At 40.7% G+C, this 124,386-nt stretch overlaps 1 protein-coding gene and 1 long non-coding RNA gene across 9 annotated transcripts; one reads left to right on the top strand and one right to left on the bottom strand.

The window, feature by feature from the left end:
* The first annotated feature begins 7,850 nt into the window (after positions 1–7,850).
* Positions 7,851–8,199, top strand: LOC110674626. The gene is made up of 3 exons (XR_002499048.1): positions 7,851–7,897; positions 7,953–8,029; positions 8,100–8,199. It is a non-coding gene; the product is annotated as an uncharacterized LOC110674626 (long non-coding RNA).
* Positions 8,200–18,536: 10,337 nt separating this feature from the next.
* On the bottom strand, positions 18,537–113,689 carry LOC5580168 (twitchin). 8 transcript variants are annotated; one of them, XM_021857732.1, is made up of 26 exons: positions 113,536–113,689; positions 90,930–91,591; positions 80,289–80,310; positions 79,676–79,838; positions 72,463–72,604; positions 70,408–70,543; positions 69,814–70,017; positions 60,930–61,231; positions 59,749–60,375; positions 58,647–59,686; positions 58,468–58,584; positions 58,115–58,153; positions 41,475–41,625; positions 40,923–41,293; positions 40,658–40,783; positions 39,536–40,589; positions 38,046–39,455; positions 37,569–37,871; positions 36,474–37,367; positions 35,525–36,418; positions 32,670–35,333; positions 32,323–32,604; positions 31,955–32,260; positions 19,928–31,891; positions 19,564–19,866; positions 18,537–19,504 (listed from the first exon to the last, which is right to left on the bottom strand). In XM_021857732.1, exons 2-26 carry the CDS (start codon positions 91,237–91,239, stop codon positions 18,879–18,881), a joined length of 24,450 nt encoding a protein of 8,149 aa, XP_021713424.1. In that variant the 5' UTR covers positions 91,240–91,591; positions 113,536–113,689; the 3' UTR covers positions 18,537–18,878. The 8 variants fall into 8 exon arrangements, with proteins under 8 accessions (XP_021713424.1, XP_021713426.1, XP_021713425.1 ...); XM_021857734.1 differs by lacking the exon at positions 113,536–113,689 and adding an exon at positions 113,142–113,319 and having other exon boundaries at positions 18,587–19,504; XM_021857733.1 differs by lacking the exon at positions 113,536–113,689 and adding an exon at positions 112,666–112,806 and having other exon boundaries at positions 18,587–19,504.
* Between the last annotated feature and the right edge of the window lie 10,697 nt (positions 113,690–124,386).

Below are 124,386 nucleotides of genomic sequence, written 5' to 3'. Positions count from 1 at the left end.
TTCAGGACCAGATGGAGTTATAGGTCCATCATATTTTCACTCCCGGTTGAACTCCACGGAATGGTTGATCCGTAACGCTGCCAAAAAGAGGATTCCCAATAATCCAGCATTGAAGCATCCGGAAGTGCAGTCAGAACATAGAAGAATTTCAAACAAACTTGAAGATCGTTTCAAAGCGCATGTTGACCGACCAAAGCCAGGTGGATGTGGAAACTCGAATAACGGAAATCTTGCTCGCCTTCTACTCTCCGATCCTACAGCGTTTTCTGATATTTTGGGAATAAATAGAAAATTGGTGGAAAATTTAAGAATAATACGCAGTTTGGCACTCTCATCGCAAAGGCTCAAACCCGAAAAAGTTAAAATTTTATACGAGGAGTTAGAAAAAAACATACTGACAGAATTCCCTTTTATAAAAAAGTTGCCACCTTGCTTGCATAAGTATAAACACTTATCGGAGTACATCACCAAATTGGTAGGTGTACTGTTAGCTTAAAGTGTATAAAATATTATCTGGTTTTTTATTGTAGTCTAACACTATGAATTTTGTTGATGAGCATGCAGGTGAACGCATGCACAAACGGCATAAATTTTCGAAGCCTAACCTAGCCCGAAAAACAACTCCGGAAGATAACATGTACGATATAATGGTTGCAGCTTTGACGTGGTCTGACATCAAAATATCGTACACTACGTTTAAAAAACGACGAAATTGCAACGCTAATGAAGACCATGATATTGATATGGCGCAATATTATGAAGTTCATCAAATGGAGATCGAAAACAAAGAATCAGCACAAACGGATGCTCTAACATAGAAAGCTCTGAAGAATTGTCTAGCGAAGAGAGTTCAATGTCTGATAACGAATGACGAGCGTCATTTTTGTTTTAGATTTTTGTCAATGTTTGTTTAAAATTGTTGATTTTTCTTCGTTAGTATTTGATTTTCATAGTTTTTTTTTGTATTTTTGTTTATTAACGTTTATTGTTTAATTGTTCATACTTAATTAATGTTATAGGCATAAGAAATGTGACTAGAATTCTTAAAAATAACAATAAGAAATAAAAGATAAATATTTTGTTTCCATTCTTACATTTCATATATTTTTTTTCTATGTAGCATTTACATAATATGTTATTCTTTGAGTACCAATCGGAATTTTTGGAACAACCAGTTTACGAATTGGTGATTCAGATTTTTTTTATCATAAATATGTCTCAAGAGGGGCATCATATAAGAGATTGAAGGAATACCATTGAAAGTTTTAAATAACTACCTTTTACAGGACGGAGAAGAAGAACAACATATGATTTACTATAGAATTGAAGATGCTTGTTTTGCGAAATAAAATCTTTAACTTTGTTTAACTTTGACGTTTAAGAGAAAACTAATTATATCTTATACCAAAGACCTCAACTATCCACAACATCGTCGAATACTAGTTGGACGATGAACAGAAAATAATTTACGATTTCATTACTAAATACGAATTGTAAGAGAACTTCTTTCTAACAAACAAGAGACAAATGAACTATCAGAACATATTTTTTTAATATTTACAATTTTACGGATGTTCCGGGTTAGTTCCGGAACCATAAAGTGGCCGTAATGGTAAAACATTCAGATTACTAAATACGAATTGTAAGAATACTTCTTTCTAATCAACAAGAAACAATGGAACTATCAGAACTTTTTATTTTTTCAATATTGCCAATTTTACGGATGTTCCGGGTTAGTTCCGGAACCATAAAATGGCCGTAATGGTCAAACATTCAGATTGCTAAATACGAATTGTAAGAATACTTCTTTATAATCAACAAGAGACAAAGGAACTATCAGAATATATTTTTTAATATTTACAATTTTACGGATGTTTCGGGTTAGTTCTGGAACCGTAAAATGGCCATAACGGTCAAACATTCAGATTACAAAATCCAACTTGTAAGAATACTTCTCTCTTATCAACAAGACATAAAGGAACTATCAGAACATTTGTTTTCTTTTCAATATTTCCAATTTTACGGATGGTCCGGGTTAGTTCCGGAACCATAAAATGGCCGTAATGGTCAAACATTCAGATTACTAAATACGAATTGTTAGAGTACTTCTTTCTAATTAACAAGAGACGAAGCAATTATCAGAACTTTTTATTTTTTCAATATTGCCAATTTTACGGATGTTCCGGGTTAGTTCCGGAACCATGAAATGGCCATAATGGTCAATAATTCATATCACTAAATCCACCATGCAAGAATATTGTCGTGTGCTGTTCCGCAGCAAAACGAAATCATGACAGTTTATATCAGTTCCAATAATTCTACTTGCCGTAAGGAACTCAGGATGGTTCCAGGGCTCTAGGTGGCCAGGGCGAAGTCTCCGGTCAATAGGACCGCCACCAATCGATTCAGCAGCCTTTTTCCGATCTAGAATGGTCAACATCATTTCCTGAAACCATTACCCAGCTGAGATATTGCATTTAGTCGCGTTTTGGAGCCCGATTTTCTCACTGTGCGATGTGATCAAGGAAAATGCGGTTCTTACTAAAAATGGCATCGCTGAAAACGATTCCGTTGTCAAATCTTTCATAAGTTCATTCAATTAGGCAACATTAACTAATTACTATTACGAATGTAGAATTTCCTGAGGAAATTGCCTACTTTTAGGCGTATTCCGCGGTTCAATGTGTTTTTAATTTTGAAATAACTCAAAAAGTAAATGACTTGTAAGAGTTTGGTCTTCATATTCGGCTTCAGGTGCCCTGATTTTAGTAAGTAACGACATTTCCAATATTAGCGAACGTTGTTTACTTGGGTGATCAATGTTACCCCATATCAGCTGAATCAAAAAATCACTTAAAACATTTATTTCAACATGTTTAAATCTTTCGAAAAACAAAATAAAGTACATAGTTATGTGCGGTGGGTGCCAGTACTTGTTTTAAAAATATGAAACTTGTAACATTTGTATTGTGAAATGAAAAATTTAAGAAAAACTAAAAATAATGATCAATGTTACCCCGGATTACGGTACTTAGATAAATTGATCCTGACCTTCATGTCATAAAATATTTTGAAAAGATTCATAGCGAAACGGCCGTAAAAAGCCACTAGTGCGACTATAGGGGACTGTCCACTAAGGGAACACTGACCCTACTCCCTTGTCTTTCTTTTCACTTTTTTGCAGTACCGTAAAACGGGGTAACTTTGATAATGCGGGTAACTTTGATAGTGCGTAACCCACCACAAACTAAACGAAATATCATAATTTCTGTTAATCAGTTAAGCAAAATGAATGCAAAACTAAAGAATATTAGTATGACACTTCATGAAAGAGCGGTTTTCATTTGAATCAAGAACATATTAGCCTTTTTATGCGAATTTAAAAAAAATACACAATTTTAGCATTTTCGAAACGCTTACAAACAATCTGTTCTACGATCACTATTTGATGTAGTTTTGAATAGTTGGCCACTTATTTTTGACAGCCTAATTATCATAGAACTTGCAATCGGTCTCAAATCTCTTAGCGAAAAGCATTTTCACAAACTGGGACCATTTTTGTAATCTAAGTCACAAATTTCCATATAACGTTAAACGCCTAGAGGTATGCAATGCCCTACAAATGTTCGTTATTCATTCAATTTTGTTCGAATCTTACTCCATTATCAAAGTTACCCCAAAAAAGAAAACCGACTTTCGATTTTATGAAAAATTATATATCCTTTCATAATAAATCTTTTGCCACTCTATCGACTGTAATCGATAGCTAGGATGCCAGTACTTGTTTTAAAAATATAAATTATACATCTTTGAAACAGCATGCAAAAATATTCAAGTTTTCTTCGAAAAAACTATCAAAGTTACCCCGTTTTACGGTACGTCGCAGATGGGTTAAAGCTTGCTTCTAAGCTTAGAATTCTAAAAGCACTTTTACAGAATTCAATGAAACTTCCGTTGAGAAAATATGTTCATGATCGATACGACGACCTTACAGTTGAGGTCGAAATACGCATATCTACCAAAGGATTCAAACTCTAGTGGTATTAAATGGTGTAGTACTAAATTCAAGTTTCATTATCTTATTGCTACTCCACTAAACTGCCCATAAAGGCATAACTGTCCCATATTGAAAAAGTAGGCATTGAGAAAACACCGCTCATAGTTTGAAGTTTGCATTCTCATACAAATGTTCATTATTTTTTAGTGCATTTTTACTTGCCATATTCATTCAGCACAACCTCACAGGTAACTCATTTTGCTTCTATTGAATAACAAAAAATATAACCTTGAACACAATTCATGTGTCGCAGTTGCTAATTCGGTTGACAGTTCATATAGAGACTGTTATGCCTTTATTTTTCAATATGGAACTGCGCCAACTTCATATTTTTCCACAACATTTTCAAACAAATTATTATGGAAATTTTATTGGCTTTTTTCGGTGAATGCAATACCTATACTCAGAGTGAAAGGGAGTAACGAAAGTAATGAAATGACAAGATGGATAGAATCGCAAGCGAGCGACGAGAGAAATGAATAGAAGTTGAAAATTTGTTTTAACAGAGGGCCATATGTGTGAACAACACAATCGAAACGACAAATCGTTGCCTAACGTCCTGGTCTCGAACGGCTAGATGTTGTAGTGTTGGTCACTACTAACACTAGACAGGCAAAAATTTGCCGCCTCGACCTGTTAACTATATTGTTCGGCGTATGTAACAGTTCTATCGATCGTTGGCATATTTTCGGAGATTGATACGAAATTGACGTTACTTATTGGATTTTTTCGCGTCTAATATCGCATACCCCTAATTTGCCCAAGTGATCATTCGAACTGATGTTAGATTTACTGGGCAAATTAGGGGTATGCGATATTAGACGCGAAAAAATCCAATAAGTAACGTCAATTTCGTATCAATCTCCGAAAATATGCCAACGATCGATAGAACTGTTACATACGCCGAACAATATAGTTAACAGGTCGAGGCGGCAAATTTTTGCCTGTCTAGTGTTAGTAGTGACCAACACTACAACATCTAGCCGTTCGAGACCAGGACGTTAGGCAACGATTTGTCGTTTCGATTGTGTTGTTCACACATATGGCCCTCTGTTAAAACAAATTTTCAACTTCTATTCATTTCTCTCGTCGCTCGCTTGCGATTCTATCCATCTTGTCATTTCATTACTTTCGTTACTCCCTTTCACTCTGAGTATAGGTATTGCATTCACCGAAAAAAGCCAATAAAATTTCCATAATAATAAAGTCATGCGGTGATTAAACCTTATAAATGTATTTTCAAACAAAGCGTGTAATATCTTATGTGCATAGTAAAATACAAATTAAAACATGGATGTTGCGACGAAAAAATGTGTTGGGTCGAATATCCGTATGGGACAGTTATGCTTTTATGGGCAGTAAACAGCTCAAACATTTATTACGATCTTGATTGTTTTTTAACGAAAGTTTTTTCCATGTTCAAGTAAAAAATCCAAGCAAATGAATCAGAAATTGCTTTCAAACTTCCCACTATGCAGTAAATAGTAGCAGTCGCGCCTAATCAGAAGACCAATTGAATAAAACTGCCACCATCCACGCAAGGTAACCTGTCTGTCCAACATATGTTAGACTACAGGCTACAGTGCAGTGGTCGGTTGACTCTATGAAAAGGTCATGAATAACACTGGAACGGTTGTCGGGTGCCATTTGGCTGCGTTGTTATGCTAATAATGTCCATTGATAGCGATATTTATGACACAATAGTGTTAAAGCCCTCTGCCACAGTCTCAACCTGATCACTCTCAGGTGGGCTCATTACTCAGGCAGCACACTGCAGTGGCATTCAGCAGCTGGTACCTGTCATGCTCCACGCGTTTAAAGCAGTAGGTAATGAAGTCAATTTATTACCAGATCAGTTTTAGGTCTCATGCTCACGTTTATGGTGTTAGCCCGATTTGTGGTAAGTTTTGAATTAGAGTTTTAGATTGAGTTGTTCGGGGTCGTCGAAAGTTCACAGTAAGCCACCAAAAGTTGCGGATTGAACTAAACTAATTTATTTAGCAATGAGTAAACCTAATTGAAAAATAAAATAGTTTTATATCTCATTAGACATCTATTAACTAGAAAACATGGAATGTCTGTGACAACGAGGCATACAACATCCTTGAAAAGAAATTCTAAATAACTTGACTTCATTCTATAATTCTTGGGTTGACACAACGGTCTTATTTTGGTCAAAATCATGTTCACTTCTTGTTGTTCACTATGAAGAGCATATGCATAAAAAAACCAACGCTCGCCCTTTGAATGTGCAGGTTTTCCAGTGGCAGTTAATGACAGGTTCCCTTGACTTTTGGGAACTCACAATCTAAGCCAGCTGTCTCTCTCTCTTAGTATTGCACTAGCGATTTCTTTAGCAAACTCACTAGCAGTTCTACCTGTGATTCCATCAAAAGTTCAATAAGGATTTCCGCTTGGAAATCCGTCAGGTAAAGCTGCAGGAATTACTTAAGGAATTCTATCAAAAATCATTCACGAATTTAAATGATAATTCCTTCATGATTCCACCAGGTTTTGATTCTCCCAGAATTTTTAATGAAGCTTTTGTCCAGTGATTTAACAAAGAATTCCTGTGAGAATTCCTTTCCTTTAGAAATCCCACCCGAAAGTTCACCTGGAATTCCTCACGGGATACCACCAGGAGTTTGCTTAGGGATTCCTTAAAAAGTTCTTCAAGGAATTCCATCAGAAGAACTTCAAAAGTTTCAATCAAAAGTCATTGTGAGTGTTTGTGCAAATGTGATGCCCCACTACATTCATCTGCTGATGTAGGACTAAATGTGCTTCCCGTGTGTGATCAGTGAGGATTCCATCAGGAATTTCTTCAGAGATCCCACCAGAACCTACATCAAAATTTCCTCCAAGGAATCCATCACGAGTTCCATAGGGATTTCATCAGTGGTTTCTCTAGGGATCAGGAGTCATTCTAGAGGATTGATTACGAGTTGTTCCGGGAATTCTATCAGGAGTACTTCTGAAGATTCAAAAATGAATTCCACGAAGGATTCCATCAGGAGTCCCTTCGAGGTTTCCATCAAGAGTCCTTTTAGGAATACCATCGGAAGTTCCTCTAGGGATTCCATTAAGATGTTCTTCTAGGGATTCCATCAGGAATTTCATCAAGGATTCTATCTGGAATTCCTCCAGAGATTCCATCAGGAGTTCCTTCAGGGATTGCACCTGGATTCCATCAGGAGTTCCTCTAGAAATTCTATCAGAAGGTTATCCAGGGATTCCATAATTTTTCTTTTACAATTATTTGAGAGATTCCACCTGGAATTCCTCCAAAGATTCAATCTCCTCCGGAGATCATATCAGGAATTGCTCGAGGAATTCCATCAATATTTCTTCTTGGAATATCATAAGGTATTCTATGAAGAGTTCCATCAGGAATCTTATCAGGAATTCTTCCAGGGTTTTCATCAGGAGTTACTCAGGAGTTTATCTAGGGATTTCATAACGAGTTTCTCCAGTGATTCCATCAGGAGCTCCTACAAGAATATATTTGGAAATTCCTCCAAAGATTCCTCCTTCCATGAATTCCATTCCATTTCCATACAGAAATTTCAGCAAGTGTTACGCAATCAGTAAACGCGCCTCCGTTACCAATGGTCCTCCATGAGCCCCCTCAACATCCCGCCGTCACTGCTACACTATGGTAAGGAATAAAGCAAAACAGTACAGAAGAATGCATCTAAAAGGCAGTATAAATCAAAACAAAAACAGAACGTTGTAAGTCTGCAGATTAAGCGGTTCGACTCATTTAATTGCCAAGAAAGTTTCAGCTAGAGTGAAGCTCAGTGTTAAGGTTGAAGTAGTTGAGTAGCTGTAATACTTGAGGTAACTGTTCTGAAACATTATCCCGTAGCAATATTAATAAGGAGTAAACCTACAGGAGCAACATAGACGTCGTGAAGAGTACCGTACGAGACCGTTTTCCAGAAATAGATAGATCAGACGTGGGTAGTAAACGTGAGTTAAAGAAACTAAAAATGAATGAGCTAATAACTAAAATAGGCAAATCCAATTATACACTTTACAGGGAAAATTTAACAATTTGCAAATACAAGCCATCGAACGGATTAAAGCGAGTTGTTTAAGTTTGCGGAAAGTCACCACTTCTTGTTGTCGGTTACGGGAACAGCAAGGATTCTATCAAAAGTTGCTTCTGAGATTTCACCTGAAATTCCTCTAGAGATTATATCAAGAGTTCCTCGAGCAATTTCATTAATATTTCTTCTAGGTTTATCATAAGGAGTTCCTCTAGGGATTCTATAGGGAGTTCTATTAGGAATCTTATCAGGAAATCCTCCAGGGATTTCATCAGGAGTTCCTAAAGGGATTACATCAAGAGTTTCTATAGGGGTTCTATCAAGAGTATCTTTAGTGTTTTCATTGGATTTGTTCTGGAGATTTCGTCAAGAGTTCCTTCAGAGATTCGCGACATTCCTCCAGGGATTATATTATGAGTTCCTTCTGAGATTATATCAGGAGCTCCTCGAGAATTTTTTTCTAGGGATTCATATAGAGTTTCTATAGGGATTCCATTAAAATTACGTTCAGAGATTTCACCTGGAATTCCTTCAAGAATCTTATCAGTAGTTTCATAAAAAAATGTACACGAGATCCAATAGAGATTCCATCAGGAGTTTTTCTAGGGATTACATCAGAAGTTTCTTCAAAGATTTCACCTGGAACTCCTCCAGAGATTACATCAGGAGTTTTTTTCAGGGATTTCATTAACATTTTCTTCAGATATTCCCCCTGGAATTCCTCCAGCGGTTCTATCAAAAGTTTCTGTAGGGATTCCGTCAGGAGTCTTTCAACAGGCGTTCTTGTTGGGATTTCATCAGGAGTTCCTATAGAGATTCAAATAGGAATTCCTACAGGGATAACAACAGATCAATAGGGATTACATAAATAGTTCCTTCAGGGATTCCACCTGGAGTTTCTAAAGGGGTTCGTTCAGGAGTTTCTCTAGGGATTCCATTAATAGTTGCTTCAGAAATTCCACCTGGAATTCCTACAGGGGTTCTTTCAGCGATTTCTCTAGGGATTTCATCAGCAGTTGCTTCGGAGATTGCACCTGAAATCCCTCTAGAGATAATATCAGGGTTTCCACAAGGAGTTCCATTAGGATTTCTTTTTGGGATTTTATGAGGAGTTCTATCAGGCATATTATCAGCAATCTCTACAGATATTCCATCAGGAGCTCCTATAGGGAATCCGTCAGGAGCTTCATCAGAGATTCCATTAAGAGTTCCTCCATGGATTACATCAAAACTTCTTTTAGGAATTACAGCAGGTGTTCCTCCAGGGATTTCATCAGAAATTTCTCTAGGAATTTCATGAGGACTTCTTCAATAGATTTCATAGAGAGTTACTGCTGGGATTCCATCATGAACACCTTCTGGGACTCCACTAAAAATTCTGTCCGGTATTCTATTTGGAATTCCTACCTCTGGAGTTATTCTGGGTTCCATCAGGTTATTTATAACGGATTCCTTCCAGAATTTACTACAAGATTCTACCAGAAGTTTCTTCCAGAGGTATCTCTAGGGGAATTAAGTAACATTTGTTGCTGAACAGTAGTTTATTGAATGGAAATAAGCCTAAGACTAATTTGTTCAGCTCCTAAGTCCTAACTGTTTGTTGGGTATTCAAGAGATTCCTCCAGGAACTCTTCGAGGGAGTCCTCCTAAAGGGGTTTCTCGTGGAATTAAGCAAGAGATACCTTCCGAAATTCCTCAAGGAATTAATCCTTAAGAAATTCCTTCCGGAATATCTCCAAGGATTTTCGAGGATTATGAGGAATTCCTTCAGGGAATTTCTCACGGAATATCTCCAGTGATTCTTGATGGTTTTCAGGAAGGGTTTGAGGGTGTTCCTCCAGCAATTTTACCAGAAATTTCTTATAAAGATTTCACCAGATTTCAGTGATTTGGGAATTCACCAGTACCGTAAAATCGGGTGTAATTGATCAGAAGGGTGAAATTGATCATCGTATCACACGATTTTATTTATGCGTAATGGAGCACAAATATCAATGTGAGCTGCAGTAAATGAACGTTGTTTGTTGTAACTATTGTCGAATTGTGTGTTGCAAAGTTTTTTGCGTTGAAGAATGTTTATTACTATGAAAATAATGTAAAATTTCAAAATCATGCACGGTACAGTATTGACAAACACTTATAAACTTTTATTTCTAAGCAAGGATTTGAACATAGTATAAACCTGAAAGTTTGCGAGGATGCTTGAGATATATCCGAAAACTAGATTTCATCACCAAAACTCGTACCGATTAGCTCAAATGATTGGAATTATTGAATTTATGTTAGATATCATTGAATTCCTTTTAAAAATGCATACATTTAGGCGTTTTCCGCGTAATTCTTGAAATTTAACTGTTCGTTATTTATATAAATATGGCATTGTTAAGATTTTGACAAGCATATTCGGATTCAGGGAGCTCAAATTTATCATGAAGAGTTCTTTTGAAAACTAACTCTGATAACATTGACAAGTGATCAATTTCACCCCGAAATGAGATCCCCTGATTTTTTATTTTAGAGACATTTTTAAACACTAAAATGAAATTTGTTAGAAAATGTCGGTACATGAGTCGATGAGGTTCACCTTCGTACTTGTTTTCCTGCATTTAGTTGTTAAGCATTGTTGACATTATAGAAAACAGACCAGAAAAACCGTGAAAAATGATCAATTTCACCCGAAATTACGGTATATCATCCAGTGACTTTATTAGGAGTTCCTGCTGGGATTAAAAACAGAAATCCCTGAAGAAGTTCCTGAAAGATTCTCTTAGGTAATTTCTGGTAGATTCCTTGGAAAAAAGAAGAAATTCTTGAAGGAATTAATGGATAAATGGATTACTAAAGATCCTCGGAGAAACTTTTGGTAGATTCTTGAAGTAATTTCTTGAAGTAATGAATGGGTCCCTGCAGGGATACAAGGAAGACTTTTTGAGGGGAACACTTGTAGATTTTTTTTTAAATAATTTATTGAAGATTCCCTAGAAGAATACCGGACTGTACTCAGGACGAACCTCTAGAAAAATTGCAAGCGGAATCTCTAGATGAGTTCCTGGTGATATCCCGTGTAGGAAGTTTTGATGAATTATTTTACAGTTTTTCTCGTCGAATCCCTGAAGGCTTTCTGGTTGAATCCCGGGAAGAACTCTTTGATAAATCCTTGGAGGAACTATGGGTAGAACCATTGTAAGAGTTCCTGGAGTAAATCTCTGCATGTATTTTTGTACAATTGTTTAAGGAATTTCTAGAGAGTATCAGTGGAAGATTTTCCGGAAAATTCTTGGTAGAAGTTCTATATTAATTTCTTGGAAGGGATTTCTTTAGCAATCTCTTTAAGAATTTCTATTGGAATTCCTGGTGGAATTGCAGGAAAAAAATCTGATAGAATTGATTTAAAAGTTTCGCTGGAGGAATTCTTAAACAAATTTTTGGAGGATTTTTTTTGTGGAATTCATGAAGGAGGCATTGGATGAATCACAGAAAAAATCCCTCAGGAAGTTTTTGTTTAAATTCCTGGAGAAATCTGTAGGAAAATTTCTACAAAGAATCGCTGAATAAATTCCTGGTGGAAGTTCTGGAACAACTCTTTGTGGAATTTAAGGAGGAAGCCCTGAAAAGTCCAAGTGAAATTCTTGGGGGAATTTCTGGTGCTGAATTTCTTGAGGAATCCCTTGAGAAGCATTTGAAAAAAAAATCGTAATGTGATTTCTGGATAATGCGCAATTGAATCCTTTGAACTAATTTCTAGTGGTCTTCCTGCAGGAATCTTTGAAGAAATTTTTATAGCAATCTCTGGAGGCAGCCTTGGAGTAAGCCCTGAAAATTTACTGAAGAAATTACTTGGGTTTTTTTTTTATGGATTGATCTTCGAAGGAATCAGTGGAGGAAATTCTGAATAATTTGTAGAAGAACTTTTAGAGGAATGTCTGGAAGGACGATACCTGGAAGTATGCCCGAAGGATTTTCTCCGGAAGAATTAATAATTGAATCTGTGGATAAATTTCTAGAGGAATTATTGGTAAAATTGCTGCTAGAATCACTGGAAGAATTTTTGGTGGAATCCCTAGTAAAACCCATAGATTCCAGGAAAAACTTCAAAGTAGAATAACTATAGGAAACCAAAAAAAGATTCTGGGTAGAATGTTTGAAAATATTCACATAGCCATTTCCATATCAATGATTGCTAATCTTCGACAGAAACCTCTCATAATTTTAGAGTTTTCCCGGAATACTTCTTGCGAATTATAACTGGCATTCCTCATCCATATAAATTTTTTCCGGTCCTTAAATTTTGAAACTTCTACTCTTCCTTACTACGGTTATTATCCAAAAAATCGTAGAGATATTCTTCCCACAGCCACAGAATGCGAAAAAATAACAATCATATATCCACTCGACTTGCCGAGATCATTCAAAACATGCGAAGAAATATAGTGTTGCTGCAACGAACTTTGGCAGTCGATTAAACGGTTGCATCGGTATAAATTGGTTTGACAACTTGGGGGCAGAGGAGCATGGATCAAATCGATATTATGGATCAGAACACTACAATAGCAATTCATCTGCAAGGTAAACGAATGGTGTGTTAGTGAAAGCATACGTTTTGACGTTTCTTTCGGAATCGTCTTTTCTTTGATTCATAACTGTGGTATGGTATGCAAAGCCCCTCCCAGAGAGAACAGGTCGCCGGTGTACTGGTGGTGAGAATAAATTGCAAATCTTCGAGCAATCTGCCTTCGGGCTAGACGAAGAATGCAACGCGCACGCACAGAAGTACAAAAAGAAGAACGCGGTGCAGCATTCAAAAAGACAAAGTTAGCTTTGATAGTCTATGCCAGAGTACCAACTCGAGTCTGTGGAGTGACGCCTACAGACCAAAGGTGCCATAGCGTTCCAAGGTCCTTGGCGAGGGTGTCGAGGTGAGGGCTCTAACGCAGGCAGTGACTCTGAAGGTGATTAACCTTGACGAGATCACCGATGCAGCTCGTCATGGCACTGCGGCAACAGAGCGAGATACAGGTGCCCACCGCTGCCGTTCGGCTACGGAAAGGTTTGGCAGGAACTCAGGTGGCCTTAGTACAGCTACCTGTGGCGGACGCAAATAAATCCGCTAAGGTAGGTAAGATCAAGGTTGGTTGGTCAGTATGCTAACTGACAATACACGAGCAACCGGTAATGTGCTTTAGGTGCAGGGAACCAGGACACAAGTCCTGGGGCTGTAAAGGCCCTGATACGACCAAGTTTTGTAGGCGATGTGGTGAGGAAGGTCATAAGGCACTAGGCTGCAAGAACCCTCCCAAGTGATTGATTTGTTCCGGGAAGTCCATGAACAAATGAACAAAAGCATCCAACGGGAGGCTCAAGGTGCCCGACCTTCAAAAGAACCATAAACGAAAAGTCACAGTGCAGGTAACGCAGCTGAACCTGAACCATTGTGACGCAGCTCAGCAACTGCTGTATCAGGCAGTTGCTGAGTGGGGGACGGATATCGCCATCATATCGGACCCATACCGAGTACCCGCCGGCAACGGCAAATGGGTCGTGGATGAATCCGAAAAAATGGCGGCGATATGGACGACAGGTAAATACCCCGTCCAGGAGTTGGTGTCTATTACCTACGAGGGCTTCGTGATCGCCAAGGTAAACGGGGTCCTCTTCTGTAGCTGCTATGCGCCTCCGAGTTGGTCGACCGAACGGTTCACGCAGATGCTGGACTGTATGACGACCGTGCTGACAGGGCGAAGGCCAGTAGTAATAGCGGGTGACTTCAATGCCTGGGCCGTGGAATGGGGAAGCCGTATCACGAACCAGCGAGGTCAAATCCTGCTAGAGGCACTGGCCGTGCTAGATGTCGATCTTGCTAATGTTGGTACCAAAAGTACCTTTAGCCGAAACGGAGCGGAGTCGATTATCGACGTTACTTTTTGTAGTCCTAGCCTAACGAGTAGTTCGAAATGGAGGGTAGACAATGCCTACACTCACAGCGACCACCTGGCGGTTCGCTACCAAGGCCAAGGCCAAGCCCTCGTAGGTGGAAGACATCGTACTTCAATGACGAAGTACTTAGAGAGGCGCTCCGCCGTGAGCGTAACCTACTCGGCCTAAGCGGAGATGAACTGATAGCGGTGCTCTCGGGTGCATGCAATGCGACCATGCCTAGGAAAGTCCACCATAGGAATGGGAGACCACCGACGTACTGGTGGACTCAAGCGACTGCGAACCTGCACCGTGCCTGCCTACGGGCCAGGAGACGGATGCAGCGAACACGTACCGAGCAGGAGCGTGAAGAACGACGGGCGGTGTTCATCGCTGCCAAATTCGCGCTGAAGTCCGAGATAAGGGCAAGCAAAAAGGCCTTCTTTGAAGGACTCTGTCAGAGTGCCAACGCGAATCCGTGGGGCGATGCCTACAGGATCGTTATGGCGAAGACAAAAGGTGCAATGGCTCCTACAGAGCAATCTCCAGAGATGCTGGAGGGGATCATCGAGGGGCTCTTTCCGCGCCAAAACCCTAGCCCATGGCCTCCTTTCGTAGGACAGCCTGGGGGCTGGCGATGAGGATAGGATAACCGATGAGGAACTTGTAGGGATTGCAAAATCCCTCAGTATGGGGAAGGCACCAGGTCCGGACGGAGTTCCAAACCTGGCCCTCAAAGTCGCAATCTTGGAGGCTCCCGGAATGTTCAGATCTGCTATGCAGATATGTCTGGACGAGGGAGTATTTCCAGATGTGTGGAAGAGGCAGAGCCTGGTACTATTGCCAAAGGCGGGAAAACCACCCGGTGACCCGTCGGCGTATAGACCAATATGCTTGATCGACATGGCGGGGAAGGTGATCGAGAAGATCATCCTCAACAGACTGTTGAGGTACACTAAGGGTGTAAATGGTCTCTCAAGCAACCAGTTCGGCTTCCGAAAAGGGAGGTCCACCATAGACACTATTCTGACGGTTAAGAAAACCGCTGAGATAGCACTCCAGCGTAAAAAGAGGGGGATTCGCTACTGCGTAGTAGTGACTCTGAATGTAAGGAACACATTTAATAGTGCCAGTTGGGCGGCTATTGCTGATGCGCTCCTGCGTCTGGGGATACCCGAGTACCTGTACAAGATTCTCGGAAGTTACTTCCAGAATCGCGTATTAGTCTATGACACAGAGGTGGGTCGGAAGTGCTTTCACATAACCTCAGAAGTCCCGCTAGGTTCCATCCTGGGTCCAGTGTTATGGAATGTCATGTACGACTAGGTGTTTAGATTAAAATTCCCGGCGGATGTGGTCATCGTTGGCTTTGCCGACGATATTACGGTGGAGGTCTACGGTGAATCGATCGAAGAAGTGGAATTGACTGCAGCCCACTCGATCGCAATTGTGGAGGACTGGATGAGCTCCAGGAAACTGGAATTGGCTCACCACAAAACTGAGGCGTTGTTGTCAGCAACCGAAAATCGGTGCAGCAAGCGGTGATCAGTGTAGGCGACTGCCTTCGTCAGCAATCCCAGCTGGTGCTAGCTGATAGGGCCTGAGCTTTCAGTAGGTCAAATTGCAAATCCCGCAGTATCAGTTCTTGATACCTGCGATGCAGCTGGGCGCGAGCGCTGTGGTCGACCCTGCCCGCTACGCAGCTAACCTGGAGGTTGCGATGTGCAATAGCCCCTCTCCGAAGCAATGCTTTCTTGGTGGTCCCGGAGAGACCAAGGGTTTGGCGGCAATGGGAATGGTTTAGTGGGTCGGGGGTGTAGTCCTGTATACTGCTTGCATGTAGTAAATGGTCCCTAGCCCCACACTCCCGGACCTTGGTCCGGAGTCTGTTGAGCAGATTATCCCCCCATTGCTAAGAAGGAAAAAAAAAACAAAATAGCGCCCCAAGAGGAGTCGCCCGAAATGTTGCGATCAATAATCGATGTACTCTTCCGGTATCATCCCACAAGCCCCCAGCGCCGTATGCGGCAGATGAAGGAGAAGAAGTGGCGAGAGTGACGAACGAAGAGCTGGCAGAAGCCGTGAAATCATTTGCGTCAAATAGGGTACCGTAAATTCGGGTGTAATTGATCAGTAGGGTGAATTTGATCACCGTGTCACACGATTTTATTTCTTTCTAATGAAGCGCCAATATCAAGTAAATTTGCGGAAAATGAACGTTGTTTGTCGTAACTATTGTCGAGTGATATGTTGTGAAGTTTTTTGCGTTAAAGAATGTTCATATCAATGAAAATAAAGCAAAATTACAAAATCATGTTTGGTAGACATTCATAAACTTTAAGTTCGAACCAAGGATTCGAACATGGTGTCAGGCTGAAAGTTTGTAAGTATGCCTCAAATATATCCTTTAAACATAATGTATCATCAAAATTCGTACCAATTTGGTCATTTTGGTGAAATAATTGAATTTCTGTGAATTGATAGAAAACTCCATTGGAAATTGCATACATTCAGGCGTTTTCCGCGGTATTCTTCAAGTTTAATTGTTGGATATGTCCATAATTATAATATTGTTAAGAATTTAGCAAGCAAAAACGGATTCAGGGACCCTAAACTAGTTATGTAGAGTTGTGTTCAAAACTAACAATAGCTGCATTGACAAGTGATCAATTTCACCCCGAAACAGGATTCCCCGATTTTTTATTTTCTATATGATTTTTAGCACTAAAATCACATTTGTTAAAAAATTTCAGTACATGAGCCAATGAGGTTCACCGTCGTACTTGTTTTCGTGTATTCAGTTGTTTGGAATCGACCACATTCTAGGAAACACATCTGAAAAACCAAGAAAAATTATCAATTTCACCCGAAATTACGGTACCGGTACCCGATGGTATCCCGAATGTTGCCTTAAAAGCGGCAGTAAACGCGGATCCGGACATGTTCAGAACCATACAGATGCAACACTGCCATAGATCAAGGAATCTTCCCGGATGTATGGAAGCGACAGGAATTGATGCTATTACCAAAGGCGGAGAAAACACCAGGTGACCCGTCGATGTATAGACCTATCTGTCTACTAGATACGACGGGCAAGTTATTGGAGAGGTTGCTTCTCAACAGGCTAGTACCGTATACAGAAGGTGCGGACGGCCTGTCCAACAACCAGTTTGGATTCAGGAAAGGTAAATCTACTCTGGACGCTATTTAGCCGGTCGTTCAGACAACTCAGGTGGCAATCGAGCATAAAAGGATCGGCATTTGTTACTGCGCGGTTGTCACGCTGGATGTGAAGAATGCGTTCAACAGCGCAAGCTGGGAAGCAATAGCACACGCACTTCACTGCCTCAAGGTACCGTAAAACGGGGTAACTTTGATAATGCGGGTAACTTTGATAGTGCGAGACCCCCAACATAGTAAACGAAATATCGAAGTTTCTGTCAATCAGTTAAGGAAAACGAATGCAAAAGTAAAGAGTATTAGTATGACACTTCATGTCAAAGCTATTTTCGTTGAAATCAAGTGCATTTGAGGATTTTTATGCAAACATCAAAAATTTACAAGATTTTAGCATTTTTGCAACGCTTACAAACAATCTGTTCTACGACCACTATTTGATAAAGTCATAATGAGTTCGTTACTTATCCATGACAGCCTAGTTATAGTAGAACATGAATTCGGTCTCAAATCTCTTAGCGAAAACCACTTTTACAAACTGGGACCATTTTTGTAATCTAAGTCAGAAATTTCCATACAGCGTTAAACGCCTAGATGTATGCAACGAACTATAAATGTTCTGTGATTCATTCAATCTTGTTCGATGTATACTCCATTATCAAAGTTACCCCAAAACAGAAAACCGACTTTCGATTATATGAAAAATTATGTATCCATTCAGAATAAATCTTTTGGAAATCTATCAAGTGCAATCGATAGCTAGGATGTCAGTACTTGTTTTAAAAATATAAATTGTAATTCTTTGAAACAGCATGCATAAATATTGAAGTTTTCTTCGAAAAAACTATCAAAGTTACCCCGCTTTACGGTACCGGTGCAGTTGTGTAAGCTTCTAGAAAGCTATTTTGATGGTAGGTTTCTACTGTATGATACAGAGGAGGGGCAGAAAAGCGTTCGAATTACCTCGGGTGGTACCTCAAGGATCAATACTGAGCCCGATGTTATGGAATGCGATATTCTATGGGATTTCCTATATAAATGGGATTGTTATGCTAGTCTGGGCAGTAGAGTTGACAGCAGCGCACTCCATAGTTGAGAATACACAACTTCCGGTATGTAGAGCACCGACAATGTCCTGGAGATGAAACATTCTCAAGAGATATCCGCTGATAGACCAGTGCCATCGCGTGTTTCACACCAAAACTGGTGGACACCTTCCGTCGTCAGAGGGAATGAATAGGATTGCAATGAGCTGTATGCTAAGATAAGGTAACGCAAGTTCAACTTGCGGGATTTCTGGAATGGTGATACTAATCGGAGGTTCGAACTAGTCGCTATATTTACAATTAACTTTGTCGTTTTTATTATTTTTGTAGATTTTTCGTCATTTTTATATCAACAATAAAAAGTCACTGCCTATATCTCAAGGATTCTTACGCGGTTCATACGGATTTTTAGTCAAGAAATAAATAATACTTTACAAAAATATTACTTACAAATGGAGACGCAAAAGACATTCGATTTGAGCTTATCAAAAATCATTAGACTCTAACAAAAAAAAAGTCAAGTACAAAAATCCTAAACCAAGTTACAAAAAATTTGATTCTCGGTTGCAGCTATCTAACATCCTAACAACCTTACGAGCTAAAATAGAGAGTTGAGAGTTCGGGGGAGGTTCCCTACGCACTAACATTGACCGAGAAGGAGGCCAGGGCGTCTCCTTGGCGTGTCACCGCCCGCACCTGGTACTGGCCAATGTCCTCGAACGAACACTTGGCAATGGTAAAGGTGTACTTGTTGTCCTTCTTGACGAATCGGTATCGGTTGGAAGACTCGTTGATCGGCTCACCGTCCTTGTACCATTCGAGTTTGGTTGGGGCGTCGAAGGTCTCGCAAGTGAACACGGCCTTCACACCGTCCAGCACACTCAAAGAGGCCGGGAACTTGGCGAAGGTCGGCGATTCCTTCTGCTCACCTAACACCGTAATGGTACAGGAACTGAAACTTTCGCCACCCTTGTTGAACGCTTCACACGTGTACGTGCCAGCGTCCTCAGGGAAGATTTCTGGGATGTGCAACGAGTACACATCTCCGTCGTTCAGATATTCAAAGTCGGGGGTGTTCTTGATTTCGCGGTTGTCGTGCAGCCAGATCACGTTGAACGGATCCGGACAGGTAATGTTACACTTGATGACCACCTCCGATCCGTCCTTGTAGTAGCCGGAGTCGGTGTGTTTGTTGATGATCGGGGCCTTCACCATCGATCCCTTCTTGTCACCTGATCGACCTGTCGAGCCGGCTACTTCTGCAAAAGGTGGATACAAATTAGTTCCGTTCTGTTACAGTTACTAATGAGAAACTTACTTTTAACATCGAGCTTGCACTGAGTCGACGTTTCGCCCATGGAGTTCTTGGCCGTGCACACATAGGTGCCGGAGTCCTCCGGGAACAGTTCGTTGATTCGTAGGCTGGCAATTCCTGATTTGTACTTGATGTCGATAACGTCCGAAGATGTGAGCTTCTTGCCATTCTTTGTCCAAACAATCTGCGGTAGAGGGTCTCCGCTGACGTGGCAGTTCAGCTGCAGTGGTTCACCATCCGATGCGATCACATCCTTCAACTCCTTGGTGAACTTTGGTGGGTGCATCAAGGCGTCCGATTGCAAAGCTGAAATGGTACAAAATCATTATCAATCCCATTCTAAACCCTAATGTAAATCAATACTCACGCATCAATTCGCGGGTAGATTGTCGCGATCGTGCATCTGGCGGTCCCAATGACTTAGAAGCACTTGGCAATGGCTTAGGTTCCGGTATCTTCATTGTGGGCTTTGTTACTTCAACCTGAGGCAGTTCCGACTGGTGACGCCGATCCTCTACGATCACTACGCTGCTGGTCTCGGCCTTGCCCAGTGGATTGATAGCAACGCACTTGTACTCGCCCGAGTCGCCAACCTTGGTGTCGATAATTTCCATGGTCACCACGCCATCTGTATGGGTCATCGAATATTCATATCGGCTAAGTTCGCGTCCATTCTTGTACCACTTGACAGTGGGCACTGGTTTGCCGCTGAGACAACACAACAACTTGCAAGTATCTCTCATCTGCATAACGCGAGGACGCAGTGCAAAGGTGAACACCGGAGCAGCATCCGATTCCTCTTGCCACAATGGACGTGGGCTTGGTTCGCGTTTACGAACGGTGTGGGTTTCCGGTTTGTAGACTGGCACTTGTTTCGACATCGGGTGGACGTTCAGGAAGATAACTTCCTCACGAGCTCCGTAGTGGTTCTCAGCACGGATGATGTACTCACCTCGGTCGTCCAACTTGACACGGTTGATGATGAAGTAGTAGTCATCACCAGCATAACGCTTCATGAACTTAACAGATTGCTTCAGTTCTTGGTTGTTATGATACCAGGTCACAACAGGAGTAGCAACGCCAATGACACGGCAATAGAACTTGCAGCTCTGGCCTTCGTAGCAGAATGCCGATTGTGGTCGGATGACGAATCGTGGAGCAGCCTGGCGACGATCGAACGATGTCTCGTGAATCTTGTACTTCGTAACCAGCAGCTTACGTAGAGCCGAGTACTCGGACAGTCTACCCAGCGGCAGGACAAACGATGCCCAGTCGTCGTACTTTCTGCGGATGTGATCGCGAATGGTCTTGTATCTCTCGATCGAGATCAATGAAGTCGAGCTGTTATAGCTGTCGCTCAACCATGGATGCATCAAACACTCATGAGCTGTCATACGCTTTTCAGTGTTCTTGATCAACAAGCGACGGATAAAGTCCTTGCATTCCTCGGACACATCCTTGAAAGCCACTTCGTCGAACTCCCACGTTCCTTGCTTGATGTTCTTCAAGGTGTCAATATCAGTCTCACCAGCAAATGGCGACAATCCACTGATCAACACATAAGCCAACACACCAACGGCCCACATATCGGTATAGAAGCCAACCGGTTCACGTTCAACAATCTCCGGAGCGGCAAATTCGGCAGTTCCCGTCGAGATCTTAACCATCTCGTTAGGATTCAATCGCGTAGCCAATCCGAAATCAATCAGTTTCACCTGGTTGCTATTTCTCGTCTGGCACATGACATTCTCTGGCTTGATATCCAGATGGATGATGTTCTTCTCATGCATGTATTTGACGGCTTCGCAGATCTGCTTCATGTACTCGATAATCTCCTGTTCGCACATGCGGTAACCCTCTGTAGTGATTCTCTCGAACAATTCACCGCCCGACAAGAATTCGTAAATCAGCACAAATTCATCATCGTCTTCAAAGGCATCGTGCAGGTGGATCAGCTTGCGGTGGTGAAGCTGGTTCATGATATCGATTTCCTTGCGGATCAAGGTACGTTCCGAATTCTGTGACACCGGAATGAACTTGGCAGCAAACACGTTTCCGGTCTTACGTTCACGGCAACGATGTACCACACCGAACGCACCCGTGCCGATTTCTTCCAGAATTTCATACAGATCGTATACACTCTTGTTGGAAATTTCCACTGGTTTCGGGTGGTATTTGGAGTAGATGTCAAATACGTACGTGTCGTAGTCAGAGATTGGTTCACGCTTGCCTTGACGTTTCGGTTTGCCATTTTCGTCCAGTTCGTACTTGACACGCTTAGCAGGCTTGATGCCCAAGTCCTTCAAGCTAACAAGCTCAGTCTGATCAGATGGCTCCGATCGTCCATATACGTTCTCAGCAAACACACGGAACTCGTACTGATGTCCAGGCGACAGGTGTGGAATGATGAGCTGGTTGAAGCGTGTAGTTCCGGCACGAATCCATGTAGATAATGGCACTTCTCGTTTCTCCACAATGTAGTTGGTGATGCTTGCGCCGCCATCCCAAGACGGTGGCAACCAGCTGAGTGTGACGTGATCCAGTCCAATTTGATCAACGGTAAGATTCCTGGGCTTATCGGGACAATCGCTGATCTGAATCTTGATGTCTGCCGTATCCTGTCCCAGTTCGTTTTCGATCGTGATCGTGTAGGTGCCCGAGTCCATCTGTGATCCATCGCGAATAGTCAGAACAGTATGACGTTCACGAGTCTCAATGTGATAGTGGCTACCGGACTCGATCTGTTCGCCCTTGAGGGTCCAGTGGCAACGTGGTTTCGGGAAGCCGGTGAACGGAATCTTGATCTCGATGTTTTCTCCATTGTCGAAGAAGGCCGTATCGCGGAAGCGTGGTGGAACGTTGAGCTTCGGTGGCGATTTAATAATGAGTGAGGCCTTGGTAGACTTGACTCCTCCCTTGTTGACGGCACGGCAAGTGTATTCATCCGCATCTTCGCCGAACACATCGTTGATAGCCAGGTGGTGCATGTCTCCGTCGCTGTACATGTAGTACCGAGATCCGGAGCAAATTTCGCGGGCTCCCTTGTGCCAGGTGATTTTTGGACGTGGAACACCGGTGATCTTGCACACAAACTCGACATTTCTGTTCTGGACACAAGTCAATGTGTTCAACGGTTTCACGACCTCTGGTGGTTTGCAAATGTCTGGATCTTCGGCCTTCACCAGCTGCGAAGCCTTCGAGAATTCGGAACATCCCACTTCGTTCTGAGCGGCAACACGGAACTCGTAGAAGCGACCTTCGACCAGATTCGGACAGTTGATCGTGCAAATCGAGCAAGAAACGGTATTGACACGCTGCCAGGTATCCGTTCCCTGTTCGCGTTTTTCTATCCAGTATCCCAAAATACGGGTACCACCATCCGAGAATGGTTTCTCCCATTCCAGGTTGACGAAATCGCCTCCAACTTCGTGGATGATTGGAATTCCAGGTGGCGATGGCAAATCGTATGGTCCACGGGCCTTGATCGGATCCGCTCCTTCTAATGGAGCACCCATTCCGTTTTCGTTTACAGCCGAGACGCGGAAGAGATATTCCGAGAACTCAATCAGTCCCTTAATGATCAACTGCGTTTCCTTGATGTAGTTAGAAACGATTAGCCAGTGCTGCGATTTGATATCACGACGCTCGACAACGTAATGCGTGATCTTGCGACCTCCATCGTACTTCGGTGGTTTCCATGACACGGTGCACATGTTCTTCGTAACGTGGCTGATCAGCAGCGGTCCAGTTGGTGGTCCAGGCAATCCAGTAACATGTACATTCACATTGCACGATACGCTGCCACTGTCGTTCTTGAAATTAACCAAGTACACTCCCTTATCGGAGTCTTCAACATCGCGAATATAGATAACCGCGTAGTCGTCGAACACAGTGTACTTGATGTGTTCGGTTTCCACGAGCTTCTCGCGATCCTTGGAAATATTAACCTCCATCGGGTGGTCTCCGCTGAAACCAAGCTTGATCTTGGCATTGTCGCCCTTGATCAAGTACACATCCGATGGAATATTGACCAGTTTTGGTGGAACTCCGATCTTCACCGCAGCAGTTGTGTGAATTGCACCGACAAAGTTGAGTGCCTCGCAAGTGTAGTCACCCTCGTCACGATACGTAACATTCGAGATGTGCAAAGAGAATACACCGTTCTTGCTTTCCAGCGCAAACTGTCCTCCGTGGGTGATTTCCTTTCCATTGCGCAACCATCTGCAGGTCGGTTCTGGTTTTCCGTGAGCTTCGCAAGTCAGTTGTACCGATTTTCCGAGTGGTACCAAGCTGAACTTCAACCTCTTGACCCATTCCGGTTTCTCAGTATCCAGTTGTTCGCCAATACGCACCGAGCGCGTTTCAGTCGATGGTGGTGAAACTCCATAGTTATTGACAGCATAGACACGGAATTCGTAAACTCCACCCTCAATGAGATTGGTAATAGTGAGTTCAGTAACCGGAATATTCGATTCGTTACATTTAACCCAGCGTGCTCCTCCGATGTCTCGACGTTCCACATAGTAGCCAGTAATTCTGGAACCACCATCGCTTGCCGGTGGAGTCCAGCTGAGATCAACGAAGCTCTTTCCAACCTTAATGACGGCCGGGGCTCCTGGTGCCGACGGTGGTGTAATCTTGCCATGGATCTTGAATCTCTTCGACGAAGCCGATGGCTTGCTCACACCAGCAGCATTCTGCGCACGCACACGGAATTCGTATTCTCGGCCAGGTACAAGGTTGTACACTTGGTAGCTGTTGTCCTTGATGAGGAAGTTGCACACGATCCAAGTGCTGTCGGTAACGTCGCGGTATTCGAAGCGATAGCCCTGGATACGAGATCCACCATCCATGAGTGGGCGTTCCCAAGTGACAGTGACGTAGCTGGCATCCCAATCGGAAACGCGTGGTGGATTTGGTGGATCTGGCACGGTAAATGGATATCGAGCAATGATCGGTTCTTCCAAGATCAGAGGATCACTAATGCCGTACTGATTCTCCGCACGAACGCGGAAGCTGTACTGCTTGTTATTTTCCATTCCCATATTGTCGTAGTGGGTAGATCGTACAAAACTGCTTGCCTTGGTCCAATAACCCAGCGGTTCGTAACGTTCGACAATGTAGTTCGTGATCGGACTGCCACCATCGTCCAGCGGGACCTTCCAGGATAGGGTACATGACTCCGGAGTGATTTCCGAAACTTCCAGCGGTCCAATTGGAGGAGTTGGCTTATCAACCACCAGCACACGGCAAGAGGCAGAATCTTTGCCAACACAGTTGACCAAATGAATGGTGTAGCTGCCGCTGTCCAGGCGCTTGGCATTGTCGTTTTTGAAGATAGCTTCGGTATCGGTGACCTGCAGTTCGATTCTTTCGTTTCTGGATACCTCGTTTCCGTTGACCAACCAGAACGCGTCTGGTCGCGGCGAGGCCGAGAATGGAACAATGATCTTGAAAGGATCGCGAGCAATGACCAGAATGTCTCGCATTCCAATATCCGAAGTGATCTTCGGAGCGGTGAAGGCAGCAGTGACCATGATCGGATCCGATGCAGCGCTGAATGGTGACTGTCCGGCAGCATTGACAGCAGCCACGCGGAAAATGTATTCGCGATTTTCGGTGAGTCCAGACACCTTGCACATGAGATCCTTGAGGGTACCTTGCTGAACCTTGGTCCAGGTTCCTTCGGCAGCCGGTCGTTTCTCGACGATGTAGTGCGTGATCGGTGAGCCTCCATTGCTTGCTGGTTTGATCCAGGTGATGGTGACAGAATCTTCGGTGGTCTCGACGCGAGTTGGGGTTCCAGGTTGCGTTGGGACGTCGAATGGATGCTTGGCAATAATGGTGTCGGATTGCGCAGGCTCTGACATTCCGTATTTGTTTTCAGCATAGACACGGAATTCATACTGTTGGTTAATACGCAGGTTGCGAATCTTGAGGTAGGTGGTCGTACAGTAGCTGCTGACCTTGGTCCAGTTGGATGAGTTCTTCTCCTTCCTTTCAACAACGTAGTTGGTAACTGGAGAGCCGCCATCGTCCAGTGGTGCATTCCAGCATAGCGTCAGGTGCTCACCACCGTAAGATTCAACGCCAATATTCTCCGGCTTAGATGGTCTGTCCAGAACTTTAACGTTGCAAGTAGCGATATCATAGCCAGATGGGTTTTTAAGCATGAGACGATACTGCTTGGAGTCAGTGCGTTTGCTATTGGTAACAACGAAGATGGCCGCTTCATCGGTGAGCTGTTGATGGACACGAGTATCTTTGTCATCCAGTTGTTCATCGTTGGCGAACCAAGTTGCGACTGGTTTCGGGAAAGCAGTGTACGGGATGTGGATGTTGAAGTCCTCACCCGCACGAACGGTAATATCGCGAACGTTGCGCAAATCCATCATTGGCTTGTTGGGCTGTTCCTGCAGGATGACCGAAATACTTGGCCGCGATGGATCCGAAGAACCGATGTCGTTGACGGCAATCAAACGGAACTGGTATTCTTTGTTCTCTTCCAAGTTTTCAACGCGGTACGACTGATCGCTGCACAAATCGGCAGCACTGTTGGAATCAATCCATTTGTCTTCATCCTTGATGCGGTATTGTATCAAATAGCCCTTGATCTTCTCCTTGGCGTCCCTACGCAGCGTACGCCACGAGAGGGTTACGTTGTTGCGCGAGATCTTATCGATCGATGGTGGATCTGGCTGATTTGGTCGCTTGCGTTGGTATTGTGCAGTGATTGGATCTGTTGGTTCGCTTGGCTTGCTAACACCAACGTCATTGACGGACTTGACACGGAATTCGTAGCGGAAGCCTTCCATCAGATCAGGAATAGTGTAAGTGGTGTTGACAGTTGGATAGTTGTTGACTTGCACCCATTCGCCTGTACCACGTTCACGCTTCTCGACGATATAGCCGGTGACCGGGCGAGTCTGCACACGTGGAGGTTTCCACGAGATGGTACACGAGCTTGGAGTATAATCTTCCACAGCTGGTTTGTCGACTGTTTGTGGTGGATCGGGACTCTTTGGTGAGATGGTCTTGCTCTCGGTTGGGTCCGATGCTCCGTAAATGTTCTCTGCACGGACTCGGAAAATGTATTCATGATTTTCGGTCAGATGCTTGATAGTATGCGCACAGCGAGGAACAGTGCCGTAGACCATCTTCCAGTTGTCGGATGGGAACTCTTTGTATTCGATACTGTATCCGGTGATTTCTGAGCCACCGTCGTCCTTTGGTGGGTCCCAGTTGAGGGTAACGGTATCTTGGGTAGTTTCCAAGGCGAACACATTTCGTGGTGGTTGTGGACGATCGACGACGATGACTTCGAACTCTCTGGTGTCTTCTCCGTACTGGTTGGATGCCTTGATTTTGTAGGTGTCTGAGTCCTTGCGTTCACTACGCTCGACACGGAAGACGGTATGTTCGCTGTTGGTATCGATGGTAGTGCGAGATGTCTCCGGGATCTTAACTCCGTTGCGGAACCATTCGACAGTCGGAATTGGAGCTCCAACCAATGGAATTGTAATGATGATTGGTTCTCCAGCACGAACCTTGATTGTACGCTTGCCAAAGCTGTCAAGATTGAGTTTAGGAGCCTGTTGCATTGGTTTAGCCCAGCATTTGCTTGATGGATCGCTAGGTTGACCCTGTCCAGCAGCATTGACGGCCGATACACGGTAGTCGTACTGATGTCCTCGCATAACTCCAGTATCTGTAAACTCAATGTTCGGAATTGGATACTTGTTGGCTTGAATCCAGCGTCCAGTGGCAGTATCTCTTCGTTCAATGTTGTATCCACTGATTCTAGAGCCGCCATCACTGATCGGAGGCTTCCAGCTAAGTGTGATAAAGTCGTAGTTGCTATCCGTAATGTCTGGCTTGGTTGGTGGTCCAGGAACAACGAATTGATCCTTGGCCACGACTGGGTGCTTGCTCATCAAACCATCGGAGCGTCCTTGGAGATTTTCAGCCATGACACGGAATTCGTACTTGTTGCCCTTGTTCAGACGAGGCACCACAGTGTGAGTATACTTGGGACTGACGTAGGCCACAGCCGGTACCCATCCACCTCCGTGAGTGAGATCCTTCTTCTCGACAACATACCCGGTGATCTCCGAGCCTCCATTGTCCTTTGGAGGTTTCCATGAGATTGTAACGCTCTTCTCCGTGATTTCTTCGTAGTTCATTGGGCCCTCTGGTGGATCTGGACGATCCAGCACTGTCAAGTGTAAGCTGCCTTCGTCAGTGCCACTCGAGTTACTGATCTTCAGTTTGTAGTCGCCGGAATCGCCACGGTTGCAGTTGACGGTGTGCACAATGGTGTGATGACCAACAGCGGTCATTGTTGTGCGTTTATCGCTCTCCACTGGCTTACCGTTCAAGGTCCATACAACTTCTGGTGCGGGTTCTCCAGTGAAGTTCACGTCTAAGTGGAAGATAAGACCAGCCTTGACAACCATGTCCCGTAGAGGAGTAACGATCTTGGGAGCAATGAAGCGTGATCGAGTAAGTACGGCATCCGAAGCGTCTGATGGCTCAGACTCTCCAGCAGCATTAACAGCAATAACACGGAACTCCCATTCGGTCTCGGTGGCCAAATCTGGAACCTTGAGGTTGCGCTGAATTCCAGGCACACGTCCAGCAGTACTCCAGTATGGGCTGTCCTTCTCCTTCTTTTGCACAATGTACTCGGTGATCGGAGCACCGCCATCGGATTTGGGTGCATTCCATTCCAAGCTGACCGAGTTGGCATCCCAGTCGACAACCTGTGGCTTCGGTGGCTGTGATGGTTCTTCGAAATCGTTCTTTGCCACAATTGGATGCGAGGATTCAAGTGGCTCCGACTCTCCAATTTCGTTTACGGCCTTGACTCTGAACGAGTAGCGCTTGTTGTGAATCAGACGTGAAATCTCGTTGGCCAATGAGGTGCTCATTCCAGCTGCGGACCACGTGCCACGAGACATGTCCATCTTTTCAATTACATAGTGCGTAATTGGACTGCCACCATCGTCCTTGGGCAGTTTCCATTCAAGATGACATCCCTCTGTGGTAATGTTGGTGATTCTGAGCGGTCCTTCCGGTGGCGATGGTTTATCCAGAACCGTAACATGTCCGGAAGCCGAGTATTCACCACAACTGTTCTTCACGATCAACGTGTACATACCACAGTCTTCACGAATCGAGAACGGAATCTCCAGCGAAACCTCATTATTATAAGCTTCACGAATGACCCTTTGAGATTCTGGAATAACAACGCCATCGCGTTTCCAAGTGGCGGTTACATTTGGCGATGCTTCTACCGTTACGTTATAAGCAATCTTCTTGCCAACCGGTACGATCAGATCCTTCAGAGCGTTCTTGTCGAAGTGTGGCGGCACGAAGCGAGACTTGCACACAATTGGATCGGACGATTCGCTGGGATCGCTTACGCCAGCCTTATTGACTGCACAAATACGGAATTCATACTCTTCGTCCTTGACCAAGTCGGTGATCTTGGCGTGTGGCTTGAACAGCTCAGTAAACTCTCCAGCGAATTTCCAGTCTCCGTAGCGAGGCTTCTTTTCGACAACGTAGCTGGTGATAGGAGATCCGCCATCCTTCTTCGGAATGCTCCATTCAAGGGTGACGTAATTATCGCTCCAGTCAACAACAACGGGTTTGCCAGGTTTGTCCGGTTTCGTGTACGGATCCTTGGCCGTAATTGGTTGCGAAGTAGACAATGGAATAGATTCGCCTTGTTTGTTAACAGCACGGACGCGGAACTGGTACGAATGTCCCTCGATCAGATTATCCGGACGAATTTTGGTCGAAATGGTCTCGCCAACCGGAATCCAGCGCAGTTGATCGGTATCAAGTTTCTCAACGACGTAATGCAGAATCTCTGAACCGCCGTCGTCCTTCGGTGGACGCCACATCAGTGTGACTCCTGTCTTGGACAGGTTCTCGTGACGGATAGGACCCTCTGGTGGAGCAGGAACGTCCAACACAACCACATTCACATCAGCGATATCAATACCGTTCTTGTTCTTGGCGGTGAGGGTGTAGACTCCACTATCGGAACGTTTAACATCCATCACACGCAGCTTGGTTCTGTAGTTTTCGTAGACAACCTTGACACGATCAGTATTGATGATCATATTGTCCTTGTGAGTCCATTCCTTAGCTGGGACTGGCTCACCTTGTACTGGAACGTCAAACTCGAACGTGAGTCCAGCTCGGATCTTAACATTGGACAGCGAGTAACGATCGATCTTTGGTGGTTGATTCTTGCTACGTGCAATATGAGAATCCGTTGGTTTACTGGCTTCACCTTCTCCAGCACGGTTGATCGCCTTGACACGGAATTGATAGGCAGTTCCTTCGATCAGATCTGGAACCTTGGCAGTGCAAGCATCACCTTCAACTTCAGCGCACTTCTCCCAATCTCCGGAGTATTTGCTGAGTTTTTCGACAACGTAGCCGGTGATTGGAGCCCCTCCGTCGTTCTCCGGAGCCTTCCATTCCAGCTCGACGTAATCCTTGTCGTAATCTGTGATGGTGAGATTCTCCGGTCGTTGTGGAGCACGGAATGGATTCTTTGCAACCACTGCGTTAGCCATCGACAGAGGTTCGGATTTGCCCATTTTGTTTTGAGCACGGACACGGAACTTGTACGAGTGTCCTTCAATGAGTCCATCGATCTCCGCTTGGCATTTGCTACTACCGGAGTCTCCAGCATACACCCATGTTCCCTTGGCTTCATCCAACTTTTCAATAATGTAGTTATCGATGGGTAATCCACCATCGTCTTCTGGTGCGCGCCATTCCAGAATTGCTCCATTGGCAGTGATCTCTGGAACCTTCAGTGGACCTCCAGGTGGGCTTGGAACATCCAACACAGTGACGAATACAGTTGCCGTATCTTTTCCGTTTTCATTTTCAGCCTCGATTGTGTAGGTGCCAGATTCACCACGTGTAGCCGAACGAATGGTGATCTTGGTGTTGTAGTCGTAATCCTGAATCTTGAAGCGTTCGTTCTGTTTCAATTCGCGCTTGTTCAGCAACCATTTGGTCGTAGGTATTGGTTCTCCCGTAACCTTGACGTCGAATACAACATTGTTTCCAGCCTTGATACGCACATCGATCAAGTTGGTGCGATCGATCTTCGGTGGCTGGTTCTTCGGCTTGCAGATAATTGGTGGAGTAGCATTGCTTGGAGCACCTGGACCAGCATCGTTGACAGCACGAACACGGAATTCATATTTCTGGCCTTCCATCAGATCTGGCACTTCAGCCGCGGTAGCATCGGCGGGTACTTGCATCTTCTTTTCCCATTCGCCGTACTTGTCCTTGACTTCAACAATGTATCCAGTAACCGGAGATCCTCCATCGCTGATCGGAGGTAACCAGGCCAACTTGACGAAGTCTGGACCCCAGTCGGTAGCTTTGCAGTTCTGAGGCGCAGATGGTTCGTCGAATGGATTCTTCGCAATGAAGTCTCCGACCTGTTCGAGTGGCTTAGACTCTCCTTCAGCATTGACGGCACTGACACGGAACTTGTACTTCTTGCCATTCTGAAGTCCGCTGATGTCAGCGTTAGTTTCTACGCTACGAGCATGTGGAACCCAGGCGTTGGCATCTTCGTCAAAGCGTTCGATCTGGTAGTATTCAATATCGCAACCACCATCGTCGCGTGGACGTTTCCACTTCAGCTTGCAAGTCTCCTTGGTGACATCCGACACCTGCAATGGTCCTTCTGGCGCTCCAGGTTTGTCAGTGACAGTGACCTGCACGCAGACGTAATCACGTCCTGAAGAGTTGGTGGCTGTGATTTCATAATCTCCAGAATCATTTCGGTTGGCCGGACGAAGAATGAACTTGGAATTGTAGTCCGTATTAAGGATCTCCAGGCGTCTATCGCTCGAAACTGTGGCCTTGTTGACGCGCCATTCGCACTTAGGCGCCGGTTCACCGGACACATTGACGTCGAACTTGAGCATTGATCCAGCGGAAATAGAAACATCCCGAATGGTTCTGCGATCGATCTTCGGTGGAGCAAAGCGTGGTTTGGCAGTAAAGGTACGACTGGCATCCGATGGATCCGATTGTCCAGCCTTGTTGACAGCAATGACGCGGAATTGGTACTCGTTGCCTTCTACCAGACCTCCGACAGTAGCAGTTGGGCTTGGCGAAGTGGTTTCGCAGGCCTTTTCCCAGATAGGACTGTACTTGTCCTTCTTCTCAATGATGTATCCGGTAATTGGACTGCCACCATCATCTGGTTCTGGCCACTTGAGCACGGCATGGTTCTCAGACCAATCAACAACCGTCGGAGCGCTGGGCGTATCGGGAACGGCTGTTGGAAAGGAAAATCGTATATTATTTTATGCTCTACAATGTAACCAAAAGAAATACTCACAGAAGCTATCCTTCGCCAAATAGGTTCCAGCAGACTCCAACGGATCGGATTCACCTTCCGCGTTGACGGCCTTGACACGGAACTTGTACCGATGGCCTGGGATCAGACCCTCGACCGGGAACTCCGTGAACGGCCACTCGACCTTTCCAGCCGTCATCCAAATGCCATTGTCCGGATCGAACTTCTCGACAACGTAGTGATCGATAGGAACACCACCATCGTCCTTCGGTTTTTGCCACTCCAGTCTGCAGCTGTCCTTGGTCATATCCTTAACCTCCAATGGGCCTTCCGGCGCACTTGGTTTCGCTGTGAATCAAGTAACAGAGTTAGAAGAAGTTGAAAAGGCGACTTAAGTCGAAAATACTCACATCTAACGGTCACGGTGATTTCGACCTGATCGGTACCGAACTTGTTGGTTGCCTTGATCACGTACTTGCCCGAATCGCGACGATCCGGATTGGTGTTTGCAAACTTGCTGTTGTACGGTACATTGTCGATGGTGCGCGTAGTCGTAACCGTAACCATGCGATCGTTGATCGTCCAGTCAACATCCGGAGCCGGTTCACCGGAAATTTTGACGTCAAATCCAAACGGCTCACCGATGGCAACACTCAGATTCTTCAGGTTGCGACGGTCAATCTTCGGAGGCACTGTTAGCAGGAAGATAAACGCAAAATCAGAAATTGTTTCATAGTACAAATGACGATACACTTACGCTTCCTAGGCTTGGCGGTGATCGGTTTGCTGTGGTCACTCCAGACACCAGGGCCAGCTTCGTTGACGGCACGAACCTTGAATTCGTACACCTCGCCTTCGTTCAACTCGGTGACCTTAGCTTCGCACTTGTTGCCAATGACTTCAGCGGCTCTGATCCACTTGATGGTACCGTGTTCGCGCTTTTCGACGATGTACTTGGTGATCGGAGAGCCACCATCGCAAACTGGTGGAGTCCACCGCAGTTCGATGAAGTTGCGGTCCCAATCGTAGGCTTCCGGAGTACCCGGTTTGCCTGGTTCGTCGAATGGATTCTTTGCCATGATGAACTGTTCAGTAGACAATGGCTCCGAGATACCTTCATCGTTGACCGCAGAAACACGGAACAGATATTCCTGTCCAGGTTCCAGATTGGTTACGTCCATGTGCGTATCGGGAGTGCGTCCAACTGGAACCCATCGTCCTGTTTCCTTATCGAATTTCTCAACGTTGTAATGATCGATTGGCACACCTCCATCGTCTAGTGGTGGGTTCCACTTGAGCGAACAGCCTTCTTTGTGAACGTTCGATACTTTGAGAGGACCTTCGGGAGCTGTTGGTTTGTCCAGAACAGTGATGGTGAACTGATGCTCATCATAGCCAGAAGAGTTTTCGGCCTTGATCTCATAGGTGCCGTTGTGTGCACGAGTAACACCTCCGATCGTAAGCTTGGCTCGATAGTCTTCGAATTCAACACGGATTTCAGGATTATCCTTCTCCACCCGAGCCTTGTTCAACAACCAGTACTTAGTCGGAGCAGGCTCTCCGCTGATCTTGCAGTCAAGACGCAGCGATTGACCACCCTTCAGTGTCATATTCTTGAGCGTTGAACGATCAATTCTTGGTGGAGCGAAGCGATCCTTGACCAACACTGGATCGGACAGTGGCGAGTACGGACTTGGTCCACCCTTGTTAACAGCCTTTACGCGGAATTGATACGTAGTACCCTCGAAGAGATCCTGAACCTTAGCTTTGTTGACGGGTCCATCGGTTTCCATGGCCTTCATCCACTTAGTGCTGTTGATATCCTTCTTTTCGATAATATACTTGGTAATTGGAGCACCTCCATCGCTTTCCGGTTCAGCCCATTCCAGCATGACGTGTTTTCTGGACCAGTCGGTTGCCTTCGGTTTTCCAGGTGCGCTTGGCGCGTCGTAGGGGTTCTTAGCCCGAGTACTGGTTTCGGTTTCCAGTGGTTCAGATTCGCCCTCACTGTTAACAGCCTTCACGCGGAACATGTAGTCCTTGCCTTCTTGCAGTCCGGTCACGTCAGCTTCAGGGAAACGTGTTTCACAGACCTGAATCCATCGGCCGCTATCGACATCCATACGTTCAACGACGTATGCTTGAACTGGCTCACCTCCATCATCCTCCGGTGGCAGCCAGGCAAGTTTACAACCCTCTGCCGTCACATCCGATACCTTCAGTGGACCCATACACTTCGAAGGCTTTGCCAATACCACCAACTCCATCTCGACGGTGTCCGTACCATTTTTGTTCTTAGCAGTAACTTTATAAATGCCTGAATCGGAACGTTTCAAGTTTCTAATAATCAAGTTAGTCTTGTAATCTTCGTTATCCAGCCGGATGCGTTCATCTTCCTTTCCAGTGATAGGTTTGCCCTTGAGCTCCCATGTGATCTGTGGCGCCGGTTCACCCGTAACGTCGGCTTCTACGTTCAGGAGCTGACCGAAACGGAGAACCTTCTTGTCCAAATTCTTGCGATCGATTCTTGGAGCCAAGTTACGTGGCTTAGCAACTACGCTATCGGAGATATCGCTCGGTTCCGATGGTCCAGCCTTATTGACCGCAATCACTCGGAACTCATACTCGTGGCCTTCTTCGACATCTTCGACGGTGCCACGAGTTCGATCACCGCTAACGGTAGCTGCGTCCTGCCATTTACGGCTAGACTTGTCTCGCTTCTGGATGATGTACTCCGTAATAGGAGCACCACCATCTGATTTCGGTTTGGTCCACTCCAAATCGACAAAGTCCTTTCCCCAGTCTGTAGGCGTAGGACGGCCCGGCTTACTTGGCTCGCTGAATGGATCCTTGGCAATCACAACGGTCTCCATCTCCAGAGGCTCACTGTCACCTTCCTTATTGAACGCCTTGACACGGAACTTGTACTGTTTGCCTTCCTGCAGACCGGAAATGTTGGCCTCCGGAGTACTGCTCTGGCCACACGGAATCCATTGTCCCGTTAGTGGATCCAGTTTTTCGATCTCGTAGCCATCGATCGGCATACCACCATCGTCCAGTGGAGGCTTCCACTTGAGCTTGCATCCGTGCTTGTGCACTTCACTTGCTTCCAGTGGTCCTTCGGGAGTTCCTGGCTTGCTAAGAATGGTAATCTCAACTTCGGCACGGTCTTCACCCTGCGAGTTGGTGGCAACGATCGTGTATTTGCCGCTCAGGTTGCGACGGCCACGCATGATGAAGAACTTGGTGTTGTAATCGACGTTGTCGATCTTGTAGTCGGCATCGGTGACAACTTCCTTGTCTCCGTGGAACCACTTGACGGTCGGGGCTGGTTCACCTTCGATATCGATGTCGTACTGCACCGACAGACCGGCCTTGATGGTGATCGGTGTTAGATTGGTACGATCGATGCGTGGACGCACTAAACGATAGAAGAGTGATTAGAATGAGGTCACACGGATTCAGTGCAATCGATATAAGTTCATCACAACCGATTGCATTGAATCTCATAACACTTAGGAAACTTATTCTAAGCAGTTCAGTAAATAGTAGACAGTTCTGAAGGCTTCTTTATTGATAGTAAAGATTGACATAAGTATGTTTTGTACTTACAGTAACGATGTTTGACAGTGTGGAAGCCAGTTGGATCCGAAGCTTCACCAGTGCCTGCCTTATTGATGGCACTGACGCGGAACTGATAGGTACGTTTCTCCGGCAAGTCAGGAATCTTGGCTTGACATTCTGGGCTGTACGTCGTGAGAGCTGGTTCCCACTTGGTCTCGCCACGTTCCTTCTTCTCGATGAAGTATCCACTGATGGGTGCTCCACCATCCGAGCTTGGACGCTTCCACTGGAGCGTTACACTTGAGTTATCCCAATCGTTAATAACCAGATCGGTTGGAGCCTTTGGTTTATCGAAGGGATTCTTTGCAACTGTGTACTCTTCAGTTTCCAGTGGTTCAGATTCGCCTTCGTCGTTGATGGCCTTGACACGGAACTTGTAATGTTGTCCTTCTTGTAACCCGGTAACGTCGAACTCCTCGGTGTCTCCTGGAGTCTTTCCAATCGGTACCCAGCGGCCAACCTTCTGATCGTACTTCTCCAGCTGGTATCCGGTGATTGGTTTACCACCATCATCTTCAGGCTTCTTCCACTTGAGTTTGCAGCCGTTCTTGGTGACGTCCTTAACTTCCAGCGGTCCCTTAGGTTTACTTGGGCTTGCCAGCACCGTGATCTCAACCTTCTCCTTGTCCATACCATGTTCGTTCTTTGCGATAATTTCATACACGCCACTGTGCTTGCTACGCATGCTGTCTTTAATGGTGAACTTGGTGTTGTAATCCTTGTTGATGATCTCGTAATGATCGTCAGCAAATACTGGCTTTTCCTTGAGTACCCAAGTAATTTCCGGCTCAGGTTCACCCTTGACGTTGACGTCGTAGTGAACCATCTTGCCTCCACGGACCACAATCGGCTTCAAGTTGGTACGATCGATACGTGGCTTCACTGCAGATGATAAACGGTGAGATCCAGGAAATCTGTGAATAAAATGAATACTTACGTGCACGGTGCTTCACCTTATGAGTGGCCGTCGGATCCGATTCTGGAGAGCGTCCAGCTTTGTTGACTGCAACAATACGGAACTGAAGCTCAGTGTTCTCTTTCAGATCCTCAACCGTGGCCGTTGTCTCGTGTCCAGGGACTTCCTTAACGTCTTCCCAATCCTTAAAGCGTTCCTTCTTCTGAATGACGTACTGAGTAATGGGAGCACCTCCATCCGACTTCGGTGGAGCCCACTTGAGCTTGACGGACTTGTTGTCGAAATCGACAATCTCAGGTTGACCTGGTTTCCATGGCTCGTCAAATGGATTCTTGGCCACAACCTCCTCCGATTCCAGCGGTTCCGATTCTCCTTCATCGTTTACACCGAACACACGGAATTTGTAGGTTGCACCCTCGTCAAGCCCGGTGATGTCGGCTTCGAGGATTTCCGGTCCTCCCTTGACCGTGCCACAGCGGACCCATTTGCCGTTGCGATTCTTCAACTTTTCGATCTTGTACTCCTTGATCGGACAACCACCATCGTCCAGAGGTTTCTTCCACTTCAGCTTCAGACCCTTCTTGGTAACGTTGGATACCTCCAACTTGCCTTGGCACTTTCCAGGGGCTCCAAGAACAACCAGCTCTACTTCAGCCTCATCCTTACCGGAGGCGTTCGTAGCCAGAATCTTGTACTTGCCCGTATCGGCACGCTTGGCATCCTTGATCGAGAAGTTCGTGTGGTAGTTGCCCGTCTCGATCTTGATGTTCTCGCTCACAGTGAGTGGAATGTTATCACGCCAGCTCCAGGAGATGTCCGGCTCTGGCTCACCCTTCACGTCAACCGACCAAAGCATGGACTTGCCAACCTTGATGGTGAGGTTCTTCAGGTTCGTTCGGTCGATGCGAGGTTTCACTGTGGAACAAGTTAACGATTTAGAATACAACTCCGCCCAGTTCACGACCCTCTTTCGCGGCAAAACTTTAGAACCGTTTTGTATGTTTTACATATTCTACTTACGTGGACTCGTGTATCAAAGCAAAACCCGATTGACTTCAATTGACAGCTTAAGACTACAATACTGTATGTTCAACAAGAGATTTTCAGCAAACTTACGGTTCTTGTGTTTGACGGTGTGGTTTTCGCTAGGTTCGGAAGGCTTGGAAGTGCCACCCTTGTTGACTGCGCGAACCCGGAACTGGTAGACAACCTTCTCCTTCAGGCCGTGCACCTTGCAGACGGTGTCTGGTGTTTCGGTCTTGGCGCACTCGCCCCAGTCTGTCATGAACTTGTTCTTGCACTCGATGATGTAGTGCGTGACGGGTCGTCCACCATCCTTCTCTGGCGCTGCCCACTTCAGTTCGACAAAGTCCACGCCGTAGTCATCGACGGCCGGTTTGCCAGGTGCTTCTGGGGGATCTATTTATCATTTGTTCAGGGATGAAAAGAATGGTTAAGATACGCACACGGGCAGATAAGCTTGTAAGCTAGTCGCACAACTATATCAACATATGGTTTTTGACAGATGGCACACAGACAGTTTTAAGGCTTTAATTTTGAATGAACGTTGATCGAGCTGTTCAAAGGACTTACCGTACGGGTTGACCGTTTTTACCGCTAGCAAAGTCTCCAAAGGCGTAGATTCACCCTCCTTGTTGTAGGCCTTAACTCTAAACTCGAACTTCCTTCCCTTCTGTAAATGCTGGAAGTCGAAGGTGAGTTGTTCGGGACCACATTCACCGGCCTGGAGCCAGGTTCCGTTCTCAACGTCCATCTTCTCTAGGAGGTACCCGGTTAGTGGACAACCTCCGGTATCTTCTGGAGGCTGCCAGCTGATGACCACGTGATTGGATCTTGCCTTTTCAATCTTGATCGGACCAACAGGCTGTGAGGGAACATCCAGAACCAATACTTTGGCTGCCGTTACGAATTCTCCGCTACTGTTCTTGAGTTTCAGTTTGTAGGTGCCGGAATCAGCACGCACGGAATGTCGAACATTGAGAGTCGTAGCGCATGATTCAACATCGATCGTCTTACGCTTCTCGGAGTCACAGATAATAAGAATGTCGTCTTTCTCCCAAACGACCTCAGGTTCTGGTTCTCCGCCGTACTGTACATAGTATCGAATGGTCTGACCCTTCTTCAGAGTGATTGGCTTGATACCATCGCCCTCAATGAACGGTTTGACGTAGCGATCTCTGATCTTGAGTGGCTCGGTACTGTTGCTTGGCTTACTCTCGCCTCCCTGATTGGTGGCCTTCACACGGAACTCAAACGTTTCGCCTACAGTTAGGTTCTTGACTGTAGTTTTCAGTTGAGTTGGCCCAACTGTTTCATATTGCTTCCAATTGGCTGCAGTGTACGGTTTGTACTCGACAATGTAGCTTTGGATTGGTGCTCCACCATCAGATTTCGGCACTTTCCAGGCGAGGTCAACGAATTCCTTGTCCCAATTGGAGATCACCAAGTCTCTTGGAGGATCCGGTTCATTCCACGGATCCTTGGCGATGATGTCCTCCTCCATGCTACAGTAGTCTGATTCGCCCATTTTGTTGACGGCCTTGACACGGAACTTGTAGTGTCGACCAGGCGTAAGATCTGTGACGGAGAATTTGGTCTGATCACCGGGTACGTCCTCAAGTTTGTCCCAGCCGGATCGTTTGAACACATCTTGCCGTTCGAGAACGTACTTGGTCAGTGGAGCGCCACCATCATTGACGGGGGCTTTCCACTTGACCACGCATCGCGTCTGGAAGATGTTGGTACACTCGATGTCCTGCGGCGCTTGCGGTTTGTCCTGGAATACAACATTGGTGGTATGTTCTTCGGCGCCGGTAGCATTTTCCAGCACGATCTTAAATTCACCCGAGTCCTGAAACTCGGTCTTTTTGAACTTCAGCACGAGCTTATCATTCTCTACAACTATATCAACTTCAGCCGGTGTAACCGGCTTTCCATCTTTGAACACTTTGGCGGTGACCTTAGATTGGCGGGACTCACCGGCTGTACAAAGTACATGATAAATATAATGGGAAAATTGAGAATGTATTGGAATTTCGAGGTTTCGGATAGCGGGTACTTACTTGTGAATGGAACCTCTAGGACCTTCTCCACCTTGGCAGGTGTTTCCACCTTGGGTGGTACCTCGAATTTTGGTTTCGTTTCCTTCTTGTTGACCTTCAGCGTACACTTGCTGGTTAGTGGACCGCAGACGCAGGTGATCTCACCAGCGTCACCCAGCTCCAGCTTTTTGTAGACCAGCTTCCACGTTCCGTCACCGGGCGAAACGATGTCAATGCGATCGTTCTTGACGATTTCAGTTTCGCCGAGGAAGAATTGTACGTCAGCCTCCTCGTCTTGAACCTGAATGTCGAGCACGCACTCTTTCGTCTCGTCCCCGGTGGTATCCTTGAGCTTCTTCATAAACTTATTGGGTCGTTTAACAAAGATTTCAGCTTCGGTTTTGTCGGCATTGCTCACACATCGGTACATTCCACTGTCGGCCTTGGCGACGTCCTTCAGCACCAATTTGTGCTTGCGACCATCCTTGATGATCTGTACCTTGTCGCTCTCCACGATCTTTTCGTCTCCCTTGAACCATTCGACTGTGCCGAGGACGTGATCTAACTCGCAAGCCAGCGTAACCGTATCCTTGACGAACAGCTGTTGGCTTTTGAGCACCTTGGTAAACTTGTAGTTGTACTCCAGGATCTTGAGCTTGGTCTCGGTTTTATCCGTTTGCTTTTCGATCTTACAGGTGTAGGTGTCGGCATCTTCCAGAACAGAGTTCTTGATGATCAGAGTGACCGTACCATTGAGATCCTTTCCGATGACGTATTTCTCGCCGTCGTTCTCCAGTTTGGTTTCGCCCTTCCACCAGGAGATCGGCGCCAACGAGTTGTCAACGGCGCACTCCAGGTGGGTGTCGTGCGTGATGAAGCCCTTTTCGTTCTTCTTGAGAGTCTTCGTGAACTTGTACACCGGATCAGCTTCCTCGACGGTCAGGTAGGCGAAGCAGGAGATGCCAGCAATCTCTATCGTGTACTTACCACTGTCTTCCACCTTGGGATTGATTATAAGACAGCTGTACACGTCTCCTTCGGTCTTGAACTTGTACTTGGGACCGGTGAAGATTTCCTGTGGGATTGTGAGAATAGAATTAGAATGAGGTTGAATAGTGCATGGGGCGAGAGTTTGGGACGTACATCCTTACGCAGCATCCACTTGGCCTTGGCATTCGGCTTGGTAAAGGCGCATTCGAAGATCACCTTCTTTTCGCGACCTTCCTTGCAAGTTATGTCCACCAGAGGCCTGGAGAAGGTATCTTGTTTCTAGAAATGATAAGTGATAGATTAGTTGATTGTCAATCATTGAAAAGAACCACAACACAAAACAAAGAGGACGGGTTTTTGGGTTAGTCACAGCATATCCCGTAGTCTTTGTCGCTACGTTGCAGCAATGAACACCTACTCTTTCCACTTTCTTCAACTGTGGCTTCGGTTTCTCGACCTCTTTAAGATCGATCACCATCTCTTCCTTCTCCTTGGCCCATTTGGCGTACTTTCGCTTCTTCAACATGGCACGGAAGTCCATACCGCTGGAGTCGGACACGTACAGTTGCACCTCGGCCGAATCCTCACCGTGCGGGTTTGAAACCACGACCTTGTACTTGCCTTCGTCGTTGGGTTTGACCTTACGGATGCACAGCGTGATGGTGTTGCTTTCGCCATCGGTGTGATGCTTGTAGCGACCGCCATCGATGAGCTCGGTGATGCCCTTGAAGAACTTCCAAGTCGGAGCGGGATTACCTTCGACCTGCACCGAGATGTAACCGGTTTGATCTGCGAGGACAGACAGAATGGGACAAAGATCGTTGATGATCTGACACACTGGTGCAGCAACTTATCCACCAAAAGCGCAATTATCATTAGCTAGAGCGAGCGGCAGCCAAACAGATTTACGAAGCAACTAAGCACTAAGCACAAAGCAAAGCAGCGAAGCATTGTTCGAAGTTGCACCGACCTTCAACGGCGGAGTAGCTCTCCTGGAAGTCAACGATGACCGCTGGTTTGCCTGGTTCGCCGATATCTCGCAACGGCGTCGACGGCAGATTGATCTTCTCATCCATATCTTGAATGCTCGGGCGTCGTACGTCGATTGATGGTCGTCGTTTCTACAGGGATGCGCAGGGCAATCGCACAGCGAACGGCATGATGATGTGCCAGGTTTTATTTCGAAAATTGATATTTATAAAGATCGGATATTCCAAGCCAAAATAACATCCCCAGATCGATGGCGACGATGCATACAACGAGGGTTGGGGATCGGGGACCGAACCGATCAAAATGATTGTGATGAGCGCCAGATTGGTGAGAAGAAAGGAGAGAAAACATTCGATTTAATATAAATTTTAACGATGTACTCCGAAGTGCTTTCCTCTATAAAGAATATCTTGAACCAAGGAATGCGATCATAACGGTAATCGATTCTTTCCGCACCACCTCAGAAGGTTTCAATTTCTCGGAACATTGATCGTAAACGAACCCATTAGTGATCAATACGCAAGGACTAACAACCATAATTTTGTAGAACTTTTTAGGGACGACCCTCCCCAACCTTGAATCTTCGCCGAAAATCAAAACACACCTCACAAGCAAGACAAATGCTACGGTGCAGTGCTCGCCAATCGCTAGCCAAAACATTTCTTCAGGGAAAATAAATCATAACCGATCAAAGCCCCCTTCCTTCCTTCGAAATTCCCCCGTTGCTCCTGAGTTATTAGCACATTTGTTCGAAAAATTTAACGCGCTAATTATAACCCTTCAGGGGCCCAGATGGACATTCGGATACGGATCAACGGGAAGGCGCGGTCCAGGTGCGAAGCGGGAGAGGAGCAATCGAATTGGCAGCGATCAGCTGTAGAACTGCAAATCCCGAGGTTCGGGATCGAAAAGAAAAATGATCGGTCGGCAGTTTACATCGAGAGCAGCGATTATGCATTTCTGGTTGCTGACAGTCTGCGCAATACGAAGCGTGAAGAATGCAAGGTGCGAGTGAAGAATTTCCCAAATGGTGCTGGTTTGAGTTGTGATTAGTGGAACTGTGGGAAATTGCGAGCGGTGCACGTGCGATAATTGGTGTGTTGTGAATTCGGGAAAATTACAAAGAATTCGGGGAATGGTGCAACTTCTTCGTTTTTACGGTATGTAATGGTATGGAAATCATTTCCTTGAGATATCATAGTTCAATATCTAAAGTGTTTAATAATTCATTTCAAGCGAAATCGGTACAGTTTTGACGTTGGATAACGTCTTACGGCAACATATGGGGGTACAATTCAGAAAAACGAAAAATTGAGCATGTAACGAAAAATGGTCAGGTTTTGACCGCTAATAACTCAGTCATTTATCGATAGATTTTCAATATTTATCCATGAATCGATTGGAAATTTATCTACGCGTCGATCCAAATGCAGGACACTATTGATTATTAGCAACAAACTATTGAAATATCGTAAAACGTTGACCCCTTTCTTATCTAACCAATCACGTTCAAGCACATTTTTCGGTTCCGCTTCCCACTATAAAAGCGCACCGCACCCTGCTTCTTCCCTCATTCTTCTTTTTGCCGTCAGACTGTCAACACGGTCGGCGAGCAAATTTCGAGAGTCATTCGCGTCCTCAGTTCAGTTTTCAATAGGACGCGAATACAACACGCATTAGAACCGAAGAACTACGCATTTCGGAGCCGCAGCAACTGAAGCCGCTCATTTGAGTACACCAGCCAGCATAATCGTTTTCGGCCAGAAATCGTCGCTACCAGCCAGTGCTCCGCTGTCATTGCCATGCGGGAGGCTAGCGCGGTCATTCTGGTTCATTAGATCGAGCGGCACAGCCGTCACCGTCCGTGTAATATTCCCTAATTTGTACGAGATGGCTGAAGAAAATTGACCAAAGCCGCTTGTTGAAGCGCACATCGTCATCCGCACCGCAAATCTCATCGGGCGAGGAGGATTGAAACCAGTGCGCCGTCAAAATGTGTCCGTGTTACGCAAATTCAACAACTCAATCGGCCCTTTTGAGAGCCAACAAATGTGTTTTAAAGAGTTATTTGTATAATATTCCCTAATGTGTTTACCACATACTTGCTATAATCTCTTAATTCATTCTATAGCATCATACAATAATTGATTTATTACGAATAATTGACAATACGGCAATTTGAAGCTGTTTCCTAGGATGCTGCTGCAGTGCCGTCGGGTTGCAATAACAGCATAATGCTAATCTGTACATCCCTTACACAGACATCAGTTTCATATAGCCTATTTCCCAGATAAGAAAACGAAGAATATGAAAGGAGGAGCATCATCTGCTATTCTAAGGGTATAAAGCATCCCTCCTTCGTTGAATCTGGTTTCATTCTGTTTTCGCTTTCGAGCTGGTAAGAGCTCCTCCAAACCTGCTCAGTTCCTCGCCACCAGAGGCAAGCTGTTGTACGAGATGGCTGAAGAAAATCGACCAAAGCCGCTTGTTGAAGCGCACATCGTCATCCGCACCGCTAATCTCATTGGGCGAGGAGGATTGAAACCAGTGCGCCGTCAAAATGTGTCCGTGTTACGCAAATTCAACAACTCAATCGGCCCTTTTGAGAGCCAACAAATGTGTTTTAAAGAGTTATTTGTATAATATTCCCTAATGTGTTTACCACATACTTGCTATAATCTCTTAATTCATCTCATAGCATCATACAATAATTGATTTATTACGAATAATTGACAATACGGCAATTTGAAGCTGTTTCCGAGGATGCTGCTGCAGTGCCGTCGGGTTGCAATAACAGCATAATGCTAATCAGTACATCCCTTACCCAGACATCAGTTTCATATAGCCTATTTCCCTGATAAGAAAACGAAGAATATGAAAAGAGGAGCATCATTTGCTATTCTAAGGGTATAAAGCATCCCTCCTTCGTTGAATCTGGTTTCATTCTGTTTTCGCTTTCGAGCTGGTAAGAGCTCCTCCAAACCTGCTCAGTTCCTCGCCACCAGAGGCAAGCTGTTGTACGAGATGGCTGAAGAAAATCGACCAAAGCCGCTTGTTGAAGCGCACATCGTCATCCGCACCGCTAATCTCATTGGGCGAGGAGGATTGAAACCAGTGCGCCGTCAAAATGTGTCTGTGTTACGCAAATTCAACAACTCAATCGGCCCTTTTGAGAGCCAACAAATGTGTTTTAAAGAGTTATTTGTATAATATTCCCTAATGTGTTTACCACATACTTGCTATAATCTCTTAATTCATCTCATAGCATCATACAATAATTGATTTATTACGAATAATTGACAATACGGCAATTTGAAGCTGTTTCCTAGGATGCTGCTGCAGTGCCGTCGGGATGCAATAACAGCATAATGCTAATCTGTACATCCCTTACACAGACATCAGTTTCATATAGCCTATTTCCCAGATAAGAAAACGAAGAATATGAAAAGAGGAGCATCATCTGCTATTCTAAGGGTATAAAGCATCCCTCCTTCGTTGAATCTGGTTTCATTCTGTTTTCGCTTTCGAGCTGGTAAGAGCTCCTCCAAACCTGCTCAGCTCCTCGCCACCAGAGGCAAGCTGTTGTACGAGATGGCTGAAGAAAATCGACCAAAGCCGCTTGTTGAAAATCAGTGGGGTCGCATTTGCGAGTTTGGTGATGCATTCCCTATTACGGACATCATTTTCATACTACAAACAGATCACCCAAAACTCTTTCTCTGTTTATTTGGAGAGCAAAAGTTACCGCCCATGATTCTTCTTCCATCGACCGATTCTATCGGTGTTGAAGTGTTAACCGAACCAACCAAATAATAACACTTAATATCCATAATAGATCAGAATTGACATGAAACAAATAGTTTGAAAATTGATTAGATTTTTAGATTTCTAGGTAAATCTTCCATAAGTTCGTGACGGTCCTAAATCAGAAAATAGAAGAAGCTAACGTTATCCAACGTCAACTTGGCGGTCGTATCTCGGAAACAACCTCTTACTTTTTCAACTTTTGAAAAGATGTTCTAAGACATTTACCGTCAAGCCACTATTCATCGTGCATTTAAAAAAAAAATCTGCGCCTCAAAAAATATATAATTTTTCCAAATCATTTGAAGCAAACAAGAATACCACTATGAAGCGTGCAATTATACCATAATTCAGGGAAAAATCTAAAATCAGCGATGCATAACAAAAAATTACTTAAAAATTATGTTTGCAAATATCATGTCACGGTCGCCTCGTACCGTTCTATGTCACCATTTACCGTGCGTATGGTTTTCATCATGATTTAATTTTGTATCTTGAAGAAACGTTGTTGGTTGAGCAAATATGTTGCTAGTAGTGTGTGCATTCATTTTTAAGGGTATTCGAATCTTATTTTACAATAAAAGCCATATAAAGTTGAAAAATGGCTAAATCATTTTTTCATCAATATCGTTATAGGAGGTTTGACTGTATTGTCAAAACCATTTTATATTTGTTCAAAAACTAAATATGTAGTAGTTAAATCATGACATAACAATAAATCCAACATTATCCAATTATTTCAAGCCTTTTATACTAAAGCACGGTAATAGGAACCATATATATGGAAAAGGCTCCATTCACCGTGCATTTGTGTTTCGACTGAGACACAATAACAAAATCTTATTTGTATAAAATTTCATGGTTCATACGATGGAATACATCCTACTAGAAGTATCAACAGCGAAAACTTGTTGAAATTATGAAAATTTGATACTCTAACGTTAAAATGAAAAAGGTGAATTTTTGGCGTTTCTACTAAGAGTGTCGAAAAATCCCATTATTAAACTGAATTCACATGATTTGATTACCCAAACTAGGTTTTTCAAAATGGTTTAAGACAAGAACTATTTCATTTTATCAGTTTTATCTTATATTGCTGACAAATGAATAATTTGTGAACATTGTATGAACATTCTGCAGGAATTGGTTTATGTGCACGGTGAATGGAGGCCGCACGGTGACTGGTGACTGGTGACTTAACGGTACCGTAAAACGGGGTAACTTTGATAATGCGAGACCCACAACATATTAAACAAAATAACGAAGTTTCTGTCAATCAGTTAAGAAAAACGAATGCAAAAGTAAGGAGTATTAGTATGACACTTCATGTCACAACTATTTTGTTGGAATCAAGTTTATTCGAGGATTTATATGCATATATTAAAAATTTACAAGATTTTAGCATTTTTGCAACGCTTACAAACAATCTGTTCTACGATCACTATTTGATAAAGTCATATTGAGTTCGTCACTTGTCTATGACAGCCTAGTTATAGTAGACCATGAATTCGGTCTCAAATCTCTTAGCGAAAACCATTTTTACAAACTGGGACCATTTTTGTAATCTAAGTCAGAAATTTCCATATAGCGTTAAACGCCTAGAGGTATGCAACGCTCTATAAATGTTCTGTAATTCATCCAATTTTGTTCGACTATCAAAGTTACCCCATAACAGAAAACTGACTTCCGAGTATATGAAAAATTATATATCCATTCAGAATAAATCTTTTGGTAATCTATCAAGTGCAATCGATAGCTAGGATGTCAGTACTTGTTTTAAACATATAAATTGTATTTTTTTGAAACAGCACGCATAAATATTCAAGTTTTTTTCGAAAAATCTATCAAAGTTACCCCGTTTTACGGTACTAGTCAAACCAATTGCTTTATTGGCACAGTTATAGGCAATTCCCGCCTAAGGAATCTTGCTGTTATAAGGTTTTGAAGATTACTTGTACCGTAAAACGGGGTAACTTTGATAGCTTTCTCAAACAAAACTTGAATATTTATGCATGCCATTTCAAAGAATTATAATTTATATTTTTAAAACAAGTACTGGCATCCTAGCTATCGATTGCAGTTGATAGATTGCCAAAAGATGTATTTTGAATGGATATATTATTTTTCATTTAATCGAAAGTCGGTTTTATGCTTTGTTGTTACTTTGATAAAGGAGTATAAATCGAACAAAATTGAATGAATTACGTAACATTTTTAGGGCATTGCATACCTCTAGGCGTTTACCGCTATATGGAAATTTCTGACTTAGATTACAAAAATGGTTCCCGTTTGTAACAATGGTTTTCGCTAAGAGATATGAGACCATTTATTATAAGTGACGAATTATTCAAAACTTCATGAAATAGTGATTGTAGAACAGATTGTTCGTAAACGATTCGAAAGGACTAAAGTTGCATCCATTTTAATATTCGTATTTTTTTTTTGATCTTAAAATGTTCTCGATTTAAATGAAAGTAGTGTCATACTAATATTCTTTACTTTTGCATTCGTTTTGCTCAACTAATTAACAGATATTATCTTATTTCGTTTAGTACGTGGTGGGCCCCATGCTATCAAAGTTACCCGCATTTTCAAGGATACCCCGTTTTACGGTACACGTCGAACACGTGCCAAACGTACAAATTGAAAATTAAACAGCGAAAAGAAACCGCGAGCATCGGGGTCTCTCAAGGGGTACCGCAGCTTGTAGGTTGAAGCGCCCATCTAGCGAATAGGGAGTCGTGGGTTCGATTCCAACCGGAGCACGCGGTTTCTATACGCAGTTTCAATTTGTACATTTGACCCGTGTTTCGTCGTGTATACTGCCCTGCTTGTCCCATGTTCTATGTAAACCTTATGGACTGTGGGTCAATTATGTGCAGAACGGCAGTACATGTACATTTCGAAACATCAAAACCTTTTTAAATAGTTTTTTTTACCGAATTTTTATTAGAAATGCAATCAAATTTGGTTGAAAGCATATTTTTTAGTATTTGATAGAGTTTGATAAAAATATGTATAAAAGACGAATAAATATATTTTGAACTAAATTAGTTTGAAAAATATCGTCAAAATATGTACAAAATGTTAAAATACTTGTCAACGTCTGCTGGACGAGATTCCTATTGTTCGTGGCTCCCTTAATCCCGTAGAAAATAACAAAATAGTTATATGTTTGTTTGAAACATAATGAGTTACATTTTTGTTTAAATTATAACATATTTTGTTTCAATTTTGTTGAATGTAGAGGAAATTTTGTTATAGTTTTTGTTATGTTAACTACTAACTAGCCAAAATTTAAACATATTTTGTTAGAATAAACGCACTAACTGAGTAATAAAAACTGTTACAACTCTGTTGTAATGTACTGGTCGGGTAACTTCTGCGTCCTGCGACATGAGTCCCCTCGTGATGTAAGGGAACCCGACCAGAATTGTAAAAAAAATGTTACTAATTTAGCGCCGTTTTTCTAACAAAATATGTAATAATTTTAGCTGATTAGTAGTTAAAATAACAAAAATTATAACATAATCTTTTCTACACTAAACAAAATTTAAACAAATTATGCTATAAATTAAACAAAAATGTAACTCATTATGTTTCAAAGCAAACTAAAATATAACTAATTTGTTATATTCCATAACAGAATTACAACAAAATTTGTTATTTTCTTCATATGAGTAAAAGCTCGCATCCCAACCAGTGTATTACAACAAAATTGCAGCACAGTGATATCAAGATTTGTTACAAATAACAAAATTTGTTTCATTTTTGATAAAAGCACTATGAGTTGTTGGAGGAAATTGTAACAAAATTAAAATGAAATCAGTTATAATATCAGAGGCTGTTTTGATTCCAAAAAAAGTTATAGCACCATTTATTAAATAACTGAAAATTTGAAACATTATGAGTTACATATTTGTTTAAATTATAATATTTTTTGTTTCAATTTTGTTTAGTGTAGAGGAAATTGTGTTATAATTTATGTTATTTTAACTACTAATCAACCAAACCTATAAAATATTTTGTTAGAAAAAACGTGCTAACTGAGTAACAAAATCTTGTGCAACTCTGTTGTAATCCACTGGTCGGGATGTAAAAGCAATTGGTCACAGATTTTTAATATCAAATTGTGGTACAATTATGTTTCAAATTGAAACTAATTCCAAAAAGCATTTCTTACTATAACTGATTTTGTTTAACCCGTATCCGACTGGGTTACGATTTTTTTCAAATTGTTATTGTGAACCAATTCAACAGATTTAGATGCGGTTTTCATTAAATGCAATCAAAAAGCTTCTAATTTCATTTACTGGCACAAGTGAACCAATTTATTTCTGCTGGCCGGAATTATTCCGGTGTCCTCCTGGGTCAGGTCGGTTAAAAATTAGATCAACTTCCTTTTCTGGACAGTTTTATCATAGCAAATGCTGTTTATACATCTCAAATTTAACTGAAAACTGAAATTATGTATCCTCAGGTAATATTGTGATATCGTAGGGCAACTGATTGCGGTCAAGGTCACTTTATGGTCATCCAGAAGATTCGGAACATCCGTGAAAAGGGTCATATCTTTAAAATTACCCTAGAAAGCTGGGATTTATGATCTCGAATAGTCATTTCTTGGTCCTCCGGAAAATCTGGAACAATCGTAAAAGTGGACATATCCTGAAACTTGACCTAGAGAGCTGGGATTTCATTCAAACGATGAGCTTCAAAAAAATATACCAACGTTGTCTCGGCATGATCTCGAATGGCTATTAATTGGTCCTCCGAAAGATCCGGAACATCCGTAAAAGTGGACATATCCTTAAAATTAACCTAGAAAGCAGTTTTTTTTTTCAAACGACGTGCAGTGATGAGCTTCAAATATGTCATCGTTGCCTCGGTGTGATCTCGAATGATTTTTCTATGGTCCTCCGGAAGATTTGGAACATTCGTAAAAATGGAAATATGCTGTCAATTGACCCTACGAGCTACGTTTCTTTCAAACAATTTCTTTTTGGAAAAAAAATTGCTGCTCTCTTCGTCAATTGGTCAATTTTTAAGGATGTTTTAGACTTTCCGGAGTAACACACCATTAATGACCATTCAAGATCTCGATTGAAATGTGGCCTTTAACGCCAAAAAAGAGATATTTGAATTGCCGCAATCAGTTTTGAATATTCTTGAATATTATCTCAAGGAAGGAGAAATGGGATCATTTTTGACCAATCAGCACTGTGAAGAAGCTGTAATTTTGTTGGGGAAAGAGCTTTAAATCTCAAATTTTCTGACTTTAAACTTCTACAGTTATTCACTGAGATTTTTCTTTGCCGATTGATCATTTTTGCATGTGCATATCTTTAGACAAGCACGAAGATACTCTATGCCCTGGGAAGTCGAGAACATTTCCAATCCGAAAAGATCCTCGACCGGTGAAAACAAACCCTTGTCCCTCAGCTCAATTTTCTGAAAAGCTGCGCGTTTATCGCTATCCCAAACATGAAATTATTTCATCCGAATACTCGGAGCCGAAATCATTCGACTAGCCATAATTCATGTTTTTTAAACTATAAATTACAAGATTTCTCCAGGGGTTCCGCCAGAGATCCACCCAGGAAAAACTTTTTTTCGCTACTAGATTTTTCAAACCGGTTCCGATAGGGATCCAGAAATACCATTCAATTCCCCCAGAAGTTCTGCCTGGAGTTCCTCTGAGGAATCCTCCAAGGATTATTCCAGGAATTTCTCCATTATTTTACGAATATCTCCAAGGATTTTTCTGGGAACTTTTTCAGGAATTCATCCAGGGCTTAATAAGGATTCCTCCAGAGATTCCTCCAAGGATTCTTCAAGTGATTTCTCCTTATTTACTATCAGAAATTCACCCCAGGAAAATTCCTACAGCGATTCTTGCATAGATGCCTTCAAGGTTTTCTCAAAAAATTCCTCCAAGGGTTGCACTTGGACAATCTTCTCAAGGATTACTTCAAATATTTTTCCCGCGATTTCACCAGAAATTCATCTATGGATACTTGAATGGATATCTCTGGGAATTATTATGGAGATTTCTTCTGAGTTTCTCCAGAAATCCCTTCAGGGATTCTACAAAAAAATACTTTTCGAATTCCTATAGGGATTTCCTATGAGTTTTCTCCAAGAATTCTCCCAGGTATTGCTCCAGGAAAATCACTACATGAATTATGCCTAGGATTTTTACAGGTCATCATTCGGGGATTCCCTTGAAATGTCTCTAACGATTCGTAACGTACATCCGAAAATACCTCCGGAGATTCTTCCAGAGCTGGCCCTATGCATTCCTACGAGGATGTCATAAGGAATTACCCTTATAATTCCTCCAGGGATAACTTCACAAAGGAACTTCTTCATTGAAGATATTTTAGGAGGTGTCCCAGGAGGAATCCCTTAAAGAATCCTTTGAGGATTTCGTGATGTAATTTCTTTTAGAATCCCTGGAGGTGCACCTGATGGAATCTCTGGTTGCATCCCTGTTGCGATAATGGAATAAATTTCGGAAGCAATTGCTGGAGGAATCTCGAGCAGGCTATTTGGGGATACCCCTATTTCTACCCTCTTCTGGACAAATCACTGTAGAAATATCTTGAGCAATCCTAAATAAGATTGATCTAGATTATCCCTGGAGGAGATCCAGGAGAATGCTTTGGAGACATCTCTGCGAGAACCCCTGTAGATTCTCCTGTACGAATGCTTGGAGGAGTCTCAGAAAGATTTTCTAGAGTATCCTCTGAAGGGGAAATCGCTTGAAAACTCCCAGAAGAAGTCTCTTAAGGAATTTCTGGAGCTGTCGCTGTAAGGATTCCCGAAGGAATCCTTGTAGAAATTTCTGAAGAAATCCAAATAGAGATATTACTGGAAGAAATCACTGGAAGTATTCCTGCAGGAATTCCTAGCGAAACCTCTAAAAGAAACCATGTAGAGATTTGCCTGCAGGAAGCCCTAGAATAACCCTTAGAGGAATCCACGGAGAAAACCCTGAAAGAATTGCTGAAGGTATTCCTAGAGCCTTATCCGAACCGATTTAAACATTTGGTGGCGATCAAAAGGTCTTCCTGAAGGAATCTCTGGCAAAATTTTTAATGGAATCGCTGGAGAAATCGTTGTGGGGATTACTGTAGAAATTATTTTAGTAGAAACTCTGATTAAATTCTAGGAGGAATCTTTGATGGAATTTTGGAGAAATCTCTGCATGTGTCTCTGTAGTAATTTGAGAGGAATTCTCGAAGGAATCGCTGGAGGTTTTCCTGAAGGAAGTCCTGGAACTCGTTAGAATTCTGTTTAAACTACAGTTACCTCTCCCTTACTCGATATTCCGTATCTCGATATCGAGTTAGAGAACCATAGTAAAAGTTGGTTTTCATGGCTAACTCGATGGTCCCTTGGAACGCAGTTGCACTGCTTCTGTGTTCTGTAACTCGATACCTCCCTAACTCGATGGTCCCTTCAATATCGAGTAAGGGAGAGATGACTGTAATTCCAAAATGGCGATTACTTTAAAATGTTCTAACATATCAGCAAAAAATGTCTTTCAACTTAAGTAAAAACCTGAATTATGACTTTTAGAATTATTGCGGATCATTTTATTATCTTTTTTTTTATCCTTTTGTCGTTACGAAAATGGTTTTGAGAATTGAAATATAATTATTTTATGTTTGGGAGGCTCATGTATCCGTAGCGGTAAACGCGTTGAGGAGCAAAAGTTCGATTTCCACATGATATACACGTGCAAAAATGATCAATAGGCAAAGAAAGCTCTCAGTGGAAGTGCTCAACTGTGAGAGTGCTCAAGAGAACACTAAGCTGATGTAGGCTCTGTCTCAATTGGTTCAAATTGCCAATTCTGCAACTTTGACGAAGAAACCATATGTCTGTCTAAATGTTTTGAAAAAAAAAATAGTTTTTCTATCTCACTGCTAGATGGATTGATCACAAATCTTTTTGCATCAAAAGATGCGCTTTAATATACCGTAAAACGGGGTAACTTTGATAGTTTTTTCGAAGAAAACTTGAATATTTATGCATGTTGTTTCAAAGAATTATAATTTACATTTTTAAAACAAGTACTGGTATCCTAGCTATCGATTGCAGTCGATAGATTGCCAAAAGATTTTTTTCAAATGGATATATAATTTTTCAAATAATCGAAAGTTGGTTTTCTGTTCTGGGGTAACAAATGAATCGAACAAAATTGAATGAATAATGAACATTTGTAGGGCATTGCATACCTCTAGGCGTTTAACGTTATATGGAAATTTCTGACTTAGATTACAAAAATAGTCCCAGTTTGTGAAAATGCATTTCGCTAAGAGATTTGAGACCGTATTCAAGTTCTATGATAACTAGGCTGTCAAAGATAAGTGGCCAATTATTCAAAACTACATCAAATAGTGATTCTAGAACAGATTGTTTGTAAGCGTTTCGAAAATGCTAAAATTGTGTCAATTTTTAAAGTTCGTATAAAAAGCCTCAAATGTTCTTGATTCAAATGAAAACCGCTCTTATATCTCTTATCTTTAGTTTTGCATTCGTTTTGCTTAACTGATAAACAAAAATTATGATATTTCGTTTAGTATGTGGTGGGTTGCGCACTATCAAAGTTACCCGCATTGTCAAAGATACCCCGTTTTACGGTACCAAGAAACTTCTCCCAACAAACTATATCGCTAAAATCAACGGTTTGGATGCTATTCATAAAGCGCATGAAATCGACAAAATAAAACAAAGTGTATTGGACTGAAAGAAAGACATTTTTTTAAGGCAGCATTCATTTATTACGTAACGCTAAAATTTAAAATTTATAACTAGCTTCGGGGGGTGCAACTCATTTTGTATACAAAATTTTAAAATTTGGTATGAGCCGCTTGAGCACACTCACCCCCTACCCACTAGAGCGTTACGTAATTTGTGGACGGCGCCTTTGAAGGAAGCACCACACTAGACAACGTGCTAGCATGCAAAGCCCTGTGGCACAGTCGGAAAACATTCCTCAGAAAAAGTTTTCCAGCCTGATGCGGGAATCGAACCCACACTCCTTGACTCGATGCAATTAAATAATAATTGGTAACACAAAGTCCGCTGATATTTTGGTCGACACCAGATTTTTTTTGAAAATATTCAATATTTTTTAACTGGTAATGTATCCTAGGAACATATTTGACGCGTTAGCTATGCTGTAAAAAAATGCATGCAATTGCTTCATGCTTGGTGCAGAATCGCAGAAATATCGTCCAATAAAGCTTCATGAGTTTATTATAAATTTATTCGTTGAGAATTTTGTCAATTCTAACATAAATTCCATGATTTTATTGACAATTTCAATGTTATTTATTAAGACTGGAAAGTTCAGATGCTCAGAATAGAAATAGAATCTGAAATGAATATTTTAGCTTTGTCACGAATTAAGCGTTGATTAGTTTTAATCATAGCCAACGTTTCGATCCAGTTGTTGGCATCTTTTTCAGGGCTGGATGGGAATTTTACGTGGTAAAATTCTTGTTCCTTACCTCCCACCCAACATCCGATATAGGGTGCTGGTGATGAATAAGACCCGTGCGATACCCAATCGAGACAACCACAGTGTGCGCTACACGAGTAAACGACAAGTTGATTCCCATCGAGCCCTGAAGAAGATCCCAACAACTGGATCGAAACGTTGGCAATGATTTAAAATAATCGACGCTTAATTCGTGACGGAAAGCGGAAATTTCCAATTATCATCATCAAAGCCCAGTCAATCTTCCTTAAAATATGTGGTTTGATTGTAACACGTGTGCTGGTTGAGGTATTAAATGGTCAGTGTTCAAACGGACCGGTCTTGATGATATCTTTTAGCGTTCTAAAGATATGGTAAGAACTCCATCAATTCTGATTTTTCCGAAGCCATTATCGTACACATGTATCATCAAATATATAAGTTCCATTATTACAGCAAATAATACAAGTATTTTGACATTTCGAATGCGTACCCCAGCGTTTTCCGGAAACCAGAAAAAAAACACTTGGTCCAGTCTGTCTGAACACCGACCAAATAGCGTTTAAAAATGTTTAGTTTATATATTAAGACAACTTAATCGGGGAGCGTAGAGCAAATGTCCCCTGTACCCCTTTCTAAGACTGATCACAATTCAATTTCAATCAGCCTCATGGATTAGGTACCGTTATAATGTTGAATATCAGATGTTAATGGTTTATGTAAATTAAAATTATTGTAATCATCTATATAAATAAAAATGGAATGGTGTTTGTATGTCACTAAATGGCTTAAGAACGATTCAACAAATTTCATAATTTATAGTATTCGTGGAATATTTCGACGTGTTTGTGTTCATGATATTCACCGGGAAAGTCGAAAAAACGAGAATGAACGGAACTGTGCAAATCAAATGGAGAGTCACTTCACTCGAGCCGATAATTATCACCGAGCTATACGAGATCGACAATTACCATCTCACGCCACTCGTAGAATAAGGCCAAATAGCGTGGGACACGGTCATATGAAAACCAGAAATTCTCGCTCCAGTCCAGTTTTTGGATTCCATTTTGGTCGATCGATGAAACTATTAAATGTTTGGCGTCAGTCTTTCAAAGTTTATGTGGGATTTACTATGGGAAAACTGCCTTTGCGAAAAAAATCACCAGTCGCCCAGATCTTCGTAAAAAATCTGAACGCAGATCTCGATAGGTGTTTTTACGACAAAGAAAATTGTCACAAAAACGGCAAAGCAATTTGATGCTTCATCATAAAAATACCTATCGAGGAAAGCGTTTAAATATTTACAGAAGGCAATGGGTGAACTCCAGTGAATTTTCATTTAAAAGGTAAATTTTCCCATAGTAAATCCCTTATAAACTTTGAACGGCTGACGCTCGAATCTAGTTTCACCACTCAAGCAGAAATTTTGCACAGGACCAAAATGTAATACAAAAATTTGACTAGAGCGAGCATTTTAATTTTGTCCCACACTAATGGACAATTGATGGATCCCTAACAGGACATTGATCTACGACTTTAGTGTAAACTTCGGAACCAGTAGCTTCATAAATCTTAAGGTGCACAAAGAGCACACACTAAACGTCCGTTCAAGCAGAAAATTTGATCGATTGGTCAGCACTAGCGAGTAATCGATCAAGTTTTCATATTGAACGGGTATGTTGTTCTCTAGTTTTCGGAGATTTGAGACACGATTCCGATTCATTTTTACCTTAAGAGGAAGTAAATCCAATCATTAGGGCTTCACCAAATCTACGCATTTTTTCAGCAAAAGCTACGAAAAATCGCAGCGATTTAGTCGCTGTAAGTAGTAATATATGAAACAATCTAGACCAACACGTAGCAGCGAAACGGCAATTTTTCGCCTAGAAGCTACTGTTACCGTGCGGGATCGAAATCCGTACACCTAAGCAATAAATCTATTTCTGTCCACTTCACACAAAATGCCTACTATTTGTATGAAGTGTGTGGATTTTGAGCCTGATCGGATTTCAGTTCCCCTACTGTATAGTTTCAGCGAAATTATTCATTTGTTAGGAGGGCCTCAACGAGCTTAATATTTGCATGAGAAAACCGACTTATATATGTTCCAATAATATTTTAGGCTATAAATGGCCTATAGTCAATGAATTCTCTTCATTAATGACTCAAAGATTTCCAATCAATAGAGAAGAGACTGCAACTAACCGGAAAACTGAGAAACAATTTCATTGTGTCAATCTGTCACGAAATGGCCTACTTTCCTGCACTGAAGTATGCAGTGCGAGAATAGTCATTACGCAACTGAAACCAGTGCGGTAATGATTCATTACGCAACGCTTTCTCATTACGCAACTGTTTTGAATTGCGTAATGAATCATAACACAACATTTTTTCAGAAATTGTAAAATAATGGTGAATGCATTCCGATATCATTTCTGATATCCTCAAGTAGTCTTCTACGAAATTGCAAAAAATGTTGTACGCAACTCGTTGCAGAACTAGATTTTTACAGCACTTGTCGTAATTATCCTATCGTAATTATAAATTTACGACTCGTGCTGTAAAAATCATCATTCTGCAACTTGTTCCGTAAACTACTATTACGCAACTTAAACCAGTGGTGTAATGATCCATTACGCAATGCTTTTCCATAACGTAACGCTTTTTCATTACGCAACTGTTTTGATTTGCGTAATTAATCATTACAAAAAAAAATATATCAGAAATTGTAGAATAATGGTGAATGCATTCCAATATGATTGCTGATCTTCTACGAAATTGCAAAAAAAAAAATGTTGTACGCAACTCGTTGCAAAACTCGATTTTACAGCACTCGTCGTAATCAATCAATTCGGCAAGCCTCGTTGGATAAATGTACGACTCGTGCTGTAAACATCATCATTCTGCAATTTGTTGCGTAAACTACTATTTCGATACATTTGATCTATTTTTTTCATACAATATTCAAGCATGTTGAGCCCCTTCTTAGATTTGATAGATTTCGCTCAAACTTTCAAATTTCTGGCGCCAAAATAAACGTAATTGAGGAATATAACTTGATAATTTTACGATTCAATTCTCCCATATGAAAATGAGCCACCGTAATGCACATCTAAACCAGGCGAACATGTCTTTATCTCTTGCCGAACAAATCCGAACTCCATAAATGTGTCCCCGTGTACTGTCTGTATAACGTTAGCATTTGGGTGAATAACCTGGCCTCGATGCTGCTGCTGCTGACCTGTACACAACTTCGGGATACACATCACCGCGCGCTTCTAGCCAGCGTCAACGCACGAACGAATCGTGCACCGGATATTCACCTTTCGTTCGTCGACAACCTCTCCGGGTCGTAGTTTGGTCTTTGATCGTCAAGATCGCCATCATCCACAGCGTCCGGGGTCCAGGTTATCAACCGACAATTGAATGTTTGTGTTTTTTATGAGTGTAATTGTGTAATGAGAACAAGAAACATTGAGGTTAGATTCAACGTCGCAATATTATTGCGAAACACATACTGAGACAAGTTGGTGTTTGAGTGAATGATTCAGAAAAGAACATCGAAACGTTTTCTGTTTCAGGAGATCTCCATTTGTACGCATAACGTATTACTACATATATTTCTACCTGTGAAAAATTCTAGGCACGGAAATAGGAATAAAATGCGAATACTCACATCATCACCCATCAACAAACTTGGACGACGATCGTCCAAGAATGAACCACGTCGACTTCCGCCCTTGTCACGCACGATTTCGATGCTGGGAGCTTCCAGACCCTTTTTGGGCTCGGGCTGTTAAGATAATAAAAACTTAGTCAGAAACGCATCAGAATAGAAGAGTTTGAACAACTCACCTCTTTGGTCTCCATGATCTTCGGCACTTCCGGTTTCTTCGCCTCCTCGACCTTGATTTCGATCTTGTCTTCCTTCTTCGCCTCTTCAACCTTGATTTCGATCTTCTCTTCCTTCTTGGCGGCGACCTTCTTCTTGACTTCCTTCTTTTCTTCAACCTTCTTCTCTTCCACCTTTTTCTCCTCGGCCTTCTTCTCCACCTTGATCTCAGCCTTCTTCTGTTCCACCTTTACCTCGGCCTTCTTTTCTTCGACCTTGACTTCAGTCTTCTTGACCTCGGCCTTCTTCTCCTCGACCTTGACCTCAGCCTTCTTCTCTTCAACCTTAACTTCCACCTTCTTCTCTTCAACCTTCTTCTCTTCGACCTTCTTCTCCTCAACCTTCTCCTCGACCTTCTTCACAACCTTCTTCTTCTTTTCCTCTTCCTTTGGCTTCGGTTTCTCAATAATCTTAACCTTAGCCTCGGACTCGTCACTCTGCTGTTCGTTGCTGATCGACACCTTGTAGGTACCGGCATCCTCAACGGTACAGTTCTTGACCGTCAGCTTAGCCATGCGGCCGCTGAACTCCTGAATGACGGTTTCGCTGGTCTTCAAGATCGTCTTGTTCTTCATCCAGTACACCTTGAAGTGGCGATCCGGGTGGACCAGGCCAACGGCCAGCGTCAGATTGCCGCCTTCATCAACCTCCACATCCTTGAGTTTCGGATCGATGATCGGCTTGGTCGGCGGTGGCTTCTCGAATACGATGTCCTTGATCTCGATCACCTGCGAGGTCGCCTGGCCCTTGTCATTCTTGGCAACCAGTTTGTACGCACCAAAGTCGGCCTCGCTGAGCTCGGTGATGTTGAGCTTGACGGAGAACTCGCCCTGGCGAGTTTCTTCGATCTTGATCATGTGACGGTGCGTCTCCTTGATCACCGTCGTCTCCTTCATCCAAATGCATTCCGGCTTGAAGCGGGACGCGACCGCACACTCGATCGACGCCGTTCGCTTCTTGACGTTCGTTACCAGTTTCGGTTTCTCCTTGATGACCGGAACAACTGGAAATAAAATTTGCGTTTAATAAATCTGAAATCCTTCTCCATTGAAGTTTTATACTTACTCTCAATGTTAAGAATTAAATTGGCATTTAATTCACCGAGAATATTCTTAATGTTACACTTGTACGTGCCGGAGTCTTCCGTCTGTGGATCCTTCAGCACCAGGGAAATGTGGTATACGTCCTTTTCGGCCGTCATCGTGATCTTGAGCTTGCTGGTTTCCTGGATGATTCGGCCCTCGCGAGTCCACGTGATGTCTGGCTTGAGATCGGTTTTGACTTTGCACTCCATGCGAACCAGCTTGCCATTGTCCAGAGAAACGATGTGTGGCTTCTCGACGAAGATCGGTGCGTTCTTCGTCGATTCCTGCTCGGACTCAATGTTCAAGTTCAGTGTCGCACTGCTCTCGCCGAACTCGTTGCTGATCACGCACGAATAGCTGCCACCGTCCTCCGCACTCGGATCTTTGATGTTCAACGTCAGCTCGTACGTGTCTTCGTCGACGGTCTTCACCTCAAGGGCCACCTTGTTGGACGATTTGACCTCCTGTTTTTTGCGCATCCACTTGACGGTCGGTTTCGGTTTCGATCTACATCTACACTTCATCGTTATCAGCGTGCCCAGCTTGTTCGGGATGATCTTCGGTTTCTCCACGAATGACGGAGCAAAGCCTCGATCGTTTTCGTTCGCTAACGGGTGAAACAGGGAAAGAAAAACTGCATCAGTTTGTGACTCAAACCAAACCACCTTTAAGCTATTCAGTTGGCTGAATATGTTGAACTGCAGTTCACGTCAGTTGTCTACGCCTAATAGCTTCTACGCTCCGAAGGCCACCATCACATCAGAGAGGCCATTTGTGAGAAAGAAGTCAACTTTTAGTGCGAAGCTCATCAGCTTTGATCGTTAATACAAGCTACTTGAGAAACGAAAAAAGAACTAAAGAAAAAGATTGAATTGATGAAGATGCTGTTGAGAGGTTGTAAGCTCGCGGGAACTCGCAGCAGGTTAATAGCGCAAGGTTTGTCTACCGCGGGAGCTTTGAGCGCGCAAGTGAAATGATGAATGACCCTCTCGGAGAAGTTTGCTATCGTAAGAACACATTTCTTGTTTTCTCTAATCAAACGATTTGCTTTCTGAACACGTGAATAACAGACTACAGTTACAGCAACCCAGCAACTGGAAGCAGCTTAATTGAGGTTTTCGTGGTTGAACTTCACCCCATCTGGTCCCAAGGTCCCGTTACCTTTGAAGTTAAGCGTAATGTGCGCGTTGCTTTCCCCAAATGGATTGAAAGCATGACACCGGTAGATGCCTCCATCGTTGGCGGTCGGTTGCGAAATTTGCAGCGTCAGCAGGTAGGTATCGTTCGAGATTGCTTTGCGCAAGATTTTGAACCGTTCGCCATCGGTGATGGTTTCGGTGCCGTGGAACCAGGTAATGTCGGCCACCGGCAAGGCCTCCAGGATGCACTCCATCGAGAGCACTTCGCCCTTCTGGGAAATGGTGGGCTTCTGTGGAAAGCGGGGTGGTTTACCCTCCGGGTTTCTGCGGGCGGCGGCGCGTTGGTGAACGGGAAAAAGTGGAGAGGTGTTGATTTCTTGTGACTTGAGACTTGGAACGTTGTTGAGAGCGTTGATCTTGGTCTTAGCTAATTTGGTGCTGATCACCCGATTTGAAGCAGGTTGCAATTGATTGAGTTTTTTTTTTGACAAGAACTATAACAGTCATTGTTTATGCTATGGTATTCTTAGGATCTTGTAGAAGTCAAAGATTAGAACATTGCTTTATTTATTGTGAATAAAACAATTTTCCTGAGGTATTCACAAAGTTTTTAGTAATTTTGAACGTACCAGGAATATTTGAGCTCATGAATTTTGTGAACTTGAATATATATCATAAAACTGTATACTTCTATGTTCATTTACTGAGGAAAATAGGTTTGGCCTATTAGAGTCTACTTGCAGAAAAATCAGGTTTCCAAGAATTTGCTGTACTTTAAATATAAGATACTACATGTGCGAATTTAGATCTACAGTCAACTCTCCCTCACTCGATACATCGCTTTTCGATATATATATATATATATATATATATATATATATATATATATATATATATATATATATATATATATATATATATATATATATATATATATATATATATATATATATATATATATATATATATATATATATATATATATATATATATATATATATATATATATATATATATATATATATATATATATATATATATGGTCCCTTCAATATCGAATTATCCAGTGTTGACTGTATTTCTAATTTGACATTTAGCATTGCTATAATTTTGAATCACTCAATATAAAATAGAAGATGCGAGAAAAGAGTACAACAGGTGTTCTAGGTCACCCAAAAACTCCCAGGAATAAAGATCCCAAATTTACATGGATCATCAAATCTCGCGTTCAGTATCATAAGGGCGTAACTGCAGTGATCGATTTCTCTTCATAGATTTTCTCTTTAGCTAATAACTGGCCGGGCAATTGTTGTCGACCACTATTTTCGATTATGTATGAAGTTCTCATCGCCCTTCGCCATGCTGCATCGTAAAATGTTATGAAAATTGATTGAATTTCTTGTACGGATTCAAAGAGAAAATCGACTAAGAGAAATCGATCACTGCAGAAACGCCTGTATGATACTCAACGCGAGAAATGTCCTTCAAATATGGTACCCAATAAACATTTTTGCTGAACATAAGTTGAACTAATCACTGTGCAGCATACTTCAACTCAAGGAACTAATACATAGTATACATAAATAAATATAAGTATAATATTGTATTGGGTCGTAAGGATGTTGTTTTTATTTTTCAAAAACTCCATGGATCAACAAGCATAATAAGTTACCTTATGATGATTTTTTTTTACCACAGGGGTTTCTTCAGACATATTCACAGACCTTAACAGAAGGCTTCAGGAATGATCGCCTCAAAAATTATATAAAATCGTTTGGTGGGACATCGACGCACTTTTCTAAATCATTTCCATAATTTTTCAAGAAACCGATCATGTATTCTACAAAAAAAATTCAACCATTGGCTAATTGGCAAAAAATCCTTGAGTTTCTATTAGAAACCATTGAACAGATTTTCCCAGCAATGTACACCTAGTATTTCATGTATCGTTCTGAAAGTTTCTCCAGGAATTCTTCCTGGGATTTGTTCAGCAAGTCGTAATGATTCTTCAAATTATTAGATTGTCTCCAAAAATATTTCCTGATTTTTTAAGGCATCCCTTCAAAGAATTTTCCAGAAAATCTTCTTGAAAGAATTTTTTTCCAATACCTTACAGGCCTATATAGTTATAATCCACCACGAGTTAGTAAAATTACTATTTTACAAACTAATAATTCTTGAGTAGGGAGTTTATGCCGGTTATGGACGTTTTACGTATTATGGACCCCCTACAGAAAATCATTAAATCAAACATTCCTATTATGGACATAGGTGGGGTCCATAATAAACAAAAGGACAACAGGTTTTCAAATGTATAGGGGAAGAGCACCAATTTTCAATCTAGAACTAACTTTCGACCCATCAATACGATTTCATTTAGGGTAGGTGTACCAGTTATGGACATAATGGTTCCCTGTTTCGCCATACGTAATTACTGTAATGTCTTCAAATTTTTAAAATTTGTGTGTGTTGTAGTAGTTAGATTTAAGATATATCTTGATGCTAAAACATTCAAAAAGATTTAAAATGTGAAAGTTATCAAAATTTCACGTATGGCCAAATAGGGATCCACTATGGCCATAATTGGTACACTTTCCCTATTTATTTATTTATTTAATCTTCGGCCAACTGGGTCGCACAGACTAATGGCTATGACATTTAAATACAATACATCATCACACGAATTACAAAACATAAAAAAGAAAACATTGATATACGGATATTAACAATCACTGAAAGAATATTACAGCCAAAATTGAGAACATTATACAGAAACAGGTCATATCGAAAATTGAGCTGTGCGTGCAGATGGCCGCCACACTGATTCGGAAAAGTCTCTGAATACACTACATCGAACTCCACTGGGCCTATTTGAAGTCCTTAAAGCAGCATCTCTGAACTTAGCATTGACGATAACTTTGAACGAGACGTAGTTCAGTGTGAGAACGTTCCTCCACGAGGGTACCAAGCCTTTGACATGCAATACATCTGTTGCTCCTATCGATTCGCAGATCGATTGCCTCACTTCGTCCGTTGTTACGTCTGATGCGATGTTGGAAACATACAACTGAAGACTCGTTTCATCGGGCGCTGCCACTAGATCATTTGTCTCAACTCTTTTGTTGAAGACAACGGAGAACTTGTTTCATTGATAAATCGTTCGGATTGGTTAATAATGATGTTGGATTTCGAAGTCAAAGACGATGGCTTACATGCCAGCCGTTATTAGCGGCGTTATTAGTAATCATTCGAGAAATCAAGTAGTCTACATCAGATTTCGTTGCATAATAATTGTTCTTCTTTTCCTGGACAGCCTTTTAGAAACGTGCATGTTTGAAAACGCGCATGTTCGAAGAATCGCACATCCAAAAAATATTTTGATGCAAACATACACTTGCACATCCTTTGTCGTAATGACAATCCTACACATTTGGCGTGGTAGCGTTGATCTTCACATAGCCCTTCACATGAAACGACTATATCTTCGGGAACAATTTCAGCCTTGCACGTTTCACAAAGTAATCATTTTCGGTCAACCCTAACCGTGCTACGCAAGTTACACTGCTTCAAAACCAGATGGCAGAAAGATGCGATCAGTAGGTAGGGGCTCCTGGGGTAATATGCACTGCCGGGGTAAAATGCAACTTGTTAATTTCTCTTAAATAAACGAGTTTTGAGAGAATAACACTATGCGGATTGATGAAACGTTGCAAATTGTTGACGCCCTACATTTTGAAGAACTTAACAGGGAGATAGAACAATAAATTCGAAAAGCACGTTTATGATGCAACTTCCCCGATCATTTCACTTGTTGTTTTGGAAGCGATGAATTGAGAATTTTTATATCCTTTCACCATAAAACAGATGATTAGAGACTGCGTAAGTTGTTGATGACATGATTTGGCGAAATAACTCAACGATTTCTATTTTCCATAACATTTTCTGTTAAGCACCAGGTTGGGCCACATGCACTTCATTGGTCGGGGCAGAACGATCCATTTCAAAATAAACTACGATCATAATAGTTAGGTCATTTTAAGCCTTTACTAACGTATTTATGCACAATTGTATCATCTTGTAGACGAAAATCATCCATAACTCGTGTTTTTACGATAAATAAAATTACGTTTAAACCACGATGGTGCATCTTACCTCATTGTTTTGGTGCATCATGCCCCTTTGTTTAAGTGCGTCTTGCCTCAATGTTGAGGTGCGTTCTGCCCCAAAGAGCGGTGCATCATGCCCCGCGTCAATCTTGATTCACGCAAAAGTAGTGTTTGAAAAAGAGTAAAATTTTTTAACAATCTAATGTAATTATGAAGAAAATTCGCTCAACACCATGTAGGGTGAACCCAAACCAACTAGATTCGTGTATTAAAACGATACATACTACGGCACGTTTTCCTTAAGTGGTGCATATTACCCCAGGAACCCCTACGTCGTGGAAATAGAACAATGTGCTGGATGGTTATTGGGTTGCTTGTTGTTGTTATCGATGGAGATTGCTCAGCTCAGATTACTGTACGTAAAAATGACAAGGGCTGCTACTGATTAACCATGCACTTAACTACATATGTTTAGTTTGCGAAATAGAGGATCACTCGGCACGATAAATCGCGACAGAATCAGGTTTTGTAAGAACGTACTATCACGAAAAATACACAGCAAAGGAGACGATGCACGGCAGAATGTAGGTACCGTAATTCGGGTGTAAATTGATCACTATTTTACAACTTTTTGTCGTGTAATCCTTCGGAATTCAAATATTGCCAAATAAATTTCGACAAAATCAGAACTCCATTGATCTATATTAGTTTATGTTATTGACTTTTCATGAAATAATATTTATCGTACCAAAAAAAATGATTTTAATATCAAAAAATTAATATGACACATTAGGGCGAAATTGACCGGTGTCAAGCATGACAACTCGCTTTCACTTCTAAATAACATAAATGTTAGGTATGTGGTTGCCTGTAAAACAATACCTGAGTAGGACAATCAATAAATTGTCATACCCATGATTCAACCCCAAATGCGTAGCCAGGATTTCCATCAGGGGAGGGCGAGCAACCTCAAAACCGTTTTTTGTTAGTTTTACAATATATGACACTTTTAACTATCTTGTGCTTTTTTGTGAGTTGGCAACTGGTTATACTTAACTCTCAAAAGCGACGTGAATCCTTAACCAATAATTATAGTGGGTAAAGTGAAGATCACTATGCGACCTTATTAAATTTCTCGTAAGGTTACGTGTTCGTTAAGGGTTATGTAAGACTTGAAATTGTAAAAAAAAAATGAAAATATGGTTGGTGGTAAAAAGGTCTAAAATATACTTTATGAAGCTTTGAGAGAATGACATACAAAGTTTGATCCAGTAATAGTTTCAGAAGTTCTGCAGGTACCTTAAAAAAATCTTCAAAGGGTTTCTCCAAGGAGTTTGAGACTATTCTAGATTCAAATATCTCTAAGTATCCTATCAGAGGTACTGAATAAATAACTTCCTGACTTATTACAGGAATTCGTGCAAAGATTGCTCCAAAAACTATTTCAAGGATTTGTTTTGGAATAAAGATTACACAAAGTATTCGTAGAAAAACTCTACTTTTAGATTTCTTCAAGAACCATCGTCGGAAATCAACTAGAAATCATATTAGGGATACTTTGTTTTAATTTTTCAGGAATCAGTGTAAAATTTTTGTTGGAATGACTATCTTAATTCATATAACTGTTACTCTAAGATATCCTTAGTATATCTTACTCCATGGATGTCTAATTAGATTCACGTGGAATTTCACAAGATATTTAAAACCAAACGTTAGTCCGAGGATACTCATGAGAAAATCTTTGAAAATACATTTTTGGTTTTCTTTTTGTATTCTTTCAAAATAAAGACCAATGATGAGATCTTCCAGATCTCTGAAATTCATCCAAAAATATATTCAAATATTTCTGCAATTATAACTTAAAGTAGTTTTCTAATGGAAACTTGCATACTGACAGAAAGTCCATCAGCAATCAGAGATTTCTACATGAGGTTTCCCAAGATCTACAGGAACAAATCACAAGGAGTTTCTAAAGGAATTTATTTCAAAATTGCTCCAGAATTCCTAAGGCCACATTTTATGAAAGCTAAGAATCTTCTTCTCTGGATCTGATTCAAATCTATTTCTAGAGAAATTTATGGTTGAATTCTTTATGGAATCCTCGAAAATATATAACATGAATTCCAAGAAAAATCGCTGCATTAACTCTTGAATATGTTTCTGCAGCAAATTATGATAAACTTCAAATATATTTTTTTTAAAAAATCATCGAATGATAACAGAAAAGAAATTTCTGAACCAACATCTGGATCAGTTACCAAAAAAATCTCTTAATCAAAACATGAATAAAATAGAAAAAATCTTAAAATCATATTAATAATTTAAATAGGCCTTAAGGATTCCTCAATATAACTTCAATAAAAAATGTTAGAGAGCCTTTTCTTGAGGAGCCCTTAGGTATATTCCTAGGTATATTCCTTTTGTGATTTTTGAGGAGCCCTTAGGTATATTCCTACAATAACAGCTGTAGACAGTTTTAGGTGTTTCTCTTTAATTCTCCGGAAAAGATACAACTATAAAAATATTCAAAACTGATTAGAAACATCGTGAAGAGAGTGCCAGAAAGAAGGACAGGAGTTTATGAAATGATAACTTTTCGGGAAAAAATCCTTGAAGAATAGCTTTAATAATTTTAAAAGCAGCACTAAAAGAAACTTTTAAAATCCTGATGATATTTCTTGGGAAATTATTATCTAGAGAAATGCTAGAAAGTATCCTCGGTGAAACTTTTCAAAAATTCCTATTAAATACATTTCTGTATGGATAAATGAAAGAATTTCTAAAAAAAATTCCGGATTTTTTTTAGAATTTTTTGCAAAATGCTTTTACATTTTGATTAGTTATCCTTAGATGAAGTGCTTCAAGATTTTTACTAGCTATCTTAAATTAAAGTTGTCTGCCGTTAGTTTATAGAAGAATTATTTTCAAGAATCCTTGTAAAAATGCTTAGTTGAATTGGCAAAAAAACTCTTGAGTATCCAGATACAAATAAAGAATAATTGCCTTGAACACTTCTTTGGAGATTCCTCAAGGTTATTTCACAATATTCTGGAGAAATTTTTCAAGGCAGACATAACTGAAGGGTTGTTCGTTCATCGAATTCCAGGCAGAAATTTATAAACAATACAAGGAGCAATTTGCAAAATATCTTAAGATATAATCACTAAGAGTCATTAAAACAATATGGTGATTATCAAACTAATTTCCGGTTAAAATTCTTGGGACGAGTTCGACAGGGCACACTTGAAAAAATAAATCAATTAAATAATGTGTACAGAATATCATTAGTGGAATTGCAAGATAGATATTGGGAAGAATTGTTAAAAAATCATATAGCATTTAAAGGAATCTTTGCATACTTGATTGGATTGCTTCATGAAGAAACTTTCTTGTGTTGTTGAAGAAAACATATCTAAGAATTTAAAGTGAAGTCATTGAATAAGTTCCTTGCTGAATTTTTGTAAACATTTAATTTTAATTCCTTGAAGAATTCATTGAAGATTTCTCATTGTTTCTAATAAAAATGAAAAAGAAATCAATAGACTTCTTAAAAAAAATCTGTAAACCTAGGATTAAAATATCAAGACAAAAAAAAAAACATTTGGAGGAATATCTATAGGAACACCTACATTAATGGATTTATTTTGAGTTACTTGTAGCTCTGCTGACAACAACCTTGACAGAATTCTTTTTAATACTGGAAATTTCTTAATATCAATACTTTTTTGCAGATTACATGCAAGATCAGTTGTGAATTCTGAACGAAATCATTTCTATGGTTTCAAGAACAATCTACGAGAAAAGCCTTACTTGTGCTTCGATTTCAATAAATCTCCTAATTCTCGAATCATAACGCAATCTAATATATGAATGCTGCAGTCTTAGAAAATTCAAAACAAAATTTCATCCCTCATGCCAAAGCTGTAAATTTTATTTTTTTCGGTCAGCCTAGGCCCCTGGCCCCCGTCTTGCTATGACCATGCCAAGGAATATCATTCCTACAGAATTTCAACAACCAGCTGTAGATGTTTTGGGAAACATTGCCATGATTATTCCTGAAAGCATTTCTTTGCACCTTTCAGTAATATGCATTGAAAACTACACTGCCCTTCTACGCCTACTTGTTCCATGTTCTATGTTAGCCTTATGGACCACGGGACAAATTTGCGTAGAACGTTGAGAAGTGTTGAAAAGTTTTACACGCATGACTTAAAGTTTTTGACGATTTCAAATTGGAAAAGAAAAAGGTAAACAACACCAATATGAAATATCTTAAAACAGAAGAGTGTTACAAAATCATCTGAGGTATATTTGTTTGTGTTGAGACTGTGCTGGATTACAAAATAGGAGTAAACAAATTTATTTGGATTTTTTCTTAAGTAATAAGACAATGATGTTTGCTTACTTTTTTATTTCCAATTAGGAACCGTCTAAAACATTAAAGCATCTGTATAAATATCTTGAAATAGAGCAAAAATGGTAAATTTAGGTTATAGTTAGTTCGCCTTCAAGATTTCATGCCATTCGAATCATTCCACACAGACCAACAGACCTTCAAATATTATCATTTTGTATGAACATAGGCATTTGTTACCTTTTTTATTTCCAAAACTGTTCCAAGAGTCTTCTAAAGAATCTCTTGGAATATGTCATGGAAATAAGTTATTTTTCATCCAAGCACATGTTGTACGCTGCTCAATCAATTGCAACCACCTACTTTATCTTCATCCTAAAACAAATCCCTACAACCTACACTCATCCCCTACTCTCGGATACCCCCCACCTGCCAAGCACACTTACACAATCTTCGCACTGGAGTCGAAGTTCAGATTAATGATGGCGGACGAGTCGCCATGTTTGTTCTTCGCCACGACATTGTACACGCCCCTGTCCAGCTGTTTCACGTCCCGGATCGTGAACCGTATCAGATAGCAATGGTTTTGGTCTTCCTCTGTCTCACTACTGAACCTGCCACCCATCTGCATTTCGTTCTTTTCGTGGTACCTGATTGTCGATACGAGGGGATTTGGGAAAGTGACGGACATTAGGTTTATAGTGCAACACACAAAATGTAAACTAAGTTCTGACTTCAGATACGGAAAGTACACACCCACACTAGCAAAACTTTATTTGGGGTTTGAAAGTTTGGCTCGAAATTTGGAGTTACGTGTAACAAACCCCAAATAGGATTTCATTAGTGTCGATGTGTTCTTTCAGAATCTGGAGTCAGTATTTTGTTCACATTCGATGGCCTCGAAAATGTTGCACTATGAGGGAAAGTATTCCAAGAATTTACATTTCTCTGCTTTGATTTAGTTTTTCATACTTTCGTTCGTTAAATTAGTGAATTAGATCAAATATACGTAAGGAATTAAACTGAGAGGTAACACTTGCCATGTGTATGCTGGTTTCGGATCACCGATACATCTACACTCAAATACAATATTCTTGCCGTCGTCCGATTGTCTCGTGACAGGTCGTTCTGTAAAGGCAGGCTTAAACCCGTCCGCTGGTACCGGGACTTCCTCACCTAGATTTCGGGAAGAAAGAGATAGAGAGAAAGCGGAGAAAAAGAGGGGACAATGGAAGGTGGGGAGGTTAGGGAAAAGTATAACACTTGTGGTTTAAATCGGTCTCTCATTTCGGTTGTGTTCGATATCGTCTACTTATATCGTCTAAGATCTCTCAATACATTTATTTTAGGTGGAATTCAAAAGAGCGCTTTCCCTCCGAAAACTACACTCCTACATTTACGACGGATTGTTTTCTACAGTTTTCTCAATACGAACCATGAAATTGGGTTAAGCTCAAAAGATCATCATATTGGTTGGATTTTTTTAACATGGCGACCGTAACCACCCACGCCATACTACCGGTCGAAAGCGACTTTTTTATACGATTTTGTACAATCAACAATTCAGCCGATATTGTTGTTACGATAGCAATCATAGTGATAGAGAAGTTTGAACAAAAAGAACATAAGAGAAAGAAACTATCGAGTTACGTGGTAAAAAAAGACATCTATGTACAAACTAAAAATTATGAATAGCATTATTAAGGTGAAACGTGACGGATTGCTTTTTGATAATACCTTGCGTTTCGGAATGATGATCAGTCATTCCTTCATTGCTTTCTTAACAATTACAGCTACATGTGAGAAAAAATGTTCGGTGATGAGAGAAGAGTGGATCACAGATTGAACAGATACGAAGCACGATTCAAATTAGACAAACTGCCCAAGTGCTCAAGTAACCAAAAGCACTAACAATAAGCTCTAAATCCGCATCATAGATGCATACAGGCATTATTATAGCACTATACTGCCCATAACTGCATAACAGTCACATTCGACATTTTTGACAAATTTGAGTTAATACCATGGAGAGTCATCGAATGATAAATACTTTCGATCAACTCAATAACATCTGTGAGATTGTTCTAGAGAATTCGAAAAAAATACCAAGTTGTTTTGTCACATTGGTAATCATAACCGCATAACAGTCACATTGAGATTATATATGAGCCTCGTAATGTAATATCAATGAAATGTTTATCAGAATTATTTTCTGACTATTCCTCTAGTATGCGATATGAGTTGTACAAAATATCAGCTTCAATTAACCACTTTTGAGTTCCTAGCAATTTTTTGGAAATTTTAGTTTCCACCCATGCTGCAATAAATTGCACACTTGGTATTCCATTTACTCAATGCCTACTCTTGTCGAATGTTACAAATATGCAGTTATGGGCAGTATATTCGCATACAGGGCTTGTTTCAATGCTATCCAGTGTTTTGACAGATACATCACCAGGGCGATTTAAAATTAAAAAAAGTTTGAAAATCCAATCTCCCATATCTTTATTATCATCCTTACCCTAAACATAGTGTTCTGTGAAAGTATCAGCTTTCTGGGTAGTGATTTAACGGCGGCCCAAGGACAATGCACCAATAGAAATTATTATGAATAAATTTTGAAAAATACTCCAAACAGTACTGGACTATAAGTACAAACTTATCATCTCATGAGATGATAACTTTGTACGCACATTAGAGTACTAACGTGTTTGGAAAATTTTTCAAAATTTCTCTATAGTAATTTCCATATAAACCTATATTTTATTTGGGCCACTTTCCGAAAAGGCTAAAAATTTCACAATACACTTTTTTTATGGCAATTATTCTTTACGCCTATATTTTTTCTAGCTCACGTTCGAAATCAGCTTTTTGTAAAACTGAACATCTGTTCAATCTGCGACCATCGAGAGTGAAATAATGAAGAATAAATAATAATTAACAATAAACCAAAAGTAATAGTTCAGGATGACAGTGAAAAATTTCTAGTAAAGTAAATGACATGAATCTCAGTGTAAAATATGAACAGAACACCAAAAAAAAAAACAAGTAGAAGAAACATCCAGCGCACATTTTATCTGCCATAGAATACTCACTGTCGAAGTTCAAACTGATTGTCGCACTCGATTCGCCCAGTTCGTTCTTGGCCGTCACCTTGTACTTGCCGGAGTCCTCGAACGTCACGTTGTCCACTTCCAGCGTCGCGAAGTAGAGTTTGCCATCGTTTTGTACTTTGAACTGTGTGATAGAAGGAAAAAAAGGTCGGCATTCAAATTGGAAAAATGTGCGTAACGAGTAGGGCTCCAGAAAAAAATATCAATCATCAATATACTTATGGTGCTCAATCCAAGAAAAAATTATATGCTTATTTAGTTAAGTTTAGTTAAGAAGAATCACAACATGTCTTCAAAAACCGCTTTAAAATGAATCACCTTTTTAACATTTTTCGCCTAGTACATCGCTTAAATTTTGCGTACAATCAGCTCGCGTTCAAAAACTAGGTAGTTTCTATTATTTCCCACAAAAATAATTATAACAATATGATAAACCGTTTCATTAAGTTGCTTTCGACGTTTTTCTAATAGTGTAAAATAGGCTCAAGTAGTGTTTTGTTTTGATTCATGGTTAAGTCACTTGGTCTCTCCATACAATGGATCAGTGAAGGTAGCGGTTGGGTTGCGAAAATTAAAATTACGCCGTTCAGTGCGCATCGTACCTTCGTGCTGTGCGTACACGAATTCTCTCTGCTCTTGGAAGTTTTCTTAAAAACTACCTAAAGCAATAAAACAGTACTTTTCAGTGCTACAAAACAGTACTTTTCAGTGCTAAAATTAAAAACGGTACTTTTCAGTGCTACTAAAACAGTACTTTTCAGTACTATTTTTTCTACTATTGATCCCTTTACGATCCTTGTTTGGACCCGTGCCTTCGATTTTTCGTTGGACCCGTTGGCGAAAGCTAGCGGTGGTAATCCTTCTTGTACACCGTCTTGGGAAAAAACCTTTCGAAGGTCACGTCTTCTTTCGTTTATTAATTAAACATGGTATCAACAACAAACAAAAGGAAGGGTGAATCTCTGAATTCACTACTTCCTTCCAAAAAAGTGGGTTTTAAAACTGTCACTACACGTGGCAAGAATGGAAGAAAGGACGCTTCCCCGGAATGCGAACTTTCTTCCAAGGGTGAAATGAATAATTGTATCGAAATGAGCAATCAGTTCGATGCTCTAGACAAATTTTCCGAACACCAAATCGAAGCAGCCTCTAGCCCAGGCTCTTTGATTCAAGTGAGGAAGCAAAGAGTGCCGCCTATCGTGGTCAGTTGTTCCGAATTTGGGGGATTTAGGCAGGAGATCTTGAACTCCATTAGGGGAATCAAGGTTTCCTTCCAAATCGCAAAGAAAGGAGACTGTCGCGTTTTGCCGGAAACTCTTAAAGATCGTGAGCTTCTTCTCAGACATCTTGAAGAGAAGAAGCACAAATTTTTTACTTATGACGACAAAACTGAACGTTTGTTCAAAGTTGTCTTGAAAGGTCTCTCAAGTGACTATAAATCACCTGAAGAGATCAAAAATGGAATAAATGATTTACTTGGATTTTCCCCAGTCCAAGTAATCATTATGAAAAAGAGAACCCAATCTGGCATTGTTCGGAAAGGGCTTTCTCAAGAATTTTATTTAGTTCACTTTAACAAAAAAGAACTAAATAATATTAAAGCTTTAGAAAAAGCAAAACTTTTGTTTGATGTCCGTGTGACATGGGAACATTTCCAGAAACCTGGAGGAAATTACCAGAACCCCACTCAGTGCCGTCGGTGCCAAAAGTGGGGTCATGGTACAAAAAATTGTCGCATGGATGCTAAATGCATGATTTGCGGAGGTTCTTCTCACGCCAAAGACGTCTGTCCAGTGAAGGAAGATACCACCAAATTCATATGTTGTAATTGCGGGGCTAATCATAAGTCCAATTTTTGGAATTGTCCTTCACGCAAAAAGGTCATTGAGGCTCGTGCCAGGCAGATGAAAGATAATATCCGTTACGATAACGGTCGTTTCCGGAATTTGCCTGGTAGAGTATCGAACAATGCTCATTTTTCAGTTAACGATCGCTTGATCATGAATCATACCCATCAGGAAGATCATAATCATGCTCATTCGCAAACTAATTTTAATCCGTCGGGTAGCCGTTCGAATCTTTCTATTTCGAATGTATCTACCCACGGTAAATCCTTTGCCGATATCGTAGCAGGAAATTCGAACTCCTCCCCTGTTCGATCCATGGGTACCCATTCTACTTGTTTCAAATCAAATGGAAAAAACCCTACCGCCACAGGTAACTCCGCTTCTTCGTCTACCGGAAATTCCAATGGGAAATCACATGACATGTCTGCCTCTGATTTTAATTTTCTAACTGAACAATTGAATCTAATGATTGATGCAATGTTCAAAGCCACCACTATGACTGAAGCAGTCCAAGTAGGTGTAAAATTTACAAATCAAATTGTTATTGGATTACGTTTTTCTAATGGATCCAAATAATAATTTAAATATTTTAAATTGGAATGCTAGTTCTCTGAATGGTAAAGAGGACGAGCTGTTTAATTTTCTTACGGTTAATAACGTGCATATAGCAGTTATTACCGAAACATATTTAAAACCTGGATCTAAACTCAAAAGAGATCCTAACTTTTTTGTTTATCGTAATGATCGACTTGATGGGGCATGTGGGGGAGTTGCAATCATCATTCATAGGCGTATAAAACATCAACTGTTTTCATCATTTGAAACTAAAGTTTTTGAAACTTTAGGTGTTTCTGTTGAAACACAGTTTGGTAAATATACTTTCATAGCTGCCTATTTGCCTTTTCAATGCTCTGGGCAGCAAGTTAATTTGCTCCAAACTGACTTGCGTAAATTGACTCGCAATAAGTCAAAATTTTTTGTCATTGGTGACTTTAATGCCAAACATCGGTCATGGAATAATTCTCAAAGTAATTCCAACGGCAGAATTTTATTTGATGAGTGCTCTACAGGATATTTCTCAATTCAATACCCTGATAGCCCCACATGTTTTTCCTCTTCTAGAAATCCATCTACGATTGATTTGGTCTTAACCGACTCTAGTCATCTTTGTAGCCAACTGATTACTCATGCTGATTTTGATTCTGATCATGTCCCTGTTACATTTCAAATATCCCAAGAAGCGATTCTCAATCCTATCAGCTCCACTTTCAATTATTTACGAGCCGACTGGAATATATATAAAACGTATGTTGACTCCAATCTTGATGTTAACATTTCTTTAGAAACTAAACTTGATATTGACAATGCTCTTGAAACTTTAACAAATTCCATTGTTGAAGCCCGGAGCATTGCAATTCCAAAATGTGAAGTAAAATTTGAATCCGTGATTATAGACGATGATCTTAAACTCTTGATCCGTCTTAAAAACGTGAGGAGAAGGCAATTTCAACGCACTCGCGATCCTGCTATGAACAATATATGGCAGGATTTGCAAAAAGAAATCAAGAAACGTTTTGCTCAATTAAGAAACAAAAATTTTGAAAATAAAATTTCTCAATTGGACCCTGGCTCTAAGCCCTTTTGGAAATTATCGAAAATCTTGAAAAAACCTCAGAAGCCAATACCGGCATTGAAAGAGGAAAACAAATTATTACTAACTAATTGCGAAAAAGCTCAAAAACTTGCTATGCAGTTTGAAAGTGCGCACAATTTTAATTTAGGACTTACTAGTCCAATTGAAAATGAAGTTACTCAGGAGTTCGAAAATATTCTCAATCAAGAGAACGATTTCGTAAATGCCTGGGAGACTGATTTGGAAGAAGTGAGAACTATTATTAAAAAATTCAAAAACATGAAAGCTCCTGGCGATGATGGAATTTTCTACATCCTCATCAAGAAACTTCCAGAAAGTAGCTTATCATTTTTAGTTGATATATTTAACAAATGTTTTCAATTAGCATATTTTCCTGACAAATGGAAAAATGCTAAGGTTGTTCCAATTTTAAAACCAGACAAAAATCCTGCAGAAGCTTCTAGCTATCGTCCAATCAGTTTGCTTTCCTCCATCAGTAAACTTTTTGAAAAGGTTATTTTGAACAGAATGATGGCCCACATCAACGAAAATTCAATTTTTGCCAATGAATAGTTCGGATTCCGCCATGGACATTCGACCACTCATCAACTTTTACGTGTAACAAATTTGATCCGTTCCAACAAATCTAAAAGCTACTCTACTGGTCTTGCTCTTCTAGACATAGAAAAAGCATTCGACAGTGTTTGGCATGAAGGTTTGATTGTAAAATTAAAAAACTTTAATTTTCCAACATACATTGTTAGAATTATTCAAAGTTATCTGTCAAATCGTACACTTCAGGTTAATTATCAGAACTCAAGATCTGAAAGACTTCCTGTAAGAGCTGGTGTTCCTCAAGGCAGCATTTTGGGACCAATATTATACAATATTTTCACATCTGACTTACCTGAGCTACCTCAGGGATGTCAAAAATCTTTGTTTGCGGATGACACAGGCCTCTCCGCCAAAGGACGAAGCCTGCGTGTCATCTGTAGTCGATTGCAAAAAAGTTTGGATATTTTTTCTTCATACTTGCAAAAATGGAAGATTTCTCCTAATGCTTCCAAAACTCAACTAATAATATTCCCACATAAACCAAAAGCTCTTTATTTGAAACCTTCAAGTAGACATGTTGTCACGATGAGAGGGGTTCCAATAAATTGGTCAGATGAAGTTAAGTATCTAGGGCTCATGCTAGATAAGAATTTAACTTTCAAAAATCACATTGAGGGCATTCAAGCCAAATGTAATAAATATGTAAAATGTCTCTATCCCCTTATTAATAGAAAATCAAAACTTTGTCTTAAGAACAAGCTGTTGATATTCAAACAAATTTTCAGGCCAGCCATGTTGTATGCTGTACCAATATGGACTAGCTGTTGTAATACCAGGAAGAAAGCTCTGCAGAGAATTCAAAATAAAATTTTGAAAATGTTTCTGAGGCTTCCTCCCTGGTATAGTACCAATGAGTTACATAGAATATCCAATGTTGAAACATTGGAACAAATGTCAAATACAATCATTAATAATTTCAGGCAAAAATCGTTACAATCTTCTATTGCCACGATTAATGCGTTATATGTTTAGGTTAAGTTAGGTTAAGTATATTAAAAACGTTTTTTTTTCTCTTATAAGCAGGTGAAATCAACTCACCTGTAAAAAAAAACTGAACTGCTACGGCAAATGAAATGTAATATGTTGTTAACAAAATGTTAATTAAATCTTAAATTTGTTTTACCAAATTAGGATGATAGTGTTGTCAAATAACACAGAACACCTAGATATAAGAAATGAATGTAATGTTTGGAATGATACTAATAAAGAAATCAAAAAAAAAAAAAAAAAAAAAAAAAAAAAAAAAAAAAAAAAAAAAAAAAAAAATTACGCCGTTTTGTAATTCCGGAATAAGACGTTCTAAAAGTGAAAAATCTAGTTGGGTGAGAGCGGAACTTGTGGAATCGAAATTCTGCGAAACACGTAGGATCGATAAAGTAAGTTTGTTCACTTTTCTGACTTCAGACTATTTGAATAAATTTTCGAGAATTGAAATCAGAAAGCGTTTTATGCGAGGGAACTCAATAAACAATTTTATCCCAACATCCCAAACATCTTCTTACACCGCTATCTTCTCGCCTTGTCACGCATTTTTTTACCGGGTAAAATATATTTTGGCCTCACCAAAAGCATGTTGTACGCAGCTCAATCAATTGCAACCACCTACTTAATCTTCATCCTATATATGCTTATTTATAACATTTTTACAGAACTTACCGACTTTAGAAAAAATCGTTCCACAAGGTCGATAGATGCAAAATGATATTTTTTATGGAAGTTGTCATGTTTTTTTTTGCAGATGTTTTCAAAATTAAATTTTCTTAATTTTTTTTCCTATGCAGCCATTCCATGAAAAACCGATCTAGTGGGTCTCCGAATTCCATGAAAATTTGCTTTTTTGTTCCGTATACGGAATAAGGATACACGTATTTTTGGATTTTTTGATTAGGGTGACCATTTCCGAAATAGAGTGACCAGAAAAATCGCGATTTTGCAAAATTTTTATTTTTTTAAATATTATAACTTTTGAACCGTTCGACCGATTTTCAATCTTTTTGGACGAAACGAAGGCTAAAGATTTTGACTTTTCAGGAAAAATAGAAAATTTCACAAAAATGTTGTTTTTTACATGAAAAAAACTCAATAGTTTCCGTTTTTTCGGGGCTATCGCTGTTCTCATTTTTTCTTGAAAGTTCAGAAAATTTTACGTTTACTGTCAAATTTTCAGCGATGTATGTTTTTTAGTTTTTGAGATATATTTTTTTGAAAATAAAAAATCAGTCATTTTTTATCGGCACACACTGTAGGTCTCAGCGCATTAGATTTGTAATGTTAAAAAAAATCATAACTTTTGAACAGCTTAACCAATTTCCAATCTTTCTGTATGGAATGATTAATGATCTTCCACTACACGGTGGTTTTCGAATACCCTTTAATGGGTAAAAATTCACCCATTTCCGCTAGAATTTAATTTAATGAGTAAACACGGTTTACTCATTAACGATGGGTATTTTTTTTCTTCATCGGTAAAGTAGTAAGCCTATTTTGAATACAATGAGGCGCTGTACGTGCCATAAATTCATTTGTTCTTTTGACTTTTACTGTGCGCCGTGTATTGGTGTTGTCTTGCTCTTTGTCACAGGGGACAGAGTAAACGTGAAACGTTTTATAGCATGCATTGTTTCATGCTTCCGATAAGAAGGCATAGCTCAACCTGTCAAATCCCATAGTGAAAAACAGGATGTCATCCCTCTGGATTTAACAAATAAAGGTCAAGGAACTTTCAACCCAACTGTAAAAGGTGGATTGGGTTTAAGTTAACATGTTTAGCTGAAAAATAAGAGCATCAATCGAGGCCTAGACAGCCATAACGGAGAGCACGCAGATATTCAGCAAGACCAAGCTCTGAGGGTCGTGGGTTCGAATTCTGCTGGTCGAAGCGCGTGGTGTACACACAGGTCTATCAATCTCAAGTTTCTTGGTTCAATTCCAGGTTACCGTGAAATCTATTTTGTTTTCATAAGGAAAATGTATGTACCTATTTCAATCCGGTTTCTTGCCCAAAATAGATTCCTAGGTAGAATATTTCTAGGATTGACCATCGTGACTTTTCGAGCATTGATTTTTTCAAAGACGCCCTAGCCAAGAATGAGATTCATACCTTATGCCTTGGGGTGTTATCGATGACTTTACTGTTGTGGGACCACCGGATCTGTGGTTTCGGATCGGCTTGGATCTGGCACTCGAAGATTAACCGCTTGCCGTCGTTCTCCTGTTGGATCGAAGGTTTCTTGATGAAGGTCGGCGCGAGTCCGTCGATTTGTCTGTTTCCGAAAGCAAAAAAGTGGTTTAAGTTAAACAATCTTTCTACGAATATTTGCTAACAAACGTAAAGCATACACAACGGAACAACTTTAATCGAAATAATACAACAAAAACTCACCGATCTCGCTTTTCTATCCTCTCTGCGATTTTCAATTTTTTTTCGGGCGGTTGGCATTTGGTGGTAAGCGATATTCAAACCGAGCATTATTGATATTATAGTTGCAAACGGAGGGGTTGTAGCGAAAGCATTATCGTTGCATTGCGTTCATGTTCGGAGGGGGGTGAGGTTTCATGGAAGCGTAGAAAATAGGCAATCATTGAAATTGATTCAACAACATCAGATTTGAAACTTTGCAGTGCAAAACATGGAAACCACATAAATCGGGAAAACACATCAAACACATAAAATGGTAACACACGAACGCACAAGTGATTGGAATGTTACTTACTTTTCTACGGGTTCATCGACAGCTGTGGTGAGATTGGATGCAATTGGTCACATGTTGATACACGGTACGAAAACGAGCAAAATGGCACACATATGAGGTTGTTTTTTTAGCCACGTTCGATACGATACATAGAATGGAGAGTAAAAAAATGAGAAAATGAATTAGCAACATTTCGTGACAATTATTATCGAGGAATTCATTAAACTGAAAACATCAAACACAATTTGAAAGAATTTTCCGAACTTAAAATTTTATCGCCTAATCAATTGTTGATTAGGTAGTATGGTGTGGCGAATAGAGTTGTTATAGATTGAAATATAAAAAAAAAATAAAGTAAATTGTTTTCGATTCTACTGCTATAGTGTGTTTATTTGTCGGTTCGGCTCAAGTTTGGCCGATCAGTTATGTTTCGATTACTACATATGGCATTGTACTTGTTTTCAGCAAAACTATGCTGATCATCTGAAGAGCCCAACTGTTTGGCATAAGAAATAAATAGTAACATGTATGGGTAGAGAATGTTGAATAAACTGACTTATGGATCAGCAGGATGGGGCCCAGATAGCCGTAGCGGTAAACGCGCAGCTATTCAGCATGACCAAGCTGAGGGTCGTGGGTTCGAATCCCACCGGTCGAGGATCTTTTCGGGTTGGAAATTTTCTCGACTTCCCAGGGCATACAGTATCTTCGTACCTGCCACACGATATACACATGCAAAAATGGTCATTGGCATAGTAAGCTCTCAGTGAATAACTGTGAAAGTGCTCATAAGAACACTAAGCTGAGAAGCAGGCTCTGTCCCAGTGGGGACGTAACGCCAGAAAGAAGAAGAAGAAGATGGATCAGCAGCTGATAAACGTATCATATAAACAACCCAAGTTACTTGCGCACAAATATATCAAATGCTAGTTATGTAACACTCAACCATGGTAATCACTTTGGATCTTATATAACCCATTTTAAAGTTTTAAAGTTCAAATCATTGTATTTTTCAGTGTTTGGATTTTGATCCGAATCAGCCGATCGAACCATATTCGGAGAGCGTAACAGTTCGCGAACCATAGCAGTTCGAGGCACATCGCATTCGGAGAGCCCTATGAATGTAAACATTCATTCTCTCGTCGATACGTGGCACGAGAGCGTTCAAGAGCAGCAATTCTCATAGACTGCAACAATATCGAGTCATTCGGGTGATTTATGTTTTGCATGAAATTGGTAATAACTTTCATATTTTTTGGTAATGAAGCCTTAAACAACCTAATTATAATCCATTGGATCATTGAACACCCCTTTGGTCGCAAACATAGCATCGTAAATGGAAAATATTCGTTTCTGTTTCTTGATCAGAAAGAGAGTGGGTCAGCGAATGTTACAAGTGTTGACACCCAGCGATCGGCGTCAAACAGTGGGTGGTGTTTGTCTGTCTTGTTTTCGTTCATGGCTCGTTATCTTCAAAGAACGATAAATGCCATGCATGTTGTATGAATGCAGGCGGATAAATGGGATGAAATTATGACTCGTGTGTCAATGATCGTTAAATTTTCCGTAGCCTGGTATTTTTAGATATTCCAATCACAATCAATTAATACAACAATTTAAGAAACAGTTTTTTCATGTTGGATAGTTTAGTTCTACAAAAAAAAAAAAAAAAAACAAATTGGATGACCCCTAGAAAATTTACCACGAAAAAATCAGGACTAAGGGTCGTTTTCAAAAGAGTCCAAAAAGGGATTTCTTAGAATATTTTTAAGATATTGTTTGGGAATTCCTAATGACATTACGACAAGTATTACTGCTCATATTACTATATATATTTTTTCATATTTGCTCCTGGAATTGCTTCAAGTATTTTACCAAAGAATGCTTCATATAATAACTCATTTAGTGATTTATACGACCTTCCTTTGGTTCTAAAGGTTGTCAAGACTCCCACCAAGATTCCCGTTCAGAACATCTTCAATAATTCAACCAGTATTTTCTTCTTATTACAGACACTCTATATGGGAAACATTTCACTTGGACGTTTTCAAAATTTTCGTTCAAATTAAGTCACGTGTAATATGAGCAATTTCCATAGATATCCATTGAAATTTAAAATCCTCAACTAGTTTAGACGTCTCTCTAATGGTTAGGTGAGCCTGATTAGGGTGAAGATGCATCGAAGCCAAACCTCAAATTTTCAAGAGCACAAATCTAGAGATCCAGACAGTGGTTTGAGCTAAAAACTTAATCGAATGGTCAAACGCTGGTGGTGACCAATCGATTAAGTTTTCAGCTTGAACAGCTGTTGAGTTCTCTGGATTTGTGCATTTGAAAATTTGAAGTTTGGCTTCGATGCATCTTCACCTTAATGGTTTTAGTTTTCTGATTATGCTTTTCATGAACTCTACAGAATTCGAAACAAAATATTCGGAATATGGAGCAAAAGTGACTTAGCGTGATTTATATGCTTTTAGATGAGTTACACTTCACTGGAGCCTTAAGTGTCTGTAAAATGTAATGGTACTCCGAGGATCCCTCTTAAGATCCCTACAGGAAGTATTTCAGAAAATTCCCCAAGGGAGTCATCAAACAGTTTTTCCCGGAAAATGTCAATGATTTTTATGAACAGCTATTGAAGAGTTTGTATTGTTTGTATAAAGTGACATCTGATAACCCTACAAGCTCAAAAATAACCCTTTATGAACTCGTACAAGATTTCCTGAAAGAACTAGAAAGAAATTTTAAAGGATTTCAAAAACAAATTGCTCAGAAAAAAAAACAATCAAATCTTTGGAAAATATCCAGCATGAATTCCTTGAAAATTATCGAACAAAATCCCTAAAGCAAATTGCATAAGACAGATCGGAGGAGTCACTGGAATAATTACTGTAGTATTTGCTGGTGTTTCTTGGATAAAATGGTGGGGAAATTCCTTGGTAAAAGCAAGAAGGAATTCCATGAGGAATCCTACGACGAATTAAATGAGAAATTCCAGGAAGAGTACTAAACATGTTTTCTTGAATAATTCCTGAAAGATGTTTGGAGAAATTCATGAGAAACTACACGCAAAAAAAAGTGCAGTAAAAACACCATTTTAGAGGGTTAGCTCAAGCGCTCGCACCGGCATTTTTCAGCAGACCAGAAATGTGCTTTATTTTACCATGTCTGTAGTCGAAATCAGATTGACAAAAATGATTTCTGTCCAATGTATCAGTGTATAGGAGGGATGTACACAAACATAGTAATTTGTTCTGAAATTCCATGGTAGTTTCAAGAATGGGTGTAGTCAGCCAAAATAGTAATTTTTATCACAGACTTTTTTCCCGTGTACTAATTGAACTTTAATACTTCACCTCACTTTTGCAAAAGAAAAAAGTGTAATTTATGAGAGTAAATGCGAATGAATTCTTGGGAATGCCTGGAAAGAAAACTGGATAAATTTACGTGGGAATTCTTGTAGATCTTCCTGAAAAATCCCATACGAATTCTTAAAAAAACTGACATGTTCTTGTGATATTTTTCACGGAAAACTCCTGTAGAAGTTTTCAGAATATATTTCCCCTGTGGAAATCAGGGGAAGTACTAGTCTATCCGGAGAAAACTCTGAGAAAGTCTCTTGGAAAACTATTCGTGCGGAATTTACAGGAGGTCGATGCGTCGTAGCTTTCAAGGATTTCCTGGAGCAAATTCTGAAGAAATTCCTCTAAGCATGCTTTGAAACGCCACTGGAAGCATTTCTGCACAGATCTTTAAAGGAACCTTTGAGAGTATTTCAGAAGGAATCTCCGTAGAAATGATTAAAGTAATTCCGGAGGTTTTTTTTTTAAATTGGTATTAAAAAATCCTGAAGGACCTCTAAAGTAGTCGCGTAATAATCTCTGAAGGTTTTTTTCCTGGAACAAATATAAATTGAAGTCGGATTCACTTCAAACAAGAAAAAGTAATGTTTTAAGTCTATTCTGGTTAAACAGATATTTTATAGACATTCCGTTAAAATACTCCGTTAGAGACTTGCATTAAAAAACAGACCAAGTCTCTACAACAACACCTGATACCAGCCCACGCAAAGGAACCAGCCACATCAAGTGCTAATCCATGTACATATACATATTTCATATATTATCTTCTTCTTCTTCTTCTTAGCATTAACGTCCTCACTGGGACAGAGCCTGCTTCTCAGCTTAGTTTTCTTATGAGTACTTCCACAGTTATTAACTGAGAGCTTTATTTGCCAAAGTTGCCATTTTTTGCATTCGTATATTGTGTGGCAAGTACGATGATACTCTATGCCCATGGAAGTCAAGGAAATTTCCAACCCGAAAAGATCCGACCGGAAATCTAACCCACACCTTCAGCATGGCTTTGCTTTGTATCCGCGGGCTCTAACCACTCGGATAAGGAATATATATTAAACCATATATTAAACATATATATTATATCATATATTATACATATATATTATACAAAACTGCAAAACGGATCACTGTATTAACCTACCGGTCGTCGCGCGGTTTGCCCCCGTCAGAGCCACCACGCTGCTGTTGTGAACAAAGAGCGAGGTTTTTACAACAGTGTTGTAAAAAATACAACAGCGTGACGACTGAAGTGTTAAGGAAAGTTCAGAGTTTCGAAAGCTGAATGTAGTTGAACGTCGGAATGGTCTCTCTTGTAGTCTGCACATATCGCAGAGAACAAGCTTCCCAGACAACCAGAATGTACGTGTAACGTAATTACCTTTTTCGTTATACGATGGTTGTATGAGCATGAAAATGGGGCCCAGATAGCCGTAGCGGTAAACGCGCAGCTATTCAGCAAGACCATGCTGAGGGTCGTGGGTTCGAATCCCACCGGTCGAGGATCTTTTCGGGTTGGAAATTTTCTCGACTTCCCAGGGCATAAAGTATCTTCGTACCTGCCACACGATATACGCATGCAAAAATGGTCATTGGCATAGTAAGCTCTCAGTTAAAAACTGTGGAAGTGCTCATAAGAACACTAAGCTGAGAAGCAGGCTCTGTCCCAGTGGGGACGTAACGCCAGAAAGAAGAAGAAGAATGAGCATGAAAAGGCTTCATACGTACAAAAGAATGAATATTTCATATGATGAAAACTAACATGCAATGCAAGTGTTCAGATTTATGATAACAAAGTTTATTTGACAGCTGCTACGGATTGATCCGACTTTCCTTGTACGTGACGAAACGAAATGGAAAATGTATTGTTCAAATTGCTATTGCGACTGTTGGTCGCTAATTTGTTCCTATCAAGTGTTGTTGACGATGCTAGCGCGATTGCTGATCGCAAAATCGTCTCAAGCAATGATGGTGTACACTTTTCAGTGCAACTGGTGGTCGTAAGTTAGCCTCCCTAGTAAAATAAACAACAGAGAAAATTACAGACGAAACACGAACGACATGAAAAACCTTCGACCAACTTCACTTCTAAGGGACTTCCATTTCTAAATTTTTACGACCCGCAGTGTTTATTGAAACGTTTCTACATGCTACCATAAAACAAAGCTTTTTATTCTGGGGACGGACCTGGTGTAGTGCTTAGAACACACGCCTCTCACGCTGAGGACCTGGGATCGAATCCCATCCCCGAGATAGTCACTAAAAATTTCAGTGACGACTTCCTTCGGAAGGGAAGTAAAGCCGTTGGTCCCGAGATGAACTAGCCCAGGGCTAAAAATCTTGTTAAAAAAGATAGAAAAAAAAGCTTTTCATTCGAGCTTTTTATAATTCTTTGAGGCAACCTTAATCTTGGTGGATAGTCTCCCTCGGGAGTGGCGCTTGAGCTATCCCACTTTAAAAAAAGGGAAGTCCAGGAGGCTGACCGTCACAATGCTAGTTGGGCATCCAGAATGATACCCAAATCCTTCACATCATCAACTCGTAAAAGTATTTTTCTGAACAACTGGTAGTTGGAAGAGACGTGTTCTTTTATCCGAGCGAACAATGAAACAGTACATATTTAAGAATCCATCACCATGCGATCATAACTACACAATCCATCAAAAACATTAAATTAATTTGCAGAGTCATATAGTCATAGAGTCGTTTGTTTTTTGCATTTCAATTCCTGAGAAGAGGGAGGATGTGTGGTATTGAATCCGCATTATAGCAAACCTATGCGTTGTGATTACTCTCAGCGGCATCCTAGTAGTCAAAGTATGTGAAGATGACATCCTATTGTTATTCAGGCAATCAAGTAGGCATAGAGAACAAACCAACACCTCACCCTTCCAGTAACGTCATAAGCAGAGTGTCAAGCGTTTGGTGGTGCTCCCGTTTGCTGGCTACAATTCCAAACTCCACAATATAAACTCTTAAAAGAGCCTTCTATGCGAGGAAGCTCATCGATCAAACGATTTCATCTACCATGCAAGAGTGATGCAATTTGTATGAATGAAGACCGTGTTCGGTTACTGTTATGTGACTTCTGGTTGTCTGGGTTGTTCACAGGCAACGCGAATATATCAGATGATTTTATTCGATACGCGATGCAAAAGAGGCAAATGAATACGTGGCAAAAAGAAGCATGATTTCTAAAGAAAAAGTGGCCTACGCTTCTGTCCTCCAGATTGGAAAAGCTGGCACGAGCCAAGCTTCATAATCAAGAGAACATGGCAACAGTGGAGAGTCCAACACCACGTCTAAGGCGAAGAAATTCAATAAAAAAGAGCCATGGGATAGCCCGAACCAGGCAGTGCTTCCACAGGAACCACGGGCGCAAAGCAATACGAGTTGGAAAGAAGAAAGCAAGGAAAAAACCAGAAACGACGATCAAGGAGAATCCTAAACAGAAGACAGTGAACCGTAGGCGAAGTCCTCGTTATCAAAACGCAGAAGGTGAAATACGCCGAGGTTCTGAAGGCGTTGTGAAGCATGGAGAATCGCTATTGGGCGCAGATTACCGGAGCATAAGGCGTACTAAACTTGACGAAATGATCCTAGCACAGCAAGAACATGACGACGAGGTTGATGTCAGATCCCTGATTCCAGAAGCGACTCTCCAGTGTAAAAATCTAGATGAAATCACTGATACAGTGGAGGTCTTGGCTGCCCTCAAAGAGCAGTGTGACATCGACGTAGCCAGTAAGGGCATCCACCTTAAAAAAGGGCACGCAGGGCACCCAGGTGGCGGCGATAAGACTGCCGGATGCAGAGGCCAACAAAGCAAAGAATTTAGGCATAGTTAAGGCAGGCTAATCGTTTTGCCGGTTGAGCTTCAACAGCCTCCTGAAGTTTGCTTCAAGTGTTTCGAGAAGGGCCTTAAGTTGTGGAAATGCAATGGTCCTAATAGAAGTAGGCTGTGCTGAAAATTCAGCAACGAAGGCCATAGGGCAAGCGATTGTAAGCAAATAGCTAAGTGCGTAATATGTGTCGACAGAGCATTCAACGGACACTTATCGGGTGGCCCCAAATGTCCGGGCACAAGAGGAATATCAAAGCAGCCAAAACGGAAGTAGCAGAGTTGATTTGAAACCGTTGTTTTGCAGCCCAGTAGCTGCTTTGGCGGTCAGTCACGGAAACGAAGACCAACGTGGTGTTGCTATCGGACCAGCGAACAACGGGAACTGGGTGGGGACTGGCTGGCTGGGTAGAACTTTACCCAATCCAATAAGTAATCTCTTACCCAAATGATAGTTTCGTGATAGCGGCGATGTTCTATTGCAACAGTTACGCGCCCTCAAGGTAGTCGATTGAGGAATTTGCAAACATGGTCGACATCCAGCCGAACAAGCTAATCGGCAGCCAGTAGTGATAGCTGGTGATTTTAATGCATGGGCAGTGTAGTGGAGTAGCCGCTGCACCAACCAAAGAGGCCAAATATTGTTGGAATTCCTGGCCGCATTAAATGTAGAGCTGGGGAATGTGGGTACAATGAGTACCTTCCGCAGAAATGGTGCACAATCGATTATGCGTTGACCTTCTGTAGTTCTAACATTTAAGGGACCAAAAAAAATGAAACTCAAAATTTTCAACACAGATCCTCAAGCGATTCGAGTGAGAGTGCAAAAAAAATGCGAGGATTTTTTCAGGTACTCTCTCTCTCTCTCTCTCTCGTTGCGATGCTCACCATAACTCACACTTCAAAAAAAAAAACTCTTGAGTCTGCCGCCCGAACAGACAGTCCTCGGGGAGTTGTGAGAGCACCCTTTTTTGATGGAATTTTACCCTGTTGTGTTTTGTGCTGCATCTTCCTCGCTCATTTTTCGTTGCCTCTGCTTAGCATTTTTTCGCTCCCTCGCAAAGAGGCAAAGGCTGCACGCTGCTCTAGAGTATGTCACCGAACTCTGATGATGTTGAGGAGAATTTTCAAGCCTGGCTGGCAGAAGTCGTGAAATCATTCGCGTCAAACAAAGCACCGGACCCGATGGTATCCCGAATGTTGCCTTAAAATCGTCAGTAAAGACGGATCCGAACATGTTCAGAACCACGATGCAACGCTACATTGATCAAGGAATCTTTCCGGATGTATGGAAGCGACAGAAATTGGTGCTACTACCAAAGGCGGGGAAACCACCAGGTGACCCGTTGGCGTATAGACCTATCTGTCTACTAGATACGACGGGTAAGTTATTGGAGAGGTTGATGCTCAACAGGCTAGTACCGTATACGGAAGGTACGGACGGCCTGTCCAACAACCAGTTTGGATTCAGGAAAGGTAAATCTACTCTGGACGCTATCCGTTACTGCACAGTTGTCACTCTGGATGTGAAGAATGCGTTCTACAGCGCAAGCTGGGAAGCAATAGCACACGCACTTCACCTCCTCAAGGCACCGGTGCTGTTGTGTTAGTTTCTAGAAAGCTATTTTGATGGTAGGATTCTATTGTATGACACAGAGGAGGGGCAGAAAAGCGTTCGAATTACCGCGGGAGTACCTCAAGGTTCAATTCTGGGCTCGCTGTTATGGACCGCGATGTACGATTACGTACTGAGGCTGCCCCTTCCGACGGGTGTTAAGATTGTTGGCTGCGCCGACGATATCACCCTAGTGGTCTATGGTGAATTGATGGAGGAAGTAGATTTGACAATAGCGCACTCTATTTCCATAGTTGAGCAATTGATGAAGTCTAGGAAACTAGGTCTGACCCGTCACAAGACTGAGGTGGTGGTGGTCAACAACCGCAAGTCCGAGCAACGGGCGCTTATCTCGGTAGGTGACATAGAGTCCAAGCGAACCCTTAGGCATCTTGGGGTTATGATCGATGACAAGTTAAGCTTCGCTAGCCACGTTGAATATGCCTGTAAAAGGGCATATACGGCTATAGCGGCGCTTTCGAGGATGATGTTTAACAGATCTACTGCAATTGCTAGCAAACGCAAGCTCCTGGCAAGTGTGGCGCTATCCATACTAAGGTATGGAGGATTAATCTGGTCAAAAGCGCTTAGAACGAGCAGTAACCTAAAGCGGTTGGAAAATACGTACAGGATAATGTGCTTAAGAGTAGCAAGTGCATAACGGACGGTATCTAAAGAGGCCGTGTGCATCATAACCAAGATAACGCGCATCGGACTCATCATCAAGGAAGATGTTCAATGCTTCAACCAAAGATGTACCAGAGGAGTCCGCGACACATGTAAAGAGGAAACGTTCAGAAGCTGGCAGCAGAAATGGGATAACTCCACTAAGGGTAGATAGACCCATCGGCTAATACCAAATGTGTCAAATTGTTATGGAAGAAACCATGGGACCAGCGGATCATGTCGTGTTCGATTGCCCCCGTTTCATTGTTGTGAGAGGTCGCATGCTCGCTACATGCGGAGGGGACACGTCCCCCGACAATATAATAGAGAGAATGTGTGCGGATGCCGAGTGCTGGAATGCAGTAACTACGACTGTCACTCACATTATGTTAGAATTGCAGCGCCTATGGCGTGCCGACCAAAAGTTGGCTGCAGAGGATTAGCCCTGCCAAGGCTGGTGCCTTGTAACATTGTTTAAGTCGGCTAGGAGAAGCAGTGCTATATTCACTGGCCCCTCCCCGAAGAAATACCGTAAGGTGGTTCCGCGGAGATAAGGGCCTGAGGTTGACTGACCACCACCGACTCAACTATCACATAGCAAATGCTTATGCGTTTCTCCCTCTTCAAGGAACCCCATGCCTATTTCCTCCCATCTTTCTCTTCCCTTTCCTCACCCATCTGATAGATGATGCACGCTCAAAAAAGCGTTCTGGAAAACGTGAACTGTCAAAAATACACCGTGAACTACCATGAACGTTCTCGTATCTAGTGCATGGTGTATTTTTACTTGTTGACGAGTTCACACTTGCTGTTCACGGATACGAGAACGGATTTTTTTTCTGTGTGGAATAGGCTCAAATATGGCGATGGCATAAACCTCCCAATTGGCGGGGAACATACCGTTGGAGCTGGCCTTCTGATACCTGATGCATTTAAGTGTTCAAAGTAGATGTAAAGATGGCCAGAGAAGAATCCTTCCTCTGACACATGTCTACTCGTCCACTAGTGTCCGGATCTGTTTGAGCAGAACGTCTATCTAGCACTGTTTTATCATCATGTATCCATAAGATAGGAATATCAATTAGCGATTCCAATTCTTAAAACATTGAAGTTTGAGATTATCACTTACATGATGATGCATACGAAACACTTTTAAAAGTTAGTACAGAAAGAAAGCTACTTACGACTGAAGTTCAGGTTGATCGACGCCGACACCTCGCCCATCCGATTCTTAGCCTTGACCTTGTACAGCCCAGCATCCGTATCGATCACATCGTCCAACTCCAGCACCACAAAGTACTTGTTCTCTCCGAACGACTGGATCTTGAACTTGGTGCGGGCATTCTGTGACAGGAGCTCTTCACTTCGGTACCACTCGATCGCCGGTTTGGGCTTCGCAATCAACTGACACTCGAACACTAACCGATTTCCATCGTCTTCCTGGCGCAGCTGAGGCTTCTGGGTGAAGCTCGGTGCGAAATCATGGTCCGCCATGATTCACCGTCCTCTTTTTTTCCTTCGTGGAACTAATGCACTTTCTGATTTTTTCGGGGATACTTCTCGACTTTTACTTGCGAACGCGAACAACGAACCGTCGCGGTAGTTCAAACATTTAAACACTGCACTTTGGCTGGTACTTTGGGGGAACCTTTTCCCTACGAGTGGGGTTCTTCTTATCCGGATTGGTGCCTTTTATACACTTTTCACTTTTTTATACACAGATAACTTTTCTTCTATTTTTTCTGATCCGGATTGCTTCCGCCTTTATATGTTTGTTCAGAATTCTACCTGTTTACTCTTGGCTGTATTCGTTGATTTGCGTTGATTGAAATGCTATGGTTCCACTCTAAGTTTGAAAAAAATCAAAAGAAAAAGAATAGAAAGAAGATATAAATAATTACTTCATGATTTTAATTCAAAAGAAATTCATTTATTCTGATTTAACATAAGCAGCTGCTGATTGTGGTGGATGGAGCTTGATTTTTACTAAATATTCCTAAACGAAGATTTTACCTTACCACGGACGTAGTTTAAGGAGCTAAAGGAGAAAAAATAAAATAAAATCAGCATATTCGCTACAAAATATTTGTATTTTGTTTGAAAACTGTCTTTTAAAAACTGTCTAACGAGCCGTATGCTTCAGTATCCTGAAGGTGGCTAAAGCAGGGAATATTGTAAAAATGTCGAACAAGAGTCCTCTAAAAAGGGTATTTGCTTCCTGTCCTGTCGTGAGAAAGAGGCCTTTGTCGCAGGAAACTAGGTGGATTGACCAGGTGCATCAGAACCTTGAGAGGGTGGGTCGCAGCCGAGGATGGAGAAAGGTGACCATGAACCGTGTGAATTGTCGAAGTATTGTTGTTGGTGAGATTTCATCAAGGTAATTGATGTAGAAACATGGGGCTACATTGAGGACTTTCACCTCCCCTGATAAAAATCCTGGCTATGCCCACGATCCTAGCCCTATTAGGCGAATGCGTTTTACGTTCACCGAAACTGTCGGAAGCCATATGAAAGTGATCTCTTCACATACCGTTCGTCCATAAATACTCATAAAATAGCAAAGGAAAACATTCGAACGTTGTTGCATCCGGAGCACTTGCCTCCACACCCCTTACTCGACCAGCAAAACTCCAGTTGAATTTGTTTACATTTATTCGCCCACGGGATGTTTCGATCAGCAGCAGCTCCCGCTAACTTAGCGATGAATCTGTTTTCCCGAAATAGATTGCAATTTTCAAGATGATCCCGCAAACACAGACAATACCACCTCCTCCGTGCTCCATTCCCGTGAACCCTGCAAGGTAAGGAGAAAAATATATGACGATGATTGGCACTTCGGCCGAATTTACGTCAATCGTCCGTGACTGATGGGCCTCGGAACAAGTAGCACCTACTAGCTTAAGTAGGTATGGCACAGTGAACACTCATCCTGCTAAATTTATCCCAAGAAAGAGAAACATCTCCGGTGAGCAGACTTTAGGATCACAGAAGTGTTCGCCGACAAGGTGTTGCTGGCGCAACGGGCTAAGAATAGTCCGGTGAGAAACTTATCTCACTGATGGTGACCTTAAAATAAATCATTCCACCTCAAAAACAGTGACGACGAAAGTCAAGAAACGAAGGACGACATGATCTCGCTCTCTCTTACTAACCTTGACGATGATCGATAAAGACAGGCTAATCTAATGAACCGGTAAAGCGAGACCGCATCATAGATACCTACCATGAGAGGGGAAATTCAAGAAACGGTGACAAATTCTCGTGAAACTAATTTGTGAATGAAGTGCCCAGTACAGAGCATTTAGGAGGTGGCGGTATGACTGTAGTGAGTACGTGTACTGCACGTACAGAAAATTGTCACGTGAGACTGGGAATGAGCTGGCAGCAGTGGGATGTATACGTTGGAAGTTTTCTTAAATGATTCAGTAAGAATCTTTGGAATGTGGTCACATGACGACTTGGTTTGAAGCCATTTTCAAGTCGTCAGCCTCGGCACTGTTGTCCTTCTGATATCAGCTAGAGTGAGGAGGTACGTTCTGAGCGTCTGTTCTGGCATCCAGCGGCTGAGTATGAAATGACGGATTTGACGCCAACTCGACAAAGGGATTGGCAGCACCCCTTCAAAATTCAATGAAACTTTCTGGGTGTGAAGACTATGAGAAACTAAGATACTTTACATACTTTGTTTTTTCAAAATCGATCTAGACTAACATTTGGAAAGGTTTTTTTTTTACTTTTTTTATAAACCCGTATAACTCGAAAACGGTAAGACCTACAAAAAAGTGTTGTATGGGGGACTGTCGTGAAATTTCCTGACGTTTTAGAGAAAAATATTGAAAAAATAAAAACACATTTTCTACACTGAAAAAAAAAAATCAAAACTTTAAAGTCGATTTAAAAAAACGGCCATTTCAGATTTTGATCATCCTTAAGCAAAAAGTTTCGTAATTAAATTTACTAAAAGTCGTCCATACATTGCAAATTAGGCATATTTTAGGGAAAAAAGTTTTTCTAACATCGAATTTTTTAAGTCCCAAAGTTTTTTTTTTACTTTTTTTTTTATAAACCCGTATAACTCGAAAACGGTAAGACCTACAAAAAAGTGTTGTATGGGGGGCTGTCGTGAAATTTCCTGAAGTTTTAGAAAAAAAAATGTTGAAAAAATAAAAACAAAATATGAATTCAAAACTTAAGGGTCGATTTAAAAAAAATGGCCATTTCAGATTTTGATCATCCTTAAGCAAAAAGTTTCGTAAATAAATTTACTAAAAGTCGTCCATAAATTGCAAATTGGGCATATCTAAGGGAAAAAAGTTTTTCTAACAACGAATTTTTCAAGTCCAAAACTGAATTTTTTTTCAAAGATTTTGTTCTAAACCGTCAAATATGATCGTATTTTCAAGTGATAAATGAGTTTGAATCAGAAATAAATTGTATTTTTTATTGAGAATAGTTAAAAAACGGAATTATGCAGTGATTATGTTTTTTAAATGAAGGCAATCTATGGATTTCGCCTCTGCCTATGAGAAAATCAACTCCGTCTAACAATCCGACGGATTTTTATGGTTCGAAAGATTGCAAACATTGAAAAGGAACAACCTGATCCATACCCCATTAAATTTTCTTCTAGAAAATACTACTAAACGTACCTGCGTTACAAGCCAGATGAATAAGAAATAATGTTTGTATTGTTATCTACCTAAAATGTCCGTTAACGACTTGAGTTACTCAACAGTCACCGCGTGAGTGTATAGAGAGATAGGTATTTAACTTATAGTTGTCGTTCTACCTATGCATATAACTATTTAAGCTTGATGTCAATAAAACTCTTTTCATTTTATCTAAGTCATTTGTGAAAAGAAGTTAAAGATGGATCAACAAGATTTATCGCGCATTAAAATTTCGAAATGTTGCGCCGGTATAAACAATCCTAAGTGCAGGCGTAGCCAGTTGCGAAACTTGTCACCAACAATAATCGAACACATACGTGCTATGGGATATAGTCATCAGCTTGATGAAACTATGCATATTTGTGAGTCATGTCGCTTAGTGATCAGGCTCCACAGAAGTCCGCCTAAGAAAAAACGACGGGAAAGGCCCCTGTGACGCTATTGGTGGCACTCTCAAGCGAATTGCAAAAAGACCAAGTCTTGCAAAAGACTATGGAAACACAATCGCAACTCTGCGAGAACTATTCGACTGGGCAGTGAAACAAACTGATACATGTATCACCAAATTAAATTTCTGTTATATATCTAATGAACAGTATGTTAAAATGTCAGAGGAATTGATGGAATTGTTTGATAAGGTTAAAACTGTCCCTGGTACCCAAAAATATCATTGTTTTATGCCTATTAGTGATGCACAAATTGCAGCCAAACGGTATACCAATTCAGAGGATGAACCAAAAATATTCAATTTATTCAGTAAAGCCCAAAAATAATGTAAATATTCATGTGCAGATACTACGTTTTAGGATATATAGCAATAATAAAAATAATGATGCATGAAAAAAAAATCACGACTTTTTTTATAAGCATAATATTGACCCTTTCCAGACACCTGTTAAGATTGGCTTTGACCAAATAAGAAATAAAATATTATTGTGATATCTTTCCAACCATTAAAAACCCATCGGATTGTTAGACGGAGTTCATTTTCTCATAAGCGGTTTGGTGCGAGATCAATTGTATATAATTAAAAAAAAACTCTGTATAATTCCGTTTTATTTCTTTTAACTACTCCCAATAAAACAAATAAACATATAATCTATTTTGTGATTAAAACTCATTTATCACTTCAAAATATGAGCATACTAGACTATTTAAAGCGTATTAAAAAAAAAAACAAAAAAAATTGGACTTAAAAAAATCGTTGTTAGAAAAACTTTTTTCTCTAAAATATGCCCAATTTGCAATGTATGGACGACTTTTAGTAAATTTAATTACGAAACTTTTTGCTTAAGGATGATCAAAATCTGAAATGGCCGTTTTTTTTAAATCGACTTTAAAGTTTTGAATCATTGTTTTTTCGGTGTAGAAAATGTTTTTTTATTTTTTCAATATTTTTCTCTAAAACGTCAGGAAATTTCACGACAGTCCCCCATACAACACTTTTCGAGTTATACGGGTTTATAAAAAAAGTAAAAAAAAACTTTGACCCTTTCCAAATGTTAGTCTAGATCGATTTTGAAAAAACAAAGTATGTAAAGTATCTTAGTTTCACATAGTCTTCACACCCAGAAAGTTTCATTGAATTCTGAAAGAGTGCTGCCAATCGCGTGTCGAGTTGGCGTGAAATCCGTCAAATGCTGAATCACGTCAGCTACACCTAAGATGGCAGCCCCATCAACGTGATGTAGGTAGCGCGACCCCGGTAAGGTAGCATACCGAATTCATTACCCACCACGAAAAATGGAGAAAGAAGAAGAAACGAACGTTATTTTCGGCAAACCGACCAGGCAACGAAATAAGGACTATGATTTGAAACTCGGTACCTGGAATGTCAGGACCTTAAATGAAGCTGGACGAGTGAGCCTTTTGGCTCGTGAATTGCGAAAAGTTGGCGTGTGCGTGGCTGCTGTTCAGGAAGTGCGTTGGCTAAGATCCCCGTCACTAACACCGTATTCAAATACAACATCTACCACAGCGGTGCCGATAAAGCTGAACACGGAGTCGGTTTCATAATGATCGGGAAACAGATGAAGCGGAGGAGGCTGATCAACGAGCGGATCTGCGTATTGAGGATTCGGGGCAAGTTCTTCAACTACAGCCTGATCAACGTCTATGCACCGACTTACGACAAACCCGATGACGTGAAAAACGCGTTTTACGAATGTCTCGACAAGACCAATGGAGAATGTTCAAAACACGACGTGACAATTGTCATCGGTGACGCTAATGCGCAGGTCGGAAAAGAGGACTTCTTCCGGCCTATCCTTGGTACAGAGAGCCTTCACTCTGTTACCAACGACAACGGCCTACGTTTTGTAAACTTTGCTGCCACCAGGGAGATGACCATCAGTTTCACCTACTTTGCTCGCAAGGATATCCCCAAGCACACCTGGCAACACCCAAATGGCGAACTTTGCAAGTAAATCGACCATGTTCTGGTAGACGGCCGACATTTTTCCGATTTCATCGATGTTAGAGCTTTCAGGGGTCCTAATAACGACTCAAGCCACTATCTCATTGTGAGCAAAATTCGAGTGCGATTGTCAACCATTTCGAGTTCTAGGAATCGACAATCGTTGCGTTTCAATATCCAACGCCTGTCAGCAGATGGTGTAGCAGCGGACTACCATCAAAAGCTCGGCGAGCGGATTAACGAAATCAACGAAAGCGTCAACCTCAGCGATCTGTGGGAGTCAATCCACGGAGCGGTGAGCACAGTAGCGCGAGTAGTGGTAGGTACTGCACAACGAAGACCATAGAACGGTTGGTTCGACGAGGAGTGCCAGAGAATGACGAACGAGAAGAACTTGGCTAGAAGCCGCATGCTGGTGTCTGGTACCCGTCGGAGCAGAGAGTGGTACAAGGAACAAGGATGGAAATCTAGTGATCATGATAAAATCCAAAGAGCATCGCAGTTGTTCTTTGTCATGCGATCATAGCAACAACGATAAACCCTCTGTCGCTAGGTAATCACAACAAAATACGCTCCGCGAATAATGCATCGTTCGACAGCTGTGTGAGAGCGATGAATTGTTCGCAAGCCAAAGTTTTATTTTTTGAAGATTGGTAAGCTTTTGTTTCGTGATTTGCCTTCTGGCAAGCGTTTTGTGGTTCCATAATCAATAGGTCGCGAAGTGAGCTTAAAATAATGGTCGAAATGAGTTCTGATTCAAATTAATCGTGAGTTGTTACAATGTCAGATAAACTGTTTGTCCCGCGATCATCCATATATTTGTGATGCATTAGACGAGTGAAGTGTTGAGATCATGCGTCCGCAAGACAAACGGCCCTCTGAGACCACTCAAATACTGTGTTGTTTGTCGCTAGAGTTGACTTTTTTCCATCCTTGACAAGGAAGCAAGGGCAGCCGTAAAACGGATCCATCACGGAAAAAAAGGAGCATGAAGCGGCAGTAATTACTCAGGCGCAAGAAGTTATGCAATAGAACGACATGCGATGGTTCTACGAATCCGTCAATGGTGTGTGGAGACACACAGCACCGTCTCCCGCCATGTGCAACGACCGCGAAGGAAACTTGCTGACGGATAAAACAAAGGTGGCCGCCAGGTGGAAAGAGTACTTCGAATCATTGTTAAACGGAGATTACGGAAGTGGATCTGGTAGCAGCATCCAAATTGATGGCGATGGACAGGCTGTAGAACCTCCAACGCTAGATAAGGTAAAGAAAGCTATCTATAAGCTGAAGAACAACAAGGCTGCTGGGAAGGACGAGCTCACGGCCGAACTTCTCAAACACGGAAGTGAGCGGCTGCACGAACTTCTTCACCGTATTATATCGAAAATACGGGAGGAAGAACAAATGCCTACTAGTTGGTTGGAAAGTCTCATTTGCCCTTTTTACAAGAAAGGGCATCGACTGGAGTGCGCCAAATACCGAGAGATAACACACTATAATTCGGCGTACAAAATCATGTCTGGAATTCTGTTCAACAGATTGAGACCGCATGTGGAGTCCTTTGTCGGCGAATACCAAGCTGTTTTTTGAGAGGGCCGATCAACGACGGATGTTTACCCTGCGTCAAATCCTAGATAAGTGCTGGGAGTACAACTTGCAGACTCCTCATCTGTTTGTAGATTTCAAAGCAGCGCACGGTTCAGTGGAGAGAAACGAACATGGCTTTCCGGCGAAGCTGATTAGAATGATTCGTGCAACGCTTGATGGATTGAAATCAAGTGTGCGGGTGGTGGACGAGATTTCGTCATCGTTCGTAATCTTACACACTCAATCACGATTTGCTTGTTCGGTAATTTTTTATACTGGGTACGAATTGTAAACCATAAAAAATACCGAACTTTCAGCTTTTTGATTGAAAACTTCTGAGGTTCAGTAATAATTTTTGCTTTTTACTGAACTACGGTAGCTGTCAGACCCAATTTTGCAACATTACCGAACAGGGCGAAAAGTCAGTAAAAACAATTACCGACTAATCAGTACTGGATATTTTTTACTGACTTGTCGTCAAAATCAAATCAAAACAAACTGATGCGCATGCGGGAAAGTGTCAAATGAGAATCTCCTGCTGTAGAATCATCCGGCCGGCGCCAGGAGACACGTCCACGGCAACCAAACCTTTCCTGCGCCTATTTTGCGCTTTCGCGTGGTAAGTAGTCGACATTTAGTGACAAACTCAACAATTTTAAGCAACCAAAAAGGCTCAGCACGATTTGAACTGCTCTTACGTTGGTAAATTCGGTTGGTTTCCATACAAGAGGAAAGTACATCTGCATCATTGAGTTTGCCTCCTGTATGCAAACCAACCAAATAATAATGATTTTGTCACACATTTTTCGATTACTTCCACTGAGATACGAGCGTACCGTAGATGTTTATTCACACGAAAAATGCTTAATAATGTGGCTTGGGTTTTTATTTGTATTGTTTTTGAAAAAAAAAAATCCGGAGGAGCAAAGCGTGAAGCATGGACAACTGGAAAGCCAGTAAAAACGCTCTACAATTTTACTGACTAAGTCAGTAATCTCCATCAATCAAAACATGTTTTGCTTTACTGGGTTTTTTCAGTAATCGTAAAAATTACCGAAAAATCCGTAGTTCCAAAACCCAGTAAAATTTTACTGGGGTCGGTAATCTGAATTGGCTGTGTAGATGGATTGAAACAGGGTGACGCTCTTTCTAACTTGCTGTTTAACATAACGCTCGAAGGTGCTATTAGGAGAGCCGGTGTGCAGAGAAGCGGTACCATTATCACTCGTTCTCATATGCTCCTTGGCTTTGCGGACGATATCGACCGTCGGGCAGCGGAAGAGACGTTCGTGCCTTTTAAGGGGGAAGGATCCGTCATTGATTTCAGAATTTTAAAAAGCAGTTTTTTCGCGAGCATGGTGTTGAAGATAATCATATAATCAATGTTTTTCAAATCACACTACTCGATTTACGTTCATATCCACACAACACGAATGCTGTCAGCTGATTTCGTACACAGTGACTGTCGGTTCGATATTTTCGGCTGCTGTCCTGTTGAGGCTGTACATTTGAAAAGCCTGACCTTTAGTCCAAAAGGCCAGATGGATTCTGGTGTGGTAATCAGGAACAGTTGTCTAATGAATAAATGTGATAAATTTATTACACACTACGCACCAAATTGGACTATCACAAAAGTTGTAGAGTGCAGAAAATGTGTGATAAAAGTGTACGTTTCTATCGGATCATCACGACGAATTCGGTATACTTGTTCCTTGAGCTACAAGAATTAAATGCACCGAAGACACCATCGGAATCCGACAAAACCCTTTGCTGCTATCACACTTTGATGGAGCGTGCATACTTCTGTGACGGTCCAACTTGGGGTGAAATCGACAATAGATTAAATCTACAAATTTTGTAGTGTTTTGTGGGCTCACTCGCCGCCTCTCTGGCGATGGTTTTCTTTAAGTTGTTAAAATGGATCAGGTCTTCCCTGCACTGCAAACCCTTCAGAGGAATCGTGAATAGCGGGTCCCAACGCATCAACTTTTCATTCAAATGCAAAATATGACAGTATCGATCGTAAGGCAATAGAAAATCATGGACGAAACAGCTATATTTCTGCGACGGCTTTATCATTTGTCAAACGATTCGACACGGGAATTGTGTCTTCCGTAGGGGGTAAAGATTGTTATCGTTTGTACACAACAATATTTACCCCCTGATTAAGATAAGCGTCCCGTGCCGAAACGTCAGGTACATACATTTCCTGTCGCGCAATACAGAGGCAGAGCCTTCTTATCAGCTTAGTGTTCTTATGAACACTTCCTTTGTTATTAACTGCAAGCTTTCTTTGTAAATTGACCATTTTAATGTGTGGCAAGAACGAAGATATACTCTGCGAATCGAGGAATTTTCTAATCCGAGAAATCCCTCTTCTGGTAGGATTTAACCCACGACTATCAAAAAAGCTGCGCGTTTACCGCAGCTTAAAAATTGCTTGGCTCTCAAAATTATTCAATAAACCATGCACTATTTCACAACACCCATGAAATGGTCTAATACTCGATTATGTCACCCAACCCAAGAATTTTTACAACCCCGAGTTCATCGCTCCTAAAATCTGATTTTTATTCGTTTCGTTTAGGATGTTAGGAAAAACGCAAATACTTCTGCCCCGAACACACCCCAAATGATCGTAAATTTCCAACGGGAAAACTGCCTTCGCGCGGCAATAAAAGTTTCCTCCGCGCACCTCGCGGCACTTGGCGCGAAGAGAAAATATTCATCCGCGCCGCTTCCGTGACGCAAGTAGTTAAATAATTGTTATTTTTAAAACCCAAATCCTGCTCCGACTGACTGACAGAAACGGTGCCGGGCAGGAAAAGCACGAGAAACAAAAATTACCGTGATTAAGTGGTGCTTCAGAGACACGACCAAGTGTGTGGGGAAGTAGGCGTAAAATGCTCCTACGCAATATCATTGAGTTGAAAGATATTTTAGGCAAATTAGAACATTTCATACGATATCTCTCGCAGTTTTGACGGTGAATGGCAAACATTTCCCAATTTCTACATATAAAAATAACAAAAGTGAAAAACGATTTTGATGAATAAAATGATGGGCAAAATGCGCCATACTTAACAACTTTCTCAGAAACCACCTGTGATATTCAAACTATGCTGCAAAACCCCCAAATTCAAACAGTAGAGTATCTGCTATATACATAAAAATTTAGAAAATAGCTAGATTTTGTCACAAAAACATATTCTTTGGAATTGGGGTGGCGCAATTATGAAAAACGTAGGCTTTGGTTTAATTTCCTTGAAATTAAATTTTCTGTATACAATTTCTTCAATCCAATGATCGTTTTCGGTGAGCGTATTTATGTGAACTCTCTGTAAACTCAACTAGAATAAAGTTTTCGACGATATTCATATATCTAAGTTTATTCTTACGGGGTTGCGTATTATCCCGTCTTCCCTTACGTGAATGCACGAAGAAAAACTCGCAGAGAAAAGCCGTCACGTTGTGAATAACACTCTGCCTGGGGGGAAATATTTCGAATAACTCTCGGACACGGGGAAGATTAACGGATCGGTGAATCGGATTCAGGTTGGCTGGTCGGTGCAATTGGTGTAGAGGCGTTGCAGATTTTCAGTTCGTGTAAATATTTTCATCATTGCCTCACAGGGCTGAGTGGGGGATAATACGTAGAACGGTGGATGTTTGTTCTTCGTCTTCAAGTGGATCGATGAATCACTTTTGGATTTAGCAACATGACTCTGTTTCATTGCATTCGGGTTTGTTCAGCTAAACTTGGAAGAGAGACTATCTAGCAATTTACTTATTCTGGTTTTGAAAACTATGAAACAGAAATAGGAATCTTTTCCACGATAACGAATGATCAGTTATGACTTTTTAGAGATAAATTCCTTTGCATCACATAAAAATAACAAAACTAATTTATATTGAACTGAATATAAGAGGATGAATTTATACTACAAGTAAGTAAGATAAGATAAATACATCTAAGAATTTATCGTAAATTGTTTGAAAAGATTGTATAACAGCTCCCGCAATAAAGTTCGAATAACTCTTGAATCCCTTGCAGGATTGGTAGCAGCTCTCTGTTTAGAAACTACGTATCTATTACAATGTAAGGCTCTACAAAGTCTCTATTTTCAATTGAAGGTTACTAAAGTTCTCTTATTCAACCAAAGTGGTACCTAAAGTCACTATTTTTCTACTCCTTGCAGCGTATTCTGATTCGAAATACCTTACCAAAGATTTTCACAGGCATTACTCTGAATTTTTTTAAGTGTTTTTTAAGGATTTTCTACTAGGTACGATTTTCCAGTAATTACTCCAGCAGTTTAACTGCAAGAAAATCTTCAATGGTTTAATCAACAGTTTTTGAAAAAAAAATCGTCAGGAGAAAACCCTGATGAATTTCAACAGGCGTTCCTACTCCAATTTTTTCAGTTATTTCTCAAGCCATTTTCATATGAATTCCTCACTGAGTTCATCTTTTACAGTATTCTTCAAGGGAATCTGTTAAGAAATAAAGATTTACTCAATCAATTCAACCAGTGATTCATTAGTAGCAGTGATGCATTTTAAACTGAACGCGTGCCAAAAGTGAACTGAACGCGTTCTAATTTTGCACGTGAACGCAGCAAACATTGAACTCTCGTGCAAGATTCGAACGCTGTTCACTTCAAAATGCACAATGAAGCACAAAACTTAAAGAAACAACTTCAAACTAGATTGAATTCATATCATGCACAATGTATGAAACCTTAAATGTTCCTTGATATCTTTTGTAAATATTTCTGCATGGAAATGAGTTTTAAATTTGCCTTGGAGACAATTTTCCTTTCGCGTTCATTTTTCGGCTCTTTCAGGTTCAAATTTTTGAACTGATCAATGTTCAAGCCTACTTGATCTCTCGTTCAAAAGTTTGAACTGGAACGCAAACTGAACGCGTTCAAATGCATCACTGATTAGTAGTTTGTTCCAAAAATTTATCTTCAAATTTGTGTTGCATTATATCCATAAAGTACTCCTGGAGTTCTTGCCAACAATGCTCAAGTATATTCTTAAGTAAAATCTCCATGAATTATTCAATATTCGATTTGTGGTTTCACACCAGAAAGTACTACAGCAATTCTTCGGACCATTTCTTAACAAGTTCCTGGAAAACTCCTATTTAAATTCTATGGGAAATGTTTCATAGAATTTCTTCTGGAGTTTTGGTAGGGATCATCAATTTCTAAAGGTACCATTAGAGAAGTTTTTGGTTGAAATCTTGGAAAAACTGAACGACAATTCTGAAGGAAATCCTTAAAAATCAGTGAAGGAATCTCTGCATGAGTGTTTGAAAATGTCCTAAACGAAAATGATGGACAAAATTCTAGCGAAATTGATGAAAGAACCACAAGATGAACTTGAAGATTTTCTTGAGAAATTTCTAAAAAATATTTTGAGGAATTTTTGAAAAAAAAACCATGCGGGAATCTGTATTGAATCTTAAAGGTATCTTGCACTAATTTTACGAGAAAATTCCTCAAGAAAGCCGCTTAACTATCATTGAATGAATTTCTCGGGCAAATATATGAATTAGTTTTTGTTTACATTCTTCAAAATTCAAACAATAAATGCTTTACTAGACGCCAGTAATAATTTGTACTTGTAATTGTAATTAAATTTTCAAAAAAAATGTAGTCCTGGATTCTCTTAGAAATTATTATGACAACTTTAATCTCATGATCCCAGTTTGCATTGTTTTTTGTTTTCTTGGTTTCTTGTCTCTTCCTGTCCAAAAATAATCGGAGCCAATAAGCTTTAAAAATCCGGATCACTCAAAAGAACGAGTGATCTGTGGCTGGTTGTTTTTTCCTTTGTTTTGGCATGATACCTCGGATTCTTCCCGGATTTTATTAATGGATTCCACCCGAATTTTCTTCAAGGGGTTTCTCTAGGGAATTCATCAAGGTATTCCTCCCTGATTTTTTAAAAGAATCAATCTTGGAAATTCTCAAAGGATTCCTCCGGAGTTTTAAATAAATTTCTTACGTAATAACTCCAGAGGTTCTTGGAAGGTTTCCAGGAAATCCTCCAGTGATTTTACCAGAGATTTCTTATATGATTTTCACCTGTTATTTGGGAATCCACACGTATATCCTCCAGTGATTCTATCAGGAGTTTCTCCATGGACTCAAAACAGAAATTCCTCCAGGAATTCCTCAGAGAATTCCACCAGAGATTCCTCCGTGAATTTTGCATCCCATAACGAATTCCTTATGGAATTTGATCAGAATTTTTTATAAAGATTCCACCAGTAATACCTTCAGAGACTTCACCAGTATTTTCTCTAATTATTTCACCTGTGATTTTTCGCTTCTCAGCTTTTCAAGGTATTTTACAAGGAGTTCTTCTAGGGTTAACACTAGGAATATCACTAGAGTTTCGCTAGAATTTCCACCAGAAAAATCTGTCAGAGTTTCACCAGAAGTTCTTCCATAAAATACTTCAAAGGTTTAACTAGGATTTTCCTTTAGGGATATCAGAAATTCATTCATGGAATTAACTGATATTTACTCAGAGGATCAAACAAAACATTCTTCTGAATGCCTTCAGGTAGAATCGATGAATTTCGAAAATTTGGAGAAATTACCAAAGAAATCACTGGAGAAATGCCCAGCGAATTCCCTGGAGAATTTTTTTATTCATTTCTGAAATAATTCCTGGTAGATAGCTTGGAAAAAAATCCTTCAAGAAATATTGGAAGAAATTGATGGATAAATTACTTTATGAATCTTTGGAGAAATTTATGGTAGATTACTGAAGTAATTCCTGCAGATATCTTAGGACCAATGCATCGTAGGATCCCTTCAGAGATGCAAGGAAGAATATTTGGAGGAAACATTTCTGGAATTTTAAAAATCAATCTATTAAATATTCTCTGGAAGAATATCGGAGGATAACCTAAGAAACCTTTCAAAAACTGCAAGCGGAATCTCTAAAGGAATTCCTGCTCATGTCCCGTGACAAAGTTTTAATAAAATATTCTGCAGTATTTATCGTTGAATCCCTGAAGGCTTCCTGGTGGAATCGTTAAAGGATTTCTTGGTGGAATCCCTTGAGGAACTCCTTGATGAATCCTTGGATAAATTCTAGGTAGAATCATTGCGAAAGTTCCTGGAGTAAATCTCTGCATGTATTTCTGTAGGATTCTTCGAAGGAATGGCTAGAGAAAATCGGGGAAGGTTTTTCCGGAGGAATCTGTGGCGGAATTACTAGGGAAATTACTTGAAGAGTCACTGGAAGATTTTTGATAGGAGCCATTCCTGGTGGAAAGTTTGGATGGACTTCCTGTATTAATTTCTTGCAAGGGGTTTCTTGAACAATATCTTTAAGAATATCTAGAGGTATTCCTGGTGGAATCTCAGGATAAACCCTGATAGAATTTCTTTAGAAATGCCTAAAGTTTCGCTGGAGGAATTCTTGAATAATTTTTTGTAAGATTTTTCGGTGGAAATCTTGAAGGAAGCATTGAACGAGGGGTCCAGATAGCCGTAGCGGTAAACGCGCAGCTATTCAGCATGACCATGCTGAGGGTCGTGGGTTCGAATCCCGCTGGTCGAGGATCTTTTCGTAATGGAAATTTTCTCGATTCCCAGGGCATACAGTATCTTCGTACCTGCCACACGATATACACGTGCAAAAATGGACAATCGGCAAAAAAAAGCTCTCAGTTAATAACTGTGGAAGTGCTCTTAAAAACACTAATCTGAGAAGCAGGCTTTGTCCCAGTTGGGACGTAACGCCAGAAAGAAGAAGAAGCATTGAACGAATCACTGAAGAAATCCCTTGGGATTTTTTTGTATAAATCATTGGAGGAATCTTTTGCAAAAATCATTATTATCTTGTGGAATTTAAGTAGGAATCCTTGAAGGAAGCCCTAAAAAAAGTCTTGCTGAATTTTTTGGAGGATTTTCTGATGATGAATTTCTTGAGGTATCCCTTGAGAAATATCTGAAAGAATTCACGGTGTTATTCCTGGGTAACGCGTGATAGAATCCTTGGAACTAACTACTAGAGGAATTCCTGGAGAAATTATTATAGTAATCTCTGAAGGAATTGTAGAAGGCAGCCTTGGAGTAAGCCCCAACGAATTACTAAAGGAATTACTTGAGGATTTATGTGGATAGATCTTTGAAAGAATTAGTGGAGGAAATCCACAATAAATTGTAGAGGAACCTTTGAAGGAATCTCTGGAAGCATGCCAACTGAAGGTTTGCCTGAAGAATTTTCCCTGGATGAATTTCTGGTTGAATCAGAAAATTTCTGATAGAAACCCAGGAAGATTTTTTTTTGTGGAATCCTTAGTATATCCCATGGGTTTCTGGAAAAACTTTGAAATATAATAATTAGAGGTAACAATTGAAAGATTCTACATAGAATGTTCGAAAAAATCCCATAGCTATTCCCATATATATATATATGACTGCTCAGAAGAGACCCCTCATAAATTCAGAGTTTTGCCAGAATACTTCGTGCACCACAGAATAACGATCACATATTCACTAGTCTTGCCGAGATCATTTGAGACATGCGAAGAAATACCGTGTTGCTGCAACCAACCTTAACAGTTAGTCGGTCAAACGGTTGCACCAACATAAATCGGTTTGACTAACTTGAGGGTGGAGTCAATGTTGGTCAAACCGTCTGAGCGTCTGTGGGCTGCATATCGTCAGTTTCTGGGGATGAATGTACGAAGAATGAGAGAGCAAAAAATACAACAGGTACGACGCATGTCGCGCAACAGGAAACGAACCGCTCTTTTTTCTGTTCTCTCGGTTCAGTTCGCTCTTCCTTCGCGCGCCGTTGAGCCACTGAAACGTTCAAGTGATCCGGTTCACTGAAATGAGTGATTTGGATCGGATCCGTTCACTAATATTAGCCATTTTGCCCATCTCTAGTCAGAACTACACTTAATGCATTTTAGTGTCACCAGATTGAAGTCTTTGGCCCGCGGATGTGTCTGCTGGGAAGCAATATATGGTTGTATCGAGGGTCTAGTGAACAACTGCAGTCTTTGTCAGTTTACTCGAGCTGAGCCAGCGAAAGCATCTATACACTACTGGGAAACACTCTCAAAGCCCTTTGAGCGGGTGCACGTTGACTTTACTTGTCTGTTAAGAAACGTGTACTTCATCGTACTAGTAGATGCTTATACAAAGTGGCTCGAGGCAAGGATTGTTAAGAACATTACAACTGCTACTACGGTCCAGGTATTCCGTGAGTACTTCTCCACATACGGAATTCCTCCAACAGTGCTCGTCTCTGACCATGGTGTACAGTTTACGTCTGAGGAGTTTCAGAAGTTGCTTATTAAGGTCTTCTAATATCTGATTTAAAATGTAATCAATCGCTACCAGCCCAGTTTCCTTCACAGTTGTTTTGAAGTTATGGCTTCCATAACAATTTTAAAAACTATAGTTAGGTATAATAGTTTGCTTTGGTAAAGGACCAAGAAAATTGAATTCTCATGATTCAGTCAGCTTCTGTAAAACGATTATTCTATTCTGCTTGACGATTCAAGGAGGAAAATATCGAGGATGGTATAAATCCGGTTCACATACCTTGCAATAAACAAATACTCAATGTTCCTGAATTGTTGAAGCTTAAATTTTCTGAACGAACTAAAGGCGAAATTCTTGGAAAAATGCATAAGAATTCCTGGAATAACTCGAGTAATATCTTTCGAACTTCGCTGGAAAATTTCTGGAATTTCTACAGGAAATAATAAAGTAATCCTGGGAAAAATTACAGCCAGCATCGCAAGCTCCAGGAATCTAAGAAAAATGTCTACAGCTAAACAAGTTCCTTGGAAGCTCTAATAGAAAAAAAAACTGTTGGGCCTATAAGAGACTCTTATTTTATTACATAAATACAACAAAAAGAAGTCTGTTTGGAAAACTATAGATTCTTAAGTATCACTGGAGCACTCTGATGTCGAATGAACTAGTAAGCATTACTGGACAAGAAAGGGTAGCCTATGTCTTCAATAAATTACTCTTACAAAATCATAACTTATTCATAATGTTTTCATTTGAATTAGCAGTGGCTTTAGTATTAGTGGCAGGTTCTTCCAGAAATAACTCGAAATAACAGTCTATTTTAGAAAGAAGGGAATATATCTGATGAATTTCTTGCAGCTGATGTCAATGATCACTCTAACATAATCCAGGGACGAAAAAAATCATGCTCACTACACTCAATTCACTGATATTAGTGCTTCCATCAAAGTAACCGCACCACCACCAATATGATTGTACCAATGAAGATGGCACAAAAGTAGATGAAGAAAACAAACAACGATGCCCGCACTGCCCATAAACGCATGTCAGTCCCATGTTTGCTGGATTTCCTATTCACATGGGACAATTATGCGCTTATGGGCAGCGCATGTCGTTGGTGTTTTTGATTATCAGAAGCAGAAGAGTATCAGTTTTAGAAAATAGATTATCAATGAGGTTCATATTAATTAAAAAATATGCTGTTTTACGAATAATGAACGATCCGATGCATGGAATCGATTATATTGACGCGCCTTTAGTGTACTTTGTGCAAAAATTACAACTTCCCTAAGCGGAAAGTAAAAAAATCAAGCTGGTTAGAATGAATATTAATTTTTGTTTCCCATTATCATAAAGCGGTTGAGTATCAGCAGGTTAATATTAAACTGACAATCTTTCGGCATGCACTTTTTCCATCTCTGTTGTGTTGTCAAGGCAAGCATAAAAACAAATAAAAATCAACGAAGGTTCCACCAAATCAACCAAGGTTCAAGAATTTGTCAAAGAATCATTCCATGAGTTATCTGAACTTTTTTTTAGGATTAAAGATAGAAGGAAATCCTCACCCGATACCAATAGATATTTTCGAAGAAGTGGCTCAATGTGATGTTCTAGTGATTTTACCAGAACAATTTTCAAAAAAAAAAAATCTATTGCGAGCTTTCCTATGGAATGTCTTTCAATAACCGGCTTTCACTTTTGCTGCCCAAGCGGAATCTGGTGTATTGAATCCAAGGTATGTTTCTATCTTTATTTGTAACATTCATTCTTATAGCTCTCTTTTTCTCTCGGCGACATCCTTGATAGTAACATCAAACATCATCAGTTCTTTCTATCTTTAAAATTGAATAATTCGACTTAACCGCTAACCACAGTGGTATCCTTACGGTCGAATACCTAATCCCTCATAAACAATACACTCCTATTTCCAAGTTACGTGTGGGTAATGCAGGAGGTTCTCCAGTTCCCAAGTAACAACGGCTATATAATTAATTTTCCTCTCTCCTCTGATGGACACAAGGACGTGGCCAGCGCTGTTTTCAATCTAGCTATATTGAGATGGAAAATATGCTAAAAACCCAAGCTCTATCTGAAATTCTTTTCATATTGGGAGGGTCCTTGTGCGAATGCTTAAACGATTGCAATGAGATTACTGAAATGGTTCTAATGAGCATCCTGAAGAAAGTCGATGAAAATATTGAATGGATTCTGATAAGAATCCTAGAAGGCTTCTAATGAAATCCCTGAAGATTTCTGACAAATTCCCTGGAAAATTTCTGATGAAATCCCGGGAAGGTTTTTGATAAGAACCCTGGGAGGTTTTTGATTAAAAACCTGGACAGTTTCTGAAAATACTGGAAGATTTCTGATGAAAATCTCGGTGTATCCTGATGAGAATCTTGGAAACGTTATAATGCGAAATCTCTTTGAGAATCCCGGATTTTCAGATGAGATCTGCAATTTGGAAAATTTGGAAAGATTTGTGGAAAGATTTGATGTTAATTCTGGAAGAACAATGATCTAAATCCAAGAAGAAGCCTGATAAAAATCGAAAAAGATTTCTGATGAGAATTTGGGAAGAATTCTAATCAGATTACTGTAAGGATTTGGATACTGGAATACTTGGATTCTTGGAAAATTATGTTGCAAATTGTTATCCTGGAAGATTTTTTTTTGCGATTACTTATCCTGACAGGATTCTTATGAGAATCCTGAAAGTGATCTGAAGAAATATTCATAATGGTTTTGATGAAAATCATAAAGGGATTGATATGAGAATCCTGTAGAGATTCTGATAAAAATGCTAGAACAATTCTGATGAGCATCCTGGAACAATTCTGATACGATTTCTAGAATGATTCTAGATGAGAACTCGGCTTAGATTCTAATGAAATCCTGAAATGATCCTTTTGAGAATCGTGATAGGATTCTGATGAGAACTTTGAAAGAGTTCTGATGATAATCCTGAAAATAGATTTATGATTTCTACGAGAATTCTGGGAAGCATCTCTATATATGATCTCTGAGAAGCATCCTGAAAGGATTCTGAAGGGAATTCTGAGAGAATACTGAACAGAATCCATTTATATGAAAAATCAGCAAGGAGTCTGATATGAATCTTGCAATAATTTTGATCAATTTCGACTAGAACCATGATTAGATTCTGTGAAAACCTCGCGAAGTGAATCTTGCGAGGAATTCAATAAGAATCAATAAGAGGATGCTGATGAGAATTCTGTAAGGATTCTGAGAGATTTCTGAGAGGATTCGGCTTAAACTTTCTAAGATTCTCATGCTTCATTGCAGGATTTTCAATGGAATAGATGTTACAAAAGTAAATCATTGGAACTTTGTTACTAAACCTGAGTTTTAGCACAATGATCGAATAAATCCAAAATATTCAAATTATCCTTTGATATTTTCACCTTAACAGAACAGTTGGATTTTAAATATTAAAATTTACGTCAAGACTTCATTTGTGTTCCCTTTTATTGTTAAACATATGAATTTAAACTCAGAAAACAAAACCCAAAATTAACCCAATCCGTCCAAAATGTTTCAAGTTTATCTTTAAAAGTTTGTGTTTGCTGAAACAGTGTAATTTGATATTTCGCATAGTGACTGTTTTCTTATGATAAAAAACAAAAAAGGGGTTCCGAAACTGGACTTAAAATGGTCACCTGTATTCAAAATTAACAAAAAGGGTCATGGATTCGAATCAAACCTATCAAGGATCTCTTCGAATTATACCAATTTTCAACTTTTCAGGACATAGAATATCTTCTAGCTAGTCCCATGACATTCATATTTATGGAAAACCAAATCATTGACGAAGAAAGCTATTAGTTGATAATTGGAGAAATGCTCATTAGAAGACTAAATTAGGTAGCAGTGAAGCATCTACGACTCATGCTAGTAAAAAAATTAACTTTAAAAAATCACATTAGGGAAATTCAAACTAAGTGAAATTAAAATATATGTTTTTACTGTTTAGTTGAGGATTAACATTCTGTCCTTAAAGTAAACTTTGGACCTTCAACTAATTTTAAAGCCATTGTCTCTTTATTCATACGAACTATTTACTCACAAACAATACATGAAGCAGAAAGTCAATTTATCGAGAATGTCAAGAAAACAAAAATAAGTACATATCCATAAATCTTCTTCTACATAGACCATATAAAAATAAGAATGGTAGTATTATTTACAATAACAAAATAAATATAAATAAAAAATCACATTATCCCGTATGCAAAACAATTAGAGAATTTAACACAATTAGGTCCTCCCATCTCATTACTGACAACATTACCCGCCCTACATTTTTAGCGCCACTTGTTTCCTACGCAACAACCTTGTGCACAGTTCATTAGATCCACCGCCGTCGCCACCTACGCAAACAAAGCTCTAAATCTGTCAGCACCTTACGCACCGACATTTATTTTCGCTACTTTTAAACCAAGCTCTAATCAAGAGGAAAATCTTGACACACTTTCCCGCAGTCAGTGCACTCTTGAACGCCACTTTCCACGCTTTCTATTCGTTCCGCTACTTGTTCTTGATGTTGTCTGTTGTCTTTGCGCGTCGCACCTAGTGTCAACATACGAGCGCGCGCACACAGTTTTTATCACGGCCGCACGATTTCACAATAAACCGCCACGAACAGGGAGCAACTCCCACGCTCCGGAAACGACTCACGCACCCATCGGCTTCGGTTATCCCCACCCACGAGTGCCCACGAGGTTCGTGTGTTCGTTTCACTTCGGGTTGCTGTGTTCGCAAGTGGCGACTCCAAGCGGCAAAAATCTTCACTACGTCTTCACATGCATTAATTGCTGCGGTTCGCAATTTTCGTCCTTTCATGGCACTTTGACAATCAATGTTATGTAAATGTCAGCGTGGCAATGACATTTTTGATCTTCTACGCTTGACTTACGGGGAAAACAGGAATAAAAATCACTTAGTTCACAATGTATCGCTTGATTCGTTCAAGTCGCCCAACGATTGATCGGTCCAACAGGTTCGACCACAGATAATGCTTCCACAACACTCCGCAAATGCCGACTGAGACGGTTGTGGCACTTCTGCAGCCAGAGATCGGCATAGATGAGAGCGAATTCTGCGAGCGGGAAAAGTCTTCTGTTCCTTTATTTTTAGACTTTTTTCGAAAAGTTCTATTTATATCGGTTTAATAGTATTACATTCAGTCTCGAATTTCTCTTCAATGTTTACACACTGTCTGTTTCGCACCAGTTTTATATTTGAATAGATCTCGCACTGCGGTGTTATATAATCACATCTCTTTTTTCACCCGTCCCCGATAAATCGAGGCCCGAAAGCGATTCTGTTCCAAAAATCCGTCGAAAAATGAAAAACCTTACAAATGTTTCTCTTCCAAATAGCGCACATCACCTGTCACTGTTGTTCCACCCACTCGCACGGTTCTCGCACTTTATGTAGATCAAGGTGACGAAATCACCTCACAAGCTCGCAAGTGGCATTGAAGAGGATATATTTTTCACTGATTTATCCCCAGAACTACACGGGAGATCTTGCTTCTCGAAAAATCGCTTCTTTGTCAGCTCACCGTCGAATAATCCGTATGATTCATGTCGAGAAAATTTAGACCAGTTGCGAAATTCTTCTTTTCAGCTATAAATGGAACCTCGTGTTGAGTAACCACCCTCCCACAAAACGAAAATCCACTAAAATTCACCAAAAACCATCGAATTCCAGCTCCATCCACCTACAAAGACCTTTTTTCCAGCTGCCACACACCATAAAAGGCATAAAATCGCACTCTTACTTTCAAATTTTCACAACTGCTGCTGGCTGGGAGCTCTTCTGGGCTCTAGGAGAGATTTTCCACACCGATTTTCCACCGCACACGATTTCTTTTCGGGGAGACTTTTACACGCATCCGATGAGCTAAACTTGCCGACTGAGCCGTTCTCGATCGTGACACGGCGGTATAACTCAGAGTTTGCGGCTTGCGCAGCGATGATCGGCAATTCAGCTATACTATCGCCACCCGTCGTCCTCTCCGATTGCTAAAAATAGCCCGTAGGCGAGATCTCGTCGGATTGAGTAACGAGCGGGCGGGTAAAAATAGGCTCCATCATTTTTCGCGCTTTTCCAACAGACGTTGGCCGGCTGAGAAAAATGAGAGGGTCTCTGCACCAAGCGACGGTTCTTCTTGGCGGATCGTGGAGTCGGTGTTGTGTTGCTTTTATTTTCTGTTCCATTGGGTGAATAAGATAGAATGGTGGAAAATATTTATTGCTGGGGTAAGAACAACCTGAATGATTCTCATCCAACGGTATTGGATCGTTTGAAACTCTACGTTGTTTTTGGAAATCCGCCCTTCTTTTCTTCACATGATAAAACTAACTTTAATCTTTTCTTCATTTAATATCATCATCCTTGTTGAGCTTAAGCGAATTGTCTAAATTGTATGTTAGACGTCAGATATTCATATAGGATATACTTTATAACGTTAGTTACCCGTTGCTCCATACTGGAGCCGAAATATGTCTCTGCACTTTGAATGTGCAAGACAACTGCATAGGGGAACTGGGGCTAATATGTCCATAGGGGGCGAAACGTCGAACGGTGTGGTATAGAATACTTTTTTTCACCTTGTGTTATAGAAAATGGATAAAAATTCTTCTCTTCATATATTTTTATGTGTTTTTCTCAAGTTAATCGTAAAAAAACGTATTAAAACGTTTTTCGCTATTTTCGTTGCAATTTTGTGCGATCTTCAAGGTCATATATTTCTGAAACTATCGCCGAGAGTCAACTTGTTCACAGTCATAGTTTGTATAAACATATGTTGAATTTGTCCTTAAAAAGCTTATTGAAGGACCTAAACTATAATCAACTCGTGGGGCAAAACGCCCACCCCTATTTTATAACACCAAAAGAGTCGTTTGAACTCAAATTCTACACACCAAAAAAATCTTAGATTTACACGTAACGTATTTTTAGCTTCAATCATGCAAAACCATTTCTCATGTATTATTCAATGATGAAAGAAGCCTATAAACACAACTATTTTATCCAACATTGCTAACAAAATCCTTAATATTGAACACGAAACGTCTTCTCTCAAAGAACGTTGCATGCAAAACGGCTCGGTTTACATGATTTTTACGCTGAAAATGCAACCATAAATAATGCACATCAAATGACAAGCCGTCGATTCATCCATGTGCATTATAATTGACAGAATATTCAGCGTAGAACCATGTAAACCTAGCATTCTTGTTTGCAATTTTACTTTCTAGATGCAAGGAAGCATGCATTATTGGCAAATGTTGGATATAAGATCGTGAAATTTTTCAGTTTCACCAGCAGAAGCCCCGTCCCACAGTGGGACGAAACTGAAAATTGACGGTCAAAACCTCTTAGAGGCGTTTTAGCCCATAGGTGTCTTCAGGACATTGTTTTGAATTAGCATCCCGAGTAATAATAAAACATAATTTTTAAATTAGACTAAAGCAAAAACCATTTTTGGACAAGCATGGAATTTTATTTTGACATCAGATAGTTTTTGACCTTTTGTATGCTCATAGTGCAATCAATAAACTTGGGATTTTTTATATCACAAATCTTAACAACCATGTCGAAGACATCTGTATAAACTGACAAGCTATCAAAAAACAATGTTTTATTACAATAAATACTATTTTTGAGAATTTACTAGGTACCGCCGTGCGGGGTGACATTGGGCCTAGGGGGTGACTGTGACCGCCTCTTTCGATGCATCTCATGGCTAATAGGAACGTCATAAAACTAATCTATGACCATCTATTGGCTATTTATAATGTATTCTTGATGCTTGACACATTGTTTTCGTTATTGAGACATTGGCTTGCTGTAAAAATGTTGGCCCAAAGTCACCCTTATGGACCAATGTCACCCCGCACGACGGTAGGTTTCCAATGTACCAGCAATTTCGGACACAAGTTCACTTCGGCCGGCAGAACAAATTGGTTAAAAATGGTAATGGTTGAAAAATGAGATGAATTGTGTTCAACAGACGAAATTATGTTTTACTCTCAATTATTATTTGCTTTTTATCATAAAATACATATGATCGGTGTTCAAACAGACTGGACCAGATGATATTTTCATGTCATAGAGATATGTTGGCAATACGATCATTTTTGATTCTTCTGATGGTATTTTGATACAGACGTATCATCAAAAAGATAAGTTCCATCATCACAGCAAATAATGCAAATATTTTGATATTTTGAATGCCTGGGGTACTTTTTTCTAAAATCATTAAAAACACTTGGTTCAGTCTGTTTGAACACCGACCATATTATTATTTGTTCTTAAATTTTTCACGCATTGTGACCGAAGCCAAATTATCGTCGACAACTACGATTTGATGCTAAAATTGAGCAGTTTCAAATTGATAAAGGTGTTTTCTAATATGTTATTTTATAATATAACTTATACAGAGTATTGCACTGTGAGTATACAAAAGGTCAAAAAACTATTTAAGATCAAAATTCAATGCTCGTCAAAAAATGGTTGAAATCAATAAGCCATGAGGCTTTAACTGATATAATAAGGCATCAATATATACTAAATATGGCTGCCGAAAAGTGCCGATTCAGGAGAAACATGCTTAGAAAAATGGTCGAAAATAATATTAATTTTAACATAATTTCATGTGATGATTTCACAGCTTTGGAATATTCGGCAAATTTGTGTATTTTTGTAATATATAAAATGTTGTAGAACATGTCATGTTCGTAAATTGCACATTGAGCATAGAAATGGTCAAAAAACTGATATTTATGGTAAAATAGGTTGAATTTAAAAATTTAACCGTGAAAACGAAGTCAAAAATATCAAGTATGTTAAGCAAAGTTGTTGAAAATGAAAAGAATTAAAACTTTGCTGAAGTAAAATTCGCCCAAAAAAATAATTTTTCAGAAAAATATTTTTGCTCGGGTGCTCTAATTAGTCTAATTTAAAAATTGTTTTTTTATTATTACTCGGGATGCTAATTCAAAACAATGTCCTGAAAACACCTATGGGCTAAAACACCACTAAGAGGTTTTGACCGCCAATTTTCCAGTTTCGTCCCACTGTGCGTCCGTCCCCGGACGTGACGAAGGTCCGACGTCTCATCCAGATAGTGGTAGCCTGGGAGAAATACCGGCCAAAGAAAAAGGAGCCGCCGCAGCTCCATCCGTGCCAACCACCCCACCTCCTGGCTGGTCCAACCAGGGACGTTCCCCCGGAGGTGGTCACCGAGCTCACCATGAGCTTATTCAAGCAGCTGGGATCAAGCCGCTCTAAACGAGAACAACTGAGCGCCGTGACCATCACGGTGCAAACATTCCTCGCAAATTATGGACCTTGAGGGATCAACCAGAGTTCTCAATTGAAACGCTTGCTCCCTACGGAGCAAAACCCGGCAACTGTCCGCCTTCCTAGCTCAGTAAGGCATCGATGTGGCCGTAATTACGGAAACGCACCTCAAGCCGGAAGTTAACGTCTTCATCCTCGACATCCGGCTTGTAAGGCTTGACCGGTGCGGCACTGAAGGAAGAGGCGTTGCGATTGCTCTGCGGAGCAACATAAACTGCACCCTGCTGTCGAACTTGCAACTACGAGTCATCGAGGCCGTTGGTGTCCTGGTGGAAACCTCCATCGGCCCAATCAAAATCATCGCGGCGTACTGCCCGAAGCAAGTTATAATCAACGACGGAACATCGGTGGCCCTAAAACAAGACCTCATCAAGCTGACTCGGCGGCAGGGGCAGTTTCATCCTGGCTAGCGACTTGAATGCAAGACACGAGCCATGGGAAAACATCCGGCAGAACAGCAATGGCTTCATCCTACAACAGGACCTGGAGGAAGGCCACTACTCAGGATGGCCCGGATTTACCCACCCGCCTGAGCCGGTCCGGGGCCCTCTCAACCATCGATGTCTTCCTGACCAACATGGACGGCAACATCTCTCAGCCGGTCATTCATCAAGATCTCAACTCGGATCACTATCCGGTGTTGGCTGAAGTTGATCCCCTACCACCGTGTCAACTGGGGTCCATTCATGCGGTGTGTCGACGCAAACATCAGATACGATGCTCCCCTGGCGTCCATTGAAGACGTCGATCGGCAGCTGCAGAGCATCGAAGAAACCATTTCCGTGGCCCGAGAGCAGCACGTCCCAACATTCAGGTGAGCAACACGCTTTCTATCGATCGCAACCAACGCACTGGTCTGCCTACGTTAAAAAACGAAGTTAATCGCATATCCAAAATCATCAAGGCCAGAATGGTGGACCTCACGAACGAAGATTTTTCCAAAAAGATCCGCTCTCTCTCAGATTGTGCTAGGCCATTAAGATGACCAATATTTTAAAAACCAAACTCAGACCAATTCCGACGTTGATCCCACTGGACAACACCAGCTCTAAGGATCGCCTGTTAACTCCTGCAGGCTGCTGAGATAGGTCAGCATTTCGTCAGCTCACACAATGTAGGGCTAAACATTCCAAGCTCACACCAAGCTGCTGTCTCCGAACATGCAGCTAACCTACACTGATCTCCCAACGACTTCTCGGAGGAGTTGGAGATCACTGCTGACAAATTGCTGGCCTATGTCAAAACACGAAAACACGAAGACCCCAGGTTTCGACAACATCCTGAACTTGGGAGCTCAAGCAATTGAGTCTCCAGTTCTATCAACATCTGGCACTGATTTTCAACCAGTGTCTCCGACTTAGCTACTTCCCCTCGTCGTGGAAGCCAGCAAAATTCATCCCCATCTGAAAACCTACACACCAAATTTTCGATCAATCTTCCAGCAGTTTCGTTTGCTGAAACCAATCCAGCAATACACTATTTTGCTGATATACAGCATTTCCGAAATTGTTTACTGGAATCCAGCAATCTACCTTGCTGGATATTTGTCATCACCATCAGTTTTGCTGATTTTCAGTAATTTATATGACACATGATTGATAACCAGCAATCCATTTGAAATTTTGCTGTTAAACAGTAAACATTATTACTGAACTCGTATCAGCATTTTTTGGTTGCTGATAATCAGTAAAGAGTTTTATCTGTCAACCGATAAGGTTTATACAAGAAATAAATTTCTCCCTTTCGTTTCACTCACAATATCAGCGTGGAGCTTTAAAGATTTTTACCAAAACATTCGTATTTTTTATGTATATATTTCGAAATATCGTATTTGGTAAGTATTAAACATTCAGTATGATATTGATAGTTTAATAAGCATAAAATGATTTTTTCTAGGTGGCAACAATACCGTTACGGTAGACGGCGCATTGTCATTATGTATACATACACTTTCCCCCAGAGCGCAGAAAATTGTGTTTATTTTATAGTAAAAATAAATGTTTATGATATGCTACGCATTCGCGTTTGTTCGCATTGTTTTCCTTGACAACTTGAACAAATAAATTTTTCATCAACCGACCTGAAATTGCTGGAAAACAGCAAGAAACCCCACAAAAATAACAAATAACCTAGTGATGATTAATCAGCAAACGAAAATTCGCATTGCTGAATGGTCAGTAACCCAGCTGTCACTTGAATGAGAATTTGCATTGCTGATCAGATCAGCAAATTTTATTTTGCTGGATCGATTGCTGAATTTACAGCACAAAAAAAATCAGCAAAAATTTGCTGGTTTACAGCAATAAAAATTTGGTGTGTAGGAAGGATCCTTCTTCCTCAAAAAGCTATCGCCCCATTAGCCCCGTCTCTCAGGGTTATCAGAGCTTTTTGAAAAAGCGATCAACAGCCGATCAAAACAACATCTTACTCGAGGAACAGTTTGGCTTACGACGCGGTCGTTCAACCGTGCACCAACTGACTCGACTAACCAATATCCTCAGGCGGAACAAGCCCCCGCCAAATCCTCCGCCATGGCGTTGCTCGATGTTGAAAAAGCATTCGACAACGTCTGGCATGACGGCCTGGTGTACAAGCTGCACCGATGCAATCTTCCCACCTATTTGGTGAAAATCATCAAAATCTATCTGTTTGACAGGACGTTCAGGGTTTCCCTCAATGGAGTCAACTCAGACCCACTCAACATCCCCGCAGGTGTTCCACAGGGTAGTATTTTAGGTACCCTACTATACCCATGGTCCCCTACTATACCTTTGTTTTTGAGGAACAAGCTTGCTGTTTACAAACAGATCATTCTTCCGGTCATTGAATATGGCGTACCAATCTGGGAGAGCTGCGCCAAAACCCACCATCTGAGGCTCCAAAAGGCTCAGAACAAAGTCCTCCGGATGATCCTCAAAAGTCCTCCGAGAGTGAGAACAACTGAGGTCCACCGTCTGGCCGATATAAAAATACTCGATGAGCGCTTTGGTGACTCGACCAGCAGGTCATCTGGGACCTCGTTCGCCCCTAGGTAATCAAGTTTTTATTAGTTAATAGTTTAATTAGTTTTCAAATTTGTCTTTTAAAAACAACCAGACTTAAGGCCAAAACAAATACATACCAGGGTAAAACCTGTCCAAAACAAATTTAGAGAAACAAAGATGAAGGACCCTACGGGGTCAACCTCTTAAAGTGCAAAAGCAATTTCGATGTAAAACTATGCAATGTAAAATAAACATGAATTTGATGCAAAAAAAAACTAATGCAGTAGGCGACGCACCGCTTGAACGGAGGAGCAGCAGCAGAGATGAACAGTTGCGATAACCAGACAAGTAATAGTAACAGAGCAACTGGCGCGCAGTGGAGAGTTTTCCCCACTGCAGCCGTCAAAAGGAAAGATCTTGAAGGGAGTTGCTCTAGTCACGACAAAAACGTCCTCGTCTACCCCAGTCTCCACGATAATCCGGAGCTGGACCCCACCTACCGAGGCGAATGTTGTACGCCTACCATTCAAATGGAATAACTCATCATCAGCTTCGCGTACAAACTTCGGCTTTTGTTCACGACGATCTTCCTGCACTTGTTCGTATGCTTGACGCTTTCTGCTGATTGATTTTTAATGGTGTTGTGGAAACAGTTTCTACATACCTCTGCAACAGCACGCATAATGTCCTATTTTATTGCATCGGTTGCATTGCAATCCACGAGCTGGATATTTTGAATCAGTAGGCAGGTGATTTCATAAACATCTACTGTAGGACTGCCTATCTTCATTGTCCACCACTTCTTGTTGATAATACACAATTATAACATGTGTGTTGCTCGAGATGAGAGTCTACTCAACTCAGATGCTGTGCGCTGTTGAAATGGTTCAGATTTCGATAAGTAATCTGCATTTATTGTGAGCTCCCTCTTGTAGGCAGCACATTTGGATCCACCCGTCTCAAAATCGTTTATGACCTCAGGAGTATAGATGAAATTCGAGAACGGTGGCTGAATATCTCCGGGATTTATCTGTACAAGAGTGAAATTGGAATTTAAAAACCAAGAGCATAACGTTGGCATGGACTCTAACCACTCGGCTAAGGAAGGCTGCAGTGCTGTTGGGATGTAATAACAGCATAATGCTCATCTACATCGCTTGCAAAGACATCAATTTCATATAGCCCATTTCCCATTTCGTCATCGCCACCGTAAACCTCATCGGACGAGGAGGATTCCAACATGTCCGCCGTCAAAATGTGTGTCCGTGTTACTCGAATCTCACCGTTCAATCGACCCTTTTCAGGGCCAACAAATTCGTACTAAAGAGTTATTTGAGTAATATTTCCTAACGTGTATACCACATAGGGGAACTTACGTATTCTCGGCAGCTTAAGGTGATTATAGAGCGAAGCCACACCTTAATTTTTTAAGAGCACAAGACTTGAGAACCAAAAAGCGCTCCGCGTTGAAAATGTATCCCATTGGTCATCACCAGCAAGCAAGCAATTTGATTAATTTTCACCGCGAACTGTTGTCAGATTCTCCAGTCTTGTGCATTTGAAAATTCAAAGTTTGGCTTCGTTTTATAATCACCTTAAGCCGATGTTGTGCTTCTTTTGTATTTTTTTCCAGGGAGTGAAATTATCGGTCACGGCGATAATCATAAGCCTATCGCTCAAGCCGATTTTCCGGCGAAAAGAGACGTGCGATAATATCCTACCCGTCCGGTACTGCGAGAGTGTGCTCTCACGAGATCTGCAGCAGCGAATTTATATTATCACCAGCAACGAAAAGTTGGCTTCCTTCTTTTCTTCTCTTGTTTCGTCGTTTTGAGTGTCCTTCGCTTCTGCATGTAGCTTTTATTTACCAAATTTCTCTCCCTCTTCGTTCAGCTGGCGTAGCCGAGTGGTAATGGCGCACGCGCGTTTTGAAAACGTTTTTGCTCATGGGCATAGGTTCTAAACCCGTCGGCGGCAAATATTTTTGTTATTTCCCGTCAGATAATTATCGCGATAAGTTTAGAGCCGATAAAGTTGGATCAGTGCATATGATCGGATCGATCTTGGCTTCTCGTCAGCACAATGATCAATTATATAGCACTTCACGAAAACTGTTTCTCGCTGATAAAGGCGGCAACTAATAGGGTCCCAAAGCCCTGTCCCAATTTTAGTGCCAAACGCTTAAGTTTAGGCCCAAAACACATGTTTACTCAATTTTCTAATGTTTTCCGTTGGTTTAAGCCCAAAAAAATTTTTTTTTAGATTTTGTCACATCCTTTGGCTTAAACTCAAATTTTGGATGTATTTTGTTTTCCATGTCCCTTACGAAATGTTAGATAGGAACAACCCCAGTGGTCGAACTAAAACCCCTGTGGTGTTTTTGTCGACTAAGCGAACGTCAAACATGATCAAAAGTGTCAAGGTTCATTTATGGACCAAATTTTTAAATTAAAGTTTAAACATGTTATAGCCATTATTTGAGCGGGAAAAATTGCTAAAGTAGTTACAGTAACATGCTTTTTCGTGTTATTAAATAAAAACAAGATTTCATTAAAAATTTTAGGACCAAATTGTCGGGTTGCTTGAAAAATGCCTATTTTCGTCTCATTTCCGCGATAATTTCATTCACTGATTTTTTCGGACATCAGCAGACAAATGCCGTGTTTGTCTATTTGAGCAATTCCACCGAACATGACGAATTTTTTTCAAATATAATTTTTGTATTTTTTGATTCGCCTGAAAATTGGCATACAGATTCTTTATGACCAAAAATGCCATTTTGCACATTCAGACCGCCATTTTGAACCTCGCCTTATTTTTGAGAAGGGCGTATCGGAAAATGCATAGCAAATCTTAAAAAACTGTAACTCGAAAACGGTTTGTCTGAGCGATTTGAGATCTTCTACAAAGTTGTAGGTATTGCTTGGGACTATATGGATAAAAATATGCACGGTAAAAAAAAGTTACATATTATTTTTTATTTCAAAAACAAAATTTTAAAATCGATTTTCTCCAGAAACGCAGTTTTGATTTTTTTTATTTTTGGATATGTTTTAGGGGACAACTTATGTGATTGATTGCACAATGTTTCAAAATGGAAGCATTATGGACAAAAAAGTTATGATTTTTTTTAAAAATTACAAATTTTGAAAACAAATCGAAATAGAGGAAAACAATAATTTTTTATGTGATTATTTGAAAGTACAGAAAAATTGCAATCGAAAAGTACTCAAGTAAATTTTTTCTAGGTTGCATCAATTTTGAGATATACTCATATTTATATAAAATTTTCAAATGAAAAAAGTAAAATAGGCCCTTTTCAAACATATTTCGTGTTTCTCCATTCCAGAAATATTTGATTTTGATTGAGTAAATCGTAGCTGAATTGTTTATTGTTTGATCAAAACCTTTATACTAAAGGATTTAAAAAAGTATGCACGGTAAAAAAAATATAAACGAAATTTTCAAATGAAAATTTGAGGTTTGCAAAATTGATGTTTTTAATTTTTGGATATGTTTTGCAGCATATTGTTTGTAACTTCTTGCACAATGCCTCAAAATGGAAAATTTTTGGATAATAAATTAATTATTTAAGAAAATAAATAAAACGAATTTATGTAAAACGATATTTTTGGTGCGTTTTTTTTGAATACAGAAAAATAACTATATATTTTTAAATATGAAAAATTTCTATCGAAAAACACTCAAGTAAAATTTAGCTGAGATGCATCACTTCCGAGATATACACGGTAAATCTAAACGTGGCATTAAAAATGTGAATCTATCACAACGGTGTACCTTTGGTCCCCAGGGCTAAGCCCGGCTAATGGGTAAAGCCCTCTCATCGCGGCAAGATCGTACAACCATGAGAAGGAGTTTGTTTTTTTTTTGTTTTTTTTTTTTTTTATATATACTGCAATTTTATTTCTTAATTATATCAACTACTTTCTTCTTATCGTCACAGCTCGAAAATTGTCTAACTTCAATTTGTGTTACAGAGATAGGGATAAACGAGTTATATTTCTGAGTGCCTTGAACTGTTTTTGCACTTGAAAATAGTTGGTTAATTTCTTGTGCAATGATATCATATTCCTCAGTAGTTGAATAACAAAAGAAGATATGTGTAAGCTGCTCTTCTTTCCGATTTTGAGCCCTGTTCCTTTTGATGCTACTATTGTATCCTTCGACAGATACGCGTATTTCAACCTCAACTGTAAAGCCGTCTTCAGTGTTGTGTACTTGACTTGACTTGGTTTGTGTTGTTGAAATCAAAATAA

The sequence above is a fragment of the Aedes aegypti genome, chromosome 1 (assembly GCF_002204515.2).
Source record: "Aedes aegypti strain LVP_AGWG chromosome 1, AaegL5.0 Primary Assembly, whole genome shotgun sequence".
NCBI lineage: Eukaryota > Metazoa > Arthropoda > Insecta > Diptera > Culicidae > Aedes > Aedes aegypti.
This window is presented reverse-complemented; position numbering and strand designations above follow the sequence as displayed.

What these genes read in the sequence shown, in the direction of transcription:
- LOC5580168 (XM_021857732.1), bottom strand. Translation starts at nt 91,239, where the DNA reads ATGGCGGACCATGATTTCGCACCGAGCTTCACCCAGAAGCCTCAGCTG. An exon ending in CCTAGAGGTTCCATTCACAA is followed by an intron (nt 39,456 to 39,535) that starts GTAAGTACCCGC and finishes TACTTTGTACAG; the next exon opens with CCGGTGAGTCCCGCCAATCT. An exon ending in CACCGCCAAGCCTAGGAAGC is followed by an intron (nt 32,605 to 32,669) that starts GTAAGTGTATCG and finishes TCCTGCTAACAG; the next exon opens with TGCCTCCGAAGATTGACCGT.